Source organism: Schistocerca cancellata, chromosome 5, assembly GCF_023864275.1.
Source record: "Schistocerca cancellata isolate TAMUIC-IGC-003103 chromosome 5, iqSchCanc2.1, whole genome shotgun sequence".
In the NCBI taxonomy this organism is placed as follows: Eukaryota; Metazoa; Arthropoda; class Insecta; order Orthoptera; family Acrididae; genus Schistocerca; species Schistocerca cancellata.
In genome coordinates, this window is record NC_064630.1 from 588696078 (window position 1) to 588840256 (window position 144179).

The window sequence follows — 144179 nt, forward strand, 5'->3', positions numbered from 1 at the left end:
TCGCAGGAACTATCTACTCCAACTTCACTACAAGGCAAACTACTTCTGGTAGCAATAAATATTCCACCGCCAATTGTATTGAATCTATCGTTTCTGAACACTGTTAGATCGATTGAAAAAATTTCGGCTAAATTTATTTCCGGCTTTAGCTAACTTTCTGTAACTATAACTATTTGAGCTTCTGTGATTTCTATTAGAGCTTGGAGCTCTGGTTCTTTCCCAACACAGCAACGACAGTTTAAAAACACAATATCGATCGGTTTTTAGAACTAACTTACTGTGTTTTACCTGTCTCCTTTTAGACGGACGCCCTTTCTGTGGTTCCCTGAGATCCCCTAACCTAAACAACCGCCCAGTCCCTTCCACGCAGCCCCTGCTACCCACGTAGCCGCTTCCTGTGTGTAGTGGACTCCTGACCTGTTAAGCAGAACCCGGAAACCCACCACCCGATGGCGCAAGTCAAGGAATCTGCAGCCTACATGGTCACAGAACTGCCTGAGCCTCTGATTCAGATCCTCCACTCGGCTCTGCACCAAAGGGCCACAGTCGGTTCTATCGACGATGCTGCAAATGGTGAGCTCTGCCTTAATCTCGCAAGCAAGACTGCAGTCTTTACCATTTCCGCTAGCCGCCTGAAACCAGAGAGAATCTACTCCGATTCAAAGCGACACACGTCATTGGTTCCGACATGAGCCACCATCTGCATTTGACTGCACCCTGTACTCTTCACGGCATCTGGAAGCACCCTTTCCATATCCGCAATGCCTCCCCGCGGTATGCACACTGAGTGCACACTGGCTTCCTTCCCCTCCTTGGCAGCCATGTTCCTAAGGAGCCCCATTACGCGCCTAACGTTGGAGCTCCCAACTACCAGCAATCCCACCCTCTGTGAATGCCCAGACCTTGCGGGCCGAGAAGCTTCCTCTGGAACAGGGTGGACGACTGCATCCGGCTCAGAGACATCGTCAGCGACAGATATCTCCCGGAACCTGTTCGTCAAACGAACAGGGGAGACCCTACGATCGGCCCCTCGGAAAGTTTTACGCTGCCTGCCAGACTTTGAAATGATCTCCCACTCGACCACAGGCGAGGGGTCAACCTCAGTGCAGGCAGTACCTGGAGCGGCCATAGCAGTGAACCGATTGGTGAACATGTGGGACGTGCTCGACATCTCTCGCATCCCCGCGTCAGACCCCCCATAGTGATGCCCCTTGGCAACAGCCTCAAGCTGTGTGGTGGAAGCGGATGCAGCCTGGAGCTGTGATCAAGGGACGCCAACTCAGCTCGCATCTGTACACAGCAATCACAGTTCCTATCCATTACCGCAGTCGCTCCTGTTGGAAGCTTGTAAAAATATATACCAAAAGAACGGTGTACTCGCCTTATTAGTAGCAGGAACAAGAGGTTCTCTGTCCCTGTCGGTCTATCCGACACTGAGCTATGCTAACCAAAACAAAAGTCTGCACGATACGAGGGTCGATGTAATGGTCGATAGCAACGGCGATACTGTACGCTACACTATTATTAAAATAAAAGCTTGGGTCTAGTAAGCACTTGAAAACGTAAGAAATTACCAAAATAATCTAGTAACTACACAGATATCTGTAAATACGTCGCTCCTGTTGGAGGCTCGTAAAAAAATATAAAACAAATGAATGGTGTACTATCCTTATTAGCAGCAGGAACACGAGGTGCTTTGTCTCTGGTGGTCTATCTGACACTCCGGATGCTTTTGATCACATAATGTACTTTATTCAGATATCGGTTACAATTGTTAACTGTGTGTGATACAGTACGATATTTTACTGTCTCAACTCTTTACTTGAGGTTTGTATGGCGTTAACGTAGAACGAGGCTCCATGGGGCTACCATAATAGTGAAACAGTCATTATCGTTGCCCTCTAATATGATGTGTGATCACCTCGGACGGCCAGTACAGTTGCACACCTGCGTGGCTTGGACAGTATGAGATTATTAATCAGTTCTTTAGGGATATTTGGATATTTTGCCATTCTTCCATGAGTGGAACATCCAGCTCTGCAACCGTTGTGGGAAGAGCTGGTCTGGCTGCAGTGCGTCTGACAACTGCATCCCAGACATGCTCAATCGGGTTTAAGTCTGGTGAATAAGCTAGACACTCCATTCTTCCAATTCCTTCATCTTCAAGCATTTTGTCCTCCAGTGCAGCTCTGTGGGGACGGGATTTACCGTCCCCCAGAAGGAACCCATCTCCTATGGCACCAGCGCAGGGCACAACAAAAGGACGAAGGACTTCGTCTCTATACCTTTGAGCAGTCAAAGCACCATTCTGAATGGCGTAGAGGTCCGTACGTCCCCATTACCGACTCCTGCCCACACCATTCGTCCACCACCATGATACGGTGATGTTTCTTGTACATAAGCAGGATTGTTCTGAGTTCCAAGTTCTCTCCAGATTAGGGAACGACGATTGTCCGGCTGAACACAAAATCTTGACTCATCTGTGAACAGCACGCGGCGCCATTCGTTACGTCTCCAATTCCGATGTTCCTCCGCCCAGTTTCCGCGGACTAAACGGTGTCGTGATTTTAATGGTACGCACACCATAGGCCTCCGTGTGTAAAGTCCACATTCCCGAGGGCGATTTCGGACTGTTTGTGTTGATGTTGCGCGTCCTGTCCTTGCGTGGATGGTGAGTTGCAGTTGAGTTGCATTCAGCCTCCTGTCTCGATGGGCTGTTAACCGGAGATAGGGGTCATCTCTTGCTGATGTTACCAGTGGAAGACCTTGGCCTTGCCTTCTTTTAACGGTTCATGTTGTCTGAAATCACGTGCAAGTTCTAGAAGTTACACTTTGGGACACTCCAATAGCTGCACTCACCTCCCTCTGTGTCTGTCCCGCTTCAAACCGTCCTATGGCTCTCCATGCCATAGCTTCGGGTAAGTCACGTTGTTGTTGCATTGCACTAACTGCTCACTACACTATGTGAACCCAACTGCTTGTGTAATTCGTTTGGTAGAGTAAACACAAGTTAATACGAGCCACCTCTGCCGCAACGTTCCGTTATTACCACTATCTCGGTCACCGTAATGTTGTTGTCTCCACTCCGTAGAAACGACAGGAAGACGTCGAACTATTTTAGTTCATTCTGCCGATGACAATACTTCCGCACCTAGATATCTCAAATGATCCTCTATTTGTTTCAACCGTGTAGATATCTAAATATGTGTTTCTCGTCAAAAATAGACAAAAATGGAACTTGAATCATTAACTGCTAATGCCTATTGTCTTTTCGTCACATCCACTGATGAAGGTGTCGTATACATAAGCGAAACGGCCACACTGTGGTTAATTAAAGTAGAAGGGATTTCTGTTCTGAAAACCAGTAGAACAATGTCTTTACCATGACTCAACGGAAACAAGCAGCGCACTGGAGATGAATCCGATAATATATTGCCTGATGCATCTGAAAATGACCCGACAAGCTCGAAGTAAAAGACTGAACTTAAAACTTTGGATTGATTACAGCTACTTTTTACATGGAGGAAGTTTAACTGCACAAAAACGATGTTCTTAAATGCTACTCTCCGTTACGAAAAGCAGGCCTGACGATAACTTAGCAGCCGAAGTAATTAGCATGGGGGCGGGGGGGGGGGGGGGGCGCCTCTGTAGGAACAAGGGAAAGGATTTTATAAGCTTTCGAGGGATTCAACAAGCCGCAACGCAGATAACCATTGCTGAGGGCAAAGAACAAGAGAGAAAGTTATTATTACTCATTCACAGAAATTTGAGCTGCTGACAAATTTAAAACCACGTTAACCGATTTGCACGATACAAGAGCAGGGGGAGAGAAAAAATGGATGCTATTTACAGTCAATGAAACAAAAGAGTAAACATATTGTTCAACGCCAAACAGGGCAGTGCAAAGCTTTTAGCTTGCGACACATGTGGCAAGAAGTTCAGCAATTCAGAAAGAGTTTGGTACAAAGAATTAGTACTACTAAATATCTCTGATCAAGAACTAACGGTACGCCAGCAAGCAGCTGCATCGCGACTCACCATCATTGCCTCGTGGTTCAGCTGCACAGCACGTCCCCATTGGCCAACAGCCTCTCCAACGCATCCAGCATGTAGCTCGTCCCGTTTTTACTGCCCTGTTCGCTCCACTAGACCCGCGACAGGGCATACTTTTTGGTGCACCCTCTGCCCAATCACAGCTCTAGCTTCCAGGCGCCACACAACGGACCAGTTGGCTCGCATCGAAAGTATCCCCTGTGGATTTCTTGTTCTCCCGTTTTAACGGACAGCCTCTCTCGAAAGATCTCGAAACTTCTATCGCAAACTTACAGAAGTCAACGGAAACACATTCCACTATTATACTACCAGAAACTGATAGACACTTAACATTAAATGAACAATAAAAAAAATTATGAAGCAACTGTTCTGGTGACCATTGATTTCAGAGAAAATTACTGGCAGACTGAACTATATTCCTCATAGTGAAAGTATCTTACATTTTTGGATTACAGTTCTTCTTATGAATTTCATAAGCTGCCTTTTGGGCTAAATATGAGCCCAGCTACCTTTAATAAACATTTAAATAGTATTTTGCTAGCTGATTTGTGAAAAAGGATTACAATTGATGTCGATGTGTCACAACAGAAAGTATCTAGGAAAGCTATAATGAATAGACTGCTGAGTCTCTTCGAAGATTTTGAGGTTACTGCCAGTTTAACAAAATCAGGATTCAGGAGAAGCCAAGTAAAGTTTCTTGAACATATTGTGACTTCGTCATGTATTCTTCCGATCCAGAAAAAACTGATGTAATTAAAGAATTTCTGTCCCTTCAATCAAGATGGAACTTTGTTCACTTCTACGCCTTTTAAATTTTTATAAACGTTTCATGCAGTTCAACATGTTAGGTACTCCACATCTCTGTGTAATAATGGGTAGAGGTGTTCGGTGGGATTACGATGCCCAAGCACAAATTAATTGAAGATGTTAAACAGGCTCATCTTACTTATTGTATCCTATCACATCCTGATCTAAGTAAATAATTCCGTATTGAATCTGAAAGTTCAAAGACTGGTCTTGGGACTCACAGCTCTTTTGTGGGTACACGTGTGCCATGCATGGACAACTGCAGGTGTTAGCAGTATTTTTTCACTTGTGTTTTTCTGTATTGCTACCCATTCTTCTTCTATCTATATTTCAGTATAGATCTCTTTACTATCATCTTTCTAGTGAAGCAGATTCTGCAAGGGTTTCATCTACGTATTCAATGTTCAGGTCATCCACTGAAATGTGATAATTACATTGTCAGTAAACAGGAAGGATGTAGAGATTGTCTAAAATGTGGTATAAGAAAAGAAAAGATCTGGTGATAAGCGTTTCAGTTAAGTCTTTAGTGTAGGAATAGTGAGCCTCTCTAAACTGTGCTGGTCCTGAATTTATTACTGATTGTAAGTTGTTCACAAATAACATATATTGTAGCAACACTTCTACTCTGTAAGATGTGATAATGTGGCTGTGATAATACCTGGATTCTTCTTGTCAGGGATGCAGTTGTTTGTTTTCACAATGTCAGGCATACATCACATATCCTGCCTCTTTCATGGATGAAGTCTCTCTCATAGAAGACCATGCATGGTCGTGGTTCCATTTATTATTGGGCATTGAATCTGTTGTGGGAAAAATTCAGCTCTGCTTTCCAATAATTTGTTTAGCGTTGCAATTCTTGTCGCAATGCTGCTCAAAACACAATCCTAATATATCACATAACATTCTACGTGAGTGACTGCTTTGTTAGTCACCAACCAAAAGCTCATCATCATCTGTAATGTAGGTCACTGCTGAATATTACTGAATCAATAATATAACAATAAATAATAACCATATAAGCAGGGAATGTACTTCTGAGAAAAATACTAACTATAGTGACCCACTACCCTGCACTCACGTCCACTCCCATCAGCAGACATCATTAAAGTCTCTGTCAGTCATAGTGTCTGTCTCATAGCTTTAGACAAATCAGCGGCCAAAAAAAGCAAAGCTACCATATAAAGCCATGTTACGACCAACCTATGAAAAGTGGCGACATTGTCTCTAAGCGAACAGTCCTGCCTTAACTCACGAACACAACATTATGACTCACCCTGGACAAATTTCCTGTAATTGTTACATGGTTGCTGATTCCCTCCAGGTACAGGAAGTAAAAATGTTTATCTTAACTGATATTGCTTTATGAACAGACGAGAAGTGAGTTTTAGTATTGGTTGCCCACAGGTGCAAGCTGTTAGAAGGTAAATTCTTTTGTTGTTGTTGTTTGGGTAGTGTAGGGCACCAGCTGGAAAATATACGCTGTAGTTAAACTTACAGGGAACGTTACGATGATTTAATTAGTGGTGTATGTGAGATTAGGAATCTACGAATTAATGATGAGCGTTTTCGTTTTGCTGATACAGGGATGTATGCAGCCAAGTGAGTGTTTGAGGGAGGAAGCAAGGAAAGTGCTTTTAGCCTCTTCCCATGTTTACTACAATGAGAGTTTGACCATTTGCAGTCATGTGATGGTAGGAGACCAATGAGAGTTATTAAGAGAATATGAACAGCCACATTATGACAATAGCATTAAAGCTGTACAGGATGGGCGTATAAGTAAGCGGTGGCCGTTATGGAATGATTAGGGCTATTTGTAGACAATGGCCATTTAGTGGCTAAAGCATGTTGAAAGGGGCTACATAGGCCTAGGGAGGTGAGGGTGAGCCAGAGCTTAGAGTTTGGCGAAACATTGCTCGCGACGCTACCGAAAGTGCTTGTCTGGCAAAGCTAAGTCCACAGCGCCGCAGCACCGGGAGAAGCGGGAGATGTTCAATGCTACAGGGCGCGCATCCGACTCGCGGGTGAGCAAGAATGCAAGAGAGCCAGCCCGGCGACGGGCGGCCGAGTATATTCGACGCATCACGCGGTTTCCTCCGCCCTGATAGGTCAGGACCGAGCAAACCGTGTGGGCGGCATGGTGCTTTCCAGAGCGTTGCCTGCTAAGCGACGCCTGGGGCGGCGTTACCTCTTAAGTACATGAGAGGTGCGTGAACAAGGTGCCCTTCATCGGTGCTGACTTCCTGTTACTAGACCGTGGGACGAAAGAATTTACAGGCAGCTAACACTGCCGGCCGTGGCTTGGCCGCAATGGAAAAATGAAGTTACCGTTTGAAAGTTGATATAATAAAGTAAAAACTCGTAGTCTGGCTCATCGTTTACAAAGCAGGTAGGAGGACTTACGATTTATAGTACTTTGTATTTGAATTGTGAAACAGTGAAAACATTTTTTTCTATTTTTGTCTCTTAAGAGCCACAGCGCATAAACAAGACTTTGCTGTGCAGTTAGTAGAATGAGGATTGGACGGTTTTCTGGTTTTCTACATGTTGAGGTGTATGTGATATGCGAAGGCTTTCCATGAATAGGTACATTGGTGCACACGATGGGTCACTCTTTTTAAGTTTCAATTTTGAGATCCTAATAAGTGTGGCAGATGTCATACTGGTCTCATGTTAATGTTTGGAATCAGTTTCAGATGAAATGTGGACAGCAGAATCCTTTTCATTCATTTTATGTTTCGGGAATCAGCAAATGTAGATTTAATTTTCTTGTGAATTGACTGGTACAAAATAGAAAAAGTTGTCTAATAATTAATAAAGGAAATTAGTATGTTCAGATGATCGAAGAAGAATTGAATATAGCAAAGAGTAGTGCAATCTAAGAGGTATTAATGTGTACCAACATCACTGAGTATACTTTGCTACTGCAACAAAAGGTGGATCTACATATACTGCAACTATTGTCATAATGTCTCATTCATTTTGTTAGATACATGTTTCTTAAACTTTATGTCCTATTTCTTCACAATTGACATTGTCAGTATTACTCCAAGAATTACTGAAAAACAGGTTCACCGTAGGTGACCAGAGTCTGAAAAGTTGGAGAGGCACTGAGGTCGTGTTTCGGAAGATAGCAGTTGGAGCTGTGAGCATGTGCCTTAAAGGTGAATTTGTATGTGTTTAGTACTGTTCAGTAATTCTTATTCACTTACTTTCGTTGTGAAAAATCTTGGGAATGATGTTGGAAACGTAGAAGTGTAACCTTTGAGATGTCAGATAGTGAATAACAATCCTGTGTTTTATATCTTGCAGGAGTGCCTAGGTTTATCAGGTTTGTGTAAAATCTAGGAGATAAGATATTGTAATGTGATACCTTCTGCTAGTGAAGGAGAGGATTTATCACAGATCTCTCTTCAGAGCAAGGTGTGCATAGAAGTATTGTAATAATGGCATTTCTTCCCTTAATCCCTTTTCCAGCAAACCGAATCAATCACTAAATGATGTATGTACATTGTTTCTGCATTTATTAGAAATAATAACTATGGAGAAGGTATGTATGCATGCATCATCACTAGTTACACTCATTTTTCAAACATATTGTCTAGTGTGCTCTTGGTATTTTGATCAACTGGGACAAGAGCACAGACATTTCCATTATATAATAGAACCCACTTAAGACTGGGTTCTGAACTGTGCTACAAATAAACACCAGCCATCAGGACTGTACAATGTAATCCCTAATTCCTCGAGAAGACCACAGATATTATTGCAATAAACAAACTTATTTTCCTCTCCAAAATATCATGGGAAGAGCTTTTCCCGATTTCGGTAATATGATATTTTTACAATATCAACTACATCCAGATGTAACTGAATGTAGGCTGAAGCAGAATATTAGCTTAAAGAGAAAAGACAGGTCGGGATCAAATCACAATAGGAAAAGAAGAATTCTGCTCCTAGGTAGCAGTCATGGGAGCGGTGTAGGCCAGCAGATTCAGCAGAAATTAGCTGCAGGGTACCAGGTCACAAGTTTTGTGACACCAAGTGCTAGCCTTAGCCAGGAACAGAAAACACAGGTCAGCCATGCAGTGACTTTGAGAAGGAAGATCAGGTAATTATTGTTGGGGGAGCAAGAAACATCCTGGCTATGAATCCAATGCATAGTATTAGCAGTGATCTGTAAAAAATAGAAGCAGAAACTCGAACCCAAATGTGGGGTTTGTGAAGGTCTTTCAGCGCCATTATCGGGGCTGGGTATAGCACTGGTGTAAGGCATGTTAATACTGAGCTGAACAGGATGCTCCAGACACTGTCAAAATCTCAAATAAGTGTTATTCCAATGGATGCTATTGGTACGTGAGGATACACTACACAAGACCTGCACCTAAATAGGAAAAGGAAAAATAAGCTAGCTTCTCTATTAGCAGGTACTGTAAGGGGGACATCAGTCACACAAGGGATGGTCCATGTGGTTAGTGGGACCAGGCAGCCAGGTTTTTTAGTTTAAAGCCAAAGTCCAGACAGACTACAATCAGGAAAAATATAATGAAAGAAGCTTCATGTTCAGTAAATAGGGATAAAGCTAAGGGTAGTATCAATTTACTACATCAAAATATCAGGGGAATAAAAAATAAAGTAGATGAGCTGTTAGTGTGTTTAGATGATCTCAAAAATACTGCAGCTAGATAATTTAGTGTTGATATTAACAACAGTGTCCAGATCCCCATTAGGAGATTAGGAGTTCATAAAAAGTTTCACTTTCTAATAAGCTGTTTGTCAGACAAGAAGAAGATGTAGTTATTAATCTGTGGTAATTTCAATGTAAACTTTCTAAGCAATTCTGATGGGAAAAGTGAACAACAGTGTTATTAATGACATATAACTTAGAATCAGTGATTAATTTCCCTGTGTGTATAGCTCAAGACAGTAGCACTCTAAAAGACAATTCATTCGTACAGCAAGAGGGTGTAAAACTAACACATGCTTTCCCTGTGATATATGGATGATCACACCATTATGCACTAGCAGGGTGTATAGTTCAGAAACCATTAAGAAAACGTGTAAGGTTGTTCAATCTGGTATCTATAGAGCACTTCAGAAAAAGTTTCAGAAATATTAATTGGGGAGATGTATATAACGAGTCAAATGCTAATGATAAATGCAACATATTTCTTGATAAATTTATGTCCCTTTTCAAACGTCGTTGCGCAAAAAATTACCAAATGTACCACCGAACAGTCTTCAAAGACACTTTGAATTACTACAGATATTAAATTTTCTTCAGAAAGGAAACGAAAACTATATTAGACAGCAAGAATTAGTAAAGATCCAAAAGTAATTTTACACTATAAAAATTATTGTAACATACCGAGAAAAGTTGTCAGAAAATCAAGAAATATGTATCTTAAAGATGAAATTAACATCTCAGACAGTAAAAGAAGATCAATATGGAATGTTGTTAGAAAGGGGGCAGGAAAAGTAACCACTGGGGTAGGTAGTATTACAATTTAAGAGAATGAGACCAGCTTAACCAACAGTACACAAGTAGCTATGTATTTAACAACAATTTCTTACATGTAGGTGAAAAAATTGGTGAGAATAGTTCAAAAGAAAAAACCAAGCAGTACATGGAAGAGTCAGTTTTGAGAAATCTTAGTCAGATTAATTTTCACCTAATGTTCTCTTGTGAAAGAAAGAAACACATTAAATGTTTGAAAAATAAATGGTCTGTTGGAGTAGATGACATCTCTAACAAGATATTAAAAGGGTGTGGAGCAGTTACAGCTGGTGTTCTGGGTCACATATGTAATGCATCACTAACTCAACGTATTTTCGCAGAAAATTTAAAATATGCCATTGTCGAGCCTCTCTGCAGGAAAGGAGACACCACAGATGTTAATAATTACTGGCCAGTAATTTTGCTTGCAGCACATTCAAAAATCATAGAGAAAGTAATGTACTCAAGAGTGGTTAGCCATCTCATCAGTAATGGGATAGGTAGTGAACCACAGTTCGCATTTCAAAAATGATGTTCCACTGAGACAGCTATATACAATTTCACAGCCCACATAACAGAGTCTTTAAATAGTAAAATGTCGCTAATAGGAATTTTCCATGACTTAACCGAAGCACTTGATTGTGTGAACCATGACATTATGTTACAGAACTTACAATTCTATGGTATAAATGGAACAACATTTGAGTGCTGTAAGTCATATCTACAGAACATGAAGCAAAGAGTTTCTTTATATGGTTTAAGTGATTTAAGAAAGTTTGCCACTTCATGTAACTGAGGCGAAATTACGTTATGTGTTCCACAGGGTTCGATCTTTGGTCCCTTTCTGTTCTTGATGTATGTGAATTATCTCCCTTCTTATCTGAAACAAGTAGCTTAACTGACACTGTTTGCTGATGATACAAGCATCACTATTAATGCAGTAAAGGAAACTCCAGTAGAAAATGATACAAATAATGTCTTTGGAAAAGTTATTAAATGGTTTTCTGTGATGGGCTTGCTCTGAACTGTCAAACACAATACATCCAGTTTTCTGCTGCAAGGAGTACAGTTCCTTCCATAAATACAACACATCAACAGAAGTCTGTAGCCAGGGTAGAGCATATTAAGTTTTTGGGTGTACAAAGTGATGGGAATTTTAATTGGAAAATTCTTATTTTGGATCTCCTAAAGCGACTTTGCATAGTTTCACTTTTTGGTGTCATACAGAAAAATATTTTGGGGTAAGTCAACACTTAGGCAAAAAGTGTTAACTGCTCAAAAGGAAGAGGTTAGAATAATGTATGGGGCTCAGAGTCGCACATCTTGTAGGCATCTGTTTAAAAGGTTAGGAATTCTTACAATAGGCTCACAGTACATTCACTCAGTAGTCAAATTTGTTCTTAACAACAAGGAATAGTTCACAAAACAAAAGTGACGTTCATGACTATAACACCAGAAGAAAGAATGACTTACACTATCCTCTACTTAACCCATCTTTTGGCACAGAAAGGTGTAAAATATGTTGCTGTAAAACTTTTCGATAAGTTACCAGATGAAATAAAATGTCTAACAGACAGCAGAAATGGTTTTAAAAATAAATTTCCGTCATATATTCTTGACAACTCCTTCCACACCATACATAAATTCTTGAATAGGAATAAATAAATCTATAGGTACAATATGAACATTTTGTGCCATTTAAGGGAATGGGGTAGGTAAAAAAAATTTAAGCCAAAAAAAAAAGGTGCCTTGATTCATGTGTGCATTTCTTATGCACATGACACGTTCCCCATCATAACGGTTACCGTGAGATTGATAAAAGGAACATGTAACTAACTAGCTAACTAACTAACTCGATGTCATATTGTTCTTTCAATCTAGAGGCTACCACTTCAGCTGCAAGAGAGAGCAGCTGGAGAGAGACTCAGTTTCATTTCAAGCTCTTTCCTTTGTGACAAATTCAGGAGATCTCGTTTAATACTCTATTCACAGTCTACCGTTATATGTTTGTCGTATCTGCCTTCTAAGTAATTAATCTAACAGCAAAAAGCTGGAACGGAAAACTTCGAATTGCATGAAAACCAGTGCATGCAGAGTAACACCGATTTCAGATTTGAAATCTGCAGATCGAAAACAGTAATAATCACTAAAAAATATCATGAAACTGAGAGTTTCAAAAACTCTGTTGACCAGTATTGTTGCTGTAGACCATGGGTTCCCAAACTGGGGGGCGCTTCCCCCTGGGGGGGGGGGGGGGGAGCGTCATGACGTTGCAAGGGGGGCGCGGGTGGAGTTAGCGGTATAAACCTAATATTTCTTTTTAATATCGATATTTTAATAAAAATGAATGTGCAGGTATTAATGATAGATTATGGTGCTAAATGCAATCGTTTGGCGTCCCACTTCCCGCAATCCTATCTCAGTAACCTATCTTAGAACATACATCTTTTGAAGATCACGTTTAGAGTGTCACACACACAGAAACTCTCAAAATTACGAAGGCAATATGCGTTAATGGTAATATATCAGATCTGTAAACAACTTACTTCTGACAATTGGAAAACAGAAAAGTCAGGTATTAACTGTTCCGTACATTTGTGCTCGTGAACTGAACGTAATCATGTTATAACTTTTAGCCGTAATAGGCTATGTTCAGAGTAATGATCACTTATACTGGGTAACTGCAAAAATGCCATTTTATTACCCTGTCAACCCGCGGATCGCCATGTGATGCGATTGCAGTGACTTAAATAGACTGTATACACTTCAAATGAACTGCCGGGTTCGTAATTTGGACGCCAGGGTTATGCCCTTTGTCACCAGAAAAATGTGCAAGACGTGAATGCGGAACTAGTACAAGTGTTCGTTCTGAGCAGAGTACTTCAAGCCGTTCTGGAAACATTGTCGTGAATGCTAACAATGAAACATAACCCAGCTAGGTAGACAATGAAGTCCATTAGTGAGGCTATTCTTTTTCCGAACGGTCAGTACTACAGCTCTTTCATTCGGATTACTTATTTGACAAAAGAGTTATTTTTATTCTGCCTTTTTGAAATACGGCATAATTTCGTTTGAAATTAGTGTACGTTCTTTGCTGCGACAATGGCTTCTTTTGGTACGAGTACAGAGATAACTGCTTGGCACTGTGCCAGTTTCCAGCGACGTATGAGGTGTATCCATGGCCTTAATTACTGTGAAATTTGACAATCAATTCATTGATGTTATCTCAAAACTTATAACGTTTCGTTTATAAGTAACGAAAGATATGGGGCACGAAAACGATTTTCGCATAAAACCCCAGGGTGCACTGCTCAGAATAGCACCGCAGAACAGGTAGCAAATTCTTAGGGTGCCTGTGGGCTGTTTCCGCCCTAATCCGGAAAAAGCCCGTTTCTCCCAGCGAGAGCCCTGCTCGGCCACCAGGTCGCAGACAGACAGTGCACTGACAACCTGCGCTGTGGCTAGGCTTCCCCGTTCTTCGCCCCACTCCTCAGAGGTAGTCATCTGAGGTGCCGACAGACGACAGTACCTTTCCTTTATTTCAGCTGGTTGCTAGCAGTTGTTGACACATCTGATGTATTGGATTTTGCTGAAATCGCGTTGAATCTTTCACAGTTGTGCCTCAGTAAAATCAGTGTTATTGCGAAATTATACTGTTAACTTCTTGTTTTCTTTTTACTTCACCATGAGTGTCGTGAAAAAACGTCAATATAATGATGATTATATCAAATACGGTTTTGCTTCTATACAAAAAATGGTGTCGACCAGCCGCAATGTGTTATTTGCTATGAGGTATTGAGCAATGATTCCATGAGACCACCTCGTCTGGAACGCCATTTGTGGGCAAAGCACGGTGCATTGAAAGAGAAGCCGAAGGAATTTTTTGCTGCAAAATGTGATAATTTGAAACGAATCAAGTTGGATACTGCTGGATCCTTCGCTCAGACATCAGAAAAGGTACTGGAAGCCTCTATGAGTTATCGCTACTTATTTCAAGGACCAAGAAAAGTCATACTATCAGAGAGACACTAGTCGAACCCTGTTTGTTGAAAGCTGCTGATATTGTTCTTGGGTCAGAAAGTAAACAAAAACTTTCACAAATACCGCTTTCTGACTATACTGTGAAACGTCGGATTTATGATATGGCCGAAGACATACAAAATCAATTAGTTAAGGCCGTCAAACAATAGCAGTTTTTCGGAATACAGTTAGACGAGGGTACCGATGTTGCGAATCGTTGTCAACTGCTAGATTTCGTTCGCTATACAGAATATGAAGCAATTAAAGAAGAGTTGCTGTTTTCTACAGAGTTAAAGTCAACTTCAAAAACAATTCATATAGTGGCAGCCGTCTCTGAATTCTTTTGTAAAAATGAGTTATCATGGCAGAAACTGATAGGGGTATGCACAGCCGGCGCCCCATCAATGCTTGGATGTCGCTCAGGATTCGTGCAGATGGTCAGAGAAAAAAAAAAACCTGGACTGTCAAGCATTGGCAGCTAAGAAACTTCCAAAGGAACTCAACGATGTCTTGAAATTGTGCATCAAAATCGTGAATCATATTAAAAAGAGTGCGTTAAATTCCAGGTTATTTGTGATGACTTGAGAGCAGAGTATAAAACACTTATTTCATACAAAAGCACACTGGCTCTCAAAAGAAAATAGGCTAGGAAGATTATTTGAACTTCGAGAGGAAGTGATGCATTTTTTTGGAAAATAACAAACAAACTGAATTGTATGTGGAATTTAGAAAGCCCGGTGTTCATGTTGCATTGGCTTATCTGTCAGATATTTTCGAATCTTTAAACACATTGAATTTGAAATTACAAGGTGGAGAGTCAAACATAAGTTATCATCGCGATGCCATCAAAGCGTTTACTGATAAGTTGCAATTATGGAAACTTAAAATTTCCCAGATTGTTTAGAATCCTGGAAGAAGCCCGATTTCAAAACGATTTTAAGGATACTGATACTAAGAGTAAAATATCGAACCATTTGCAGCGCCTCATTGATGAATTCAAACGATACTTCCCTAACAGTTGTGATGATAAAATTTATTATCGGTTAGCGACGGATCTATTTCACGTTGACGTGGATGTGTTGCCAGACAGACTACAAGAGGAAGTATTAGAAATTAAAAATGATTCTGCAGCGAAGTATGACTTTGAGAAGATGGATAAGCCTTTATTTTGGGTGAAATATCTCACGGTGTATCCCAGCACAGCATAACAAGCACTGAAATTGTATTTACCATTTTCAAGCACTTATTTGTGCGAAAGAGCATTGTCAGCGGTACTGGCGATAAAAAATAAGCTTAGAAGCAAACTTAGTATTGCCAATGATCTACCTTACGCAGTTTCTACTATTCAGCCAAGAATTCAAAATCTTGTAAAAAATATGCAAGATCATCCTTCACACTGATTTATTTGTTTGTTTTTTGACACTATGTGTGTGCAAATAATATTTTTATAATAAATAAGTCACATTATAAGAGAACTTGTTATTTTCCTCCTAGCTATCCTTACACGTAGGTATTACTGTAAAATTACAAAAAACTATTTCGAAGAAACAATATAAACATAGTGAATCTGATTTAAATATAAATACTGTGTGTGATCCTTATGGATTCTGATGTTACGTGTGGTATGTTGTTTCAACTAATAATAGTTTTTCTTCTGGATGAAGACACAGAAAAAGATTATCCTAGATATGGCAAGCGAAGAGTAGTCCTAAAATCGTATACTGATGAAGAAATGGTGTGGAGCAAGGGAATGTAATCAAGGTAAGGAAGTTGTTTTATTCATATTTTTTAAAGTTCTGTGTAGTCTGCAAAATTATTTCTTAAAACTTATTTTTTATTTTTTGTCTGGTTCTGGGAACTAGGCCTTTGTCGCCGTTCGGTAACTGTCGTCGTTGACATAAATGCCAACCTATGCGCAATGACAATGGGGAGCGCTATAGGCATACAAATCAGTTATGTTCGTTAACACCGTGACTGAGTGAGTGAAAGTAATAAGCTACACTCAACTTAAAATAATGGCCCGCATCCACTAATCTGCAAAGGTCGCTACTATTTCTCCTTGTTTATCAAAGACTTTCTTTGCTTTAGGAGGGCTTATAATCACTAGACTAGACTGATGACGTAATAACTGCGACTCGATACATTATGTTACATGACGTCACCATCACAAATTTTTCAATAGTTTCTTGATAATTAATAAAAATCTATGTTTTTTTTAGGGGGGGGGCACGGAAGTTTTCTTTTCGGCAGAAGGGGGGGGGGCAAACTAAAGTTTGGGAACCTCTGCTGTAGACGGTGGCCATTCCGAATATTTGACTATAAATAGAGTTTCAAGGAAGTTTTTATGTGCCCACATTCTTTTGTGATTTCTTTTTTGTTGCTGAAGTAATTTTGTAACGTAAGTGAGTTTCTTGGTATTAAATTAGACATAATGTTATTATTTAACAGTCTTTATATCTGCGTTCTATTGTCTTTTCTTTTTTACAAATCCATTCAATTTTTTATGGGCACCTTTCTTTCAAGGCTCTGGCAAAAACAAGAGCGGAACTGTTATCATTGATAACAAGTGAATCATACCTAGATGATTCCTTCGTCTTTCATTTGGTGCGTCTATCCAAATACATGCAGCCACGTGTGATTACAATCAGTTTTAAATTAAACTTGTGTCGACTACTTATTTGTAAATAAACTGTTTGAGCTACGTCTAGTTGGAATCTTGTTCCCATGATGTTCCCATCGAACATCATGAGCTTCCTCATAAGACAGCAATTGGTTTCATGTTGGAAATAGATAACTCCTTAGTTCTAATAATTGTAATGTCTCCAAAACTACTAACGCGATTCCGAAGAATTAAATGCCATTGAATTCGTGTAGTTTAGAACTACGATATTAGCAGCAGAAATTAGTATACCTACATTTGAAAAAAGATATGTCCAAGCCCATACTTCTGCAATTCATAAAGTTGTGATAACTTTTTCACAATTCATTTGGTTGGAAACTGCATTGCGGTACCTTAAACCGTTCAGAAAACATCTGATCCGGCGAATAGCTTAGCCGAATCATCGAGTAAATATATTTTATTGCATTTAGTTGCAGTTTGTAAACTGAGGAATGTAAAAGTTGCGTGTGGCATTTCAGAAACGAGACATGCTGGGCATTCCTAGTTATTTTTAATGATACTGACCAAAATTGACGAAAATTTGCGTGTGGCACTTCAGAAACGAGACATGCTGGACATTCCTAGTTATTTTTAAAAATACTGAGGAAAATTGAGGAAAAGTAGCAGGCGACAGTACATTCAATGCTCATCACTTCATTTTAGAAACATAGCATTTCACCCCCAAAATACCATTTGGCTTACAGTCTGTAACTCGAATTGGATCGTTTAACTACCTACGTAACCTTTCAGCTGGATCATCGTTAATCTTATGTCTGCGACCGCTAGCTGCCGTGTGATGTTCGACACAGATAATTCTTAAATAATCACTCTAGAGTGCTATATTTTCTGTGTAAGGCAATTTCGCCTCATTTCATTTTACTTCATGAAAACAAAATTAATCAACAACGAAAGTAATAAGTAAAATGGAAAACTGCGTCAGCCGTCACGTAATTTCTTTCGATAGAGATCATTTCTCTGTCACAATGAATGTTTTTGAAATGGAAGTTCCACATCTACATCTTATTACTTCTGCTTTGTTTACTCATATATTTCACCCCCCCCCCCCTCCCCCTCCGACGACTAGTTTGACTAGTTTCGCAGGCACAGCCCCAATCTCAAGCGATTCTGGTATGTGTATTGAATCATATTATTTTTTCTTTCTTTTCTTTTTTGTATATAAGCTATATGTAAATTAAATGAGCTATAAACCGAAGACGCCGCTATAAAGTAAATTAACGAATTGTTTTGTGGCAAGGATAATGTTTTTATACATCGTTTAATATCTGTATGAAACAAAGTAAGAAATACGCTCTTCAATTTAATAATTCATGTGTCTTCACCCTTTTGTTTTGGGTAGTAATAGCGTACGGATATATGCTTGGACCCGTCGCAGCAGCATTGTTAAGAATGTGTATTTGAACCCTTCATTAAAAGTATTATAAAAAGTTATTAGGAAAGGAATATTTATTCGCATGGTTATAAGTCCAACTGCCATCTGTTCATCATTCACTTGCCGCCGAGATCCTGCATCAAGAAGTTCGGTGCAGACAAGAGTAATTAACGCCGTATCTGGGGGAGCGTTCCTGTATCGACATTGTCAGACTCAAGACTAAACACAATGGAATTAATGTGAAGGTAATGACTCAGACTTGATAGGCACCTATTGAACATGGTTTACTTATACTAAAAATATTGTGCCTCGAGTGTTTAAGAACTAATAGACAGATCGACAATTTCAATGGTTACGGTCATTATTTGGTACCGCACACTACTGGAAGCAGCAGTACGTAATACAAATTGTGTTTATTGGCCTTGAATGTAATGATATTGAAGGTCTGTTAATATTGGTACCAGTCAAAGTTCATCCAAGACTGTGCACAGATTCATAAACTACCTTCAGAATTTTCTCAACAGTTTTTTCCAATAAAATATTCCAATTATTCAAGCAATTATTAGTCTCTTTCCATATTCCTATTCACATGACGCATTTTCCATAACCTTTTCCGTTATTTTTGAGGAAAAATTTTACTATTAGGCTTGTTGTCGATTTTTTTTGTGCCGGAAACAGAAGTTCCACACCTACACGTTTTACGAAATGTAAGTGTTCGGTTTCTGTTTCTAAGAAAGAAGAACTTCATTAGTTACGAACCCGTAAACAAAATTTTCCTTTCAAAATAATGAACAACGAAAAAATGAATTCAGGCAAGTACGAATAGGAGTCGCCCTCTGAGGGCTACGTACAAGCTTAATTGTGCAAACAGATGATAATTTCGCGTCGCTCAACGGCCTGGTGCTAGTGTTTCTATTGGACGCCACTTTGGCGGCCTGCGTGTCCCTCACCTATCCCAGTTATCCAGCCGGGGATAGGGGATCTACAGTTTGACGCGGAAACCGAACCTCGTATTGTTTCCGACGACTCCTCACGTCGTTGAGAAATGAAGGCTGGTTGAAACGAAGACTGAAACGGCCATAGTCCGGTAGAAATTTGATCACCACCACGTCCAACATGTGTTCAGGTTGTTCATGTATGTATTTGATGAATGTGTTTGCCAGTCGAACAACCAGACAAATGGACGACAAAGTAACCCTGCAAGAGCTCCGTTTTTTCCTACTGAGGTGCGGAACCCAAAAAATTTTCATTGAAGTTCTGTTGATAATGATTATCTCCAAACAAAGGTTGGACACGAACATGAATTCTACATTACTGTTCAATACTTGCCTGGTACATTCTGATTTTTCTGTTTACTCTAAGAAATTGAGGGAACACCAAACACTCTCAAAATTTGTTACAATGCTACGACCCATTGAAGCTAACGATCGTCGCTCGGTCTAATATAACCCTGCAATATTAATTCATTGCTGGTGTCCGCAGCTCGTGGTCTTGCGGACGCGTTCTCGCTTCCCGAGCACGGGGTCTCGGGTTCGATTCCCGGCGGGTTCGGGATTTTCACCTGCCTCGAGATGGTTGGGTGTTTGTATTGTCCTCGTCATTTCTTCATCATTCTTGAAAGTGGCGAGTTTGGACTGAGCAAAGTTTGGGAATTTGTACGGGCGCTGATAAACGCGCAGTTGGGCGCCCCACAAACCAAACATCATCATCATCATCATCATCATTGCTGGTAATTTATATTGCATTTGAGGAGAGAAGATGAAGTTTACAAACGATTTACTATTCAGAATTCCACTGATAATCACAGATTTATAAAGCAATCTTTGTTTATTCCAGTAATACATGTATCATACACAAATGATCACTCAGTAATGATTCTTTTTATCAGTAGTTATCAGCAATATATTGCCCATAGACGCGAACGGCTTCGAAGAATGGCGTCACCAATTTGAGGATGTCTGACGCTGGAGGATCGAAACCGTACGAGCCGCCATCGGGAAGTTCGATGGTGTAGGAGAGGGCTACTCCGCCAACGCCTTTGGTCCAGTCATCACTGCCGCCGGCAGCTGCGTCTGTAAAAACATCCTGACGTTAGTGTCATTCAGTATGGAAACAAATATGGAACAATGTGCATCCACGAATGAACCGACGAAATTTTACAATCTTAATACAACAGAGTATAACAACCTGGCGACCGACGCATTTCAGTAAAAAATAATACACTGACGGGGAAAACAAGTCCCAACTACAAAAGATAATTAATGTACACTAATTTGTCTAGGTAACATAATTAAGTGATTAACATTGCAAGATAAGCCACTGCAAATGTGAAATGCTGGTACATTAATAACCGGTGTGGCCATCAGAACGCTGAATGCAAGCGTGCATTCAGTGTGTTGTACAGGTGCCGGATGTCAGTTTCTGAGACGCAGTTCCAAGCCAGCTGCACGTCGTCGGTCAATATGGAGGCGATTAATGCTGATTGTGGAGTTGTCGTCCGACGATGTCTCATATATGCTCGGTTGGAAACAGATCTGGTGATCGAGCAGGACAAGTCAACACGTCGACACTCTGTAGAACATGTTCGGTTACAACAGCGGTATGAGGGCGACAGTTATCCTGTTGGAAAACACCTCCTGGAATAATATTCACGAATGCCAGCGCAACAGGTCGAACCATCAGCCGGACGTACAAATTTGCACTGAGGGTGAGTGGGATAACCACGAGAATACTCCTGCTATCGTACGAAATCGCACCCCAGACCATAACACCAGGTGTAGGTCCAGTGTGTCTCGCACGCAGACGGGTTGGCTACATGCCCTCAACTGGCCTCCTTCTAACCAACACACGGCCAGACTGGCACGGAGGCAGGATCGACTTCCATCAGAAAACACAACAAACCCCCACCCTGCTCCCAGGTGAGCTCTCGTCTGACATCACTGAAGACGCCAATGGCGCTGGTTTGGGGTCAGTGGAATGCACGCAACAGGGCGTCTGGCTCGAAGTAGTCCTTGAAGTAACCGATTTGTAATAGCTTGTTGAGTCACTGTGGTGCCGACTGCTACTCACACTGCTGCTGTTGCAGACACCGTATGATGCGCCAGAGCCATACACCTAACGCAGTGGTCTTCCCCCTCAATAGTGCCACGTGGCCGTTCAGGGGCCGGTCTTCTTGCTACCGACCACTCTGGTGACCACCGTTGTCAGAAATCAGGCATGATGGCTACATTCCTGCCAAGTCTTTCTGCAATGTCGCAGAAGGAACTTCCCGCATCCTGTAGCCCTATTAGACAACCTCGTTCAAACACACTGAGTTGTTCATAATGGCGTCTTGTCGCCTTAACGGCATTCCTGACTAGCATCAGCTCATCACGTCTGGTCTCAAACCTAACTGACGTTCACGACCATTACAGCGCGAATCAAAAGCAAAGCTGATTTGCATCTTCATTGTGGCGTTATTAGCGCTACTCTTGCGCGACTGGTGCGAAATTTGAACAGACATTATCTTTCAGATATAGAAACACGTCTGCCTATTTTCCTTTATGTCGCCAACTCTTTCTTGTTGTTACGACTTTTCTTCTGTCTGTGTACCTTCGATCGGCCCAACTCTTTTTTTGTTATCTCTCTAGAAGGAGTCAGTTACACAAACGCAACTTTAGTATCATTTTTGTGAAAATACAAGTAGTATAAATCAAAATAATTCTAAGCTGACAAATGTTTCTTCATCCATTCTTTCTCTGCTCTTTGCTTGTCTCTATAACATACAGAGTTATTCATAATTACCTCCATGGTTTTAGAAGGCTACTGCACGAAAACTACAAGACACATAGAAAAATAACTCGCTTCAGTCAGTAGAACATCACTCTCAGATTCGATTCGTAATACACATCGTGGGGTATTTGCGTTAGGGAGTAGGTATGTCACTACACGTAGACTAATCATCCGATCCGTACTGTTGCATCGAATTACTTCGCACCTGTAAACAGGCAACCCGATGAACAGAATTCCAAGGCTGGCTGCTGTGGCGCCTTCCCAGGCAGCTCGTGTCAGTTGCAGCGAATGGGTTGGTTGGGCGGATAGCTGTAGTTATGGCTGCGGTCTCTGTCATATATCGTCTTAAGACTCTGAAGTAATTATACCAACTACCATTGTTCCCTATAAGATCGCTCCCCTGGCTATCTTCTGTCGCAGACATCGGACTTCGTTTCTCAATACAGTGTTTCGTCACCTCGTAAAGAATTGATTACAGGGATAGCAGGGAAGTTAGCTATTGTCTGGCCATGTATCTATTCAGAAATGGACACATGAATGAGAGACAGCCCCTTTACAAGTTTCCTAAATAACAAAGCAACCGCGAGTCGTGCAGTAGACTTGACGTAGGACCAGTCAAAATAACAAAAGTTCACAGAAACAATAACGTCTTCTGTATGAAGACCAGTCTAAGCCACTACAACAAGAAGCTAGCCATGAATCAAGAACAGTAACAATAACAGGGATCAGACTATAGAGCTTACCACGCTAAATTTCGATTTGCAGTGCCGGTATCTCGCGATGGAAATGTAACGACAGCAAAGTTGCAGCGTGCTTCGTAGCTCTAAATATTACGAGCAACTCGCGGATGGTTAACACAATGCTACTTCCGAGTATATGGAAGACAACACTTGCCATATAATGGCAGTAACTGCTGCACGATGAAACTCGCGATGTTGACGCCTTTAGTAACTGCAACGGAATGTTGTGGAGAGCTGCTCTCGTCCTACTTAAAGACTCGGTCGACGAACTACAATGCCAACCTAACAGAAGTTGGAGATGTAACCGTTCCCGGTGTACATGCCGACTGGGGCGACCGAGTCCTTGCCTTCAAGTTGGGTGGCCCGAAATGGCGGGGATTTCCAGATCGCAGAAGTCTTTGTATGTATCCATCACCGCATAGCTTCAACGACGATTTGAAATAACGGCCAGGGAATCAAGCTAGATTTCGTCATCTTGAGCGGGGAATGCCAAAACTATCCACCCAACTCCAACCAATGACCCACTATATAGACAATACATTGAGGCGGCAGAAGCTATGGGGCAGCGATATGCAGGTTCACACATGGAGGTGGTATTGGGTACACAACGTATAAAAGGGCAGTGCTTTGGCCGAGCTGTCACTTGTACTCAGCTGAGTCACGTGAAACTGTTGCGACGTGATTATGGCCGCACGACGGGAATTAACAGACTTCGAACGCGGAAGGGTAGTTGGAGCTAGACGCAAGAAACATTCCATTCCGGAAATTATTAAGGAATTCAATATTATGACATTCACAGTGTCAAGATTCACAGAGTCGAGGATAACATAATTCAGGCATTACTTCTCATTACCAACAGAGCAGTTGTCGACGGCCTTCAGTTAACGACCAAAAGCAGCGGCGTTTTCGTAGTGTCGTCAGTGCCAAGAAACAAGCAACACAGCGTGAAATAGCCGCAAAAATTAATGTCGATGTACGACGAGCGTATCAGTTAGGAATGTGGCGTTAATGAGCTATGGCAGCAGACAACCGACTTGAGTGCCTTTGCTAACAGCACGACATCTCATGAATGCCTGTCCTGGGCTCGTGACCATATCGGTTGGGCTATAGACGATGGAAAACCGTGGCCTGGACAGTTAAGTCCCGATTTGAAGTGGTAAGAGGTGATGGTAGGTTTCCTAAGTGGGGCAGAACCCACGAAACCATGGACCCAAGTTGCCACCAAGACACTGTGCAAGCTGGTGATAGCTCCGTAACCGAGTGGGCTGTGCTTACATGGATTGTTCCCAAACAACGATGGAATTTTTATGGATGACAATGCACCATGTCACCGTGTCATAGTTGTCTACGATTGATTTGAAGAACATTCTGGACAGAATGAGATTTTCACTCAGCAGCGGAGTGTGCGCTGATATGAAACTTTCTGGCAGATTAAAACTGTGTGCCGGACCGAGACTCGAACTCGGGACCTTTGCCTTTCGCGGGCAAATGCTCCACCAACTGAGCTACCCAAGCACGACTCACGTCCCGTCCTCACAGCTTTACTTCTGCCAGTACCCCGTCTCCTACCTTCCAAACTTAACAGAAGCTCTACTGAATTTATGAACTGGTACTATAACATGACATTCTGGACAGTTCGAGCGAATAATCTGGCCACCTAAATCGTTCGACGTGAATCCCATCTAACATCTATGGGACATAATGGACAAAATGGTTCAAATGGCTCTGAGCACTATGGGACTCAACATCTGTGGTCATAAGTCCCCTAGAACTTAGAACTACTTAAACCTAACTAACCTAAGGACATCACACACATCCATGCCAGAGGCAGGATTCGAACCTGCGACCGTAGCGGTCGCGCGGTTCCGGACTGAGCGCCTAGAACCGCTAGACCAGCGCGGCCGGCATAACGGACAGGTCAGTTCATGCACAAAATCCAGCACCGGCTACATTTCTGTAATTATGGACGCCTATAAAGGCAGCATCGCTTGATATTTCTGCAGGGGAATTCCAACGAAAGATCATTTACCCACTTACACCTCCCGTTTCATGAGAGCAAGTGGACACAAGAGGAGTACTTACACAAGACGTTTGTAGAGCTGCCGATCTCGTAACTAGGACCCCCCGCTGCTTCCTGGGCGGCGTTTGCTTGTTGTGCCAAGGCGTCCTGTGGCGGCACGGAAACAGAGTCATTAGCAACACTGAACGCTTTCCCGCTCAGACTCATAGTACTACACAATGAAGATAGTCGATGATTTAAAGAGAACGGCAAGCACAAAAGAGGGCTTACCAAAGTTTCCCAGTCGTCAGGCAGTTCGCTAGTGTAACCCCACGGGTAGAGTATGTACTGGAAAGAGATTACAGACGTGTTATTCACATCGTACTGAATTTATGAACTGGTAATATAACATGATACGGCTTTGAAATGAAAATCGTTCAGCAATATATTCGTACTCAGCACACATTATCGACAATCACATCTAAAATGACATTGATAAAAGTAAAGTGAATTGTGATCTGAAATTACTAAAAAAAGAAACAAAAATAGTAGACAGTGAGGAAAAAAATCACTTCACGAATAAAGGTACATATCACTTCCGTTCAAGGTTTTAGTTTTTGGGGGGTTAATATGAAAATACAAGTGTGCACCCGCGGTCTACGAATAGCGTCTTTGATCAGTAATAAAACGTGCTTTGATCCGGTTCGAAACCCGTCACCGCTTAAATTTTGAATAACAATCAGCACTGGCGAGCGAAGGCTTCCGGTGTAAGAAGTCACTCACATTCTGCCAACGGTCTCGTCAAAGAGGGCGGAGGACGAGACAGAGGTTCAGGTCACTCTCTCGCCCTTGGGGTGGGAAACTGACCCTAAAGGCGGAAGAATGTTCACAACATTAGGATGCAGAAGGAAATGGAAACCATTGCATTAAGAACATATCATGTGTGTCCAAGAACATATGACCTGTAATTGAAAAAGTGTCAGGATGACCTGTCAATTCCTGAAAGAATCTGGAATAGTCCCCCATTCGGATCTCTGAGAGGGAACTGCCACGGAGAAAGTGACCATGACAAAAAGATTAAATAACCAACGAAAGGATAACGTTCTGTCAGTTGGGGTGTTGAACGTCAGAAGTTTGAACGTGATAGGGAAGATACAAAATCTGAAAAGGGAAATTAAAGGCCTCAAACTAGGCATAGTGGGGGTCGGTGGGGTGAAAAGGAAAGAAGATAAGGATTTCTGGTCAGATGAGTATAGGTTAATAATATCAGCAGCAGCAGTAAATGGTACAACGTGATTACAATTCGTTGTGTATAGGAAGGTAGGGTAGAAAGTGTGTTACTATGAATAATTCATTGATAGGGTTGCTCTCATCAGAATCGACAGCAAACCAACACCGAAAACGATAATTCAGGTATATATGCCGAAGTCGCAAGCTGAAGATGAGAGATAAAGTAAGTGTATGAGGATAATGAACGGGTAATTCAGTAAGTAAATGGAGAAGAAAATCTAATAGACGTGGGGGACTGGAATGCGATTGTAAAAGCAGAAGTAGAAGACAGAAGTGTATGACGATAATGAATGGGTAGTGCAGTAAGTAAAGGGAGAGGAAAATCTAATAGACGTGGGGACCTGGAATGCGGTTGTAAGGGAAAAAGTAGAACAAAGGGTTACGGGAGAATGTGGGCTCAGTAATATGAATGAGAAAGGAGAAATGGTTCAAATGGTTCTGAGCACTATGGGACTTAACATCTGAGGTCATCAGTCCCCTACAACATAGAACTACTTAAACCTAACTAAGCTAAGGACATCACACACATCCATGCCCGAGGCAGGATTCGAACCTGCGACCGTAGTGGTCGCGCGGTTCCAGACTGAAGCGCCTAGAACCGCTCGGCCACCGGGGCCGGCGAGAAAGGAGAAAGACTGATTGAGTTCTGTAATAAATTTCAGCTAGCAACAACGAATACTCTGTTCAAGAATCGCAAGAGGAGAAGGTATACATTTAAAAGGCCGGGAGATACGGGATGATTTCAGTTACATTGCATCATGGTCAGGCAGAGAGTCATAAATCAGATTATCGATTGTATGGCGTACCCACGAGCAGATACAAACTCAGACTACAATGCAGTAGTGGTGAAGAGCAACCTGAAGTTTAAGAGATTAGTCAGGAAGAATCAATACGCAAAGAAGTGGGATACGGAAATACTAAGGAGTGAAGAAATATGCTTGGAGTTCTCTAAGACTACAGATACTGGAATAAGGAATAGCTCAGTAGGCAGGACAGCTGAAGAGGAGTGGATCTCTCTAAAAAGGACAATCACAGAAGTTGGAAAGGAAAACTTAAGTACAACGAAGGTATCTGCGAAGAAACCATGGGCAACAGAAGAAATACTTCAGCTGATCGATGAAAGAAGGAAGTACAAAATAGTTCTGGAAAATTCAGGCATACAGAAATACAAGTCGCTGATCAATGAAATATGCAGAAAGTACAAGGAAGCTAAGACGGAATGGCTGCATCAGAAATGTGAAGAAATCGAATGAAAAATGATTGTCGGAAGAACTGACTCAGCATATATGAAAGTCAAAATAACCTTCGGTGGAATGAAAAGCAAGGGTGGTACCACTAAGAGTGCAACAGGAGTTCCACTGTTAAATGCACAGGAGAGAGCGGATAGGTTCATTGAGCGCCTCCATGAAGTGGAGGATTTGTCTGATGTGACACAAGAAGAAACAAGAGCCGATTTAGAAGACATAGGGGATCCAGTATCAGGATCAGAATTTAAAAGAGCTTTGGAGGACTTACGATCAAATAAGGCAGAAGGGATAGATAACATTCCATCAGAATATCTGCAATCATTGAGGAAAGAGGCAACAAAACGACTATTCACGTTGGTGTGTAGAAAGTCTTAGTCTGGCGATATGCCACCTGATTTTCGGAAAAATATCATCCATACAATTCTGAAGAGTGCAAGATCTGACAAGTACGAGAGTTATCGTACAGTCAGCTGAACAGCTCATGCATCCAAGTTGCTAATAAGAATGATATACAGAAGAATGGAAAAGAAAATTGAGGATGTGTTAGATGACGATCAGTTTTACTTTAGAAAAGGTAAAAGCACTGGAGAGGCAATTCCAACGTTGATAATGGAAGCAAAGCTACAGAAAAATCAAGACACGTTCGAAGGACTTGTCGGCCTGGAAAAAGCGAAAAATGGTGCAATATGTTCCAAATTTTCAGGAAAATAGGGGTAAGCTATAGGTTCAAAATGGCTCTGAGCACTATGGGACTTAACTACTGTGGTCATCAGTCCCCTAGAACTTAGAACTACTTAAACCTAACTAACCTAAGGACATCACACACATCCATGCCCGAGGCAGGATTCGAACCTGCGACCGTAGCAGTCGCGCGGTTCCGGACTGCGCGCCTAGAACCGCTAGACCACCGCGGCCGGCGGTAAGCTATAGGGACAGACGGGTAAAATATAACGTGTACAAGAGCCAGGAGGGAATAATAAGTGTGGAAGACCAAGATCGAAGGGTTCCGATTAAAAAGGATGTAAGATTAGTATATAGTCTTTCGCTCATTCTGTTCAATCTGTACTTGGAAGACGCAATGGTGAAAGTAAAAGAAAGGTTCAGCAGTGGAATGCCGACTAGGGAAAACAGACAAGTCAGCCATGGCGGAAAGTGGTCTTCGGTCGGGTGATCATGTAGTGAAATTTTCGGAAACTGAAGTTTTATGTACTATGACGAACTATTATCCACAGCTATATAGAGAAGCCATCGAAATATAAAAACATGGAGATAATTTTAACAGAAAATAAGAAGCCATGAAACTCAGCGATATATAACAGTGACGCTACAGTATCGATGAGAAGTTTTTATCTTTGACGTACTAAGATCGATAGTTATATTTTATCCTTGACAAGGTTTATCTCTGCTATCACGTGAAATCCAGACCACGCCCACTTTCCACTGTATTTTGGCCGTTCTTCGACGTCCGACTCGTCAGTCGGCAAGACTCAGCACAACCAGGAGCACCTCCGAAGATGTCCAACGCAGCTTTGGACGAAACGTCAGTTCCATGGACCACGGCCATACAAGCCGGAAGTGTTCTCGGCAGCTGAAACATCCGGTCGTGAAAGCCTTCATTGCATGATTAATCCGCAATGATCCAGATCAGTGTGCTCGAGAACTGGCAGATGTAATGGACTGTGATCATTCCACCTCCGTGCGACATTTGCATGCAGTGGGGTAGGTTTAAAAATCGGGTGTATGGGTACCGCATGGTCTAAGTCAAAAGCCGCGCGGGATTAGCCGAGCGGTCTGGGCGCTGCAGTCATGGACTGTGCGGCTGGTCCCGGCGGAGGTTCGAGTCCTCCCTCAGGCATGGGTGTGTATGTTTGTCCTTCGGGTATTTTAGGTTAAGTAGTGTGTAAGCTTAGGGACTGATGACCTGCACTTAAGTCCCTTAAGGTTTCACACACATTTGAACATTTTTTTTCTAAGCCAAAATAACAAAAAACGGGTAAACATACGTGCGTCTCTGCTTGCCCGTCATCAGTTAGGTCGTGAACAACACCGACCATTTCTATCCACTATCGTTACTGGTGACGAGAAGAAAGGAATGGGCGAGCCCAAATGAAGCAGCATCTGCCCGCACAAAGACTTGAGTGCATCCACGAATGGTAACGTTGCGCATCCGGTGTAACAGCGACGGTGTGATATACTACGAATTACCCTGAGGTGTAACCATCACTGCACCATCTGAGATGTCTTCCCGACACGAACCAAGAACAACGACCAGGAAGACTGCCTGAAGTGTTGCGACTTCATGATAACGCACACCCACGTTCTAACAATTTTGGGAAGTCATCTCGCACCCACCATATTCATCTGATCTTATGTTCTCACATTTTCATCTTTTCCGTTCTCTAACGAACAACCTTCAAGGAAATTCCTTTCCGTATGAAAATGCTTTCGAACATGGCTCAACGAGTTCTTCACCTCAAAACCATGTGGTTTCCACAGTCGCGGAATCGAAAAGTTCCCCAGCGTTGGCAGACTGTTGTAAATAGTGAAGGAGACTATCCTACTGATGACTAAAGTCTCTATTATGTGTATCTCTTGTGTGTATTAAAATTATGGGAAAAAGCTAGAAACAAAGCTACGAACCTAGGCATCAACGCAATACAACAACACCTAAATAATACTGTATTAGTTACTTACGGCTCCGAAGCTATGGAACGTTAGGTAAAGCTTGATGCGGTCGGCGTTGGCCAAGATGTAGTCTCTGAGAGCTTGCGTCTCAGGCTCCGAGAACGCCTGAGGACCAGCGTAAACATCAGAGCAGGGATAGCTGTCGGCGCCGACCTCTGAAAAAAAGGAACCCAACACCTGGTGAGAGATCGAGGCCTTCCATGTTGTCTTGCGTTGGTAAAGACGAAAGTTGCAGCCATGTCCTTTCCATTTGTCGACGAGAATAAGTGCGCTAGTGCTGCAGTGGTCGATCCTGAAAAGTCCCGACTGGAATCATGATGGTGATAATAAGTTTCGTAGGCATTGTACAGCCCGAAAAGTAAGCATATTTTACCGCTTACCATTTTTGAGCACCAAGATGTGCGCCAGTTCTTGGATCAACACCAACGCGCCTCCACACTCTATCAGGAGGTGGGCCAATAGACAGAAATTGATTAAGAACATTGCTTGCACCATCTGAATAGCTGCGAACGAACGCTTTCTTACTTTGAAAAGGATAAGGGAAATATTATGAAACTGAAGAATAAGTAATCCCTGTCATGACGAACAGCAAGTCTCAGCTGGTCCCATACAAAGTCAGTTGTGTCAGAGATACTTCACTCTACTCCACTCGGTTGCTTGATACCTTCTCCAGGAAGGTGTTGCCGAGGTGGGCACAATATGCTGGGGTACGATCACCGTGAGAGGCGAAGTCATCGCCGAATGTTGATGTATGGCTGGACACTATGTTGCAGAATGCTATACCAGTATGTACAGCCAGACCTCACATTACTTTCGTCAGCGAAGACATGTGTCTGATAGCCAAACACGACACCGATGAAAAGCGTGACTAGCCCACTTCCCTGATGAGAGCGCACGCGGAATATGTTCCCAGATACGTCACTGGCTCGGAGACTTCTTACGTAGTAGAATTTTGCACCTTCCACTGGACGGCGAGCTTTTCACCAAAGAGCATAATCAGGAGTGACGCGAAAATGTCGTCGCTGAGTGAGTGTAGGAGGACACATGATGGCTTAGACAGACTTTCTATTTGGTGTGATGAATAGCAGCTTGCTCTGAATGCAGAAAAAATGTCAGTTAATCCGAATGAGTACGAAAACCAATACCGTTATGTTAGAATGCAGTATCAGTGGTGTACCTCTTGACACAGTCACGTCTATTAAATATCTGTGCGTAATGTAGTAAACCGATATGACATTGAACAAGTACGTAATTACGGTAGCAGGGAAGCCGAATGGTGCACTTGGGATTTATTGGGACAGTTTTAGGAAAGTGTAGCTCATTTACATGGGAGACCGCGTGTTGAATACTAGTGCGAGCCATTCATGATTACCGCTCGAGTGTTTGGGACCAAAACCAGGTCGGATTAAAGCGATATATCGAAGCAATTCAGAGGAATACTGCTAGCTTTGTTACCGGTAGTTTTGATCATCATGCGAATACTGGGAAATCATCTGCGAACTCAAATGAGAATTTCTGTGAAAAAGCTTGAAAATTAGCGTTTAGCGTCCAGTCGACATCGCGGTCATGAAAGACGGAGCAAAATCTTGGATAGGAGAAAACTCTCAGACTTCAAGAAGAATATAATAATTCCAATCCCAAAGAAAGCAGGTGTTGGCAGGTGTGAAAATTACCGAACTATGAGTTGAACAAGCCACGGCTACAAAATACTAAGACGACTTCTTTACAGACGAATGGAAAAACTGGTTGAAGCCGACCTCGGGGAAGATCAATTTGGATTCCGTAGAAATGTTGGAACACGTGAAGCAATACTGACCCTACGACTTATCTTAACAAATAGGTTAAGGAAAGGCAAACCTACGTTTCTAGCACTTGTAGACTTAGAGAAAGCTTTTGACAATGTTGAGTGGAATATTCTCTTTCAAATTCTGAAGGTGGGAGGGGTAAAATACAGGGAGAGAAAGGCTATTTACAATTTGTACAGAAACCAGATGGCTGTTATAAGAGTCGAGGGACATGAAAGGGAAGCAGTGGTTGGGAAGGGAGTGAGACAGGGTTGTAGCCTCTCCCCGATGTTATTCAATCTGTCTATTGAGCAAGCAGTAAAGCAAACAAAAGAAAAATTCCGAGTAGGAATTAAAATCCATGGAGAAGAAATATAAACTTTGAGGTTCGTAGATGACATTGTAATTCTGTCAGAGACAGCAAAGGACCTGGACGAGCAGTTGAACGGAATGGACAGTGTCTTGAAAGGAAGATATAAGATGAACATCAACAAAAGCAAAACGAGGATAATGGAATGTAGTCGAATTAAGTCGGGTGATGCTGCGGGAATTAGATTAGGGAATGAGACGCTTAAAGTAGTAAATGAGTTTTGCTATTTGGGGAGCAAAATAACTGATGATGGTCGAAGTAGTGAGGACATAAAATGTAGACTGACAATGGCAAGGAAAGCGTTTGTGAAGAAGAGAAATTTATTAACATTGAGTATAGGTTTAAGCGTCAGGAAGTCGTTGCTGAAACTATATATAAATAATGTAGCCATGAATGGAAGTGAAACATGGACGATAAACAGTTCAGACAAGAAGAGAATAGATGCTTTCGAAATGTGGTGCTTCAGAAGAACGCTGAGGGTTAGATGGGAAGATCACATAACTAATGAGGAGGTATTGAATAAAATTGGAGAGAAGAGAAATTTGTGGCACAACTTGACTAGAAGAACAGATCGGTTGGTAGGGCATATTCTGAGGCATCAAGGGATCACCAATTTAGTAGTGGAGGGTAGCGTGGAGGCTAAAAATCATAGAGGGAGACCAAGAGATGAATACACTAAACAGATACAGAAGGATGTAAGTTGCAGTAGATACTGGGAGATGAAGAACCTTGCGCAGGATAGAGTAGCATAGAGAGCTGCATCAAACCAGTCTCAGGACTGAAGACCACGACAACAACAACAGGAGAAAATTGGCCGTGACCTGTCAGGCGAACCATGCCGGTACTTGCCTTAAGCAATTTATGGAAATCTAGATTGCCGGATGGGTAACTGACCCCTAGTTCTCCAGAATGGCAGTGCAGAGCACCAACCAATGCACCACCTCACTCGTTGAATACCTAGAGGGAAGATGGCGTTCTTTTCACGAAACACTGTTGAGAAAATATAGAGAACCGGCATTTATGACTAGCTGCAGAATGATGCCTCTACCTCGAACGTACGTATAAGAGAATTACGGCTTGCACAGAGGCGTATAGACAGTCGTTTCTCCTTCGGGCCATATGCGAGTGGAAGAAGAAAGGAAATGACTAGCACTGGTACAATCCACCATACACCATACAGTGGGCTGCGGAGGTGTTAGTAGATGTAGATGCAGATTCCATGCTTGAGACGTTCCTTCGCACCTTGCGGTCTCCACACTCGTCTACCATGATCGTCATGCAGCAGACAAATATTACACTCGCTGGTAAAGAGAATACACGTCACTGATCCAGATTCAATGCCACGTGTTTCCTTTCCAAACTTTTACTTGGCGCTCCATTATGCTGAGAGGTTTGTACTGTTCTATGTTGTTCCATCATGGACACGGGACATCGGGTGGTTAAGTAATTGTCAATATCAATGAAATTCTCCAACTGCCATGTAACTAAGATGTTAATTTATTTTATTTTGAAGGCTACCTGTTTCGGCAATCTCTCCAAATAAATGAAAATGTCATATAGTGCCACATATCCCTGGATGTCGTGAATTCAAGTGCTTCACTAGTGCTTCATTCGAAGACCTGCTATCAACAGTTACATGGCTGTCGGAGAACTTCATTCATATTGACAAGTTTGTACTGTTGTTAGTTATCGACTCATACGGGACAAATTGGAGTACCAAGACAATCCTGCCAGAACCCTGCAAAAAAGGGGTAGTATGCAGTTGTGTTACATTCTCCTCAGGGTACACTATCAGATCAAAAGTATCCGGACACCCATATGGAATTGAGCGCTAGATGTCACGAGAGGGGAACCGGCCAGTATAAAAGGTGGCGGGGAGTATTGAGTTGTCAGTAGAGAACCAGTAACAGGAGAATGGATTGGTCGGCTCACTGACTTAGAACGTCATTGGATGTCACTCGAGTAACAGATCTGCCAGGAACACTTCAATCATTCTAAAGCTGCCAAAACCGACTATGGTGGTGCGATTACAGAATGGAAAGACGTAGGGACAGCCACAGCCAAACCAAGACAAGGTAGACCTTATGTACTGACTAAAAGGGACCGTTGACTGTTTCTGGGAGGTGGGGGGTACAAAATCGCATATAATCAGCAGAGGGGATCACTCGAGTGAGCTTCGTAGTGCAACAGCGATCCAGCTGGAACCACGAATAGGTGCAGGGAATTAAAAACAATGGGATACAGTGGTCGAGCAGTTGCTCATAAGCCACACATTTCTGTAGCCAATACTGACGCCTGATGCGGTGTAAAGGGCAACGCCAGTGGACATTGGACGACTGGAAACGAATGATGAATCAGGCTACACCCTGTGTCAATCCAATGGAAGGATAGGGGTCCGGTCAATGCCTGTAGAATTTACCAGCCATAAATGTGTAGTGCCAAGAGCGAAGTATGGAGGAGGTGTTACGGCATGGGGGTGATTTTCGTGGTTAGTGTGTAGTCCTCTTACTGCGCTTTACAAAACATTAAATGCAGAAGGATATGAACACATTTTACAGTATTGTGTAGTGCTGAGGCATCTGTGGGGCAATAGCCTGCGGACAATAATCTTCCTAACATGGGCTGGGCTGCCTAGAGCCCCGATCTGGACCAAATGGAACGCCTCTGGGATAAGCTACAACGATGACTTCGCTCCTGAACCGAGTGTGCAACATCACTGTCTTCTCTGGTGTCGAATCTTCAGTAATAATGAGCTGCCAGTTCTTCACACACATTCAGATACCTAAATGAAAGTGTTAACAGCCGAGATCAAAACGTCAAAAAGGCGAAGCTTTGACACACCCTACATTAACGTATAGTAATAAATGCCCAGATGCTTTTGATCAAATGGTGTATGTACAAGCCATAAGTTGTGGGTAGGTGTCATCTGCTCTTAGCCCTGGTGAAACCAGCTGAGGAGCTACTTGATTGAGAAGTAGTGGTCCGGTCTCGAAAACTGACAATGGCCGGAAGAGCGTTCTGCTAACTGCATTCCCCTCTACATCCGCATCCACTGACGCCTATCGGCTGAGGATGGCAGAGTGGTCCCTTGGCATCAATGGGCATTTCGAGACCTGTTCGGACGGAGTTTCGTATAGTTTTTGTCATCTGCCCGTGTTGTTCATTATGGGTAAGAGGGAGCCCAGGAAAAGGACAGAGGAAAGGAGGGGGGGGTGAGGATCAGATTTGATAGGAGGGATAAATTGAGTGAGAGAGGGCATCATCCGGGAAGGGGAGTTGATGGAAGCCACCTTGGGAAAGGAGATAAAGGTTGCAGAGATGGAGCGTAGGGGGGATATAACAGTGAAGGCGTGGCAGAGGGTGGAGATGGGAGAGGAGAGGAGCAACCAGGGAGTGAGGGGGATCAAGGCAGTGTGAGGTGTAGAGTTTTCAGATATATTTGAGGAATAGTAGCAGATGGGGGAAAGGAATGAGGTCATAGAGGATCTGCATGGGGGACAGGAGGCATATACGGAAGACAAGACGGAATGCATGGCACTCGAGGATCTGGAGGGACTTACAGAACTTGAGGCGGGGGGGGGGGGGGGGCGGATATCCGTGCGTGACTGGCACAACAGAGGATGGAACTGATTAAAGATTTGTAGGTGTGGAGGATGGTAGAGGGGTGCAACCTCTATGTCCGGACAGAGAGGAGTTTGAGGAGGCAGTTGTGGGCTTTGGATTGGATAGAGCGGAGATGAGGGATCCAGGTGAGGTGACGGTCAATGGTGAGGCCAAGGTAGGTGAAGGTTGGGGAGAGCCAGACAGGACAGGACGGTGGCAGATGGTAAGGGAGAAATCCAGGAGCCGGAAGAAGCGAGTGGTATGACCCATGATGATTGCCTGGACCTTGGAAGGACTGATGATTTTCAGGAGCCAATGGCTACACCATGCGGCCAAAACGTCAAGGTCATTCTGTTTGTTTCTGTTTTTTTTTTTTTCTTTATTGAGTTTCGATTCCCCCCGAAGGGGGCAGGCTGGCAGCAGCTTAGTATGCCGCTCTTTAGCTTACAGACTTTGTTTTAAAAAGATAAAGATAATGAATAATAAAAACAGGCGATAAAATCGGAGATTTAAATGGTAACATGGTGAAAAAATCGTGGAACTTAAAACATAGAAGAAAGGGATGATGATGCTAATAAGATACATACACTCCTGGAAATTGAAATAAGAACACCGTGAATTCATTGTCCGAGGAAGGGAAAACTTTATTGACACATTCCTGGGGTCAGATACATCACATGATCACACTGACAGAACCACAGGCACATAGACACAGGCAACAGAGCATGCACAATGTCGGCACTAGTACAGTGTATATCCACCTTTCGCAGCAATGCAGGCTGCTATTCTCCCATGGAGGCGATCGTAGAGATGCTGGATGTAGTCCTGTGGAACGGCTTGCCATGCCATTTCCACCTGGCGCCTCAGTTGGACCAGCGTTCGTGCTGGACGTGCAGACTGCGTGAGGCGACGCTTCATCCAGTCCCAAACATCCTCAATGGGGGACAGATCCGGAGATCTTGCTGGCCAGGGTAGTTGACTTACACCTTCTAGAGCACGTTGGGTGGCACGGGATACATGCGGACGTGCATTGTCCTGTTGGAACAGCAAGTTCCCTTGCCGGTCTAGGAATGGTAGAACGATGGGTTCGATGACGGTTTGGATGTACCGTGCACTATTCAGTGTCCCCTCGACGATCACCAGTGGTGTACAGCCAGTGTAGGAGATCGCTCCCCACACCATGATGCCGGGTGTTGGCCCTGTGTGCCTCGGTCGTATGCAGTCCTGATTGTGGCGCTCACCTGCACGGCGCCAAACACGCATACGACCATCATTGGCACCAAGGCAGAAGCGACTCTCATCGCTGAAGACGACACGTCTCCATTCGTCCCTCCATTCACGACTGTCGCGACACCACTGGAGGCGGGCTGCACGATGTTGGGGCGTGAGCGGAAGACGGCCTAACGGTGTGCGGGACCGTAGCCCAGCTTCATGGAGACGGTTGCGAATGGTCCTCGCCGATACCCCAGGAGCAACAGTGTCCCTAATTTGCTGGGAAGTGGCGGTGCAGTCCCCTACGGCACTGCGTAGGATCCTACGGTCTTGGCGTGCATCCGTGCATCGCTGCGGTCCGGTCCCAGGTCGACGGGCACGTGCACCTTCCGCCGACCACTGGCGACAACATCGATGTACTGTGGAGACCTCACGCCCCACGTGTTGAGCAATTCGGCGGTACGTCCACCCGGCCTCCCGCATGCCCACTATACGCCCTCGCTCAAAGTCCGTCAACTGCACATACGGTTCACGTCGTCGCTGTCGCGGCATGCTACCAGTGTTAAAGACTGCGATGGAGCTCCGTATGCCACGGCAAACTGGCTGACACTGACGGCGGCGGTGCACAAATGCTGCGCAGCTAGCGCCATTCGACGGCCAACACCGCGGTTCCTGGTGTGTCCGCTGTGCCGTGCGTGTGATCATTGCTTGTACAGCCCTCTCGCAGTGTCCGGAGCAAGTATGGTGGGTCTGACACACCGGTGTCAATGTGTTCTTTTTTCCATTTCCAGGAGTGTATGAAGCAGACAGGTAAAATAATAGACAGACAATTAAAAGACATGGCGACAGTCTGGTTTCTGTTCACAAAAGACAAAAAATTCACATCCAGCGACAACATGATTTCTGTTCAGAACACTTTGGAAGACGAATAACACTGAACATTCACTTGAACACTGCACTAAAAAGTTGGCAAATATGACATACCACACCGGAGAGCAGGTGGTGGGAAACTGGACAGATGATGGGAAACTAAAAGGGGGGGAAGGAGAGGAAAAACGAGGGGGGCAGACGGGGGAAAGGACCCGATGGAGGATGAGAACTCATAAGAAGGGTGGAGGATGCTGGGCAGACACGACAGAGAGAGGGGAAGGCAGAGGAGGGAATACAAAAGGACTTGGGGGGAGGGGGAGAAGGGAGAGATTGGGCAGGGTGAAAGGGGTGGGAAGAGGCAGCCCAGGGAAAAGGATGGAGGAAAGGAGGGGGGTTTCTTTCAGTTTTTTTCTTTTTTTTCTTCTTTATTGAATTTCAATTCCCCCCGAAGGGGGTGGGCTGGCAGCAGCTTAGTATGCCGCTCTTCAGCCGACAGATTTTGCGACAAAGATCAAGAGAACAAATAATAAAAAACAGGCGATAAAATCGGAGACTTAGAGAGTAACAAGGCGAAAAGAAATCGTGGAACTTAAAACAAACAACAGAGGGATGATGATGCTAATAAAAATACGTACAAAGCAGACAGGGAAAACAATAGACAATTAAAAAACACGGCGACAGTCTGGATTCTGTTCGCAAAAGACATAAAATTCACACCTAGCGACAGCATGGTTTCTATTCGCAACACGAGAAAGACAAACAACACTGAATAGTCACTGGAACACTGCACTAAAAAGTTGGCAAATGTGACACCACAGTCGTGAGCAGGTGGGGGGAAACTGGACAGAAGATGGGAAAACAAAAAAGGGGGGAAAGGAGAGTAAAAGCGAAGGGGGGAACCGGGAAAGGAGCTGATGGAGGATGAGGACCCATAAGAGGGGTGGGGGGCAGACGCGACAGGGAGTGGGGTAGGCAGAGGAGGGGAATACAAAAGGACTGGGGGGGGAGAAGGGAGGTAGGGAGAGGTTTAGTGGGGAGAAAAGAGGACGGAAGGGGGGGGGAGGGAGCCCAGGGAAAGGACAGAGGAAAGGAGGGGGAGTGAGGATCAGAGTTGATAGGAAGGATAAATGGAGGGAGAGAGGGCATCATCCGGGAGGGGGAGTTGACGGAAGCCACCTTGGGAAAGGAGATGGAGGGTGTAGAGATGGAGGGTAGGGGGGACACAACGGTGAAGACGTGGCAGGGGGCGGGGATGGGAGAGGAGTGGAGCAACCAGGGGGTGAGGGGGTTCAAGACGGCGGGAGGTGTAGAGGATGCGGATATGTTCGAGGAATAGGAGCAGATGGGGGAAAGGAATGAGATCATAGGATCCGTGTGGGGGACAGGAGGCGGATACGGAAGGCGAGGCGGAGTGCATGACGCTCAAGGATCTGGAGGGACTGATAGAATTTGGGGGGGGGGGCAGATATCCAGGCAGGACTGGCATAACAGAGGATGGGACGGATTAAGGATTTGTAGGTGTGGAGGATGGTAGAAGAGTGCAACCGCCATGTCCGGCCAGAGAGGAGTTTGAGGAGTCGGAGGCGGTTGTGGACTTTGGATTGGATGGAGTGGAGATGAGGTATCCAGGTGAGGTGACGGTCAATGGTGAGACCAAGGTAGGTGAGGGTGCAGGTGGGGGTGAGGCGGACAGTAAGGGAGAAATCCAGGAGCTGGAAGGAGCGAGTGGTACGACCTACGATGATTGCCTGGGGTTTCTTTCTGGTTCTATTGTCTATGTTATAAAGTCCACCGCCAAAGTTTCTGTCTGTATGTTAGAACCAGTCTCAGGAAATACTGTAGCAATTTTGAAAGCGTTTTCACTAATAGATAGCTCGATTCACGAAGAAGGTTTCTGTACGTAATTTATTATCTGTAAGTAATTATGAGTGTGTAATATATGTATTTTTATGTGTTTCATAATTAATTGGCGTTTTGAGAGACATCTCCTGGCGTCGACAGGAGTTACAAGTCCGTCAGCAGGAGAGGAGGCCTTATCTGGTGGGAAAAGAGCAAACTATCTGCCACCGTAAATCCAGAGAGCAGCGGAACTTAACCAGAACTTATAAATATTATAATCTAGCTGGCAAACGTAGCTTTGCCCAGGTATTTATTTCGTCAGTTTTCTATTAGAAACGAAAACAAAAAAAGAAATTGAGTTTGTAGTGAACAATCGAAAAAAAATCATTTCCATATATTCGTGAAAATACGTATGAAATTATGAAACAGTCGTACAAGAAAATATGCATAACGTACAAATCTATAAGTGCAGTATCCAAATAAATAAATGTGGTCCCAGAGACTTTCTGTACGCTGAGCACAGCTGGTTTAACTGACTACAGTGTGATTTTGTAAACGTCTCAATGGTAACGTCTTTTCATATCTCTATAGGCGGTTATTGTTACCTACAGCCATTTGCTGTCAAAACCGCTGTCAGGTGTCAGGGATTTCCTTGCTGATTATAGATGTGTATTACTAATAAGGGGTAAATTTATTAAAATTTCATGCATAATACGGCATATTTTCACGTTTATAACGTCATATCTCTTGCACAACGACTTGTACATTGATATAATTCTGTAGATACATTCAGCAGAATATGTGGATACCGTCTGAGAAGTAAGTTGCGGATTAAGTTAAAGTCAAAGCGGTAATAAATTTAAACTTCATGTACAATGCAACGTTATTTCACGCATCTTAGATTTTATGACGTCACATCTCTACTATGCGTGCTACCATGTCATATCTCTGCACGTGCATTTAGCGCCACATGTGGACACTGCCTGTAAGATTAACTGCGAGTAGAGTCAGTAGCTCGGAAGTAATAAATTTAAACGTCATGCATGATTCGGCATCTCAATGCTTACGTCACCGTATCTCCTGAACTGTGATAGGTAGGCGGTTATTACCCCCATAGCGATTGTTGCTTGACGGTAAGGGATATGTGTACCTAGTTTGATTGAAATCGGTCCAGTGTTTTAGGAGGACATGTGGAACAAATGTACATACACACATAAATACTTTTTTATTGTACAGTGTTTCCCGCATGAAACCAGTACGTTTCGTGTACTGGCTAACCGTTTCTAATTAAATTGTTGGTGAAGTGGCAACACTGTCTCGAAATTTGGCTAAACTGCACCAGAAAATTAAGTGCAAGTAACTACATGTTTTTTTAAGATTATTATTATCGACCCTTTTTTAGTTAGTTCGTTATTACTTGAATCTAGGGCGTGAGGAGTACCGGGCTTACGTGGGACGTATGTATGGATCCAAGTCCCCCGACACGTTTCTATGTCTGTACGTGAAGGCACGCCGTCGGGCCGTAGATATTTAATACTACCCTTGCGAAGGCGAGGCGGATCGCTAGCTGTTAGTATTAAAGTATTATCCTTGTCGCTGGACGAGAAATTGAATTTAATTTTTCAGTTATCGAAGTACCACCGCTGGCTTTTTCTGCTTGGTAATGCTGTCTTCCTAAAGGTAGACTTGGAGTCAGAATTCTTTACTGGAGGGATGTTGAGAGCTTTCAAGACTAAGAAAAACTATTCCTGCCAATTTAATTCCTTCAATAGTGATTGCAAAATAATTGCAGTTTGAAAGTAGACTTTAAACAAAACAATCAGGAACGAATAATTTACAGTTGTATTTATTGTCAAGATGCATTTCCGAAACTCCTGTGCGAAGTACCTTCGTAATGTTTCGGAGACTTTTTTATCCAGCATATTTGTGTAGACTGAGGCATGCCATTAGAAAATTGTTACGAAATTAAGAGAAGTTAGCAGTCGATCAGCGATTTGCTTTCGAATGGCTTCCACTTTCTACCTAATTAATCGAATGCAGTAAGCGTGAATAGGCGAAAAAAAGCGATATCGCTTGGCTACACAATAGGCGATAGATGACTGGAGCCGGCCGGAGTGGCCGAACGGTTCTAGGCGCTTCAATCTGGAACCGCGTGACCGCTACGGTCGCAGACTCGAATCCTGCCTCGGGCATGGATGTGTGTGATGTCCTTGTGTTAGTTAGGTTTAAGTAGTTCTAAGTTCTAGTGGACTGATGACCTTAGATGTTAAGTCCCGTAGTGCTCACAGCCATTTGAAGCTGACTGCATTCACAGCCCTCAAACATCTGAGAGTGGCTGCGTGGAGCGACACAACACATGACGTGAATACTGGCAAGGCATATTTTCTGGATCGTACAAAGAAGAAGGAAAACGTAGCGCAATTTTGTGATCAGTATGACCAAACTGTTTAGCTGTTCGCTGTAAAGTCAGTGTTCAGTATCTACGAATCTAAAACAATGCAATCGACGTTTAGTATATAAAACACAACTGCTTCCTTACCATTCCAGTGGAAGTCAAAGTTCCTGTTGCCGTCCACTCCAGGGCAATTGGGAGATGTTGTTGTTGATCGGGTCTTCCTCCACATACGGTCCTGCGAAAAACAAAGCTGTATATCAGTAATGGTATATACTGTGAGCGTCTTCGCCTGAGTAAAACTGCAAAAATGTTCAAATGTGTGTGAAATCTTATGGGACTTAACTGCTAAGGTGATCAGTTCCTAAGCTTACACACTACTTAACCTAAATTATCCAAGGACAAACACACACACACATGCCCGAGGGAGGACTCGAACCTCCGCCGGGATCAACCACACAGTCCATGACAGCAGCGCCTTAGGCGGCTTTTTTGTTTTCTTTTTTATCTCATTTTGTTCGCTTTTGTTCGTTGCATCTGCTCGGGGCGGACGTCGTAAGACACCCGTTTAAGTTTGTTGTTGACCGATTAACTCTCTCTCTCTCTCTCTCTCTCTCTCTCTCTCTCTCTCTCTCTCTTTTTTTTTTTTTTTTTTTTTTTTTTTTTTTTTTCCAGAGGGCACGTAACCCTCTGACCGAACACGCTGAGCTACCGTGCCGGCTGCCGCTCAGCTGCAGTAAAAGTGCAGACGACTAGGTTTTATGAGCTTCCACATATCGACAGCATCATTACAACCAAATTTTAAAGCGTTGGTTAGTGATAGTGGCTTGTAATTGCTCCACAGATTTAAGGAAGAAGCTTCATAGACCACCTTTGGTTAGTTTTATATTAAAGACTGATTGTTATCAAAATTAAATGGAAACTACACTTACAACATATTATCTGAAAAAAAAATACTGTGAGGTAAGACACACCTACTGCCCATACAGGTGCGGGTGAGGATAAAAAGGAGCTGACATAGAATATTAAGTCAGGAACTTCTTGAGTTATTGAAAAAAAATTAATATACTTATTATTTGTATTATTTGTGCAAAAATACTATAGGAGTATACCCGCAGCGGTGAACTTTAGGGTGAGAAGCCATCTTATGCAGATAAATTCGACACCGACCTCATATTAGTATCTAATCCATAGTTTTATGGGGTCACTGGGCTCAGTGGTGACAGACCCCTATTCGTGGTGGAGGGGTAGGGGGGCAAAGATAGCAACGCATCAGCGTACCTCGGTAAAACCTGAAGCAACGTCTTTGCCACACTTGCTTCGTGGAAATAATTATTTGACAGGAAGACAACCTTATCATGCCTACGACTGAGGGTGTAAATGAAAAGGCGTCACACAGAAACGTAACTCAGAGACGCCTGGAGCATATTTGGTAAACAGGATGTCCCGCAAAGGTAGTGACAAATTTCGAGGTGTTGTAGAGGGTGTCTCGAGGAACAAGTCTAGAATAGGAGCCTGTGTCAACGACGCTACAGAGTGACGAAGTTACAGGCGCCTGCCACTGCGCCACCCCTTTGGCAGAAAACGTCACTTCGTACGCTGACGGACAGTATGCGGAACGTCTCTCACCTTCATCTACTTGATTACTATGCTATTCACAACAATGTGCCAGGAAGAGGGTTCAATGAACCACCTTCAAGCTGTCTCTCTAGCGTTCCACTCTCGAACGACGCGCCTGAAAAACGAGAACTTAAATTTTTCAGTGCGAGCCCTGATTTCTCTTATTTTATCGTGATTATCATTTCTCCCTATGTAGGTGGGTGCCAATAGAATGTTTTCGCAATCGGAGGAGAAAACAGATGACTGAAATTTCATGAAAAGACGCCGTCGCAACGAAAAAGCGTTTGTTTTGATAATTGCCACTCCAGTTCACGTATCATGTCTCCGGCACTATCTGCCCTATTTCGCTTTAATACTAAACGAGCCGTCCTTCTTTGTACTTTTTCGAAGTCATCAGTCAGTCCCACCTGATGCAAATCCCACACCGCGCAGCAATACTCCAGAATAGGACGGACAAGCGTTTTGTAAGCAGTCTCTTTAGTAGGCCAGTTGCACCTACTAAGTGTTTTGCCAATGAATCGCAGTCTTTGGTTTTCTCTATCCACAACATTATTTATGAGATCTTTCCAATTTAGGTTATTTGTAATTGTAATCGCTAAGTATTTTGTTGAATTTACAGCCTTCAGGTTTGTGCGACTTGACGCGTTATAGAAATTTAGCGGATTTATTTCAGTACTCATGTGAATAACTTCACACTTTTCTTTATCCGAGGTCAATTGCCACTTTTCGCACCATACAGATATCTTATCTGAATGATTTGGTAATTCGTTTTCATCATCGGATGACTTTACAAGGCGGTAAATGACAGCATCATCTACAAACAATCTAAGACGGCTAATCAGATTGTCTTCTGTGTCGTTACTATAGATCAAGAACAACAGAGGGCCTATAACACTTCATTGCAAAACGCTGGATACTACTTCTGTTTTAGTCGGTGACTTTCCGTCTATTACTACGAACTGTGACCTTTCTGACAGGAAATCACGAATCCAGTCGCACAACTGAGGCGATATTCCATAGGACGTAGTTTGGTTAGAAGACATTTGTGAGGAACGGTATCGAAATCCTTCTGCGAATCTAAAAATATGGAATCAATTTGACATCCCCTGTCGATATCACTCATTACTTCATTATATAAACAGTTGTCTTTCACAAGAACAATATTTTCTGAGTCTGTGCTGACCATGTGTCAATAAATCGTTTTCTTCAATGTACTTCATAATGTTCGAACACAGTATATTTTACAAAACCCTACTGCAAATCTACGTTAATGATATGGGCCTGTAATTGAGCGGATTACTCCTACTTCCCTTTTTGGGTACTGTTGTGACATGAGCAATTTTTCAGTCTTTAGGAACGGATCTTTCTGTGGGAGAGTGGTTGTATATAATTGGTAAATATGGAGCTACTGTATCAGCATACTCTGAAAGGAGCCTGACTGGTATACGATCTGGACCGGAGGCCTTACCTTTATCAAGTGATTTAAACTGCTTTGCTACACCGAGGATATCTACTTCTATGTTTCTCACCACGGCAGTTGTTCTTGATAGGAATTCAGGAATATTTACTTCGTCTTCTTTGGTGAAGGAGTTTAGGAAAACCGTTTTTAATAACTTTGCTTTAGTGGCACTTCCATCAGTGACTTCACCGTTGTTATCGCGCAGTAAAGGTATTGATTGCGTCTTGCCACTTGTGTGCTTTATGTATGACCAGATTCTCTTTGGACTTTCTGCCAGATTCCGAAGTAGAGTATCGTTGTGGAAATTTTTAAAAGCATCTCACATTGAAATACGCTCTATATCTCGAACTTCTGCAAAACTTTGCCAATCGTGGGGATTTTGCGTTCTTTTAAGTTTGGCATACTTTTTTCTTTCTTCTGCAACAGTGATCTGACCCGTTTTGTGTACCATAGAGGATCAGTACCATCACTTATTAATTTATGTCGTATATATCTCTCAATTGCCATCGGTACTATCTCTTTGAAAACATTCCACAACTTTTCTACACTTACATGATCAGATCGGAAGAAGTGTACACAGTCTCTTAAATAGGCGTTAAGAGCATTTTTATTAGCTTTTTTAAATAGATATACCTCGCACTTCTCTTTGATGGTTGTAGATGTTACGGTTCTCAGCCTAACAGCAACTGCCTTGTGGTCGCTAATCCCTGTATTCTCCACGATACTCCCATTTGTCCAGTATTATTCGTTGCCAAGAGTTCAAGTATGCTTTCACAACCATTTGCCCTTCGAGTGGGCTCATGGACTAATGGTTTAAAATAATTTTCTGAGAAAGCATTCAGTGCAATTCCGGATGACGTTTCATGCCTGCCGCTGGCCTTAAACGTATAATTTTTACAGCATATCGAAGGTAGATTGAAGTCACCACCGACTATAATTGCATGAGTGGGCTACCCATTTGAAATGAGACTCAGGTTTTCTTTTAACTGTTCAGCAACTATATCTTCTGTGTCGTGGGGGGGGGGGGAGGGGGAGAGGGGCTGTATTGTCAAGTATAGCCCCTACCCATACTATTTCGCAGGAATTGTTATTCATTGATAGCGACTGATTGCCACGAGTGCTTAAAAAGGCCTTGTCTCCTATGAATGCGATGCTCTGTTGCCGTGGTGGTGACCGTTTCGGACACAGGTTTCCATCCGCTGTTTATGTTTCTCCTGGAACCCTCTAAAATCTTCAGTGTTTCTCGGTATACAGGAAGAAAATACACTGCTGATGGTAGATCATGTCCGAAACCATCATCCACCAAGGCAAATGAGCATCGCGTTCATAGGTGACAAGGCCTTTCTACGCAGCAACTAGCTCGTTTTGCTAAACTGGCAATCGTGGCAACCAGCCGTGATCACTGCATAACAAACAACGTTGTGAGGCATTCCGCCTACGGTCCGTCAGAGTACAAAGTCACGTTTGTCGCAGAAGGTGTGGCCTAGTTGCAAGTGCTGACTCCTACAAATTCGAAGGTCTATGGCACCATTGGATGATGTGTCTGTACATGGGTTCCTGTCCTTAATTTGTTCCTCAAAACACCCTCTACAAGCCCTCGAAGTTTGTCGCAACATTTCTTGGATACCGTGTGTATGTGACTCGTTATTTGTCTAAAAATACTGTGGCTGTAAGATGCCTCTATGACGCCTAAAGGTGAAAGATATGAGGGGGGTAACGCGTGAATATGTTTGAAAACAGCCTGTTCGTATTTCTCGCTATATTTTGTCCACATGTACGAAGTACTCTGTATCCCTTATTTCTGTTGTTCAGTGCGTCAGCAGGGATCGAGAATGAACTCTGCGTGCTTCTTATAGATACAGAATTATACGTTTGCTTAGGACTGAACTGAACCTGCATGGGCATAGGTAACAGATGAAATATGTGTGCAGACACATTTGTGGAATATGTGTACAAATATGTGTGAAATATATTATCCACACTACCTGTAATATATAAGATGTGTGAAATATACGTGAGGTACACGTGTGCAGGTGAAGCCGCGGTCAAAAAGCTAATGTAATATAAATTATATTCAGCACTGAATTACAAATCAGACAAAAAGACGTCTGCGACGTGGACAGAATGTACTCAAGCAGCGTTAGTTGTCAAAGAAATCCAATATCGTCAATGAAACGAACTCCATGTCACTGATTCATGCTCCATTCGCATTGTTGTCTTGCCATCTTTCCTCGACAATTGGAGTGGTAAGCGGCGTGTACAGTTATTCATAAGAATGCGTAGTGGCCAGATTCATAAAGTGGCCAAATTGACCACATTAGTGATTGCCTACTGTCCGGATCGACACAGCCGTCCCAGTTGCCTTAAAAATGGCAGCCTGGCATTTCTCATTCATCCCCCTCGAGATAACTTCACTCATTGTTAGCGGGCTTGACTTGATGTTAACAGCTGGCGACCATTAAGAGACAGATTTTCAATGTTCTGTGCTTCACGCTACTGGCTAAATGTTCGGCTGACGTCGCTCTGATGTTTGCGATCAGGCGGGCAACTTAGCTTGCCGACAACCCTACTTGCCTTAAAACGAAAATTCACATCCTGTTTGAACTTGAAGGCAACTGAACAGAGAGCATAGTAACTAGAAAACACATTGTCCGTTCACGGTTAGATCCACAGCGCGCTCCACAACTACACTGAGAACGCAGGTTTTGGTGATTTATTCATCGTGTCACAAGAACTTCTTTATCGTTTAACCAGACATTCACCGTAAACTGCTCCAGAAAAGGTTTATACCACCCTCTTTAGAAGGATTGTTTGTGTGTTTTGATCTGAGACCTATTTCTCTGTAGTCTTATGATCACAGATACACAGTGTGTACAGTCAACTGAGTAAGGGACATAAGGATTATGGTGCATGTCTGGTTTGATGAAAAAGTATTTCTCGTGGCTTTAGTGTTGATAGGATGAATAAATCGACCAATAGCCGGCCGGAATGGCCGAGCGGTTCTAGGCGCTTCAGTCCGGAACCGCGCGATCGCTACGGTCGCAGGTTCGAATCCTGTCTCGAGCATTTATGTGTGTGATGTCCTTAGGTTAGTTAGGTTTAAGTAGTTCTAAGTTCTAGGGGACTGATGACCTCAGATGTTAAGTCCCATAGTGCTCAGAGCCATTTGAACCATTTTGAAATGAACCAATAAATACACTCCTGGAAATGGAAAAAAGAACACATTGACACCGGTGTGTCAGACCCACCATACTTGCTCCGGACACTGCGAGAGGGCTGTACAAGCAATGATCACACGCACGGCACAGCGGACACACCAGGAACCGCGGTGTTGGCCGTCGAATGGCGCTAGCTGCGCAGCATTTGTGCACCGCCGCCGTCAGTGTCAGCCAGTTTGCCGTGGCATACGGAGCTCCATCGCAGTCTTTAACACTGGTAGCATGCCGCGACAGCGTGGACGTGAACCGTATGTGCAGTTGACGGACTTTGAGTGAGGGCGTATAGTGGGCATGCGGGAGGCCGGGTGGACGTACCGCCGAATTGCTCAACACGTGGGGCGTGAGGTCTCCACAGTACATCGATGTTGTCGCCAGTGGTCGGCGGAAGGTGCACGTGCCCGTCGACCTGGGACCGGACCGCACGGCGCACGGATGCACGCCAAGACCGTAGGATCCTACGCAGTGCCGTAGGGGACCGCACCGCCACTTCCCAGCAAATTAGGGACACTGTTGCTCCTGGGGTATCGGCGAGGACCATTCGCAACCGTCTCTATGAAGCTGGGCTACGGTCCCGCACACCGTTAGGCCGTCTTCCGCTCACGCCCCAACATCGTGCAGCCCGCCTCCAGTGGTGTCGCGACAGGCGTGAATGGAGGGACGAATGGAGACGTGTCGTCTTCAGCGATGAGAGTCGCTTCTGCCTTGGTGCCAATGATGGTCGTATGCGTGTTTGGCGCCGTGCAGGTGAGCGCCACAATCAGGACTGCATACGACCGAGGCACACAGGGCCAACACCCGGCATCATGGTGTGGGGAGCGATCTCCTACACTGGCCGTACACCACTGGTGATCGTCGAGGGGACACTGAATAGTGCACGGTACATCCAAACCGTCATCGAACCCATCGTTCTACCATTCCTAGACCGGCAAGGGAACTTGCTGTTCCAACAGGACAATGCACGTCCGCATGTATCCCGTGCCACCCAACGTGCTGTAGAAAGTGTAAGTCAACTACCCTGGCCAGCAAGATCTCCGGATCTGTCCCCCATTGAGCATGTTTGGGACTGGATCAAGCGTCGTCTCACGCGGTCTGCACGTCCAGCACCAACGCTGGTCCAACTGAGGCGCCAGGTGGAAATGGCATGGCAAGCCGTTCCACAGGACTACATCCAGCATCTCTACGATCGTCTCCATGGGAGAATAGCAGCCTGCATTGCTGCGAAAGGTGGATATACACTGTACTAGTGCCGACATTGTGCATGCTCTGTTGCCTGTGTCTATGTGCCTGTGGTTCTGTCAGTGTGATCATGTGATGTATCTGACCCCAGGAATGTGTCAATAAAGTTTCCCCTTCCTGGGACAATGAATTCACGGTGTTCTTATTTCAATTTCCAGGAGTGTAATAGCACAGCTACGTTCGTAATTGGAACCCTCAACACATCATCTTTAAGATAATCCCACTGCGAGAAGTCACACAGATTAAGAGAAGGTGATCTGGACGACCAGGCTCTAGGGGAATGGAGGAGGAGATTAGTGTTTGACGTCACGTCGCCATCGAGGTCATTAGAGGCGGAGCACGAGGTCGGATTTGGGAAGTATGGGCAAGGAAATCGGCTGTATCCTTTCAAAGGAGCCATCCTGGCGTTTGCCTGAAATGATTTAGGGAAATCATGGAAAGCCGAAATCAGAATGGCCGGACGCGAGTTTGAACCGTCGTCCTCCCGAATGCTGTAGGGAACTGACGACTGATAACTGTAGCACTTCCGAAATGCCTCTGCCGCAGCCGCTTCACTGGCTGTGCAATATGTGGAGGAGCGCCATCTTCGATAAAAATAATTCTACCGACATATCGACACTATTAGGAAAGATAGAGAGGGGCGGGAGGGGTGAAGGGGGAGGGGGGTTGGCAGGAGGGAGAGGAGGAGGTTGTCGGTGTGCAGAAGATTCTAACAGCGTTTGCCAGTGATGATACAGGTAACAGAAGCTGCAACACTCATCTCCTCGAAAAAATACGGACTTGTGATAAAAGATGATGTCAACTCGCACCACACAGTTATATTTGCAGAATAAAGTAGTGCCAGCTGATGTACACGCAGATTCTCGGTTGCCCATATTCTGCGTATTGACATGTCATTGGAGATGGAAATGGGCTTCGTCTGTCGACGGAATGTTCCATGGCCATTCATTGCCTACTTCCATGCGAGCAAGAAATTCCAGAGGGAACGTTTATCTTGCTGGCAACTCAGCAGGAAGCAACTCCTGAACTTCGGTGATTTTGTATGGATAACAATGCAGATGTTTCGTAGGATTTATGCACTGTGCTCGCAGGCATGTCCTACGTTCGGGCAATTCCCTATACACTGCCTGTTTGCGCACCACCCCTCTACCCTCCTGCAATGCTCCGACCACATCTTCGACAGACGTCGTATCAACTGGTTTCCTCCATCTGGCAACTTGCACTTCAAAAAAACTTGTCATTTCCAATTTTGTAATCACTTTCTCCAGACTCCTAGCATAAATCGGACCAATGTCTTTTATCACGCCCTTGAGTGTCCGACACTTCTGCAGCTTTTCCAGCAGCGCACGGCCCTTCATGGACACAGTCAGTTGGGCGTCTCGGAAGCAAAATGAGGAAAAGTCGTGAGCCACGCGTCTGTTGGTGTGCGTATTTTGGTGCTTACAGCGCCATCTACTGGCCAAAGTTTCGTTTTCTTTTTTTCCATGACGTTTTTCTCTGCGTCAATAATATTCAGTTCAGATTTTACGTCATTCTGAGCAGTAGCTCTCTTTCTACCCTGTTTTGAAGCTGGCACTTTAATTATGGAAACCCTTTATATTAGGAATGCGTTGACATCAGATTTTGTTGTTTAGATTCCAAGTTTTTACATCCTGTGTACTCTGTGGCTGCCAACAGAAATGAGCCATAAGTCTATATTAACACACCGACTTAAAAAAATGCAACCAAAAAATGATTAACGTACAGTAATGAAATTTCGGGAATACGTTTGTCTAGGCAACATATGTAAGTGGTTAACCTCGCAAGATTACAGGTTAATGTAAGCGCTAGATGAGCATTGCAAATGTGAAAAGCTGGTACATAAAAAACCGGTGTAACCGCAATAATGTTGAATGCAAGCGTGCACACGTACATCCATTGTGTTTTACAGGTGCCAGATGTCAGTTTGGAGCATGGTGTTCTATGTCTGTTGCACTTGGTCCGTCAATATAGGGACAGTTAATGCTGTTTCTGGATGACGCTGTAGTTATCGTGCGTGACCGTATGTGCTCGACTGGAGACAGATATTGTGATTGAACACGTGAAGGGAACATGTCAATACTCTGTGCAGCATGTCGGGTTAAAACAGCGGTACGTGGGCGAGCGCTATCGTGCTGGAAAACGCACCTGGTATGCTGTTCATGAAAGGCAGCAGAACAGGTCGAATCCCAGACTGACGTAAAAATTTGCAGTCATGGTGTGTGGGATAATCATGAGAGTGCTCCTGCTGTCATACAAAATGGCACCCCAGACCCCAACTCTAGATGGTCCAGTGTGTCCAGCACGTAGACAGGTTGGTTGCAGGCCTTCAACTTTCCTCCTAACCAAACTGGCACTGAGGCAGAACCACCCCACCTTCCATCAAGACCTCCACCCAGTCCTCCAAAGAGAGCTTGACGCCACTGGAGTCGCAAATGGCGGTAGTTTGGGGGCAGCGGAACGCACGCTACAGGGCATCTGGCTCGAAGTTGTCCTTGAAGTAAGCGATTTGCAACAGTTCGTTGTGTCACTTTGCAAATGCAGTACGATGTGGCAGAGCCGCACACCGAACACGATGGTCTTCCCTATCGGTAGTGCCATGTATCCGGCCGGAGCCCGGCCTTCTTGCGACCATACATTCTCTTGACCGCCAATGTCAGCATTCACGTGCAGTGGCTACATTTCTGTCAAGTCTTTCTGCAGTATCGCAGAAGCAACATCCAGCCACTGGTAGAAACACGTCTGCCGACTTTCGTTTATGTCATCCAAGTCCTTCCTAGTGTTGCGGTCTTTTTTTCCGCCAGTGTGCATCATTTCATACGCAATATTAGGATTTTAGGGCAAGGTCTAAACCAAATATTTGTTCAGAATGTATGTTTTAAACTATGTATTCCGGTACAATGGTGGCCTATACCCCTTTTTGCGCTTACCATTTCAGTGCTTGCCATGTCCTAAGCTGTACTTGATTATTATAAGTCTGATGACTGTTTTGCTGTTACTGGTTTTATGCTTGACGTGACCTGTGGGCATCGGTAAAAATAAGTGATGTTTTCGTTTGAATAAATATTTGGCAGTGTTCCCCATTTATTGCTTGTGCTTCGAATTTACAATAGCTTTTACTTACGCTTTCTAGTGTTCATTGGCGAATCCATTATGATACCACATTGCTGTGGCTTTCATGCTCTTTTCACTGACATTTACCTTTCAGGTAGGCTGCTAACAGTCATTTGTGCTACTATGTTGTTGTCCATTGGCGGTCACGAATTTCGCGTGAGCGCACCCGAGTTTATATATATATATATATATATATATATATCTTATGGGACCAAACTGCTTAGGTCATCGGCCACTAAGCTTACACACTAGTTAATCTTATGGGACCAAACTGCAGAGGTCATCGGTCCCCTAACCTTACACACTACTTAACCTAACTTAAAGTAACTTACGCTATGGACAACACACACCCCCATGCCCGAGGGAGGACTCGAACCTACGAAGGGGAGAGCCGCGCGTACCGTGACAATACGCCATAGACTGCGCGGCTGCAACCGAGTTTATTCTTTGTTGTTTGTTAGTTCGTTTACAGTGTTGCAAAATACTGCTGGATCAATTATGACTTTGTCGCCCCATATGATAGCTTTTGTGGTAATCTTTTATTATTCTTTATAAATGATAGAGATGATTACCGTGTTTTACCGTTGTAAATCCCCAACACAGTCTATATATACTAAACCGCACCAAGCGGATTTTTAAATCAAATCCTACACGAAATTTTACTGATGCCCACGAGTCACTTTAAACATCAAAACAACAACAACACATTCAGCAGGCAAAGAATAACCAAGCACAGCTCAAGACAGTTCAACTGCTGCAGTGATAAACTTCAAAAAGGGGAATCTACCAATATTTCACCGTTTAGGCGTTATATTCTCGACAAAAATTTAACTCAGGTGTTGCTCGGAAATTGTGGCTGTTTTTTGTTGAAAGCCACACGGCACACACAATATAAAAAAGGTAAACATTATTTGTGATCCAAACAACGTCAAAATCTGATGTCCACATTTTCCTAATCTGCGTAAAATTTGTATGTTTGTCTTTCAGATACAATAAAACAAAAAACGCACTGAACATGCCAGAACTGCAGTGAAACATGTCTGGGGATTGAACAGAGCAATAATTCTGCTCTTGCAAGAATGCAGACCCTCTGTAATTCATTAATAAATCAGTAATTGAAGAGTGTCATTCCAACTGAGTGGCTTTGTTGGAATACAGTTTCTTTATAAGTAGCAGCCCTACGACAAAGATAGCCAAGCAGTCATTACCTCTGTGAACGTGTACTCGTAGCCATCGGGGTTGAGCACGGGGACGATGTGCCAGTCGACGCTGTCTGTGAGCGCGCTCTCGGCTGCATTCTCGACCAGCTGGTTGATGACGTAGAGGGCGGCAGCTGGCGCGATCCACTCCCTGGCGTGGATGCCGGCGTCGATCAGGATGACCGGCCTGGAGCCGCCGCCTCCAGAGGATATCTGGATGATATCCAGAGGGCGACCCTCGGATGTCTGTCCAATGGTCTGCACAGTCACTGTACTGGGATAGCTAGATGCCAGCTGCGACAGGTACTGCCGAATCTGTGAAACCCAAGTCAGAATGTTAGCCGGGCGCCTCGAAATTAGGGATAACCGAGGGATCCCGCATTCGTAACCAACGGTATGGCAGACTATGACGGATGCTTGTGCAGTGCACCGTTGTGAGGTTATGGCACTCTGTTTATTGAATGAAAGGGAGGGGGTGAAGCATGGTGCCGAGACGTATACAACTCGACACTCGCTACTCGTTTCGAGTAACACTAACTGGGCTGACAAGCTAAGTGTCTCCGACTGGAAGGACAGACCACAGTCAGCTGTGTCAGATACTCGTACTATCCGTCACCGCGTAGAAGATGAAAGATTAAGGACAACTTTGGTTAAATGTCTGTTGATCTGGAACTTTAGGCAACCCTCCTCCAGTGGCTTAAATGTTGATGGTGAAAATTTCTCCTTTCTTCTGAGTTCTACTTGGTTGGCTCTCGAAGGATGGTGGCGACATTATGATTTCAGCAACAAGGGCAGAATCGTCATTTTTTTCTATACACATATTCTTTGCATTTAAAATGACGATTGTGGATTGCTGGGATATTCAGTACTGCGAGCTATAGCCGCAGCTAAATGTTTTACTGAATGTCATTTCGAAAATGGACGATTAAGTTTGAAAGTAGGCCTAAACAACAACTATAACTAAACACAATACACAATGAAGACATTCAATAAAAGATCAAATTAATAATGATGTCATAGAACCATATAACATAGTATTGCAGTCAGTTTTGCTGAAGAAAACGTTAGGTCGGAAAGCAAAATAAATAAACAGAACAATTAAAACTGCCTAACATTATTAAGTGTTGTTTGGCCCACTACATAAGTTTTTAATTTACTTTTTGTATCTTCCGTGAATCGATATGGTATATTTCCAAACACTGTTACAAATATTGTTGTGGGTTGGCAAGAGAGCCAACCCGGTATACTAGAAGAAGCCGAAAGGCACGCACTTTAGCTCACGCAGACTGGCGTGAGGTCTGGAACAGGACAAGGAAATTAGACTTTAGCAAAATACGTACGTAGCTGCTGGAATACTTAACTTTAATCCATAAATGGTGAACATCGCTCTTGATGGTACATTATTCATAATCTCAATAGTAACTGGTAATGGCGCCTTGCTAGGTCGTAGCAAATGACGTAGCTGAAGGCTATGCTAACTATCGTCTCGGCAAATGAGAGCGTAATTTGTCAGTGAACCATCGCTAGCAAAGTTGGTTGTACCATTGGAGCGAGTGCTAGGAAGTCTCTCTAGACCTGCCGTGTGGCGGCGCTCGGCCTGCATTCACTGATAGTGGCGACACGCGGCTCCGACGTATACTAACTGACCGCGGCCGATTTAAAGGCTACCACCTAGCAAGTGTGGTGTCTGGCGGTGACACCACAAATATGCTCCACCCTCATAAACTGACCCTTGTCAAGATTCTTCTCAAGCGAAGTTCTATCTTTACAGCTTTCTTAGAAATTAAGTTTATAGCTCTGTACAAATCAATAATTTGTAATTTAAGCCACAAGATTTCAATTAATAAGTGAATAATAACAACATAAAGGGCATTTGGAAAGCTAAACGAAGTTTCAAAAACTGTAACGTCCCTGAAAGTGAAAAGCTTTTCGTCTCTGTGTTTTCTTTTATTAAGGGTTGTTTACATTTCTGCTACTGGGTAGAGGCTGACAGCTACCAAATTAACATTCTTTAGCCATTGCGTACTTTAATTTATAATTTATGTAGGCAAAATACAATACCTAAGACAAAAGTTAAGTACCGAGAAACGGAGGAAAAGAGGAAATGAATCTTCACGGGTTGAGAGGATATGTTATTTGATTTCACTTATTACCAACGAACTTGGCACTACAAGTCTACTTATCTTTGGACTTATCTGCATGATGTTGCACTCCCTCTGGCAAGGATGCAGGCTCTAATTCTGTTGGGAAAAGTGTTGTAAACCTGTTGTGTCCTGTTGTGAGACGAAATAGCTAACAACTACTATATCTGATCCATGATATCCTTTATACTGACACAGGAATGGAGTTGACGTCCGAACTGGTCTCCCACATATTTTACTGTGGACAGATCTGGGGATCTTCCTGGTCATATGAGTACATCAACATCCCGATGATGGGTCACAGGGACACTCGCCGTATGTGGACGAACACTGTCTCGTCCAAAAATGGCACAACGGTACTGTCGCATGAGAGATAACAAGTGATTACACAAGATGTTCTTGTCGTTGTGTTATTCTGTCAGAGCTTCCTCACCATTACCAGCGGAGAGCTGAAGCTATACTTGATAACACCCCACAACATGAGTAACACCTCCGTGTCTCTCCAAAACATTGGATAAATGGGAGCTCTTCCCAGGTGGCCAGCACACTCACCGACGATGGTCATCCGGACAAAGCGCTATGCCCTTCATCAGCAGTCCATGCTTCCCTATCGCGCCACCACCCCAAACGCAGTCGTTTGTGTCATGGTGTTAACGGCAGCCTAAGCGTGGGACCGTAATTCTCTAGTCAGCCCGCTGCTGTTCTCCGATCGATAGTGTTTAATATCACAGAATGTTGCAGGAAGTCCATTACTTCATCTCGGATGGCAGATGCAGGTGTGAAGGGGTTACGATGTGTTTGGCACACAGTACGTTGATCCATCTTTGTGTTGGTCAGATGTGGTTGACTAGAATCTTGACAACGTGTATGTCTGCACTCACCTTCTCGTGCAGCCCAACAACCGGCTACTGTCAGGTTCGACTACCCCACAAATTTTGATATTGCCCGATTCGACCAGCTGGTCAAACGGAAACCCCAATGAGGTCCCTTTCGAACTCTGTCAGGCGCTGACAATTCTGTCTCACATGCGTATGTGGTAACTCTGTGGCTTTCACAGTGATCATTCAACATCTAACGTTGTCCACGTCCTATCAGACTTGGTAACAGCACTAAACACAAACAACATTAATCTACTCTAGTGGCCATTCTAACTGTCACAGAGAATTGCAACTCCCATGATTAACATACCAGCCAATGGTATGTTACACTGACAATCGATCGTGTCTTCTGGGAGCTTCACGTTTTCTGTAAGGCAGTGTAAATTATTTTCGTGACACAACGATGTGACGTAGATTATATTTCTTATGAGAACGTCTTGATGAAGGCTCCTAGTAATTGTGGGTAGGGATTGCGATGTGGCAAGTACTGCAGAAGACGTTAGATGGAAAAATATGTGGCATGGCTTTGTGGGAAGGAGGTGATAATTGGATTGTAGATGTCAGGAGACGAATAGGATGTCAGATGGGCGAGGAAAGGGTACGTTGTAGATTACGTTTGGAATGGGTTGGGAGGCATAGATATCAGCGCTGAGTTCGTGATATGGAAGGGGATGGCGTTAGAAATTAGACTGGAAGAGGATATGGTGTGCTTCTAAGATTAATTAGGTTGACTTGACTGTTGTAGATTGTCAGGTGATTGGTTTTGGTGCAGAATACTCGGGTGATATTTCCTGCAATTAGTGCCTGGGGTTTTGCAGGATTAATGGAGAGATATCACTGATTATTTCATGAGGTAAAGTTGTTGAAATGGAGTTTCAGGGATGAATGTAGGATACTACTGAGTGTAGGTAAGGTCATGTTCTCAGCATACTGTAGCAGGTATGCAGAAGGGATGAGATTTGGGACCTCAGCTGCGTATAGGAGTTAAAGGAGTGGTAGTCACACTGCATTACCAGCTTAGGTTTATAACAGTGAGACATAGATTTTCTGTACGAGAAACTTTCAAGCATTGTGGGCTGCTCAGCGAGATATGGACAGGTGCATGATGAGAATCCCTAAGGGAGTCAATACAACAAGCGTGCAGAGCAGGAAAAAGACTGGAGTGGAGGCCTTAATTATAGTCATACTGATAACGAAATGGAACTGGACGGGACACGTAGCCAGGTGAATGGACGGACCAAAGAATTCAGAGTCCAAAGCGGCTACTACACTGCCGGAAATAAATTAGTTCACCTCAAAGACGACGTCGATTTTGATATAATGTTGGTATATGGCACGTGGAGGGTTGTAGTTCACGTCATTTTTTCTCTGCAGGATTAATAACGTCTGCGCTGAAGCAGGATGCATGTGAGTTTACATATTTTTTGCCCTTTTATGCACTCCCAATTCTCAGAACTCGATATGACCACAAACTCTCCGCGACGGTCTCATTCCTAATAAATGAACCTGTAATGAACACGATACTCTTCCTTAGAGCTTCTCCGTTTCCTCTAGCAGCTTATATGGCACAGATCCCAAACTGATAAGCAATATTCTAGTATTGGTCGAACAAGGGTTTTACAGGCTGCCTCCTTTGTGGGTGGACTACACTTGGTGAAGATTCTTCTAGTGAATCTCAGTCAGACATATGCCTTACCTTGTATTAGTTTTATGAGGTCGCTCTACCTTAAATCGTTCTCTTTTATAGAGGTGCTGGAATGGCTGAAAATGGTCCACCCCATAGTTTTAAATAGTATTTCGGTATGATAACGCCCACTACATTCGAGCAAGACCATACGTAATCTTTTTCGGTGGTTCTAATGGATTTATTGGAGTCCTCCCTACAGTCCCAACGTGCCTCGATGTGACGCTTACCTCAGTGAACGACAAAAGAAGCGCGTGTGTGGTAAGTGTAGGCATTTAACAGCGTACAAAGATGTCACTTCATTAAGAGTACACTACAACCCCATTAGTACTTTCCAGTTTATTAATGCGCATGACCAGTTACGAGATATTCAGCGCCATTATCAATGTCACGGTGTAAATAAAGCTTTATTCACTCTGTCACGACGTGGCAACATAATACAAGGAGATATTTCCTGAACAGGAATTTGCGCCTTGCTGTAGCGATGAACAGATGATTGACAGCAAGCATTGTAACCAAGATGAAACGCTTGGCATACAACAACCATGGTCCATGTTCTCAGCTTATCGTCTAGCCGTTCGAAATACTATAAATTGAGAAACAGTTTCGTTTCGGTAAAAGGTGTATACGATACTGTAACAGTTTCAAGAGAAATGTTCATCATAATTAGCAGACAGTCGCAAGCGAATGAGTAAGGATTTTACAAATTATGTATAGGTATCTATGTCCGGCTCATATGTTAGTATTGATCGTTCTTAGTTACATAAAATTGTTGTAAATTTTGAACTTCCATCTCTTTGCTGTTATAGGGAGCCAGACAATACACTCTTAGCTCTGGCAATACTCACATCATCGTAGCGTTGGTACTCGGTGAATGATATGCGCTCCTCGGGGCTTTTGGGGATGGATCTCACTAGCGTCAGATTTCGCTCCTTTTCGAAGATCCTGAAAATCGACATTCGTAGTACTTGTTCATCATAGAAATTATTCTGTTTACAACAGAACGCATCGTTCTCTCAATAATAAGAATAATAATAACAGTAGTAGTAATAGTGATAATAATATTAAATTTTATTATTATTATTAATGCAAAAACAAGACATTACAATACAATAACGAAGCCGGAATGTCTATATGCAAGCGAATGTCTAGCATTAAACTACCTTCATTTTCTTTAGACTTTATCCCGTACTTACAGAGGGTTGGCATTGTTAGTATCTTATTTGACATTGTTAATGTTAGAAGGTTGCTATTCCTGTCACCTTCCCTTCGCCCCTGGGAAGGAAACTGTGTACCCCAACCGTCTGCATCATGTAAAAGTGTGGGAACTTGATGTCATGTAGAAGTGTTGGAACGTCATTTCATGTAAAAGTGTGGGAACGTTTTCTAAATGAATGCAAATAGTGTAATTGAGAGGGGACTTGGGTACAAGCCCAGTATCCGCCTAGTAGGATGCGGGAAACCACCTAAAAACCACAGCTACGCTGGCCGACATATTGGATCTCATCGTTAATGCCGCGCGTGGTAGATGCGCGGTCTGTGGCGCCTTGTCACGGTCCGTGCGGCTCCCCACGTTGGAGATTCGAGTCCTTCCTCGGGCATGGGTGTGTGTGTTGTCCGTAGCGTAAATTAGTGTAAGTTAGATTAAGTAGTGTGTTGTCTTAACGACCGATGACCTCAGAAGTTTGGTCCCATAAAACCTTACCACATATTTCGAAATTTTTCATCGTTAAACCGCTGCGCGAATTAGATCCGGGACGGCACGCCTGCCATAATCCTAGTAGAGGAGTGTTTACAGGCGCCGCTATCCGAGCGGCTTGTAGCATTAAAATATATTCTAGATAAATTAGAAATTCCAAAAAACCTAATCATTAGGAAAATATTTGCCCACGAAAAACTGTGGCAGTTTGGAAATTACGCAGTAATGATGAACTTCATCTAAACATCTAAAACATACCAGAACTAATGAGACAAAAAGAGTGGAACTTTTGGGACATTTATATCAAACACAAGACGCTAACCAAAAGAAGACCGTCAAATAGTTGTGGGATAAGATGACTACAACTTGTATTCATAAGGTAAGGGGGCGTTTAGAAAAAAATAATAATATAAAAGGTGAAGAAGAGACAGACAGAGAAGCGTTTAGGGGAAAAGTATCGTAAATGGAAGGATCCCAAGGTAGGTGAGTGACAAAATTGGTGTGAAATCGTCAAAAGACAGGAAGAAAAAACGTAATGAACAGATGGAAGAGTGCTGAAAGGAAGAACAAGAATACACGGAATGACGCCACACCATCTCTCCCCCGACGAAAAAGGTGAAAACTTGACCCTCTGCCGGTAAGTTCATAGCGTCTGTCTTCTGGGACTCTGAAGCGGTTGTTCTGCCGTATGTCCTCCCTCAAAGTGCAACGATCGACTCTGAAATGTACTGCGCTACCCGCACGAAATTTAAGAAATAGTTTCAGAGGATTCATCACCACAAAACTTCTCGATAGCAACGCAAAGCCTCATACAAGTCTGCACAGCCGAGGGGTGGTCTCTACAACCCATTGGACTGTTCTTCCTCACCCATCCTACAGCCCGGATCTCGCACCTTCCGATTTCCATCTGATTGGCCCGATGAAGGATGCTCTCCGCGGTAAGCACTACGTGGATGAATGAGAGGTTATTGATGCAGCAAGATGTTGTCTCCGAAGTCGACAAGTAGAGCGGTACATACAGGCCGCCGCATCGAACGAACATTACGTTGAAAATTAGGGTTTTGTAGCCAACAGAATAAGGAATAATATGGTGTACCAGAATCCTGAATAAAATCAATCCGCTTTCCGCAACAAACAACAAAAAATGTGTTGCATTACTTATTGAATGTCCTTCGCACTCTTTTAAAGTAGTGAAGTAACAAGTTAAAGGACATAATAATAATTACTTCCCTAATACTTTATGTCAAAATTTTATGAAAACCTAAAGAATATTTTTAGAACCTGTGCCGCCAACCGCTCACCACGAAAGCTGGTACGCCCACTAGTCGGTGTGAGAGACCACGTTGACTACCACTGACCTGCAGGTTTTATTGTATTATTTAACCTTGCGGGCGGATACTCTTCCTAGAGCCACAGCCGTCAAGGGTGGGAATTTGTGTGAGCATGTGTCAGTTAACAGTGTACACTTTGTTTTGTGCATTATCTTATTTTCACTGTTTGTTTGTCGTATTATCTGAAGCGGAATTTGGGGGACAGCCCAGCATTAGCGTAAGAGTGGAAAACTGAATAAAAACCACATTCAGGTTGGCCGGCGTACCAGCCCACGGTCGTTAATCGGCGGCACGAATTCGGTTCGGGTCTGGTGCACCTCCCTGTCTCACAAGCTAGCGAACAGTGCATTACGCTGTACGAGCAGGACCAAGTTCTTTGCAGTAGTCTGTGGGGAAAAGAAAACAAAACAAACGTGGACGCTTCGTAAAATTCTCCTGCCGAAGAACAAAGAGAAAAAGAGTTGAACAGAGAAATAAAAGAAGCCTACGAGAACGCTATAGCGTAAGTACTGTGTTTTAGAACACTGTTTACCAAGCTTATCGCTAGAGAAATTACGGCCCAGTGTACTTTTTATGCCGTCCGAGGTGGCCGAGCGGTTCTAGGCGCTTCAGTCGGGAACCGCGCGCCCGCTTCGGTCGCAGGTTCGAATCCTGCCTCGAGCATGGATGTGTATGATGTCCCTAGGTTAGTTAGGTTTCAGTAGTTCTAAGTTCTAGGGGACTGATGACCTCAGAAGTTAAGTCCCATAGTGCTCAGAGCCATTTTTGTACTTTTTATCTCCTACCGTTTCCAACCTGAACTTTACGCTCCAAAGTATTCCTGTACTCAAAGCATCGTATTTAGCTTACTGAGTAAAACAGCAGACGTGAATGAACCCAAAAAGTAACGCATAGTAACTTTATCTATACATATGTTTCATGATATAGACACAAATCAAATTCAAAGTCAGCACCACTCCCTGAAGTAGCTTAGTGTTCTAACTGCTTGTTTCAGAACGTGTTAACGAATTATGTCATAAACATTAACAATACCGTTTAACTATTTTTACTATTAGTGGCCACATATCACTACTGCACATTGTTTGCCTTCTTTCGTACATAAAATTCATTCGCCATGAATTAATATTGCTTCTCAGTTTTCCTTTGTTGCTTTAGAAATCATCATGGGTACCAAGTTATTTCATTTGATGCATGAACGCGACGATTGGACTCAGTGACGTTGTAGACACTTGAAAATGATCTGTATACAACATAATTGTGTTCATTACGCATATCAACATTTTTTTTAAATGATAAAGTATTTTATAGTTCTGTGAATATCTCCACCACACCCGCATACTTCTCTGCATTACCAGGTTAACTCCTGATAAATCAAGATGTGTCCGCTTAATGAATCCCTCCCTTTAGTTAAAGTTGTCCATACATTCTGTTTTATCTCAATTTCATTCAGTACATCTTTATTAGTTACTCGAGATACCCACCTCATATTCAGTGTTCTTCTATAGCACCACTCAAAACAGTTTCTGCATTTGTATCTACATTTTCGCTCCGCAAGCCACACTGTGGTGCGTGGCGGAGGGTACATTGTACCACTACTAGTTATATCCTTTCCTGTTCCACTCATAAATAGAGCGAGTGAAAAACGACTATCTATACGCCGTAATTTTTCTCATATTGTCTTCGTGTACCTTACGCGAAATGTACATTGGCTGCAGTAGAACCGTTCTGTAGTCAGCCTCAAATATCGGTTCTCTAAATTTTCTCACTATTGTTCCTCGAAAAGAACGTCTCCTTCCTCCAGGGAATCCCATTTGAGTTCCCGAAGCATCTCCGCAACACTTGCGTGCTGGTCGTACCTACCAGTAATATACTGTATATAGCAGCACGCTTCTGAACTGCTTCGATGTTTTCCTTTAATTCTAAATGGATCCCAAACACTCGAGCAATACTCAAGAATGGATCTCATTGGCGTTCAGTACACCGGCTCCTTCATACACTCCTGGAAATGGAAAAAAGAACACATTGACACCGGTGTGTCAGACCCACCATACTTGCTCCGGACACTGCGAGAGGGCTGTGCAAGCAATGATCACACGCACGGCACAGCGGACACACCAGGAACCGCGGTGTTGGCCGTCGAATGGCGCTAGCTGCGCAGCATTTGTGCACCGCCGCCGTCAGTGTCAGCCAGTTTGCCGTGGCATACGGAGCTCCATCGCAGTCTTTAACACTGGTAGCATGCCGCGACAGCGTGCACGTGAACCGTATGTGCAGTTGACGGACTTTGAGCGAGGGCGTATAGTGGGCATGCGGGAGGCCGGGTGGACGTACCGTCGAATTGCTCAACACGTGGGGCGTGAGGTCTCCACAGTACATCGATGTTGTCGCCAGTGGTCGGCGGAAGGTGCACGTGCCCGTCGACCTGGGACCGGACCGCAGCGACGCACGGATGCACGCCAAGACCGTAGGATCCTACGCAGTGCCGTAGGTGACCGCACCGCCCTTTCCCAGCAAATTAGGGACACTGTTGCTCCTGGGGTATCGGCGAGGACCATTCGCAACCGTCTCCATGAAGCTGGGCTACGGTCCCGCTCACCGTTAGGTCGTCTTCCGCTCACGCCCCAACATCGTGCAGCCCGCCTCCAGTGGCGTCGCGACAGGCGTGAATGGAGGGACGAATGGAGACGTGTCGTCTTCAGCGATGAGAGTCGCTTCTGCCTTGGTGCCAATGATGGTCGTATGCGTGTTTGGCGCCGTGCAGGTGAGCGCCACAATCAGGACTGCATACGACCGAGGCACACAGGGCCAACACCCGGCATCATGGTGTGGGGAGCGATCTCCTACACTGGCCGTACACCACTGGTGATCGTCGAGGAGACACTGAATAGTGCACGGTACATCCAAACCGTCATCGAACCCATCGTTCTACCATTCCTAGACCGGCAAGGGAACTTGCTGTTCCAACAGGACAATGCACGTCCGCATGTATCCCGTGCCACCCAACGTGCTCTAGAAGGTGTAAGTCAACTACCCTGGCCAGCAAGATCTCTGGATCTGTCCCCCATTGAGCATGTTTTGGACTGGATGAAGCGTCGTCTCACGCGGTCTGCACGTCCAGCACGAACGCTGGTCCAACTGAGGCGCCAGGTGGAAATGGCTTGGCAAGCCGTTCCACAGGACTACATCCAGCATCTCTACGATCGTCTCCATGGGAGAATAGCAGCCTGCATTGCTGCGAAAGGTGGATATACACTGTACTAGTGCCGACATTGTGCATGCTCTGTTGCCTGTGTCTATGTGCCTGTGGTTCTGTCAGTGTGATCATGTGATGTATCTGACCCCAGGAATGTGTCAATAAAGTTTCCCCTTCCTGGGACAATGAATTCACGGTGTTCTTATTTCAATTTCCAGGAGTGTAGATGAGCTACATTTTCCTAAAGTTCTCCCAATGAACTAAAGTCTATCATTCGCTCTCTCTACTACCGTCCTTACGTGGTCCTTCCGTGTGACACCGTTTTGCAACCTCTAGAGATTTAATCGACGTGTGTGTGTCAAGCAGCATACTATTAATGTTGCATTCAAACTTTACAGAATCGATATTCCCACTGATCTACATTAACTTACATTTTTTACATTTAGACCACGCTGTCATTCGTCACACCAACTACACAGGTGTCCAAAATTAATGCAACAGACCGCTATCTCGCCGTCATGTGTCTAATTCACGATATAATCATAAAAACTGTCATCAGATGTCCGTATGTTCGAGTTGTGCACGGAAGACGCCATTTCGGTCAATGGAATACCGCACCAACGATGGGAATGAGCGTTTGGCGTCATTGGCCGGGAGGCCACTTACGGGGCAGGTCCGGCCGCCTCGGTGCAGGTCTTATTACATTCGACGCCACATTAAGCGCGTCGGGAGGGGATGAAATGATGATAAAGACAACACAACACCCAGTCCCTGAGGGGAGAAAATCCCCGACCCAGCCGGGAATCGAACCCGGGCCCGTAGGAAGGCAATCCGTCACGCTGACCACTCAGCTATCGGGGCGGACATACCAACGATGAAGTCAGGGCACTTATCAAACGGACTAGTGTTTACCGGTTAGTGCCACATCCACAATCGCTGTGTACATAGTTACAGACAGTGCAGTATAGCACAGAGAAGACGCCTACCAGATTCTATGCGGTGGACGGCCATAGCAAGAATGGAAACAGGACAGTCGCAAATTCATGTAGCCGATGGATTAACGGGAATCGTTGTGATGTTTCTCGGATGTGGCGACAGTTTATAGAGACCTTAACTTTATCCCGAAGACGAGAGCAGGGCCGACCACGTGTTGCATCAGAAGGAGAGCACCGTTACTTGGCTGTGAGGGCATGAGTCACTGCCTTAGTACTGCGCAGCAACTGGCCTCGCAGCATCCACATCGTGGCAAACGATGTGGAGAATGTTTCAACAGAGTGACCTTCATTGTCATAGAGACCTGCTATAAGTGTGCCTCTGACGCATCTTCACAGAAGGAACCATCAAGTGGAGCCGTCTACATGCCATCTGGACAGTCGAACAGTAGGCCAATGTTCTTTTCGCAGATGAGTCCCGATTTGGTGTGGGGAGTGATTCTCGGCGGATTCGCATCTGAAGGGAAAGTGGAACATGATTTCGAAACCCGAACATTGTGAAAAGAGACTGATATCGAGGCGGATCGCTAATGGTGTGAGCAGGGATTATATTGACCACTGGAACATCCCTTCATGAAATTTTACGGATGAATCAGCAAGATTTAACAGCTAACAGATGACGAGATCTGGGAACCTCATGTACGGTTGTTGCGATGTAGTGTGCGTACAGGCTTCGTACTGATGAACGGTAATGCTCGACCTAATAGAGCACGAGTGCTTGTTGTTCCCTTGGAAATAGGAGATATTGCATGCATGGCGTGGCCTGCTCGCTCTCCCTATTTGAATCCCACAGAGAATGTCTGGGATACACTAGACGTCAATACCCACCAACCACTCCCCAAGACTTGGGAGCAGCTCCGCAGGAAGAGTGGCCGTTATAACATGACATTGTAGACTTTATTCACAGCATGGGCCGTCGTTGCCAGGCGTGTATTTTTACCAGAGGTGGTCACACCCCACAGTGAGCACATTAGCCAGTTGTCGGAATTTGTGTGCAAACCTGTTAAGTTGAAAAAAAACCGACGAATATTATCGTCTACTGTTATGCAGGTTGCAGTTGTTTACATTTTCTATACTTTACGTTGTTTCCACTTTACTACCACCTTTTTACACTGTTTTGTGGCAAAATAAACGCACCCTTGGAAAACTTCCGTTATTGCTTTAATTTTGGACACCAGTGCACACAGAAAGTAACAGCGTTCACATCACACTTTCCTGGGGCATTCCAGACGATGCACCTGTCTCTGACGGGCACTGGCCGTCGAGAATAACTGATCTGTTAACCGTCGCCGTTTCATTTCCATACAGGTCTACCTTCGGCACAGATTTCTTCAGAAAATGCTTCGTAACATTAAATTTATAATCGATGTTAACAAATTCCTCTTTTCCAGAAATGATTTAATTGCAATAATCAGTCTGCATTTTATACCCTCTCAATTTCGGTCATCACCAGCTACTTTGCTGCCGAAATAGCGAAACCCGTCTATTACTTCTAGTGTATCACTCTTACCTAATTCCCCCAGCATATACGCTACGTGTAGGAGAGATGTGAAATGAAAGAGGTCTATCAGAGAGAGTTGAAACTTACTGTTCGAGGTCATCGATGAGGACGTTGTGCAGCACTCCTTGGCGATCGAGGAATGCTCGGAAGTGGTCTTGCACGTGAGGCGGCACCCTCACTTCCACGGGGTGGCCGGCACGGTGAGCTCGCGACCAGAAGTCGAGGGCCGGGTGCTCCCGCAGCTGAGACAGCGCCTGCAGCTGCTCCTCCGTTGGCACCAGACGGTAGACTTTGTGTCTGCCACAGAAACACAACAACTGCCTCGTTATGTTCTTCCAAGTGTCTATTTAAACATATGCATTACTCGAGGACTGTGGAGGAACTGCCACGTAATAGCTTTTGTGAAGAATGAAGCACCGCAGACGAAATGTACACTGCCGGAAAAAAAAAAAAATTAGTAGCCCTGATGACGACATATGCCATCTGGGGATAGCAGGTGTACTGATAATAGTTTCAACGTCATCCGCCAACAGACGGTATAGTGGTATAGTTACCAGAGCGACATCTGTGTCTACCCTTTCACATAGAATGGTCATTGCCAGCCTCAGTGTGGTGCAAAGGTGTGAATCAAGCAGACAACTATGGCACGCAGAAATAGTCTTAAAGGAGTCAAATTTTGGCCTTCCAAATGGCGGAACTGTCCATTCGGAGAATTGCCACACACGTTGGACGTGTTACGTCAGTGATGTAGCGATGCTGGTATCAGTAGTCACGTGAACGTTCTCATACCCGTAGACAAGGTTCTAGACGTCCACGCAGAACAGCTGCCCGCCAGGATCATCATGATATAAGGAAAGCTACCATCGTTCAGATGAGAGGTCTTTTGAGTCCAGGCGTGTTAACACAAACTGTTACGAACCGGTTGTTAGCAGTGTGTCTCCGGGCACGCACTCCTCTGCCAGTCTTCCACTCACGCCACAGCATCGACGTGCACGGCTCGACTAATGCCGTCAGAGGATCACTTGGAAGATGGAATGGCGCGTCGTGGTCTTCAGCGATGAAAGCAGACTCTGCCTGCACGCAATTGATGGTCGTTTGCGCGTACGAAGTAGATCTGATGAGGGCTGTCTTGTAGAGTGCATTCCCCCAAGACACAGTGGCCCCAAACCAATCTTAATGGTGTGGGACGCGATAGGCTACAATTCTTTTTCACGTTTGGTGTTTCTGGAGGGGACGCTAACCAGTAGTCGGTAAGTGCAGAATGTTGTGAGACCCGTTCTTTTGCCGTTCTTGCAACAGGAAGGTGATGCAATGTTCCAACAGGATAATGCTCGCCCACACACTGCCTGTGAAACACACCGTGCTCTCCAAGTGCATGAGCTTCCCTGGTCAACACGATGTCCGGAGTTGTCTCCAGTCGAGGGGATCGAGAAGTGGCTCCTGCGACTTGTCAAACAATGACTCACACAGAACTACGAGAACAGGTCGAGTAGCCGTGGCATATCCTAGGACAGTATTCGCCATCTGTGCGATCGACTGGATGCCAGAGACAGCGCCAGGATATCTGCCCAGCGAGGCTACACCACGTAATAACAAGGGAGTCTCATCAGAATTGGTCGATACTTGGTACCCCTGAACCACTTGTGCAACTGATATGCAAATGTAATCATTACATGTACTCCATGTAAACTGTTACAGCAATAAATTTTGGGTGAACTGGAAACCTCTAAATGGGTGGACAATATTTTTGCCAGCAGTGTACATCTGGAATAAATGACATACAGCCCGTATGACGATTGTATTGACTGAGCTCGGCGTTAAACACTGACGTTCCCCGTCACGCAAAACAGTGTACTGCTGAGCCTACCCCGTTAGCCCAAGAATTTTCGTGACTGGATTAATAAAAAAGTTAATACTGTGGTTTTAATGTTTCAGGTGTTCTATATAGTCCCCCTGACTTGAATACAACGCGCAGAATGTTCATTCAGCCATACGAATCTCTCAGAAAAATATTTCTTTGGTATGTTGTTCAACTCGCATTGGCTTGAATGTCGGTTTTGTCGTCAAAACATAGATACTTTATGTGAATTTGTGCGCTTTGGCAGATACGAACTGTTTACACCAAGTCTCTTCACCCACGGTGAAGTTTTCCAACCGGGAGGCATCCATGAGTTGTTTTTGTTCAGGAGTCAAGGTATGCGGGACAAACACTGCACTCGTTATTTTTGAATATAACTCTAAAGAGATAAATCAGCCTTTGGTACGTTTTTAAGTTTTAATTGCTGATTTGAGCATGTCTGCTCTAAGCTTTGACTATTGGTTTCTCTCAATGTAACTTAACAATTTTTAAATTTTCATTTCGATGAAAAAATTCTTAGAGGCGTTGAAACCTAGATAAATTTATTAAACAATTATTTGCAGCCGGTTGGCTGTGTTATTCCTCCACTGAAACTTATGCAGGGTGTTTCCGTAAGAGCGTGCAAAAATGTGACACGACATAGAGAATGCTCCACTGAGCAGTTTGAGATAGGGAATCTCGGGTCGGAGAAGCCTGCTTAAGGAGATATGGATTTAAACTTGTCCACCGCTTTGTCTAGCATTACTGTTTTCCAGCTTATTTACAAATAACATGTGTACAGTCTTACACGAACGGTACTGTTTATTTCATGTACATTCTTCACTTCCTGCAAGGAGCCATGGAGGACGAGCCGGATTACTAGGAAGTCATGATGCAGGTTCTGTTTACTTTACTTGTCCATGAGGTGGTTCTGTTGTATCGTATTTACATTATCCCATGAAAGAACGCGTTATGGATCAACGACAGACTCACTCATTGTCCGCAGCTCGTGGTCGTGCGGTAGCGTTCTCGCTTCCCACGCCCGAGTTCACGGGTTCGGTTCCCGGCGGGGTCAGGTATTTTCTCTGCCTCGTGATGACTGGGTGTTGTGTGCTGTCCTTAGGTTAGTTAGGTTTAAGTAGTTCTAAGTTCTAGGGGACTGATGACCATCGATGTTAAGTCCCATAGTGCTCAGAGCCATTTGAACCATTTGACTCACTCATTACTCAATGCTGTTCAGAGACGTGCAGCACAATACGATGGGGCAGCACCGGTACAATACTTCCTGGTCGCTAGATCGGAAGGGGAGGTTCTATTCCATGGCCTGCGAGGTCACCTGACCTGAGTTCCTTTGATTATTCCCTATGCGGATATCTAAACTCACATGTGGATACGGAGATGGAATTATTTGCCAGAATTATATCTGCCTGTGATGTCACTTGGAGTACACCAGTGATATTTTTCAGGGTGCGTCAGAACCTTGCTCGCCGATTTCATGCTTACATTGAGCTTGATGAGCGCCATTTTAGCAGATTTTCTAAGACACAGTCCAAATGGTACGTTCATTGTGTTAATGTTGGTTTCTGCAGTGAACTAATGTAAATAAAAAATTACACAGTAATGTTATTTTATTCCTAATATCTCCTTAAGAAGTCTTCGCCGACACCAGGTTCCCTACCTCAAATTGTTCATTGGAGGATCCTCTATGTCCTGTTAAATTTTTCCGCGCTCTTACGGCAACAGCCTGCATACGGTTGCTGAAAGACAGCCATGCTCAAAAGTATAAGATAAATTAAAGATGTTGCTCCATTGCATTTTGTGACAATGAACAACGTTGACGTACAACAAACGCACGTCCGCTACTTAACGCTGTCTACTGTCTGCACACGACTTGCTGGTCGAATGCGCATCTGTTGTTTACGGTTGTTAGTTCAACTTGAGTTAGTTCATCATAGTTACTTCGCTGACGTCGCTTGTACTCCAGGAATAAAATCAGTCTCGGAACTTTATGGACTGACGCTGTGTGTGCTGGCCATTTATGTCAATCATTTACTGCTTAAAACTTTTCTACATATCCTCCAAGACTGTATTTATTCTAAAGACTTTCGCAAGGTGTTCCGGTTTCATACCTTTAGTGCACACTGTGTTCTAAGATTTATTAGCACTGGTAATTTGACACAAATATACCACATGGACATCTAGTTTACATTAGGAGGGACCATCGTAGTATAAGGATATACGAGGACGATGGAAGTAAAACAAACCTACAAATATATGTAAATGCTACATGAAAATCGTTTGTCGAAATGAGAATACGTGAAGCCTTCAACGACTGCCAGAGCAGAATCTTATCGAAAACGTCTCAGCAAATCCAAAAAAATTCTAATCATTTGTTCTGCCTGTCTTTGGCGCCAAAGTAAGAAACTCGTAGAAGAAACAGACACCGAAAGTGAAGGAAGCATGCATACGCAGGTATGCTGAACCATGTTTTCAAATGCACCATTATGAAGAAAGATGCAGAATTATTGCCTCATTTCATCCTATAGATAGTAGTGTCAGTTCCGTTAAAAAACAGCTGAAATAGTTAGGAGTAAGCGATACCGTGTAGCGTGTTGGAATCCCTGCAAGACAGAATTTGTAGCTGAGTTAACCCCTCTCCAAACCACAACACATAGTAGACCCTTTCCACAAAGAACTGTTTCCAATAATTGGACGGAAGCAAAGTTTTGACCTTTGTAGTAGAAGCGCAATAGAAGTGATTCCAAAACTACCTTTTAGTGTTGCCGACATCCGTATTTTACGCCGTTTGAGAGCATATTCTGAGCTCAAACGTAATGAGCCTTATCGAGGCATAGTACCTCGCACATGCCAAAGAGTATAGATCCTGTACACATCTGTCACACGAAAACCAATTCTTTCTTTGCTCACTTGACATTTGAAAGCTATGGATCAGGGAAACCAAGTAGATGTAGTACTTCTTGACTTCCAGAAAACCTTTGACACAATATCAGACCAACGACATTAACGTGTATACAATCATATATGGAATCAAACGAAATTTGTGACGGGACTTAGGATTTCTTGGTAAGGAGAACGCAGTACGTTATTTTGTGTGGAGTGTCATCGACAAACGTAGAAGCAACTCAATGAACGCTGATGACTTTTCGACACCTCGATTCCTCATCAAGCACCTGCCAAGACCAACAGGTAGGCGCCTTCGTTGCTCTTTACATGCAGATCACTCCAGTCATGTGCTGTCAACATTCTCAAGAGTCTCAGAAACATTAAAAATTTGTGAAATAGTGAAGCATTACACAATAAAAATAAATATTGTAAATCTGACCTGAAGTCGTTGTAGAAGTGTGCGACCGTAATAATAGTAACTACGAAAGTGAATTTAAAAGTGCTGGTTAGTCACATAAGTAATACATATCCAGATGGTACTAAATCCGTTAATGTGCTCATGACGCGTTTCGGGCTTAACCTATCATCAGATGACCATTTAAAATGATTTCTCGAACATTATCCAATGTGCTTCTCTATGCTTTTAATGATCTGAAATGGTCATCTGATGATGGCTACTCTAGAAAACGCGGCATGGGCACATTAAAGGATTCAATAGTATCCGGATCTGTGTTTCTTAAGCGACTTACCAGCATTTCTAAATTCAGTTTCATAAAAAGAAATAGTTTTCTTTGTTTCAGGAGCGCTCAGGCACACATTTTTTTCGTTGTTCCTTCTGACACCTGAAGGGGGAGCTTTGCTCCTTCATAGTAAATATAATAAATTGGCGGAGCCCTGTCGTTAATAGGGCCTAGCCTACGTACGACATACTTACATACGTTTATTCCTCCAATCAATGTTAACTGGTAATGTTACGTGTACCTAGCGGCACAAACTATTCTTTCATTGGATTGTAAGAGTTAATCTCACACGTAGAGATGTATTTCAATTAGAAAATATTGGTCATAGCTTTGATTAAAACTCATTTATTTCCGTTTGAAACGTCATTCATTTTCAAAATTTAACATATTATTAATTATTTTCTTTTTCAAAGTTTGCACTACAGCTTCAGTGATGCATTTGTCAGTTAACAGTTTATTTTTGATTACTCTGGTGCATGTTTATCGCAAATAACATTACATCAACGAAGATTTCTGCTGACTTAGTGTTGGTGTCAACTGTTTACTATCTAAATGATTATTGTGATACATTTACCGAAAACGTGTCGTGAGTCAAATCACACATAGCAAAAGAAATGAGATTTGGAGTGATTTATTTCGTTTCCAAAATCAAACAATGTGAGGAAATCAGTTTGGCTTTTAATATTAGTTCCTTAGTAATGTTGTTATTGCAGTCTTCATTCAGAAGACTGGATATGTAATTGTCGTATTAAGGGTATTATATCATTTCTGTCTCAAAATCGCATTGCATTTCAGATGTGATCTGCATTCCACCAAGAAAGTTGATAGGCAACATGTCATGAGAAACTATTATCAGCACTCGTGAAGCACTTTATCTTATTACGTAGCAGAGCTTTAAGCAGCAATTCTGAAAAATTCTTTCAGCCAATAGGGAATAAAAGGACCGAAACTGATGGCAGGGCAAGATATCACATATGAAAAAAAATTCTTGGGATGGGGAGGGGAGGGGTCACGCGGGGGAGGGGCGGTGTTCGCACATCTCATAACATCAAGTATAAAGTGTCGAATTTGTAATAAGTGGTAAATTCTACCTGTCATCCGCAGCTACTTATGAGAAGCCACTGATTTTGAGATGGTAAGAATCTCAGTGTCAGTTATCCCTCGTATGAAGAAAGCTGATTGTGAATTCCAATTCTGATAAAAGAATGGCATTTTAAATTATTTATTTTATCTCCATATTGCTAAGATGTACGCAGTGTGTTACCTTTTCTTGATTTCAGCTTTATTTGATGGCCTCACAATTTGCAACTAATATCCTCTATGTCAATCGTTGATACTTATTGGAATACTGAAACATTAAAAAGCATGAAAGTGAGCATCCTCTAGATGTGAGGGGGAGGTAAGTTTACAGCTCGTGTTGGTAAGAAACGATTTAACAATGGTTAAATGTATTGATGATGCTGAGCTCCTATCTCTAGTTCTTTCTCTTGATCAAATTATTATTAGTTTTATGGTGGTGTTACAGTGCCGACTAGTGCAGGCTACAATGTATACACTGACGAAATTTCAAAGTTTCAAAACATTTCAGACGCTTCAACGATTCCGTTCCGCCTTGTCCATTTGCAACACTGACTTACTATAAAAAAATGAATTTATTGTTGGTAAAAGTAAAGAAATAGTTATCAATTTATTGTATCTTGCGGTTCCCAGTAATGCTTGGTGGACATATGCAACTTCAAGTATGTAATAATATAACATTCTTTACCAAAACAGTTTGCGAAAAAATTTTTTTTTCATATTTAACTACATGTTGGAGCAGACCAGTCTGGCAACAGACCGTTCAATTCTCTAGTTAAGCGTTTCGTTTTTTCGAGCCGTGAGAGACGTTTCTAACAGTTCAGTATGTTCTGTGTGCTTAGAACTGGTACCAACATGCCTGCTCCCACTAACAGTACAATAGACTTTATTTTCCAAATTTATTTCGGTCTTGACATGTAAAAACACTAAACTTCTTCAGATATATTAACTGGGTTCAAGACTACCTAAAGGAAACCAAACACCTTATATCGTAAATCAATCTAGCGTGTTTTCATTAACTTAAATATGTGTAGCATTTATCGATTTAAATTTTTGTGTATAACGACATGACGTCCATCGAATGTCATAAGGCACATCGATTCCATAAGAAATTCTATTGATTCATTACACTCACAATAAGGTTGATCGAATTTCTGATCACTGAAAATAGTTCCATATTTACTGAAACCCCTTCCTTCTTGTGTGTAGTTTTTTTTTATGTTCAGAGGAATCAGAACTGCGACAAAAACAAATATCTGTGTAGATGTATGTTGAAGTATACGAGAAACGCTCTGTAGTTCTCTCGGTAGCATTTTCATTTTTTTTTTTTCGAGAGTGAACGTTTTTACGTTTCACAGTGCTTCTGAACCTATATTGATATATTGACACCTCTCCATGTACAACAGTTTTCTTACTTTTAGTAATGATTCAAAGAAAATCTCATTTGTTGTCATACAAAGCACCCCCTTCTTTTATGAGTTGGATCAGAGCAGGCAGAGGGGGCAGGGGTCGTCTGGCAACTCCTGGGCACGTTGTCACCTCCGCACCAAAAGGAAGAAGGTGGTGAAGGAGGGATCGGGAAGAAAAAGAAGAAACAGAACGCTATCCAGAAGCAGGACTTTTTTTGACCAGTCAATGTATACAACGTCATGTCGTGCTATGAAGAAAAGAAAAGTGTCCTCCGCCCTCCCGATTGAAAGATAACTATATATTCACTCCACTAGTAGTTGCACCTAGGGTCCTAGTGTATCTCCTTGTGTCTTTTGTTCGGTCAGCTTTGTTCATTCTAAAGTCATCTGCGTTGCAACATGCCCATCATCCATCGGCATTGATGATCCAGCTATGTGGTGGGTTGTGTAATGCATTCCAGAGTTATGAGAATATTGTCTATATTTGGTGTTCCTTCCTATTGTGCAATGCTGTTCCTGCATGAAGTTGCAAACATCAAGTGCATCCTTTGGGCCATCCCTGAAGGAGAAGGAGAGGAAGAAAGAGAAGAAGAGTTCAGGCAGTGATTAGTGTCGGAGTTATCTGCAGTAGAAAAGCCAAAACTTCCTTGATGAAGTACAAGGCCACTGAAGCCTCTTTGCAGCTAACGAGGTGTTCAGCCATGTCAGTCACATTACATTGCATGCAGTGGAGGGATTCCACACTGCATATTTTAGATATACATACCTGTGTGACGTGTTTACTACTGACTGTCACATACCAAGTGGGTCAGACAGTAGAGCTCCTTCGTCATCGCCAAGGGTAGAGCCAGAAAAGCATCACATGTGTGAGTTCCAATCAGAAGTGCCCAAGGTAGAAAAATGGTTCTGGGATGTTTTGCATCAACACTGTGGACTCCAAGGGGGCTTTGCTAGTGCCTCCAGCAGCAAGTTCGTGAGGTTGATGGGATAGCGATGCCATAACTGTAAATGCGAACTAACAAACAGGACAACTGATCTATCGAACTTTGAAGAATATTCCTGAGCTGAGTCTCCATAACGTTGTGGGCCACTGGGTTAATAATGGAAGTGCCTGTGCGATTTGCAGGTTGTGCGGCGCTGGATAACCATTGGCATACTGTGTCCTCTGGAAGATGTTCAAAGTCTGCAGGTGGTGATCTGCTATGCTTGCTCTAGTTTGCTGAAGGAGGTGCCTATATTTATGGGTCGTCATACAGAATATATCAGTCGTGAAGTGAAAACCCAATCATCTCATCTGGTAGCTGAACTGTCGCTGACTCCATCAGGTGACAGTCCCATTCCAGTACACATGGCTGCCCCATAGACCTTGATACATTCCGTGGTGATTCTCATATTGTCACTGCCCTGTAGGCATCAAGCCATCCGCACAAGCAGTGCATCTTAAGGTGGTGGTGCCATGCATCATCCCAGTTGATCTCTAGAGTAGGCCACGTAACAAAGGTTCTAAGGCCAACAAGTATATCATAGCCTCGGTGCACCGATCAGTGGACCTGGATGGGCGTCTTTAAACAGTTATTAACAAGCACCCTTGAAACAGTGTTGGTATCACATGCTCCAGAGAACTGCAGTCAACAATGAGTGGTCAACTTAATCAACTGCTTAACTAAAGTCGATGGATGGCAGCTCATCAGGTAAATGCCAGAGATACGCCAGGTTATCGTGTCCCTGTATCGGCTCGGAACTGTGCAAATGCATGATCCTGCAAAAGTACATACTGTATCATACCCCTGAAATGCATAGCCATCAATCTGGCGAACACTGTATGCCACTATTCAGCGGTGTCAAGGTCGGTAATCATGGATTCGGTAGCCACCATTTGGTTTATGAACAGGCACTATCAATCCTTCTAAGAAGTTAATGGGAAGTGGAACATCTGGAAACATCAGTTCATGGCATATCTTTGTCCGGCACGATACCAAAAACTGATTGAAGAACCTGATAAAACGCCAAAATGGACTCTATCCTGTCCTGGGGTCTTGTTAGACGCTCCTCTCCCAATGATATCGGATACTCGTCTTCAGTCACGTCCCCTGACAAGTCCACTTCTAATTTATGTGGTATGGGGCCGTGGGTCAACCCTGATACGTCCACAATGACTGCCGGATCCGCATGCTGCACTGAATACAGTCGAGCACAATGTTTATGAAAAGCTTGGTTACATCGTGTTATTTGTTGAGACATCTACATTCCTTTGTGTCGGCAATGTAGACCAGAGACCATCGCTGCCTCTTTCACTACCCTAATATGTGATACATTGAAAATTGTACGAAGGGCAGGCTGTCTTGTGCACGTGTGTGTTATACAGCTCCTCCTAAATGGAGGCGCTTGATAGAAACGATCTTTGCTGTGGCCAGTTGACATCTGTATATTCGATTAATGCAGCTGATCGAAACACTCCATGAGGATGTAAAATAAAAGTCCATTCTGTGTCTGTGCCATGCAGCTGCTTCTCTACTGCATGCCATGAAGGTTCTTCTGAGGACCAGTTTCGTGCAATCAATCCACCATCTTAAGGCCGAGTGGTATAGACCATGGCGGTGAACACACTTATTCCATGTACCTTCCCCAGCTCTTCGACAGATTGGGGAGATCAAGTGGGCAATATTTAGCATCCGTGGGCTTGCGCTTCACCATTCCCTGAGTGAACTGAGGGTTATGGCACAGATGAAGGCCAAGTGATACGAAAAAAGTGTTGGGCATACCTCCGCTTCGCATATCGCTGTCTGTAATGAGCACATGACATAAATCCATTCGAGTCAGCTGGAGGAGTGTCTGGTGAAGTGAGTATAGCTGTGTCTGTCGCCATGGATGTGGCGCCAGGTGCCCACCACTTGAAGATCGTGGATGTCAAATTCACTGTACAGGGAATGGCGCGAGAGCTGGTCTGAAGGTACTTGTGTGCAACTCAAGTCTCTCCAAACCACCATGTCGTCTAGACGACACTGACGTAGCAGCGCGATGTCTTTGGCAAAATCCGAAACGTTCTTGCTGCTGTCGCTCTGTACCAGAAGGGGCATAGGTATTGATAATTCGGACTCAGTTCACTGTGGCAGCCACGACCCATGCATTGAGGAGATATTGCACGTCATCTTCTACCAAGCTCTCTTTAAGTAACATGGTGATGCTGCTGCCAGTGAGCGAAGCATGGGCGACATTAGTTGTGTAACCTAAGAGATCGGGATAGCCGGCTTTGTAGACCTCTTGCAAAACATTAAACATTTCTTGCGACATGGAGAATTTTTTGCACCTTCTGTGAGTGAGGAGGTTGTTCGCTACCAGCTGAAAAGTTTTTTACCTTGTTTCCACCTCAGGTGGTGTTGCCATGGACGACCATAGATAGAATATCCTCATCAAAACGCCATTGACTCACTGCTACTTACTTGGGCGCCGTAACAGTAATGGCTCACTGGGTATCACACCTAACTTTCTCCATGTCGTCTGTTAGAGCGCCACATTTGTTTTCTGCTCACTTGTCAGAACGTGCATGCCACCATTCGTTGTGTTTATGATGCAATCGTTGCTTGCGGATGTAAGTTTCTGTGTCAGTGTGTGGAAGCTGATCAAACGCCATTGCTCCCTCAGTAAAGAAGGCCGGTTTCGTCACGACCCTGTTGTTGACGTCCATCTTTTCTTGTGGTTCACCCAGTTATGGTGGTTGAGGATGTTGCAAGGTTGTCGTCGCCTGAGGAGGCTGCGTGACCTCGGTCGTGTCCTCGATTCACAGAATGTCAGCACCTGCAGTTGATAAGTGGTTTCTCCGTCCATGAGGGATGTCACTGCTACTTTTACATAGGCGAGGGGAGGATCACCCTCACCTCCGCTGGCTGCAGTTCTCCGATCGGCTTTAGCATCAGTCGGCACTGAATACACGACGACCTGACATGCCCTTCCTGTCCACAGCCAAAACATATGCATGGTTGACCATTGTACACTCCTGGAAATTGAAATAAGAAGACCGTGAATTCATTGTCCCAGGAAGGGGAAACTTTATTGACACATTCCTCGGGTCAGATACATCACATGATCACACTGACAGAACCACAGGCACATAGACACAGGCAACAGAGCATGCACAATGTCGGCGCAGCAATGCAGGCTGCTATTCTCCCATGGAGACGATCGTAGAGATGCTGGATGTAGTCCTGTGGAACGGCTTGCCATGCCATTTCCACCTGGGGCCTCAGTTGGACCAGCGTTCGTGCTGGACGTGCAGACCGCGTGAGACGACGCTTCATCCAGTCCCAAACATGCTCAATGGGGGACAGATCCGGAGATCTTGCTGACTTACACCTTCTAGAGCACGTTGGGTGGCACGGGATACATGCGGACGTGCATTGTCCTGTTGGAACAGCAAGTTCCCTTGCCGGTCTAGGAATGGTAGAACGATGGGTTCGATGACGGTTTGGATGTACCGTGCACTATTCAGTGTCCCCTCGACGATCACCAGTGGTGTACGGCCAGTGTAGGAGATCGCTCCCCACACCATGATGCCGGGTGTTGGCCCTGTGTGCCTCGGTCGTATGCAGTCCTGATTGTGGCGCTCACCTGCACGGCGCCAAACACGCATACGACCATCATTGGCACCAAGGCAGAAGCGACTCTCATCGCTGAAGACGACACGTCTCCATTCGTCCCTCCATTCACGCCTGTCGCGACACCACTGGAGGCGGGCTACACGATGTTGGGGCGTGAGCGGAAGACGGCCTAACGGTGTGCGGGACCGTAGCCCAGCTTCATGGAGACGGTTGCGAATGGTCCTCGCCGATACCCCAGGAGCAACAGTGTCCCTAATTTGCTGGGAAGTGGCGGTGCGGTCCCCTACGGCACTGCGTAGGATCCTACGGTCTTGGCGTGTATCCGTGCGTCGCTGCGGTCCGGTCCCAGGTCGACGGGCACGTACTGTGGAGACCTCACGCCCCACGTGTTGAGCAATTCGGCGGTACGTCCACCCGGCCTCCCGCATGCCCACTATACGCCCTCGCTCAAAGTCCGTCAACTGCACATACGGTTCACGTCCACGCTGTCGCAGCATGCTACCAGTGTTAAAGACTGCGATGGAGCTCCGTATGCCACGGCAAACTGGCTGACACTGACGGCGGCGGTGCACAAATGCTGCGCAGCTAGCGCCATTCGACGGCCAACACCGCGGTTCCTGGTGTGTCCGCTGTGCCGTGCGTGTGATCATTGCTTGTACAGCCCTCTCGCAGTGTCCGGAGCAAGTATGGTGGGTCTGACAAACCGGTGTCAATGTGTTCTTTTTTCCATTTCCAGGAGTGTACATCACTACGGCGTAGCGTGACAGTATAGCAGTATGTGTTTTATCAGTACAATTTTTATTTTTCATGCACCATCATACACCTCATAAGGCCCAAAAATCTGCCATTTTTGAGCCACGTGGCTGATCACATTTCCTTAGTGTCGAAAGGCCACAATTACGAGATTGGTCGGCATCTCAGAGGGAAGTTCTTAGACTATAATGGTACACAGGCCCAGGCTCATGTGGCCCACTGTAACAATCCAATGTGACCACTGGAGTGTCTGAACTTAAGCGACTTAGCAAATTTGTTCACCACAGTTGTGTAAGCCTCAGCATTTATCATCTTGATGTAAATGACGCTGGCTGGAATGGAAAAGTGGATGCCCACAATGTCAAGACTGTCTCGCAGGAATCTGGCGTGATTATCATCTTGGCCTGGCTATAGTAGTGCTTGATATTTAGAACTTGTTTCTAATGTCTCACAACAGCTGGGAAGTGCACAACTCCCACCGCACAGCTCCAATGATAAGAGACAAGCAAGACATCTGTGCTTCACCACTGCCAAGGGCAGACTGCCCTCAGGGGAATGAGGAGATGAGAATTACGTTGAGGCGGCGCAATAGCTATTGATTTCACTTTAAACATTTAAATGTCTTAATATTTAAATGTTTTGTCTCTTTTTTATTGACTTGGTGTGAGAAGGAGATTTGAGATACCACTTTGGTCTACTGATTTCAGTAGGTACCATATTTTCGAGCTGCTAATTAATTTTTTTTAATGAAGAGTTTAGTAAAGAACAATATTTACCGTGTAAAGTACATTCACTGTGATTATAATATTAGGTTGCATGTGTATTACGCCGTCTGAGAGAGATGTAGCGATGCCAGAGTCATCTACAAACGGGAATGCGGACCATAGGTGCTGTCGGATGTCAGTGCCGAGCTGGCCGCTGAATTTGAAGGCTATTAGCGTTACAACTAATGCAAGTACTGTTACTTTGTCCGTTTGAGGGTGTATATTGGTTTCTAATACTACAGAATTAGTACATTTATCAGATTTTCCTAGAAATCAGCGCCGAACCAACCAGTGTACTGAGTTAGATTAAAACAAATTTAAAAAAAAAACGTGGTCCAGCATCCAAAGGTCATTCTTGTAGTCGGAAAACCGTTGTAATTCTTACCACCAACGCAGTTTTAATGTCGAAATGTTTCTTCGAATGCGGCAAAGGTTTAAATCGTGAGAAGGTCAAACAAAAACATTCAGTCAACATCATCAGAAGATACAAAAGAAGTTTAGAAACATAATTGAAAGAGTTTTTATGTTTTTTCCGTGGAATAGTTAAAGCATTCATTTTTGTACAGTCGACTACGCTATGAAACCTCTAAAGGAAAGACAAAGCTTGGGCAGGCATACGCACTTTAAAAATTATTGCCAGCCTCCCTCTGATTAGATATATCAGAAGTTAAAAATTATAAGCTGTTCACCTTTCCATGTAGAATTAAGCGTTGGTGACAGTTTAATGATTTTAATGAATACAAGGACGCATTGGACTCGGCGTATGTTATTAAAGAAGTGATAGAAAAAATCCGAATGATTTATGGTAGTATTATTCAGAACTATCACTCGATGGTTCTTAGGAAACGATCATTTTTCATCAGTTACTATTGCATCAGTCGTGACTACGTATCGGATACTACCTCTTTCAAATAACACAGGACCAAGAATATTGCCAAGGCTAGTGCACTATATTCAACAGTACTCGCCAATGCCACATTACGTAGCGGGAATAATGAAAACAAAAAACGATAGGCCTATTTGAAGGAAGGGGAGGCGTTAAAGAAAGGACGTACGTTTTTAACAAATAGCTAACATACAATACTTTAATTTTTTTTAAAAGGCTCCAATGAAGCCCCCTTTTGATTTGCCATAAAGAAGCGAACTATCTAGAGCAGTTGTGTGTGTCGATAAGTTCTGTCGTCACTGCTCGTCGAAAAAGTTACGAATTTATGAATGACAGCATACACTGTGAACCTCTAAAAATTGATTCATTTTGTGAATAGGATTTTGGTTTCTAAACAATAGCTGACAATAGTCCCCAAAGAACAAGGTGGCGGTAGCTGTACCGCATAAACAAGAACTTAACTGAAGGTTGCAGAAATCTCGACATGTGCTGGGTAAACGTCACAGATACCACGCGTAGATAACAGGTGGGAAAAGGACGAAAGATGACTTAATATCCGTAAGCATCTGACAGCCAATACTTAGCATTAAACGATCAAACTCAGGTCATGACTAACCCACTCTCGAACTTCACCTCATCCTCTCATTTCGCTAGGTTTCCCACATTGCTTAATTCGTCTTGGTTACCTACATTGTTTTGAATTTACTTTATTGATATTTTCAAGCTATTCTAAATTCTTTGATATTCTTCTGATTTATCAGGTGCACATCATTTCGGTAGTTACATTTATATTGTGCCCCAATTTATGCATTACCTGTGACTTGTAGGTAATTTCCTTGTTACAAATTTTAATTTAGTTGAACTTATAATTTAAAGAGAATTCACTCCGTGCAACAAAGGTGACTTTCGGCCTGTGAGTTTTGCAACAAACCGTTCATAAGTAATATCTGGCAGCGATATAATCGTTACTGTCTGGCGACAGCCTTGTAAATGGAAAACTGCTTCGCGAAACAAATAAGTAATAAATAACAACAACCGTTTTTGTTTTAATTGAGAAGTATGTGTGCTACTACAGTTACCTAACTTACGAGGGTTGTTTTTTAAGTAAGGGCCGTTCGCGCGTATAGTCCCGTAGTTCGCGCGGACGCCGCAACAAGCCACCGCGCCACTTGCCGGCATCCTTCCCGTTCACATTGATGCAAGTTGCAGCTCTGTAGCTGACGTGTACGCATCGCTGTGCTACTTTATAATGTTTACGATTATTGAATCGCCCGCCGCCTGTGAGATACGGTCAGTGATACTTTTTTTGACCGCGAGAAGCCTATCAGCTGCAGAAATTCATCGTCAGTTAACACAAGTTTATGGCTTGAATGCAATGAGTGAAGGTAAAGTGCGTCAATGGGTTAGACAGTTTAGAAATGGCCGTCAAAACGTCCATGACGAAGAACGCTCAGGCCGGCTCTCTGTGATCACTGATGATTTGGTGGCTGCATTCGAAACAAAGATTCGTGAGGACAGAAGATTCACAATTTCCACTCTTTCTTTGGAATTTCCACAAGTTTCAAGATCGGTTTTGTACAAAATTGTGTCTGAAAACCTAAACTTTAAGAAACTGTGTTCTCAGTGGGCACCCAGACTCCTCACAGAGGACCACAAAGGGAAGAGATTTGCCACTTCATTGGACTTTTTGATTCGTTACGAGGAAGAAGGGGACGACATGTTGAGTCAAATTGTCACTGGAGATGAAACATGGGTATCCCATATCGCTCCCGAAAGCAAGCGACAATCGATGGAATGGCGACACATAACCTCACCCGTCAAGGTCAAAGCCAAACAAACGCTGTCAAAGCGCAAGATTATGGCAACTGTGTTCTGGGACCGGCGCGGTGTTTTGCTAGTGGACTTTATGCCACGAGGAACGACAGTCAACTCAGATGCCTACTGTGCAACTCTAAAGAAGCTCCGCAGAGCAATTCAAAACAAAAGGCGCAGCATGCTGACAAAAGGAGTTTTGCTGCTGCACGATAACGCTAGGCCTCACACCTCTCAAAAGACTCGGGATTTGATTGATTCTTTTGGCTGGGAAGTTTTGGACCATGCACCATACAGCCCCGACCTTGCTCCAAGCGATTTTCACCTTTTCCGGTACCTGAAACACCATCTTGGCGGGCAGCGCTTCAATGACGACGATGAAGTGAAAGCAGCCATGAACTCTTGGCTGTCAGAGCAGGCTGCCGAATTCTTTGAGGAGGGAATTAAAAAGTTAGTTGTATGGTATGACAAGTGCTTACATAAACAAGGCAACTATGTAGAAAAATAGATAAAAGTGTGTAGAATCAGAAAATAAAAGATTTTTACAAAAGTATTTGTATCTTTTTTTAAAAATAAAAACGGCCCTTACTTAAAAAACAACCCTCGTACATCCTGTTAAAGGTTAATGGGGAGGGGGGCTGTCTGAGACACGCCTGTACCACAGTTTCGTCATCATGATCATCACCTTCATCACCTTCCTTTCAAGGATTATCCTATTTCCTGTTCTGGACTCACAACCAAAATCATTCCTATCTTTTCTGCAGTCTTCCAATATCTCTTTTCCCGTTTTGCTTGTAGTTTGGGATCTTCTGATGAACTCCATGACCTGGCGTTATCCCTTTTTCACTATACTTTCGATTTTTTTTACTCGTGTTGAAAATATTTTATTCTGTTCTAATATATTCAGTTCTAATCATGTCTCTTCTTGTCGTTCCTGTAAACCTCATCTCCACTGTTTGAATTTAATTTCTTGCTTTTGTGGAAACCTAGTTTTCGCTTCCATAGAATAACACAGCAACCACCATCAATTTATAGACTTTCGTGATGGCCTCCTTTTGTAATTCATGGTCCAGTGCTCTGAAAATGCTGCCATAGGTAGTTTGAAATTTGTGTATTTTATTTTCAATACCAGAGTCGAAAGCAAAACTTACAACACAAGCTAAATAAGAGATTTGAGGCAGACTTGTTCTAAATGGAATTATCTAAAACAATTTTTGATCTGACTGGACATTTTCCTCAGAAGGCCATTGATTTCGTTTTATTACAATAAACTTTTACGTTTACATTTATGACCAATGATTTCAAAGTAAGTGGTAAAAAGGGTGGGTAATAATCCATCCAACCCATGTCTTAAATTTTGGTTAGTAACTACTTCTTCTAACTGATTTCTTACTGTGTTTTATTACAATGTGTGTATTTTTGTAACGAATTCTCACTATCACTGTCTCACTGGTAACAGTGAACATTGTTATAATACTATATAAAGACAAGTTGTTTTATAACTTTATTACCAAAAATCTCGAATAGTTCTTAATCCGATTACTTCACATTTTTACACGACACTCTAATAAACGTTCGAACCGACATCAGCTTCATATTTTTTTTAAATATATATAAAGAGGAAATGTTGTTAGTACAAATCTCTAATTGACAGAATTCATATTTTTAATTTATGTAGTATGTAAATATAAATATCTATACTACTGTACAAATATAAGTAGTTGTTTAATATTGTTATCAAAATTCTCGAAATGTTCTTGACTGACTTACTTCAAATTTTTCACGATGCTGTAATAAATGTTTGGATGAGTATAGGGTGCATGTTTTTTAAATCTAAATCCATACATATTATAAAAATGTACGTGTGTGTGTGTGTGTGTGTGTGTGTGTGTGTGTGTGTGTGTGTGTTTGTTCCACATCTTCTTCTAATCAACTTGAACGATTTCAACGAACCTTAGTATACATATACCGTACTATCAGACAACAATCATTGTGAGAGGTCAACTGGATGGGAACGGGGGTGAAAAAGAAGCGAAGCCCGTGAGGCATGAATTCCCAGACTTCATTCATCCATGAGAGCAATTAGCGACTTACAACAAATTTTGCAACAATTTCAAACATTTAAGAAATGTTTTCTCGCTGACTACTCCCACAAAATGATCAAAAGAAAAGTGTTTATCGCTTACAACTTTTCTGCTGTACATGCAGTGAAATTACCGGATGTGGCATGACGTTATGATTTATCACTTATTTTATTACTTCTTTACTGCTATCTGTATTCGTGACACATTTTAGAGACAGTATGCACATGTACCACTGAATATAAGTACCAAATTACATCACTGTACGACACATAGTTCATAGTTTATTACTTCTTTGTTACGAATGCTATTTCCAGTATATTTCGCAGACAGTATCCACATATGCCCCTGAATCTACCTAGACTATTGTCTCATTGTGCTATATATAGTTCAGGAGATATGGGGTCGTGAACAGTGAGATGCATTTAAAACTGCCGCATTGTGCATGAAGGTTAAACTTTTTACTTTGTTGCTACTAACTCCGTAGCCAACACAGTTTTGCAGACAGTATTACATATGCCGCTGAATGTACCTACAAAATTATACCATATTATGAAGCAGAGTTCATACGTTAAGCACAACGCCATACGCTGCGTGGTATTGGCGTGGACACAAACCAATAAGGCACGCCTTTCTCTGCTAGTGTATTATATGTGTAAGGGGAAAACATTGCTAGCAAAAATCCAGAGAATCTCTTCACTGGTTTACTTCAAATTTTTACACGATACTCAAATAAACGCTCAGATAAACATAAGCCACAGTTCAAGTTGCAGTTTCAAAACGCTGTAGGAAGAGAACCACTCCTCAGAATGAAATTTGAACAGCATATTATTGACACAGGGGGAAACGTCATGGAAGAAAAAAAAACTGACGAGAATTCTACCAATTTATGGCGTAGCAGGCGGCGTCTTCACGTAAATGAGGTCAGCTGCAAATGACAGATAAATCGCAATACGACTGCTATAGTTTGAGGTGCACGTTACACCGTCCGTACTGTTCAGTGTGCACAACTGCAGAAATTCAGTAGTCAGCAGTTGTGGCACTGTTAGTTAGGTAAGCCCATCCACCGCGACAAGGTGGTACCACATCTGGAGGGGAAAATCGGTTTTTAATTATCCTGAGCCCAAAAACCGCACTAAAAATAAATTGACATCGCTTTTTAATTGTCCTAGGGCCAAAAAGCGGTGTCTAAGTGTCGCGACACTAGTGCTAGACATGTTCAGTATGCTGTCCACCTTTTCCTGCCACAAGTTGAATTCGAGAATCAGCTTGTCCCACAACATATCGCAATGTCTCGGGGGTCGCATTCAGAATACATTGCACAGTGCGTGTGTCAGTTCAGCTTCGTTCGTAATTGGAGCGCTGAACACCACATCTTTCAGATAAACCCACAGCGAGAAGTCGCAATGATTAAGATCAGGTGAGCTGGAAGGCCAGGCTGTAGGGAAATGACGGCTGATTGTTCTTGCAGCATTTCCTAAATGTCTCTGCAGTACTGGCTGTGTAGTGAGCGGAGGAGTGCCATCTTGCATAGAAATTATCCTACCCACGCATCCACACCGTTGAAGGGATGGAATGACTCTGGTGCACAAAAGACTTTCATAGCGTTTACCAGTTGCGGCACAGGTAAAAGGACCCACAGGACTCATCTCTGAAAAATACGGCCCCACGATAAACGATGCCGTTAATCTGCATCATACATCCTTATAGAATGAAATGGTAGCGGTTGATATGCGTGCGGATTTTCCGTTGCCCGTATTCCGTAGTTAAGTGTATTGACATGTCCCTGGAGCCGGCCGTGGTGGCCGAGCGGTTCTAGGCGCTTCAGTCTGGAACCGCGCGACCGCTACGATCCAGGTTCGAATCCTACCTCGGGCATGGATGTGTGTGATGTCCTTAGGTTAGTTAGGTTTAAGTAGTTCTAAGTTCTAGAGGACTGATGACCTCAGGTGTTAAGTCCCATAGTGCTCAGAGCCATTTGAACCGTTTTGTCCCTGGAGATGGACATGGGCTTCGTCTGCCCACAGAATTCCCCATGGCCATTCATTGCCCACTTCCGTGTAAACAAGAAATTCCAGAGCGAACCTGTGTCTTGCTGGCAGGTCAGCATGGAGCATCTCTTGAACGGATAGCAATGCAGGATTTTTCGTGGGATTTTATGCACCTTGCTCGCAGGCGTGTGCAACATTCAGGCAATTCCCCGTGCACTGCGTGTTTGCACACCACCGCTCGACTCCTACCGCAATTCTGTGACCACACCCCTCGACGGACGTCGCATCGACTACTTTCCTCCCTCCGCCAAAACTCACATCGAAAAAACCTCAGCTGTCCGCTGTGGCCGAGCGGTTCTAGGCGCTACATTCCGGAACTGCGCTGCTGCTACGGTAGCAGGTTCGAATCCTGCCTCGGGCATGGATGTGTGTGATGTCCTTAGGTTAGTTAGGTTTAAGTAGTTGTAAGTCTAGGGGCTGATGACCTCAGATGTTAAGTCCTATAGTGCTTAGAGCCACTTGAACCATTTGAAAAAGCCTCTCTTTTCGAATTTTGCAGTCATTTTCTGCAGACACTTAGCAGACATCGGACCAATGCCTTTTTTCATACCCTTGAGTGTCCCGAACGTCTGCAAGGCTACTGGCCCACAATCATCATTCTTATAAAAGAGCTTTATCAGCAGCGTGAAATCCTTTGAGGGAAAAGTTCATATTGGGCGTCTTGGACTCAAACTGAGGAACAGCTGTGTGCCGCGCGTTTGTTGGTGTACATATTCTGACGCTTACAGTGCCATATATTGGTCAAATTTTCGTTAGTTTTTTTCTGTTCTATGACGTTTCCTCCTGCGTCAACGATATGCTGTTCAAATTTGACGTCATTCTGAGCATTGGTTCCGTTTCTACAGCGTTTTGAAACTGGGTCTTTTATGGACACCATGTATATCCCGATCCAGCACCGTGCACACAAGATAGCAACAATTTCCCCGATTCATCTTAAGCGACTTCAATTCCCAATTAAGGTTCCATTTGAATTATCAATAAACAATGCTGAAGCTCAGGGAGAGGTTGGAAAGAGAGATAGGAGGAAGGATATTATGGACAGAGAGAGGAAGCAGACGGAAGTTAGGGCGTATTTCTAATTCCCCTACATATTTAGCAGTTACGAAGCATTGCCGGATTCGCTAGTTTCATAGAAACGTAAAGCAAACTGGAAGAGTGAGGATGCTGTGAAAGTTAGATTGACAGTCATCAGCGAAATGAAACATTTATTACATTGTTGAAATGTGTGAAGTTATAAGTGCATTTCGATGAACGTCAAATGAAGGACACCTGTCAGATTCACTCACCCCCTGTAGGAGACGGCTGCCAGCGCAGGCGCCAACAGTGTTGCCAACAGCAGCAGACCCAATCCTGAGGAGCGCATCGTGACGTTTGCATCTGTGGCGCGCAGTCTTCGTATATGTAAGCGCCCTTATCACGGTCTTGCGTGGGCCGCCGATGGCCATTGCAACACCATCTCTCATTGTCCACTATCATTTAACAACTCATGCGCTCTTCAAAAACCTGTCGTAAATACGTATCCAATACTGGGGTCATTAGGGTCACGATCATATCTCTGCCCCCTCCCCCCCCCACCCAATTCTCCTCCTAAATAACAGTATAGTTAAAACCTTTCTAACTTATTTAAGGATTTCTGTGTTTACTTACAACACTCCTACGTTTATATTTATTTCCGAGTATTTCAGACAACATCGTAGGCTAAAGTACCAAAAAAGCTATGGGTCTCAATAATGGCAATGAAAAAAATTCCCACACGTACACGGAAGGAAGCAAAGGAACAGTATTCTCCACATTTACACGCTTCTATAACACCAGTCTGCAAACAGGTGCTCACAATATTAGTGCCAAGGGATATGTTGATAATAGCAAGTGCACACTTCGATATTATATTGTATAACACATCACGTTGTGAAACATGTGACAGTTTGTTGTAACTATAGTTCTTAAATAAGTTGCACTGCTGGGGCATGATGTTTCCATTTACGTCGCCTGGGATACGAGACTGTGGCAGTCAGGTTACTTGTGATACCGCAAAGTGAATCAAAGTTTATCTTTCGAATGAGGTAATTTGTTTTTTAATGAAATAACCTCTTCTGACTTCTAAAGAGTTGTATTTTCAGTCCCCTGTACTTTTCCAAGAAACCAAACGTTTCAAAACGTGTCCTCTTGATTACCAGCGTACCTTGTTATGCAGCAAAAAATGAATGCGCTCAGTCACCATTTCAGCTAAAGGTTCTTTTAATTGTCGATGATTATGCGCTCAACGCAGTTAATAATCATAAATTCTGCGACTTTTAAAACTTCTTCTAGAACTGTCTGCATACAAAGTGCTTCGTGATGAATGATTCAACGGTAAATAAGTAAGTCATGATTTTTCTATTTCAAAATAACAACAAAGCCATTCGTGGTTTTCACACTGCTGTTGAAAATGAGACAGTTTTATCGATTGGACTATGACGTTTCTCAGTGCACACAGTTACTACATTTGCTACAACCTCTCGACATGTTTTACCATTGAATGGCTATAGGTCCTAATAGTTGATCTTTAGAACCTGTTGATGAAATAAACTGCACAAAAAGTGCAACCTGCAGTGTATCATTCACGTCACAAGATTCTTCAACTGAGAGTGTTGAAACCAAATGAGTATCTTCGATTTGCTGGTCGGTTGTATTCGAACACATTTTAACTGTTCAACCGTGCACTGTTTTAGCAGACATTGGTAACTCTCAATTTTTTTTAAATATCTGCTTTGTTCTTAAAATCCTCAAACATCTTTTTGTATATTCGCCGTATTAATATATGGTTTTCCTCTGTTACAAATCTCTTGACTAAGCACCATACTTGCAATAGACCATTGTTGGAAGATTTCATCCAGTAATCAGTACAGAACATTTTTCTTGACTCTTCTCAATTTCCTCAACTACTTTCCTCCTTGTATCACCGACAGGATATTGAGTACTAAATGACGCTTGTTCAGTTGGAAAGTACCTCTCCAAATTTGATTTCCTGTTATGAGTCAATTTTTCCTAACTAGTAACAAGGATTGGAAGGCTATTTAAGTTTTGAACAAACGCGAAAGTCTCGATCGATTCAGCTTTAAATTCAAAGTGTTGTCTACCGTTTTCTGTGCTTCTCCTTTGTAGGTCGTCAAACAGGGTGCCCAACTTTTTTTTCTATTTACGCTGAGGTGACAACAGTCATGGGATACTTCTTCATGTCGTGTCGGACCTCTATTTTCCTGGCGTAGTGCAGCAATTCAATGTAGCATGGCTCAAGAAGTCGTTGGAAGTACCCTACAGAAATATTTAGCAATACTGCCTCTATAGCTGTCCATAAATGCGAAAGTGTTGATTTTATGCACAAACTGACCTCTCGATTACGTCCAATAAATGTTCAATGGGATTCATGTCGGGCGATCTGGGTAGCCAAATCATTCACTTGAAATTTCCAGAATGTACTTCAAACCAATCGCGAACAATTGAGGTCCGGTGACATGGTGCATTGCCATCCATAAAAATTCCATCGTTGTCTGGAAACACGAATGGCTGTAAATGGTCTACAAGTAGCCGAATGTAACCATTTCCAGTCAATGATGGGTTCAGCTGGACCAGAGAACCCAGTCCATTCCATGTAAACACAGCCCACACCATTACGGAGCCACTATCAGCTTCCAGAGTGCCTTGTTGAAAACTTGGGTCCATGGCTTTTTTGCTGTCATGTCGTTTATTAAAACAAAGGGTACAGCTCTATGTCTACAGATCAGAGGATGTACCACCACTTTATTACATATTATTATATACAGTCATATCACCAACTATTTTACATTTCATATCAACACCTTTACCACGGACAAATACACAAATATTATCATCATGAGAGAGTTTATAAGACCTGCTGGTCTTCGAATTATACCGTCAGCTCTTATGAAATGGAATCAGGACTCATCCGACCAGGCCACAGTTTTCCAGTCGCCTACGGTCCAACCGATATGGCCACGAGCCCAGGGAAGGCGCTACAGACGATGTCGTGCTCTTAGCAAAGACACTCGCGTCGGTCGTCTGATGTCATAGCCCAAGAACGCCACATTCCGCCGCACTGTCCTAACGGATGCATTGATTTCTGCAGTTATTTCACGCAGTGTTGCTTGTCTGATAGCACTAACAACTCTACGCAAACACCGCTACTTTCGGTCGTTAAGTAGTGAGAGGTAACGCCTGAAATTTGGTATTCTCGGCGCACTCTTGACACTGCGGACCTCGGGATTTGAATTCTCTAGTGATTTCCGAAATGGAATGTCCCACGCATCTAGTTCAAACTACAAATCCGCATTCAGAGTCTGTTAATTACGTCGTGCGGCTATAATCACGTCCGAAATCTTTTCTCACATGAATAGTTAGTATGCAAATGACAGCTCAGCCAATACACTGCCCTTTTATGCTCATACGTTGTGTACGCGACACTACCGCCATCTGTATATGTCTCTATCGCTGTCCCATGAATTTTGTTACCTCAGTGTATATTAATAAACCTACCGAATACAAAATAATTACTATTTTTAAACTGACGACAAAAATACCTGTAGGATTTGCAGGTGGTTGTAAAAATATCGTTAGCATTATCCTTCGACTACGTACTTCAGTCTTACGCGCTCAATATTCGGACGCGACTAACACTAACCACTGCACAATAAGACTGCTGACTGATTGGCTCACGCAACTTACGCAGTGCTGCATGAATCGTGCGCGCCTCCACCGCGTTTACACGTAGAGCGAAACTTGCTGTTGTGGTCTTCAGTCTGAACACTGGTTTGATGCAGCTTTCCACACTACTCCATTCTGTGCAAGCCTCTTCATCCGCGAGTAACTACTGCAACCTACATCCTTCTGAATCTGCTTAATGTATTTATCTCTTGGTCTCCCTCTACGATTCTTACCTTCCACGCTTCCCTCCAGTACTAAATTCAAAATTTGAAAGAGAGTATTACAGTCAACATTGTCAAAAGCTTTCTCTAAGTCTAAAAATGCTAGAAACATTGCCTTTCCTTAACCTAGCTTCTAAGGTAAGGCGTAGGGTGAGTATTGCCTAGCGTGTTCCTACATTTCTACGGAATCTAAACTGATCTTCCTCAGTGTCAGCTTCTACCAATTTTTACATTCGTCTGTAAAGAATTTGGGTTAATATTTCGCAGCAGTGATCTATTAAACTGATCGTTCGGTAATTTTCACACCTTTCAACACTTACTTGCTTTGGGATTGGAGTTGTTATATTCTTCTTGAAGTCTGAGGGTATGTCGCCTGTCTCATACATCTTGCTCACCAGATGGTAGAGTTTTGTCAGGCCTTGGTCTCCCAAGTCTATCAGTAGTTCTAACGGAATATTGTCTACTCCCGGGGCCTTGTTTCTACTTAGGTCTTTCAGTGCTCTCTCAAACTCTTCGCAATGTATCATATCTCCCGTCTCGTCTTCGTCTACGTCCTCTTCCATTTCCATAATATTGCCTTCAAGTACATCGCGCTTGTATAAATCCTCTACATACTCCTTCCACCTTTCGGCTTTCCCCTCTTTGCTTATGACAGGTTTACCATCTGACTTCTTGATATTCTTACAGGTGGTTCTCTTTTCTCCAAAGGTTTCTTTGATTTTTCTGTAGGCGGCATCTAACTTACCCCTAGTGAAATTTAGTCTCCCTTAAATGTGTGGAGCGGCAGCGAGTAGAGAGGAAAGTGCCTCTGGTGAGGGAATCTTGGAGGGGAGTGGGAGGTGGAATCGCCAACCACATGGGTGTGAAATTTGAATTACAACTCTGGTCATTCTCGCATGGGCAACTAAGTTTCAGTAGCAATGTACGTGCACACGCGTACGTGGTATTTTGTAGTAGAGCCACACGTGAGATACCAAACAGCTGCAGGTGGCTCGAGAACCGCGATTAGCTGACCACTGCGACCGGACATTTTGCAATTTTAAATACGTTATCGAGGAGAATGGACTACGGCAGTGTTGTCCGACCACTTCTGCTGCTTACGATGCGACGTTTCTGAGGCAAATCGGGAAAGAAATGTTTTTAGAATTCTTTACTTTTATTTACTATAATGTTACTCATTTTTTGATTCCTTCTTGTAATGGGAGATTTCTCTTTTGTTCCAAGTTTGAAGTCATTTTTCCGCAAACAGATACTGAGACCAAGAACAAGAATGGTGATTAATTTAAGGAAAACTCGTGGAAGGATGACCCAACTTGATGCATCACTTATCTTTCTCAAACAATTATTTTTATTTATTATTAATTCAATTATGAGCCAACCGAGATTCTTGCGAAATACATATAAATAGTTAAGATTTTTAGATTAAATTCACAATGTATTAGGAGATTTGCAACAAATTACAAGTATTGCTCAAAAAAAGGCAACTGTGAAACACAATGGTGGCCGGACTACAAACAGTTAATTAATTAAATAAACCTGCGGTGGAACTCTATCCCCGCAAATACACTGAAGCGGCAAAGAAACTGGTAAAGACATGAGTATTCAAATACAGAGACATGTAAAGAGATAGAAGACGGGTCGGCCGGAGTGGCCGAGCGATTGTAGGCGCTACAGTTTGGAACCGCGCTACCGCTACGGTCGCAGGTTCGAATCCTGCCTCGGGCATGGATGTGTGTGTAGTCCTTAGATTAGTTAGGTTTAGGTAGTTCTAAGTTCTAGGGGACTGACGACCTCAGAAGTTAAGTCCCATAGTGCTCAGAGTCATTTGAACCATTTTTGAACAGAAGACGATGCTGCCGTCGCCCACGCCTATTTAGGACAACAAGTGTCTGGCGCAGTTGTTAGATCGGTTGCTGCTGCTACAATGGCAGGTTATCAAGATATAAGTGATTTCGAACGTGGTGTTACAGTAGGCGCACGAGCGATGGGACACAGCATCTGCGAGGTAGCGATGAAGTGGGAATTACCTCGTACGACCATTTCATGAGTGTACCGTGAATATTAGTGATCCGGTACATCAAAACTCTGACATCGTTCCTGCCCGAAAAAGATCCTGCAAGAACGGCACCAACGACGACTGATGTTTCTTGGACTGTTAATTATTTGCAGCTAGAACTGTTATTAGATACCAGAATACCATGTGCGTACGTTTGATTACCGCGCTTTTCGTGTAGAGGATCTTTTGTTTTAAATATTAGGGTGTTTGGAATAGTGTAAGTTGACTTTTATTTCTTAAAATATACTGTTAACGTTTACCAATATTTCGTTTATAAACCTGTCCTTCTTTTACAGATTCATAATTTTGTGCGTTTTCTTAAATAGAGAAGCATTGCTTTTGGTTATTATTGTTTGTGTGCTCCATTTCATGCGCCGTAGTCTTTTGTTGGTGAAATACGATAGAACCTGCAATCGTTTCAATATTAAGAAGTCCGACAATCAGTTTAATACGAAGTTCCGAAAGGGAACATACTTAAATTCATGGTCAGTAACAAACTTTACCAAAATATTTGCTCTCTAAGCCAGTACCGTGGACCGTCGCTACTTTCAGAAGAAATTGCATTAACTTTCGTAAAAGTTCTGAATTACGTCAGTCATTTAACGGAAGAGGCCCCAATTTCTTTTAACTTTGCCGTTTCATTTTCATATGGCAATAGTTCACAATCCGAATTTGCCTGTTGTATTAATTGCAAGTGAAGTAATTAATCTCAATTAACGGACGGTGACGCTAAAAGTCGGTCGGTTAAAGTGTACAGCTATAATTTGAAGGCCTCCTCAACACAGAGTAAGAAAATGTGCAAATACAAGCGCACACACACACACACACACACACACACACACACACACACACACACAACCCACACGTGCGTACCTTTAGGCTGATCGTACACAACTTTAGTTACAGGCCAAATCCAATAACTCGCCCCAGAAGGGACCATGAGGTCTACAACAAACAGGAATTACAATCAATAGTATCAAATACTAAATAATAACAAACCATGATTTCAAGTACAAGATTAAAATTGCAAAATACTATCTTGGTGCGTACAGACACCTCCAGATTGAGATACACAGCCCCATATGGGTCACCGAAAGGTATAAAGAAACTGGATTCCTGGCCAGCTCACACCGGGCAGAATTAACAGTCTGTAAGTACAGTACTTACTAAATAGTCTTCACAGATAATTTCAAACAAATGCCGCGGAGGCCTATAGCTTCATGACTCGAGCTAGGCACCGGATGATACTGCCCCGCTGCTCGTGTCTGGTAACAAGTTGTTCAGTATATCTTGGCGTATTTAGAACAGCACGACTGACTGACGCACGTCGTAAACAGGCTGCACACGACGAGAGCCGCTCATCGCCCACTAAACTCGCCGATCTTAACGATCAATGCTGCAGGAAATTGCGGGCACTCGATGCCCAACAGTCGCCGGTGTTAACTCGCTGCAATCGCCAGGACGCCAAGTACTCAAGCACGCCCGTTCAGCTCCATGGCCGGCCGGTGTGGCCGAGCGGTTCTAGGCGCTTCAGTCTGGAACCGCGCGACCGCTGCGGTCACAATGTCGAATCCTGCCTCGGGCATGGATGTGTGTGATTTCCTTAGGTTAGTTAGGTTTAAGTAGTTCTAAGTTCTAGTGGACTGATGACGTCAGATGTTAAGTCCCATAGTGCTCAGAGCCATTTGAAGCAATTTTTCAGCTCCATGCCCGGCACACCACCCACCACCACTCAGCCCCAGAGGAAACACACAACCCAGCAAAGATAATACGACGATGGCCAGAGTTGATGAAACGCGCGTAATCGTGGAAGCCGCCACGGGTTATATACTACACAGACAGTGCGAAACAATTTACGAAAACTATCATTGGAAGAGGGTGCTGGGCTGGACGATAGTTTACATAGGAACACATTGTGTTTCTTTCCTGGTCGGTGTTTCAATCTAGTGACTGATTTTAGAAGCACTCGAAGTAATGTACACTAGAAACAGCCTTAAGCAGTTTCCATTGTTTTCTACTTTCCTTGTTGTTGTGAGGCGTGTTTGCGTTTTGTGCTGCAAGGGCGTCGGCGAGTTACGACTGGTTTGCTGTGGCTGGAAGTTCTCTCCCTGAATGATTGCCATTTGTGCCAGGCGCCAGGTTGGTCACGTCCGAGATGATTACAGATACATACTGTTCAAAGGGCTAGATACAGCTTAAGTCACCAAAAGTTTGACAACATTCAACAATTTTTTTCTTCTAGCATACAAAACTCACAAGAATAAAAGTTGTCACTCTCAAACAACTGGTCTTCGTTCAACAGTAGTACTATAGTACTTGCCTCATATATGGAATAATTTTAGACTTTTTAATGTTGTTTTCATTTTGCTTTATTGGTAAAATACATATTTACACAGCTCTTTTAATTACATACCACATACCACAAGAAGTAATATCTGAAATTACGTTTCAGATTACGAATTTAGTTTTTTAAACTTTTTTAACCTTATAATATATTTTTAACTGAGGAGCCGTTGGAGAGAATGGCCTGATTTTGCTTGATCCTGTTGATATTACATAGTCAAACACACTCAAAAATTTCAAAGCTTTATGTTATTTAGTTTTTGAGTTATGGAGGGAACGTTTCAAGACAACATAAAGTGTGGGAAAAGAGCGATAAACATTGTTAATGCATTTTTATTACCTCTGTTGTTGTATCAATGTAAATCAAAAGTCACCAGTAGAGTAGGTTAACCCTTGTAATTATGATTGGTGGTCTGTCTTCTCTAATCTCAGCTTTCTCCTTCTTTTTCTTGCCTCCTATGTTGTTTCTTGCTTTCTTTTCTCTGCTGATTTCATTCGCACTGTATGCACTTGGTCCAGTGCAAGTTCACAAAACTTCCTAACTTCAACTCCTAATTGTTTAATTATTTCCAATCTACCTTTCATTCCTTCATTGAATGTGGTTACTGCGTTTCTGGTTGCAATTTTAATGATAATTTTTCCAATAAATCCAATTTTGGATCAAACTTTCTAAATTTTGCTGTTCAGTGACTCATTAACACTTTGTATATTAGCTCCAACACATCTTTTTAACAGCTCTGTGGCAATAAAATTTTCAAACACAGGCCTTTTACTTTCCGTCACTGCAGGTAGTTACGTACTTTTGTGCCTACAGCTGTTACAATTCCCTCAGACACTAAATGTTAATATGGAAACCATGACTCATTTCCCTTAGGACAAAAATAATGCATCGAGTTTGAATCAGAAAATAATTTGTGTTACAATATAGCCCATATAGCTGCTCTTATTTTAACGTGATTGTGTTCCCATAATATGAGATTACTGTACTAATGGCGGCATCTGTCAGTCTCTTTTTACCACACAGGAGTATTCCGTCGGAAAGCTTTCTCCCCTTGTACAGTTTACCTCACACAATGGGGCTGGAAATATTAGAAATTTAGCTTTCAAGTTGATGACTGCTAGAATGAGAAATCTATTTTCGAAACAGTATACAACGATATGACAAACTTCGTGAAAGCAACATTAAACTCAAGGAAAATTAAAAGTTACTCCGGAGGGACGTGGCTGTCAACGGACAGATCAGAGGACACTGCTTTACTGTCTAATCGATAACTCGAAAACTGTTGAGAGATTGTAATAATGTTTTCACCAAAAGTTCCTAAACATTTGGAGCATAAGAAAAAAATAATTTTGAAAAATCGACATTTTTAAAATCTTAAGCTGTGCATGTCCGCTTAAAAAACGCTAATTTCTCTACAGTGTTTGGGGAGATGGTGTGGCCAAGTGCTGGACGGACTTGTGGAGCTCTCTTGTTCATGGCCAAGGATTTGGTAGTGGTCGCAGCCGCACGAAGAGTTCCATACCCTGAAGGTGTCTCACTTGGTTCGCTCGCCCTGCGTTATCCTCTGAATGAAGGGGGAGACTTCCTCGTAGTCTAGACGTGTCTTTGGAGCAGTCTCTCATATTTCCGCGACATGTTGGGATCTGTTTACCATTATTACCGTGGGCATTAGATCCCTCGGCCCCAACTGATACAGCAGCAGTGTATTTTATGTAGCAACGAGATACGAGAGGATTACCCCAGTTCTAAAGCAACGTCCTCGGCTGTTGACCACATGTGGGTGGGAAACGGGCGGAGCGTAGTGTTCGCTGCTATACACAGCACGTCGGAGTTCGAGGGAGTGGGCTACACTACCGCCTACTTGGAGGGTTGTTTGAGATATTGTTCACTTCTCTAGCTGCATATTTTTGTAGCATTGTGCTATAAACACATACACACACAGTATCTTTGGTTGCAGGCATCAGAATTTCGCTATCATGTCGTTATTCCCACTAATGACAGAACTAGCTCGGTTTCACACGTCCTAGCCCCATTTTTGTAGGGATCACTTAACACGATTTTATATGCGGTATTTCTGCTAGGTGTTCCCCAAGGCTAACCTCACCGAGATGATGGATGCACACAATTCGCCTAGATGTGTGGCTAGATTAACATTTTACGATATATCTAACAACTCACAAGAATCAGATTTAGAAATATTGGTCAGCTGACTCTCTAGGTATTTTTTGTTTGTTTGTTTGTATAGTGCTGCGCAAAACACAGAGTTTCTTTGGCTCCAAGCATCAGAATTTCGCTACGACATCACACAATTTAGTAATGTAGTGATGACAGTCAGTCGCTGTGTGGTATTTCTTATACACAGAGTACCTTATTTCAACAAACGTGCTCATTTGTAACAGATACACTCTAAGACAAAAATAAAATAAAAAATAAAACGACGCACCACGAAGGAGCTATGCACAGTGGTCACAATTCAATATTCATACAAGTGTCGACGGAAAATGCAAAATTTTTAACCTTTGGCGGCTGATGGATGAATGAGTAACGCTGCAGCAGAGTTTAACCAGTCTTCTGGCAAAGATAATAAACAGGTGACATGTCGATACCAGGGCATGAAGTATTTGCGAATTTCATTCCGTGTACTATGGCTCCCATGTTGAAGCTGTAGTTCAGTTGCTAGCGACGTGAGCTGTGAAACACAAGGTAGTAAGTTTGCATTCACCTTCTAGTAGTAGTAGCAGTAGTTGTAGTAGTAGCTTTACTCATGTGTAGATCTCTTGCATAACAGATACTTTTTAGCTCCTTTTTTAAGTAAGTGTATTTTTGCAATATTTAGGACATGTCAAAGTATTTACATGTTTAGATCAATTTAAAATAAGCTAATTCGTATACACATATATTTACAGATTTCTAGTTAGAGACAATCATTAGATTTACTCCTGGTATATAAGACTTTTTTTACAAATATCTTATTAAATAATGTAATGCCACACTATTCACCCTTATCTCACTATCAGTCACTGCACACACTATACATACATTGTTTCATAACACTTCACACACTACACACACAAACACAAACACACACACACACACACACACACACACACACACACACACACACACACACACACGCGCGCGCGCGCGCGCGCACACACACACACACACACACACACTGGTGATCTCTGGGCCATTTTCTGTACCGCAACTTACCATTTGGTAACCTGAAAAACTGAGTCAGCAACCCTCCATAATGAGTGAGATGTTGAGCTCAGAAAGAGGAAGAGGTGTTAGTATTCTATGCTTAGCTTGGGGGGTAAGAATTCTAGAAAGGAAAAAAGAAGGGAAAAAACATGAAGTGAAGCTGTTATGTGGAATGTTGTATATTTTATAATAATAATTATTATTATTTATTTGTATAGCATTTTTTATCAAACCCCTGCTCTCTTTTATCTAAGTAATCCTTCCATGTATAAAATGTATTGCATAACAGGTACTTTTTAACTCCTTTTTTAAATAAGTGTATTTTTGCAATTTCTTTAATCTCTTTTGGTAATTTATTGTACAGTTTTATTCCTTGGTAGAAAATTCTGTCTTGAGTTTTATGTTTATTTTTTCTTGGTAAATGTAAGTTGACTGTATCTCTTGTTGCATGGTCATGGACAGAGCTGTTTGTGCATTAATTACCAATGTTATTTTTGAAGTGTACAACTGACTGGTAAACGTATTCACATGGAGCAGTTAAACCCCCAGTGTTTTGAAAAGAAGTTTACAATGAGCTCGACTAGAATTTTTGGTTATTATTCTTACAGCTCTTTTCTGGAGTTTGAAAACTCTGTTCATATTTTGTGCATTTGTTCCCCAAAAAAGAATACCATAGCTAAGAGCTGGGTGTATATATGAATAATATGTAACTAAAAGACACTGCATGTTACATAATGATGATAGCATTCTAAGGGCATGTTGATGACATTCTGTTTGCAAGTACATTTGTGTGTTCACACCACTTGAACTGAGAATCAATATCCATTCCTAGAAATTTTGCATTTATTACACAGTCTATAGAGGTGCCATCTACATTTACTTTAACATTGTCATTTTTCCTCTTCAAACTGAAATTCATGGCATTAGTTTTCTTTATGTTCAATGTCACTTTATTGCTTATTGACCAACCATAAACTTCCTGGAGAGTTTCATTTGCTTTCTCGACAAGGATTTCTCTTGTTTTCACAGCAACTATAATATTGCTGTCATCAGTGAAGAGAATTTTCCCACCATGTTAACACTTCTGGGAAAGCCATAGATGCATATGAGGAACAGCATTGGTCCTAATATGCTACCTTGTGGAACCCCTATATTAACATATTTTGATTCTGGTAAGTGTTTTACTAAATGTTTAGATTAATTTGAAGTATGTGTTATCTCTACTCTTTGTACCCTATCTGTTTGATATTATCGAAACCAGTCATTAGCTACCCCTCTTATTCCAAATACTTCTAATTTATTTAATAGAATCTTGTGGTCGACTGTATCAAACGCCTTAGAAAAATCCAAAAACATGCCTGTGACACACACATCTTTATCATGAGCATCAAGAACAACTTCTGTGAATTCTGCTATGGCTGACTCTGTATTTTTGTCACTTCGGAAACCAAACTGTGATTCGCTTAAAAGATTGTATTTATCAGGTAATTCATTAATCTGTCTTTCATAATTGCATCTATTATTTTTGAGAATGGTGACAGCAGGGAAATGGGGCAGTAATTATCTATGTCTTCTACATTACGTTTCTTAAGCAAAGGTACAAGTCTCGCCTGTTTTAACTGCTCTGGAAATGTCCCTGACATGAAGGATTCATGTATTATACTTGTTAAGGGGCCTTGTATAATCCCTATGCATTGTTTCAGTACACACATTGATACTTCATCTAAGCCTACTGACTTTATTTTTTAGTTTTTGAACAGTCTCTATGGTTGGAAGTAACATCATTGTATTTAGTGCACCATTATTTACAGGTGTTGTATTTGTTTTGGGGAATTTTTGCAGTAACTTCCCAGCAATATTTGAAAAATGCTCGTTTACATAGTTTGCTAAGTGTTATGGATCATTTATTACCTTATCCCACTTCCTTAGCAGTATGTTATTCTGTGTCTGTTTGCCTCTCCCCGTTTCCTTTTTTATAACATCCCAGACTGCTTTGCTTTTATTCTCTGCAGTATACATTATTTTGTCATTAAATGACTTTTTGGCAGCAATCAGCATCTTCCTATAGATCTTTTTGTGTCTATGACAGAAATTTAAGAATTCTGGATCACTGCGAATCTTTTGCATGGAACTTCTTAATACCTGCTGTCATCTATCTGTTTTTGTGAAACGTTGATACAGACATACATACTTTTGGAAATGTCTTTTCAAAGTTCAATTTAAACAATGTGGAGAATTTAGAGCATTTCATATTCATATTGGTTTCCTTATGCGCTTCATCCCAGCTTTGATTTCCTAGTTCTTTTGAAAAATCGTTTATTTTGATTTCTGATAGATGTCGTTTGTAGGCTTGTAGTTTAGGGTATGATTCTATGCCTGATTTTACTGTTGTTATTTGACAGAGATGGTCTGATAGTCCGAGATATTTTACAGCTACATCGCATTTTCCCCTGTCCATATTTGTGGCCACATGGTCGATTAATAATGCAGTTGTTGGAGTAACCCTTGTTGCTCTATTGACAAATTGGGACATGCCAAAACTTTTTATCCCACATTTTTTTCGCCTTTTGTTTTCTTAAAGATTCTCGATCTTTCCTATTAATTTAACATAAGCATTACCTACAGCAGTCGATGTTATTTATTATAATTAATATACTTCCTGGAATTCTTGTTGCAAAGGCCAATGACTGAAATGTGTTCCTACTACCCAGAACTCTTAATGTAACTGCCAGTTTATGTCAGAAGTAAACCCAAGTTACACATTGAAAGTTTTTGCTATTATGAAGCGTTGTGTAAAATTGTATTCCTATCTTTTGTTTTTATGGACTCCCTCATATTTGTATCCTGTCGGTAAATACACTTCAAGCCAAAAAAAAAAAAAGACATGCACAACTAAGTCATTATCAGAATGGAAGGAAATCGGCAGATGTGAAGTACATACATGGACAAACAAATGATTAAAATTTCAGAAAAAATAGTATGATTTATTCAAAAGAAAGAGCGTCACAAAGTGAGTAAAGTCAATTACGCGTTTGGTCCACCTCTGGCCCTTATTCGTGCTGTTATTCAGCTTGCCATAGATTATCAGAATTATTGGATGCCTTCCTGAAGGATATCGTGCAATATTCTGTCCAATTGGCGCTTTAGATCGTCAAAATTCCGAGATGGCTGGAGGACCCTGCCCAAATGCTCTAAACGTTAACGATAGGGGAGAGGTTCAGTAACAGTACCGGTCAAGGTAGGGTTGACAAGAACGAAGATAAGCTGTAGAAACTCTCACAGTGCGTGAGCGGGCATTATCTTGCTGAAATGTAAGCCCATTCGGGTTGCAGAATACCGTCGATGTACCTCTATGCTGCAGATGACAACCAAAGGAGTCCCGCTATGATGACAAATGGCGCCCACGACCATCACTCCTGGTTGTCAGACCGTATGATGGGCGACAGTCTCAGGTTGGTATCGCACCGCTAGCCAGGACGTCTCCACACACGTCTTTGCTGGTCATTGGGGCTCACTTCGAAGCGAAACCCATCACTGACAAATAAACTCCAGGCAATGAGATCCTAGGACGAATGTGCCTGTCACCACTGCACAGGGCTTGCTGGTGTACAGAGGTCAATGGCAGTCAGCGCAAGAGGCGCCTTGAGCTCAGCCCATTTCTGTGAGACGTTTATTAATAGTCCTTCAAGTAACTGAAGTACCATTTGCACGTTGCATCGATGATAATGATGTATCCGGTGCTCTGAGTGCTTCTCTGACGATTACTCTGTCCTCATGTTCTGTCGTCTCACTCTCTCTAAGTCGACCGCTTTCTTCTTGCCGCTTTGTTTGGCCATGGTTCATCCATTCCTTCCAACGTCGTCAAATAATGGCATCTCTCCCATTCAAATGTCGAACGATTCGACGATTACTCCAAACGGCTTCATTGGACCCAACTACACGCCCTCTCTGTCACATATACCGTTCACGTGCCTGTCTGCGAGGCATAGTTACTGCCCAGCTGTACGCTAAACGCTGTAAAAACTGTGTCTTCAACTGTTATTATTTGGTGTTTAACTATGACGAATTGTATCAAAGAGGCACACTTTTTATAGATCATCGTTGTGACGTGCAATTGGAGCAGTATATTTTTATGGCATACTAGTTACATAAAAACATCAACTACAAGAAGCCTTCACCTACGGATATGTAGTTGTAAGTCTCTTCATTATAGTAAGCCGTAGCTAAAATGACGGGTCTTCGAGAGATCCTCAATTTGCTTATGCTTTGAAACACCTTATATTTATATGGCGTACTCTAAGACACAGAAATCCAACAAAATACTTAGTATAACCTAATACAATATGGCAGTTCCTCAGTTCTGCTTGTGAGGTAAAAACAAATCTCGTCTCGTTGCCCACGTTCCCCTCAAGAGGAAAAACTTTGACATGCCAGTTTCTTCATTTCGCGCTCCGCAATGTACTAGAACGTGGAATTCCTTGTAGTGACGTCTCCAGTTCCTCCTCCAAGTACGTATTGAATTCCCGTGAGAGGAAGGTTTAAGTATACCTGCCATTTCCATTTGTCTCATAGCAACAATGATCGAAACGCTCTGGTAACGACGCTGGGAATTTTGTAACTGGTAACGGGCAAATTACTATTTTATTTTCTTATGAATAAAAATGTAACATCTATGTCAAATAATGGGTACCTAATATTTTATAATCTTGTGCAATGTGGTTCCACCCTGCTGTAAGAGAGAGAGGGAAGACGGCATTGTATGACGTGGCAGTTCCAGCGTGGCACTTGGGTGACGTGGCTCGTCGTCTGCCACGTAAGACAACAGTATTAGCTGAGCTAGACAGTAATAAATAGGTTGATCAAAAACAGTCTGAAAAGCTTGTAAAGGTGTTCCAGGGTAGGTTGTGCTGAGAAATAATTGTTAAGAAAAAATTCCATACACTACGCCGTTTTCGAGTTAATTAGCGTTGAAGCTGGCCAACCAGGCTAGCCAACCAGGCCATTGCGCATGTAAATTCAAGCAGCCCACCGGAGTCGGTGCAACCAAACGTGTTCTTCGTTTAGTTTCCTAAAACTGATCAACAGAGTCATACAAAAATTGGACATTGGATCGATCTCGAGCTAAAGGCTGCGCAGGTTCATGCACTATCATCTACGCTATGAGAAAAACTGACACTATTGTATGTAGCGGTCCGTTATAATTTACGAGCGCAATGGCCTGGTTGGCTCACTTCAACGCTAATTTACAGTTATTTCTCAATACAACCTAACCTTTAACACCATTACAAGATTATCAGCCTGTTTCTGGCAACCCTGTGTATAATCAAACAAAATTTCTGGGTCGCTGCTTGGCCAAAAGACAAGGCAGCAGATCCCTACCTAGTTTCTCAGCTTGAGGAACAAAGCTGGAAAGTTATTAACGGTGGGGAGGCCATTAGGAGCAAACACGTCTAGGTTGTACCTCCTGCTCTTCACATTAATTGTTGCACTAAAAGCAGAATCGGTATCGTTGTCCTCAATGATTAACATACCGGATGTGGCTCTCGTTAATTACAGTCAGTCTTAGTTTTTATTCAGGGTGTTTCAGAAATGATGATCAATAAACCACACAGGGTAAGTACAGTACAAAAGTAGCTAAAAAGCTCCAATAAACATGGGTCCACAAACCAAAAGTTGACGAGGTAAACACATTTTCCGTTGCGGTTCATCAGTGTCTAGGAACACATGGCATCTCTAAAAGTCAAAGTAGGTGTTCGAATGTTGTCCATGCGTCTCAGTGCAACATTGAACCCGTCTCTGAAATGAGTTGTGAATCCTCTCTGGCAGTCCTGGGGAATTCTATAAAAACTGGAAGGCTGCTTCAATCCGTAAGCGTAATTTCTCGAGAGAGCTGACCCCGGTAGCGTAGTCCAGGCTTTCGGCAAGACACCACATAGGAAAATCCATGCGATTTAAATCCGGAGACCTTGGAGGCCATGACATAGAGCCTCCTCTACCTATCTAATATTGACCATACGTCCGATTTAGAAGCCGGCGCACTCATGAATGAAAATGTGCTGGAGCGCCTCCATGCACGAACCACATGTTCAGGTGTTGGTTCAGTGGGACCTCATCATGTGCATCTGAAAGTACCATCCTCAGAAGCCGCATGTACTGCTGTCCTGTTAGTCTGTATGGTAAGAAGTGTGGTCCAATTATGCGGTCTTCGAGCAGTCCTGCCCAGACTTTCAACGAATAACACTGCTGATGTCGTGATACGTGTGTTCATTATGATTGATATCGACCCAAATGTGACCGTTGTGGTAGTTAAAAATACCGTCGCGGATAAATCCAGCCCCATCCGTAAACAGAATACTGCTTACAAACAGAGGATTCAAGTTACACTGTTGTTGCACCCACTGGCAGAAATTTTCTCTAGGAGGGAAGACTGCATTGTTCAGAGCTTGGTCTCGCTGGAGATGATATGGATAGAGAAACTGCCGATGTAATATCCGCCACACACTCCTATGACTCAGGACACGCACTTGGTAGCAAATCCTCCTTGTGTAAGTACTCGGACGTTTGTGTACAATGCGTAACATCCTTTCCTCAACATCGGTTGTTATGGATCTGTGTTGACCTTTTCGTACATGATGTGCGAAACTCCCGGTTTCTCTAAGCCGCTGACGTAACCGGCTAAATTTACGCCTGTCGAGCTGCGGCCGGCCGGTGAGGCTGAGCGGTTCTAGACGCTACAGTCTGGAACCGCGCGACCGCTTCAGTCGCAGGTTCGAATCCTACCCCGGGCATGGATGTGTGTGATGTCCTTAGGTTAGTTAGGATTAAGTAGTTCTAAGTTCTAGGGGGACTGATGACCTCATAAGTTAAGTCCCATAGTGCTCAGAGCCAATTTGAACCATTTCGAGCTGCCTGCGGCTTAGGAAAAGCTTCTTCATCCAGTCGTGCAGCGTCAAGATCAATACCATTTACTTTGCTATACGCATATCAACGTACTCTTCACTGGTGTAACCTCTGTCCATTGTGCCTTCACGTTCGTAACTGATTGTGAGGCCGAAACGGTACAGTGCACGGAGGGGAAAAAGGAAGTAGTTGTGCATGCGTAATGTCAGGGACTGTGCGGAGGTTCGAGTCCTCCCTCAGGCATGAGTGTGTGTGTTTGTCCTTAGAATAATATAGGTTAAGTAGTGTGTCAGCTTAGGGACTGATGGCCTTAGCAGTTAAGTCCCATAAGATTTCACACACATTTGAACATTTTTTTGTGCATGCGTAAACAAACAAATAATCTATCCCAAACCTTGAGATACCATCGTAAATACCACGGTATCCAGAGGCGTCTACAGCAGGTTCCCAACTCGAATTAATGCGGTACCTCGGCAACTGTTCATTTGCAGACCATGTTTGTTGGAGCTTTTTAGCTAATTTGGCCTGTAGTTTCCACGTGTGAATTATTGACAATCGCTTCTGAAACACCCTGTATTTATATATTGTCGGTCCGTTATTGTGAGGTCGCGTTTGTGTGTAATGCAGGTGTCTTCTGTGTTATCTACACCACAGTTGGAAAGTAGAATATTAATATGTAACGAATTAAGAGAAAAGTGCAGTGTATTTGACGACGCTAGAGGATAAGTGACCTCTTATATGGAATCTATTTTTTAAACCGTTGTACTCTCTTTATTGGCAAAATCAGTAGTTGAGGAATCCTTCCACAGTTCACCATTGCAGCTATACATCCGCACCCAGATCCGACGAGCCCACGACCAGCACTTCCATTGCAGCGAAAGGGACATCATCTGAAAGAAGCAGGTTAGGGTGTTTCAGACCGACAACTGCGAGATGTGACGAACTTCCGTATCTCCAAGGACCGCCTCGCTGTGTACAGTTGATCTATTACAGTGGCATGTAGTGACCATTCAGATAGACAAAGCACCGAATATTATAATGGTAGAATAATATCATTAATCATATTATTATAGGCTGCGCGGGGTAGCCGCGCGGTATGATGCGTCTTGTCACGGTCCGCGCGGCTTCCCCCGTCGGAGTCCATCCTCGGGCATGGGTGTGTGTGTTGTCCATAGCGTAGCTTAGTTTAAGTTAGATTAAGTAGTGTGTAAGCTTGGGGACCGATGACCTAAGCAGTTTGGTCCCATAAGATCTTACCACAAATATTTTATTATCTACAAAATCATCTAAATTTAAATTCCATTCTTCTATCCTGGAAAGCGAATTTGGTAACTGTCTTCTTGAAGAAATGTTCGTTCTTTCTGAGTTCCCTAGCAGGTGAGCTTCAACTGAAATAATTTCAAGATAAGAGTGTCTCTCTTCTCCAGTGGAATTTTGAGAGTAACTTTTGATCCTCTCCACCGCTGCAAACGACCTTTCTACTGAAGACGTACTCAAACGAATCACATACAGTAATAACCCAACGTATTAAACTGCTGAAAACTTTTGTTTAGCTTTGAATTACTGTTCAGTAGTTTTGGAAGTTTGCTCATGATTTTACTTCTGAACTCTTTAGCACTATACACTAATCAGCTCATTTTTTCAATCGCGTGGCCTCGAAGAAAGGGCCGTACGTATGTAAGAGACTTTGGAAGCTGCTTTCTGGGAAATGGTTGGAGTATTGTCCGTAGGTTTCACGTAAAAATAAATTTAAAAATTTAAATTTAGAATGTTCTTGAAATCTTAAATCCAGTTGGCTGTCAATTTTATCAAAAACTTCGCAGTAGAAGTGTTCATAGTAGATACTTTTCCTCTTCGGAAGTTCTGTTTGACACACGATATCTTGGAAAATTTCGTCACAGTCGTCACGTAACACGGCTGTGGAGCGGAGAGTTGCTTGGATTTGTTTTGTTCTCGATACAAAATAGTAATTGCTTGGTTCTTCAGGATGTTGTATAACATAACAATGAGCGAAAATATTTTCATCCGCAAATTCCCGATTTGAAGAGGATAAAACGGTCGAAACTACGGCTTGTATTGGATCATTCTGAATTCGATTAGAAATTACTTTAAACACAATAAAGATTTCTATGTACTCAGCTAAAAGATTACCATATCCTGCAATGTACTTCAGCAGTACCACATAAGTTCCTTGATTAATAGAATCAGTTGTTTCGTAGTGTCATCGAAAGGCCTACTCTTGTTTTCCCAGAAAATAATCGTTTTAAGGATATCTCTGTTCAGCCCTACCTTTTGATTGTGTCGCAATATTTCATTTTTAAGCTGTTCTCAAACGCAATTTCTATTCTATTTTCCCCTAAAACTGCTGTAGGGTCAAACGGTAGTAGATGACTAACAGTCCATGCTCGGTTATCGACCTCACTAAATTTTCCAGATGCGTGAATCAAGTTTGGATCCAACTAGCGATGTGGCCGAGCGGTTCTAAGCGCTTCAGTCCGGAACCGCGCTGCTGCTACGGTCGCAGGTTCGAATCCTGCCTCGGGCATGGATGTGTGTGGTGTTCTTAGTTAGGTTTAACTAGCTCGAAGTCTAGGGGACTGATGACCTCAGATATTAAGTACCATAGTGCTCAGAGCCATTTGATCCAACTAGCATTGTCATCCTTTCCAGACAACATAAATTACCGCTGCCGGTTAACCAGTCACATTTGGCGTAAATAAACACTGAAAATGTTTGGTTATTTTATTGGTATTTTGAACCATGTTGACTAGTTCTGGTGTTGGCCCTGCATTTCAGTTATTTCCTCCTTTTCTGAGAAAGGAAACAGCTTAGGCAAAAGTTGTTTTATAATTCATGTATACATAGTTCTATATTCTGTTACTAGATACTACGTAGCATCATGGCATCTTGACATACTCTCATCCAGATTCGGCGAACATGCAAACTGAACAAAACAATACTCAACTATTATTGATTCATTCCGTTACTGCCTGCCGTTGTGAGCGAGCGGTTCTAGGAGATTCAGTCTGGAACCGAGCGACCGCTATGATCGCAGGTTCGAATCCTGCCTCGGGCGTGGTTGTGTGTGATGTACTTAGGTTAGTTAGGTTTAAGTAGTTCTAAGTTCTAGGGGACTGATGACCTCAGATGTTTAGTCCCATAGTGCTCAGAGCCATTTGAACCATTCCGTTACTCTGTCTCTGTATTCTATGCTCGTTCGATGTTAGTATCGCCTTTAGCCGAAAACCACACACACGCCACATTGCCAACAGAGGTGCTTACCCAAATCTCTCGCTGCCTGAAGCTGTCCAAAAAAGTGTGAATTCGTAAGGTCCCAAACAGCTGAAGTCATCGGTCCCTAGACTTACACAATACTTACACTGACCTATGCTAAGAACAACACACTCACATGTATACACACACACAAACACACACACAGACACACACACACACCCATGCACGAGCGAGCACTCGAACCTCCGGCGGGAGCGGCTGCGCAAACCATTACATGGCGCCTCAAACCGCGCGGCTTACCCGGTGCTACCTACGGTTGTGGCAGGAAAACGCGCACACGGCGCATGGCCAACAGAGCTGTGCACGCAACTCTCTCGCTACTCGGCTAACAAGGAACCTTCCCGTCGCACCCCCCTCAGAGGTACTCGTAAGATCGAGCATTAAAAACAGGAAGAAGGTGTACTGAACTGTGAAGAAACAGCTAAATAGAAACAGTGAATGGTCCAAGCTCAAGATGAGTAATATAGAGGTTCCCGGAGCAATCAGCTCGTCGTGGTTGTGTGGCTGTGGCGTTAGACTGAGGAGCGAGAGATTGGAGTTCAAATCTCGCTCGTACACCAGTCTTTTTTCCTTCATAAAGTTATGAACTTTCCGTCCCGTCATTGACCTGTCAGTTCTCCTATAGCCTTGGCAATTGTCGGACTATACGTTGCTTAAAGAATATGACTCATGTGGTAAGAACATATTACCGTCGCAAGTAAATGTGATGAATAATGAGAGCAGGCGAGATGGTGCATATACCTCTCACAAAAATGAAAACAAGAAGTAAACGATTGTGAACTGTGTTAGAACAAAGGAATTTAATAGGAAAAACTTCCAAAACGGAGCGCAAGTCATAACATGTGGTACCTGTATAGAACAAATAGGAGGTACGTACGTCTTGAGGCCCTTCCTTACACCTCACTGTAGCAAACGGACGTTAAACCACGACAAAAACACACATTTGCGTACAGGGAACGGACCCGTCAATGACCGGATGACCGGACCGACAGTTCGTAATTCCGTAAAGAAAAAAAATTGGGGCACGACTGAGATAAGAACTCGGATTTCCCCCTTCTCAGTCCAACACCATAACCCCACAGCCATAATGCCTTGGCTACAGAAGTACCGGGTGATCAAAAAGTCAGTATAAATTTGAAAACTTAATAAACCACGGAATAATGTAGACGTTGTTGTTGTTGTTGTTGTTGTCCTCAGTCCTGAGACTGGTTTGATGCAGCTCTCCATGCTACTCTATCCTGTGCAAGCTTCTTCATCTCCCAGTACTTACTGCAACCTACATCCTTCTGAATCTGTTTAGTGTATTCATCTCTTGGTCTCCCTCTACGATTTTTACCCTCCACGCTCCCCTCCAATGCTAAATTTGAGATCCCTTGATGCCTCAGAACATGTCCTATCAACCGGTCCCTTCTTCTTGTCAAGTTGTGCCACAAACTCCTCTTCTCCCCAATTCTATTCAATACCTCCTCATTAGTTATGTGATCTACCCATCTAATCTTCAGCATTCTTGTGTAGCACCACGTTTCGAAAGCTTCTGTTCTCTTCTTGTCCAAACTATGTATCGTCCATGTTTCACTTCCATACATGGCTACACTGCATACAAATACTTTCAGAAATGACTTCCTGACACTTAAATCTATACTCGATGTTAACAAATTTCTCTTCTTCAGAAACGCTTTCCTTGCCATTGCCAGTCTACATTTTATATCCTCTCTACTTCGACCATCATCAGTTATTTTGCTCCCCAAATAGCAAAACTCATTTACTACTTTAAGCGTCTCATTTCCTAATCTAATTCCCTCAGCATCACCCGACTTAATTCGACTACATTCCATTATCCTCGTTTTCCTTTTGTTGATGTTCATCTTATATCCTCCTTTCAAGACACTGTCCATTCCGTTCAACTGCTCTTCCAAGTCCTTTGCTGTCTCTGACAGAATTACAATGTCATCGGCGAATCTCAAAGTTTTTATTTCTTCTCCGTGTATTTTAATACCTACTACGAACTTTTCTTTTGTTTCCTTTACTGCTTGCTCAATATACAGATTGAATAGCATCGGGGAGAGGCTACAACCCTGTCTCACTCCCTTCCCAACCACTGCTTCCCTTTCATGTCCCTCGACTCTTATAACTGCCATCTGGTTTCTGTACAAATTGTAAATAGCCATTCGGTCCCTGAATTTTACCCCTTCACCTTCAGAATTTGAAAGAGAGTATTCCAGTCAACATTGTCAAATGCTTTCTCTAAGTCTACAAATGCTAGAAACGTAGGTTTGCCTTTCCTTTCTAAGATAAGTCGTAGGGTCAGTATTGCCTCATGTGTTCCAACATTTCTACGGAATCCAAACTGATCTTCGCTGAGGTCGGCTTCTACCAGTTTTTCCATTCGTCTGTAAAGAATTCGCGTTAGTATTTTGCAGCCGTGACTTATTAAACTGATTGTTCGGTAATTTTCACATCTGTCAACGCCTGCTTTCTGTGGGATTGGAATTATTATATTCGTCTTGAAGTATGAGGGTATTTCGCCTGTCTCATACATCTTGCTCACCAGATGGTAGAGTTTTGTCAGGACTGGCTCTCCCAAGGCCGTCAATAGTTCCAATGGAATGTTGTCTACTCCTGGGGCCTTGTTTCGTCACAGGTCTTTCAGTGCTCTGTCAAACTCTTCACGCAGTATCGTATCTCCCATTTCATCTTCATCTACATCCTCTTCCATTTCCATAATATTGTCCTCAAGTACATCGCCCTTGTATAGACCCTCTATATACTCCTTCCACCTTTCTGCTTTCCCTTCTTTGCTTAGAACTGGGTTTCCATCTGAGCTCTTTATATTCATACAAGTGGCTCTCTTTTCTCCAAAGGTCTCTTTAATTTTCCTGTAGGCAGTACCTATCTTACCCCTAGTGAGGTAAGCCTCTACATCCTTACATTTGTCCTCTAGCCATCCCTGCTTAGCCATTTTGCACTTCCTGTCGATCTCATTTTTGAGACGTTTGTATTCCCTTTTCCTGCTTGATTTACTGCGTTTGTATATTTTCTCCTTTCATCAATTTAATTCAATATTTCTTCTGCTATCCAAAAATTTCTACTAGCCCTCGTCTTTTTACCTACTTGATCCTTTGCTGCCTTCACTACTTCATCCCTCAGAGCTACCCATTCTTCCTCTACTGTATTTCTTTACCCCATTCCTGTCAGTTGTTCCCTTATGCTCTCCCTGAAACTCTGTACAACCTCTGGTTTAGTCAGATTATCCATGTCCCATCTCCTTAAATTCCCACCTTTTTGCAGTTTCTTCAGTTTTAATCTACAGTTCATAATCAATAGATTGTGGTCAGAGTCCACATCTGCCCCTGGAAATATCTTACAAGTTAAAACCTGGTTCCTAAATCTCTGTCTTACCATTATATAATCTATCTGATACCTTCTAGTATCTCCAGGATTCTTCCATGTATACAACCTTCTGTTATGATTCTTGAACCAAGTGTTAGCTATGATAAAGTTATGCTCTGTGCAAAATTCTACCAGACGGCTTCCTCTTTCATTTCTCTCCCCCAATCCATATTCACCCACTATGTTTCCTTCTCTCCCTTTTCCTAATCTCGAATTCCAGTCGCCCATGACTAATAAATTTTCGTCTCCCTTCACTACCTGAACAATTTCTTTTATCTCATCATACATTTCATCAATTTCTTCATCATCTGCAGAGCTAGTTAGCATATAAACTTATAATACTTTAGTAGGCGTGGGGCTTCGTATCTATCTTGGCCACAATAATGCGTTCACTATGCTGTTTGTAGTAGCTTACCCGCACTCCTATTTTCCTATTCATTATTAAACCTACTCCTGCATTACCCCTATTTGATTTTATGTTTATAACCCTGTATTCACCTGACCAAAAGTCTTGTTCCTCCTGCCACCGAACTTCACTAATTCCCACTATATCTAACTTCAACCTATCCATTTCCCTTTTTAAATTTTCTAACCTACTTGCTCGATTAAGGGATCTGACATTCCACGCTCCGATCCGTAGAACGCCAGTTTTCTTTCTCCTGATAACGACGTCCTCTTGAGTAGTCCCCGCCCGGAGATCCGAATGGGGGACTATTTTACCTCCGGAATATTTTACCCAATAGGACGCCATCATCATTTAACCATACACTAAATCTGTAGATAGGGAGGTAAAAATTGACACACATGCTTGGAATGACATGGGGTTTTATTAGAACCAATAAAAAAAAAAGTATTGCTAGAAGTGTGAAAGATCTCTTGCGCGCGTCGTTTGGTGATGATCGTGTGCTCAGCCGCCACTTTCGTCATGCTTGGCCTCCCAGGTCCCTAGACCTCAGTCCGTGCGATTATTGGCTTTGGGGTTACCTGAAGTCGCAAGTGTATCGTGATCGAACGACTTCTCTAGGGATGCTGAAAGACAACATCCGACGCCAATGCCTCACCATGACTCCGGACATGCTTTATAGTGCTGTTCACAACATTATTCCTCGACTACAGCTATTGTTGAGGAATGATGGTGGAGATATTGAGCATTTACTGTAAAGAACATCATCTTTGCTTTGTCTTACTTTGTTATGGTAATTATTGTTATTCTGATCAGATGAAGCGCCATCTGTCGGACGTTTTTTGGACTTTCTATTTTTTTGGTTCTAATAAAACCCCATGTCATTCCAAGAATGTGTGTCAATTTGTACCTCTCTATCTACATTATTCCGTGATTTATTCAGTTTTCAAATTTATACTGACTTTTTGATCACCCGGTATACTCTATGATGTACATCTTCAGCTTGGGCCGTTCAGTGTTTCCATTTTGCTTCTTTTTTCACAGTTCAGTACACCCTCTTCCTGTTTTCATGCCTGACCTGTGTTCAAATTTTGACGAGCTATTCACTGAGCAGTGTTACGAGTAAATCTGAGGGTGCAATGGGGAACTTCCCTTGTAAGCTACATGGACGTTGCTTCGGCGCTGCTTGCAGTGCTCTGTCATTAATGTAATGAACTTATGACTTCTATGTGTTTCGATGAAATGTTATGTTTGTATCAAGATACCGCAGAATAAACATGTGGTTTGTAATCCATAATATATCGTCACACGTACTGCTACCGATGAGTGCTTCATCACTTCCCCTGAATGCACGCCACTGCTTTAGTACAAATAGTTGCTGATATCGGTCTTGCCTACTCAGGGAGGGTGTTGTTAGCATAATTTGTAAATTCAGTTGAATAACGGTCATTCAAAGGCATTTTGCTTCTGCAAATAAATACTAGGTTCGTGCATAAGTTCGTAACGCTTTTCCGTAAGTTTAATGAAAACAGACACACACAACGGAGACGTCAGTCGTCACTGATATATTCTCCTTCACTATTTGTAGCAATGTCCCAACGCTGGGATAGCTCTTCGATTCCGCAGCTGTAGAAATCACGTGGTTTTGAAGCGAAGAACTCGTCTAGTCGTGTTCGGAGCACATTTTCATCCGAAAAGGAATTTCCCTGAAGGTTTTTGATAGAGAGCGGGAAAGGTGAATAATTGAGGGCGCAATATCAGGTAAATAAGGTGGGTGCGGAAATGATTTCCCAACACACCTCCTGTATAGTGTTTTCTATCAGCCTAGCAGAGTGCAGTCGGCCGTTATCATGAATTAGCATCATTTCACGCAGTTTTCCTGGTCGTTGTTCTTGGACTGCGTCTGCAAAACTTCTCATCTATTGACAATAAATCTCAGCAGTGATGGTTAAACGTCGGAGAAGTAATTCGTAGTACACCACACCGTCGCCGTTCCACCAGATGTATAACATTATCTTTTGTGAATGCGCGCAGGTGTTTATATGGGGAGTTGCTGCTTTGTTTGGCGGTAACGATACAGGACAGGAACGGTCGGTGTTGTTCACGAGGCAATTGATGACGAGCGAGTTTTTTGTGATTTTGCCTTAGAGCATTTGGTACCCATGCACGCGATTTTTGAACCTTCGCCATTGCACGCAGATGTCACACGATGGCGGAATGATCACAGTTCATCACATTTGCCAGTTCTCGCGTATACTGACGTAGATCATTCTGGATCTTCATCAAACACCCAAGGTCTTCCTAAACGTGGAGAGTCACTAATGTGAAAACTATCCTCCTTAAAAGGAGAAAACCATTTGCTTGACATGCTGTGTACAATGGCATTATCGGCATACACGGCGCGAATGTTTCTGGCTGCCTGCCTTGCCGTCACCCCTCTACTGAACTCAGACAGAAGAATACGTCGAAAGTGTTCCGATTTCTCCACTTAGCACTTCATATTCTAGCGCCCACTGCTACATTCACTATCTACAAACGACAAAATGACAATATGTAAACTGAAATAGCAACTGTAAGGCGCAAATAAAAAATGATGATCGATAAATAAACCAAAAGTAACCGGAATATGAACATGCAAAGCAAAAACGCTACGAACTTACGCACCAAACTAATAGTTATGGCTAATGTCTTTAAATTCTTCCTGCTGGTGCTCCTAATCATTTTATTAAATATGGTAATGCCTCACTCAAGAATAATTTTATGTATATTTCAATGGTCTTAAATTTTCGACTACTGCATTATTTGGCACGCTCAGTGTCTTGTCTTAGATGCCGATATATTTCTACTTCGGGACATTGTTTTTATACATTATAGAAATTCTTGTTTAACATAAACTTAAAGTAACGAAATGGTATGGCAAGTATTTAGCAGAGATTTACAAACGGAATGAACGAGTGTGTACTGTATGTTGTCTGATAGTGTTTATCATTTCAAGTAATGTTTCATCTACATCTAGACATCTACATCTACATCTATACTCCGCAAGCCACCCAACGGTATGTGGCGGAGGGCAATTTACGTGCCACTGTCATTGTCTCCCTTTCCTGTTCCAGTCGCGTATGGTTCACGGGAAGAACTACTGCCGGAAAGCCTCCGTGCGCGCTCGAATCTCTCTAATTATACATTCGTGATCTCCTCGGGAGGTATAAGTAGGGGGAAGCAATATATTCGATACCTCATCCAGAAACGCACGCTCTCGAATCCTGGACAGCAAGCTACACCGCGATGCAGAGCGCCTCTCTTGCAGAGTATGCCATTTGAGTTTGCTAAACATCTCTGTAACGCTATCACGCTTACCAAATAACCCTGTGACGAAACGCGCCGCTCTTCTTTGGATCTTCTCTATCTCCTCATTCAACCCGACCTGGTACGGATCCCACAATGATGAGCAATACTCAAGTATAGGTCGAACGAGTGTTTTGTAAGCCACCTCCTTTGTTGATGGACTTCATTTTCTAAGGACTCTCCCAATGAATCTCAACCTGGCACCCGCCTTACCAACAGTTAATTTTATATGATCATTCCACTTCAAATCGTTCTGTACGCATACTCCCAGATGTTTTACAGAAGTAACTGCTACCATTGTTTATTCCGCTATCATATAATCATACAATAAAGGATCCTTCTTTGAATGTATTCACAATACATTACATTTGTCTATGTTAAGGGTCGGCTGCCACTCCCTGCACCAAGTGCCTATCCGCTGCAGATCTTCCTGCATTTCACTGCAATTTTCTAATGCTGCAACTTCTCTGTATACTACAGCATCATCCGCGAAAAGCCGCATGGAACTTCCGACAGTATCTACTAGGTCATTTATATATATTGTGAAAAGCAATGGTCCCATAACACTCCCCTGTGGCATGCCAGAGGTTACTTTAACGTCTGTAGACGCCTCTCCATTGAGAACAACATGCTGTGTTCTGTTTGCTAAAAACTCTTCAATCCAGCCACACAGCTGGTCTGATATTCCGTAGGCTCTTACTTTGTTTATCAGGCGACAGTGCGGAACTGTATCGAAGGCCTTCCGGCAGTCAAGGAAAATGGCGTCTACCTGGGAGCCTGTATTTAATATTTTCTGGGTCTCATGAACAAATAAAGCGAGTTGGGTCTCACACGATCGCTGTTTCCGGAATCCATATTGATTCCTACAGAGTAGATTCGGGGTTTCCAAAAACATGTTCTAAAATTCTATAACAGATCGATGTCAGAGATATAGGCCTGTAGTTTTGCGCATCTGCTCCACGACCCTTCTCGAAAACTGGAACTACCTGTGATCTTTTCCAATCATTTGGAACCGTCCGTTTCTCTAGAGACTTGCGGTACACGGCTATTAGAAGGGGGGGCAAGTTCTTTCGCAAACTCTGTGTAGAATCGAATTGGTATCCCGTCAGGTCCAGTGGACTTTCCTCTGTTGAGTGATTTCAGTTGCTTTTCTATTCCTTGGACACCTATTTCGATGTCAGCCATTTTTTCGTTCGTGCGAGGATTTAGAGAAGGAACTGCAGTGCGGTCTTCCTCTGTGAAACAGCTTTGGAAAAAGGTGTTTAGTATTTCAGCTTTACGCGTGTCATCCTCTGTTTCAATGCCATTATCATTCCAGAGTGTCTGGGTATGCTGTTTCGATCCACTTACTGATTTTACGTAAGACCAGAACTTCTTAGGATTTCCTACCAAGCCGGTACATAGAATTTTACTTTCGTATTTACTGAACGCTTCACGCATAGCCCTCCTTACGCTAACACTGACATCGTTTAGCTTCTGTTTGTCTGAGAGGTTTTGGCTGCGTTTAAATTTGCAGTGAAGCTCTCTTTGCTTTCGCAGTAGTTACCTAACTTTGTTGTTGAACCACGGTGGGTTTCTCCCGTCCCTCACAGTTTTACTGTGTTTCATTTAGTGTATCATTTATGTCGTCTGCCTGCGTTGCCTAGCTGCGTTGTATTGATCTTGTTGTGTATTTTGAAAGAGGTTAGTGTAAGTGTGTTTTTAGCTCGACAGAGTAGTGGAATTGGCGAGTGAATGTAGTTGATTTTTTGAACTCAGCAGTGAAATGAAGATAAGTCAGAAGAAACGAGGCTGTAAATTCACTGTACAATGGGGACTTTAGAAATAAATGTGACTGAGATGATAGTGAGAGAAGAAAAGTAAATAGCGAGAAAACAAGTCCGCGAAAAATCTATTGGGAAACGGTATGTTAATGCAATTGTATGCGAAAGTTGAAGGACGATGCAGACCGCAGAAACGTACGGCTAATACATTACCCGAATTCAGAACTTCAAGAGGCACAAAAAGCTTTATCTAAAGATTTCAAACCTATGCGGGAAGAATGTAAGCGTAAATAGATCAGTGGTTATCAAAGAGTGGGAGCCGACCCTACACAAATATATCATTGTATGACGCATATTTCAAGAGATATGACGTCATAAATATGAGATTAGTGAAAAAATACTGCATCATGCGTGAAGTTTTAAGACACAATCTACGATTGTGTCGGTTTAAGGAAAACCCCGATATCTGACAGGGCTTTCATTGCTTTCAACTGAGAAGCGCAAACATCTGTAGGCGAAAACAATGGCTGCCTGTAGAGCTACGAAGAGGCGTGGTGATAGAGACGTTTACTAAATCGTGTTGAAGCTGCACCCAGTGTGCAGAAACTGTCCGGATTACTACGTACATTATGCATATTTCTTTGTACTTTCCTTTCGTGATTTTTTTTTTCCAAAACTGTTCTCACGAATACATGGAAATGAATTTTTTTCGATATTTCACTACAAACACAGTTCTTTTTTTTGTTTTAGTTTCTAATAGAAATTGGCAAAATTAATACCATGGTAAAGCAGGGTTTGCCAGCTGATAATTAATAAAAGGGGCGGGGGAAGGCGATAATAAATAAAAATCCTTTAGTGAAGTTAAACATGAAATTGTATTGTAAATTATAAGGAACATTAATGTAGGTAACCCTGTCACACAATTAAATTTAACCATTCACAGTTACAAGTGATTTCAGGAGCTGCCTTCCTGTCGTATGCTAGGTATTACCCATAACGAACACATCCAGAAGTTCAATAAACACAACTAAAGTAAAAACCAGTCCCTAGAGAGAAAGCAAGAGGTAACTGAGAGCTAAACCTCAGAAACAGAAAATGTGAGACACGGGAATCAAGATGCCTTAGCAGAAACAGCGGTGGATCACTGCAACTTATTGCATTACTGCTGTCGGACTCCTAGTGGTTAATGAAAGCGAAGCGTCCGGTGTGGCTGTACGAAAACAGCTACAGTAGCTCAGCTGTGCGGCTCGGTCGTTTGAAGTTTAGGTTGTAGGGCCTGTTGAGGCGCATGGGCAAATGGTATCCCTACGTTCCAGCCTGCCCTCTGATCAAGCTTGAAAGTAACGGCTCCAACTATAATACAACTCTGGGTTTGGTTTTAAAATCTATGTTGAAATCTCCAAGAGCAAGTAGACGAGAAAAATAATCTTTACCGTTGTTATCGTATAAAACTGTTACCGTGTAAAGCAGTCTCTATGCATTGTACTGTAAAACAACTTTGGTTAGACGTTGTTGCGTCCTGCAAACAGCAGTCAATCGGACTTCGAAAATTTCAGAATGTACACGCCTGCAACGCAGCAAATTATTGCGAGTTGTCATCTTACATGGATGGGGCCGGAATGAGTTCAGATTTTGGTTCTCACGCCCGCACAGCTGACGATGGCTACTGGGCCGAGCGAGTAGTGTACTTGCCTATTACTGCGTGCTATACCGGGCGTTACACCTTCTCTCTACGAATCTGAAGAAGAAGTACTAAATATTAATCGATCTTTTCATGTTTTGTATACCAAATTCCATGGATAACTCAACTACACTGTTAAAATTTCAAATCAATAACTTCAGCACTCTCGGAGATAGGAAGTTTTACGTAAAACACATAATATCCGTGCTGGCATTGTGAAACTGAGTTCGGACTGTAATGTATTCATCCATTGTATCAACGTTAACTACTACGAAGAGGATAGGTTCATATAATCTAATTTTTTGAAATTTTCTTTGGTTTCATTACCATAGATTTCGGACGTAATTAAAAGTCCACGGAAAATCATTATTTCATTGTGTTCTGGTTGTGTGAGTGTTTTGCAGAGACTGAGGGTGTGAACAGAGGACATACGTAAAGTGAGAATGTGATATTTTATTAAAACTATGTAAATCTATGCGTGACAAAGTTGTTATGCAATAGGAGAAATTGCGACGTATGTGCGAGTGAGCTTGATTTTGTGAAAGGCAGCCAAAAGGGGTGTTGAGCATTAAATTTATTAGTAATTTATTTTGTGGAAAGGAATCGTGTTTAAAATTTATTTAGAGATTTCTGGTCTACTTTACTTGTAGTGATCTAACTGGCTGACATTAGAAATAACACGAGTATAAAAGTGCTCGGGATAATCTAATTCGCTGCTTAACATTTCCCGTGCTGTTGAGCAGGGCTTTGGGTCTGAGATTTATGAGTGGAGAGGGTCGCTCGGGAGCCGTCCTCTGGTAAACACTATGTTAAATCACGCTGATCAAATCTGTACTAAAATGAAGAAATTCGCGCGTTTGATAGGTCCTCTCGTCGTTGACGAAACAATACTGTAGTATTGAATATCCTGTCAATGTTTGAGCTTTGTGAGTGGTTTATTTTAGGAGATATCCGCGTGTGAACATTTATTGTTGCACGTAAACTCCGCTGGCGTAGGACATTATGGTGAGCACTTCTTTACAAGAAGTCTACTGAACGATTGAGTGTGTTAACTCGCAAGTAGTCGTGGGTCACTGACTGTTTAGGACGTTCAACATATGGGGTCGGACTAAATATCTTCTTGCTGCTTTCGGTGTGAACTTGTAACAGGGACAGTGAGTAACATTGTACATATGACGTCGGGATATTACCGTAAATACGAACTTGATAACCATTTTCATGTTTTAAAGACAATAAACTAATTTAAGGGAAATTTTAGACTTTTTTCAAACGATTCTTGAAAAAATCCCGAACGCTCGATACTTGAACTAACTTTCAGCTTCTGCCCCTGGGCTGGATTAGCGACCTTTGAGTCTAATTTTCGTCAGCGCTGCTTTCGTCAGCTAAACCAGTATCTACCAGCGCAGAGTGAGGGGGCAGAAACCTAAAACCTAACCAGGCAAGTGGACTGACAGTTTAAAGTATAGTGAGAGACGAACCCGCCGTGCCACACGCACACAATGGCCGTTTGCAACGCCCTGGTTACTTAAGCAATACTTTTACGTGATTCATCTGTCACAGCATCCCTTAGGTAGAATATACGCAGTAGATCCCAAGATTGGATCTGCGTTAGCTGCTGTCGGACTATTTACTCCGTACACCTCATCAGAACTATACGATTAAAAGAGTCGCTACGACATTGCCAGGTTTCAACAAACAGTGCAGAATGGAAAGGATAGGATCAGCGATGATGTCCCTGGCAAATGGGCTGTAGACCTTAGTATATGGCATAATTTTCAGTTTGATAATCGAATCGTCCCTGAGAAATGGGGCCTTAGTAGACAACAAAAACTATTTTTCGTTTGATATAATTACAAATTAACAATTTTCGTTTTTTTTTCTCTTACCTGTACTGCCCCCCCCCCCCCCCAATGAACCATGGACCTTGCCGTTGGTGGGGAGGCTTGCGTGCCTCAGCGATACAGATAGCCGTACCGTAGGTACAACCACAACGGAGGGGTATCTGTTGAGAGGCCAGACAAACGTGTGGTTCCTGAAGAGGGGCAGCAGCCTTTTCAGTAGTTGCAAGGGCAACAGTCTGGATGATTGACTGATTCTGGATGATTGACTGATCTGGCCTTGTAACAATAACCAAAACGGCCTTGCTGTGCTGGTACTGCAAACGGCTGAAAGCAAGGGGAAACTACGGCCGTAATTTTTCCCGAGGGCATGCGGCTTTATGATTAAATGATGATGGCGTCCTCTTGGGTAAAATATTCCGGAGGTAAAATAGTCGCCCATTCGGATCTCCGGGCGGGGACTACTCAAGAGGATGTCGTTATCAGGAGAAAGAAAACTGGCGTTCTACGGATCGGAACGTGGAATGTCAGATCCCTTAATCGGGCAGGTAGGTTAGAAAATTTAAAAATGGAAATGGATAGGTTAAAGTTAGATATAGTGGGAATTAGTGAAGTTCGGTGGCAGGAGGAACAAGACTTCTGGTCAGGTGACTACAGGGTTATAAACACAAAGTCAATAAGGGTAATGCAGGAGTAGGTTTAATAATGAATAGGAAAATAGGAATGCGGGTAAGCTACTACAAACAGCATAGTGAACGCATTATTGTGGCCAAGATAGATACGAAGCCCACACCTACTACAGTAGTACAAGTTTATATGTCAACTAGCTCTGCAGATGCCGAAAAAATTGAAGAAATGTATGATGCGATGAAAGAAATTATTCAGATAGTGAAGGGAGACGAAAATTTAATAGTCATGGGTGACTGGAATTCGAGTGTAGGAAAAGGGAGAGAAGGAAACGTAGTAGGTGAATATGGATTGGGGCTAAGAAATGAAAGAGGAAGCCGCCTGGTAGAATTTTGCACAGAGCACAACTTAATCATAGCTAACACTTGGTTTAAGAGTCAATAAAGAAGGTTGTATACATGGAAGAACCTTGGAGATACTAAAAGGTATCAGATAGATTATATAATTGTAAGACAGAGATTTAGGAACCAGGTTTTAAATTGTAAGACATTTCCAGGGGCAGATGTGGACTCTGACCACAATCTATTGGTTATGAACTGTAGATTAAAACTGAAGAAACTGCAAAAAGGTGGGAATTTAAGGAGATGTGACCTGGGAAAACTGAAAGAACCAGAGGTTGTACAAGGTTTCAGGGAGAGCATAAGGGAACAATTCACAGGAATGGGGGAAATAAATACAGTAGAAGAAGAATGGGTAGCTTTGAGAGATGAAGTAGTGAAGGCAACAGAGGATCAAGTAGGTAAAAAGACGAAGGCTAGTAGAAATCCTTGAGTAACAGAAGAAATATTGAATTTAATTGATGAAAGGAGAAAATATAAAAATGCAGTAAATGAAGCAGGCAAAAAGGAATACAAACGTCTCAAAAATGAGATCGACAGGAAGTGCAAAATGGCTAAGCAGGGATGGCTAGAGGACAAATGTAAGGATGTAGAGGCTTATCTCACTAGGGGTAAGATAGATACTGCCTACAGGAAAATTAAAGAGACCTTTGGAGATTAGAGAACCACTTGTATGAACATCAAGAGCTCAGATGGAAACCCAGTTCTAAGCAAATAAGGGAAAGCAGAAAGGTGGAAGGAGTATATAGAGGGTCTTTACAAGGGCGATGTACTTGAGGACAATATTATGGAAATGGAAGAGGATGTAGATGAAGATGAAATGGGAGATACGATACTGCGTGAAGAGTTTGGCAGAGCACTGAAAGACCTGAGTCGAAACAAGGCCCCCGGAGTAGAAAACATTCCATTAGAACTACTGACGGCTTTGGGAGAGCCAGTCCTGACAAAACCCAGCCATCTGGTGAGCAAGATGTATGAAACAGGTGAAATACCCTCAGACTTCAAGAAGAATATAATAATTCCAATCCCAAAGAAAGTAGGTGTTGACAGATGTGAAAATTACCGAACAATCAGTTTAATAAGCCACAGCTGCAAAATACTAACACGAATTCTTTACAGACGAATGGCAAAACTAGTAGAAGCCGACCTCGGGGAAGATCAGTTTGGATTCCGTAGAAATACTGGAACACGTGAGGCAATACTGACCTTACGACTTATCTTAGAAGAAAGATTAAGGAAAGGCAAACCTACGTTCCTAGCACTTTTAGACTTAGAGAAAGCTTTTGACAATGTTGACTGTAATACTCTCTTTCAAATTCTAAAGGTGGCAGGGGTAAAATACAGGGAGCGAAAGGCTATTTACAATTTGTACAGAAACCAGATGGCAGTTATAAGAGTCGAGGGACATGAAAGGGAAGCAGTGGTTGGGAAGGGAGTAAGACAGGGTTGTAGCCTCTCCCCGATGTTATTCAATCTATATATTGAGCGAGCAGTAAAGGAAACAAAAGAAAAATTCGGAGTAGGTATTAAAATCCATGGAGAAGAAATAAAAACTTTGAGGTTCGCCGATGACATTGTAGTTCTGTCAGAGACAGCAAAGGACTTGGAAGAGCAGTTGAACGGAATGGATGGTCTCTTGAAGGGAGGATATAAGATGAACATCAACAACAGCTAAACGAGGATAATGGAATGTAGTCGAATTAAGTCGGATGATGTTGAGGGTATTAGAATAGGCAATGAGACACTTAAAGTAGTAAAGGAGTTTTTCTATTTGGCGAGCAAAATAACTGATGATGGTCGAAGTAGAGAGGATATAAAATGTAGACTGGCAATGGCAAGGAAAGCGTTTCTGAAGAAGAGAAATTTGTTAACATCGAGTATAGATTTAAGTGTCAGGAAGTCATTTCTGAAAGTATTTGTATGGAGTGTAGACATGTATGGAAGTGAAACATGGACGGTAAATAGTTTGGACAAGAAGAGAATAGAAGCTTTCGAAATGTGGTGTTACAGAAGAATGCTGAAGATTAGATGGGTAGATCACATAACTAATGAGGAAGTATTGGATAGGATTGGGGAGAAGAGAAGTTTGTGGCACAACTTGACCAGAAGAAGGGATCGGTTGGTAGGACATGTTCTGAGGCATCAAGGGATCACCAATTTAGTATTGGAGGGCAGCGTGGAGGGTAAAAATCGAAGGGGGAGACCAAGAGATGAATACACTAAGCAGATTCAGAAGGATGTAGGTTGCAGTAGGTACTGGGAGATGAAGAAGCTTGCACAGGATAGAGTAGCATGGAGAGCTGCATCAAACCAGTCTCAGGACTGAAGACCACAACAACAACAACCTGTACTGTGAAACCTTGCTTCTTGCTAAATTTCATAGTTCTAGATCAGCAGGAAGTATCCTATAGGTTTGGATGAGTGAGTTTGCGAGTGTCAAAATATGTGACATAAATGGCCACAATGGCCATTGATTGCACTTACTTAGAAGCTTGAAGTTCTTGCACCGCCAAGGGATCGTAGACTTTAGTATGTGATGCAAATTTCAACTTGCTACGTCTACACGACCCTGACAAAAAGGGGTCTTAACAGTCGGCCTGACAGATATACAGCATACAGACAAACGAAGTGATCCTATAAGATTTCCGTTTTTACTAACAGAAGTACGGAATCCTAAAAGCACCCCAGATGAATATTTCCATGTTTAGCTTAGAAATCAGGCGCTGGCACTTTATAATCAGATTTAATCACTCTGAAATTTCACATTGCTGAGGAACGAGCACAGACGATCTACGGGACTCGTTATCATTTACGCTTCTTCCCAGAATTTTATGCAGTGTAAAGCGTTACGTGGTCTACGAATACCATCATTTGCTGGCTGTCTCAATTGTCTATCGGGTTATTTGGGCATTCAGCACACATTGCCAAATTTCAGTTTGAGTTTTCGTGGAATATAGGGTCTCAACAGCCCCATGCGTCCAGCACCCGAGACGACAGATATGCACTATCTTATCAAAAGTATCCGAACATCCTAAGTAATACTACATTTATGCCACTAGTGGTGGACCCGATAGGGTAAAGTGAGGCGGACAGTACTGTGTTGTCAGTAGAGAAGCAGTAATAGCAGAATGGGTCGTTCAGGAGATATCAGTGCCTTCAAACATAGACTAGTCATCGGATGTCCCCACAGTAACAGATCCGTCAGCGACATTTCAACCTTTCTAAAGCTGCCCTGGTCGACTACTTGTGATATGTTGGTGATGTCACTTAGAAGTGGAAGCGCGAAGGAACAACAACACCTAAATCAAGACCAGGCAGACCTCACGTATTGACGGATAGGAACTGTCAAACATTGCAGAGAGTGGTTGGAAAAATCGCATAAAATCGGTAGAAGAAATCACTCGTGAGATCTCGCGTGCTACCACAATGACTGTGCATAGTGAGCTATAAGTCATCGGGTACAGTGGCTGAGCGGGCCCTCATGAGCCAGTCTGTAGTCAGTGCTAAGCGACGATTGAGATGGTACCAAGAGCGATGCCACTGGACAGTGGAAGACTGGAAGTGAATGATTTCGAATGATAATCACGCTGTACTTTGTACAAATCCTATGGAGAGTTTTGGGTTTGGCGAATGCTTGTCTTTAGGATTTGTAATGCCAACATTGGAGTACAGTCGATGTAGTGTTATGGTACCGTGATGTTTTTCGTGGTTAGGGTGTGGTCTCCTTAAGAAAACGCTAAACGCGGAAGGATATGGACAATTTTACAATTTTTTATAGTGTGTGCAGTAGATGAGCAGTCAGAAGATGATGGCTATATCAGCATGACAATGCACCCTGTCGTAAAGCACCCTCCATGAGGCAACAGTTTGTGGACAATAACATTCTGGAAATGGACTGGCGCTCATAGTCTCGACTTGAACCCAATGGAACTCCTTTAGCATAAGCTAGATCATCGACTTCACTCCAGACGCCAGCATCCAACGTCACTGCATCCTGTACTTACAGCTCTTGAGTATGAATGGGCTGCCATTCCTCCACAGACATTCAGACAGCTAACTGAAAATGTCCACAGCAGAATTAAAGCTGTCATAAAAGTGAAAGGCGGACATATCCGATGTTAATGTACGTTAATGTGCGTCAGGCTACTTTTAATCAGATAGTGTACTGTTCACTGGGCCATCCAGGTTCCTACAGATACGTTACATAACATGAGCCAGGAAATGAACTTGTTTGCATAAAGGAAGACGTTGCGTCTATGTCTGGAGCAGGATATTTTACACTTCATGATGTTCACTGGGCTCTCTGTGTGGAAGACAAGAGACACGAACACCCTGTAGGTGAAATTAATACTTATACATTAAAGTTACTGAACATTGTTACAAACATGTATACGAATGAACTGAAAACGTTTAGAGTAGCTTGAGGGATATTAACAGTGGTAAGAGGTTAACTGTAAGAAGGAAATTCCGATGACAGGAGAGGTGTTAGTAGACATCAGCATATCTGATGGTAAAGGACTTAATATCTTGAGGTGAAACACACATAATACTGACCATGACGAGTAAATGCATGTTCATATATTAACAAGTGTAGGAAAAATGCATGATCAGTAAAGCATTCTGCTGTGTATTAGGTCTACACCTACTCTGCCAGCAACCCGCATTACAGTCCCCCTCAAGGGTAGCCGCCTTCCTTTCAGGTGATGCAAGTCAGCCACATTTAGCACCGTCGCCAGATTGCAATCCTGGTGCCGTCAGAGGTCGTTGGCCCCACAGACCTTTTTCTTACTCAGGCCATGTGCCTGCAAACAGGACCACCTGCATTCTGGTGCCCAGGGCTGTACTTAGGCCAGCACATGGGCGCTGAAGTTTCAGTTTACTCTGGGTGGGCCTCCTGCGACAGGACAGTCAGCCTCAATATTCGCTTCCCGGATCTTTCAAAGCGTACGCACCTTGAATAAGACATGACCTAGACGCAGTGACTGATCTTCAGACTTGTAATATTTCATTTCGATTCCTTAACGGCTTCACCGAGTTAGACTCTGGACCGAGACTTTAGTAAGTTCCTTCAAGACATCGATGATGGCTCACTCACTGATTGCCAATGCTCTTAGCAGTGAACTGTGAACTCTTTGTGTTTATTATGACTGTGTTGGCCTTCTGCCAAATCACTGTTCAGTGCTACCTTTCAAGAAGATTACCTTTTGTTTAATTCCTGGTTACAAACCATCTACTGTCAGAGAACGTTGTGTTAATTTTATCTCAAAAAGCTTAAGTTCACTATGTACCTGTGCCTTATTTTCTTCACCTCCTTTGGCAGATAAATTCCACTGTGTCTGTTGTATAGTAGCATGTGTAATGATAATTTAGTTGAATATAAATACATAAGTAAGCAGCAACCAATAGTAGGATAGTGTTAAACAACAAAGAATTCCAGAAAGAGATTTTCACTCTGCAGCGGTGTGTGCGCTGATATGAAACTTCCTGGCAGATCAAAACTGTGTGCCGGACCGAGACTCGAACTCGGGACCTTTGCCTTTCGCGGGCAAGCGCTCTACCAACTTTTTTTTTAATCTCATTTTCTTCGCTTTCTTTCGTTGCATCTGCTAGGGGCGGACATCGTAAGACACCCGTTTCAGTTCGTCGTTGATCGATTAGCTCAATTTTTTTATTACAGAGGGCAGCTAACCCTCTGACCGAACACGCTGAGCTACCGTGTCGACAACCAACTGAGCTACCCAAGCACGACTCACGCCGCGTCCTCACAGCTTTACTTCCGCCAGTATTGGTAGAGCGCTTGCCCGCGAAAGGCAAAGGTCCCGAGTTCGAGTCTCGGTCCGGCACACAGTTTTAATCTGCCAAGAAGTTTCAACAAAGAAGTGCTATGAATCGCTGTTTTACCAAGTCGCTAAGTAACTGAATAATTAATTGTAATTATTTATATTGTCAATTAGTTAAATAGTGTGAAATGTAGTAGTGTAGAGGCCTGATCTGTTATTTCACTGAGTAAACGAGTTTAAGTACGACCACGTCATGGAAACATTTACTGTCCTCTCTCACCAGAAAGTATGGCTAGAGTATACGTCGCTTTAAAAGCACAACACTGCTTGTCTGACGTTACGATTTACTCACGTTACAAATAAGAGTTCGAAGTTGACATCCCATTGCGATGTTAAAAGTCAATTGACAAAGTGTCCTCTTATACACTGCAGTGTATGATTCGAAGATTATCGGTAAGGGTCGAAACCATTATCAAATTTCCTACATGAGATCTTGGCTAACATAGATTTTACGAAAACAAGTCAACATTCATTAGTATCAATTAGTTTATGTATGAAACCTGAGGTAGCTAAGCTGTGTTGAGACTCACTAAGCGGAGGCCTACTCAAAGAAGGTGGTTATAATTTAAGTACAAATACTCACAGAGGCGCAGTGTAGGATGTAATTATCGTGTGACACCGAAACTTGGAAGATATTTTAGTGCCTTAATGTGGAACGGATTTACGCTAGAAAAATCATTTTCCGTTTTGGCAAGTGCATATCTGACGCTGTGAAATCAAAAAAGACGTATAGAAATATTTCCATGTCTAATGAATTAAGTACCCGACGTGGACAGAAATGTTCAAACAGGTGCGAAAGGCATAATGTTGATTTTACGGCCTTTCAAAATAAAGTGATGAAAGGATGTACTGGCCCTCAGCTACGTACCCTCAGACTCAAAGTTGAAATATTAAAATTTTTGGCTGGTTTCGTTGTCTAGGGGCTAGGATACGTAGTTGCCGCATTAAAAGCCAAATACTGCTGAGTCTACGGTATACAATATGAATATACACATGAATAGAATGGTCAGAGGTTCCTATCACTTGGCAATTGCGAATGTAACGTAGAAATTTATAAATGAAAGATTGCAATTAAATAAAATCTGCAGGAACTATTTTAACGACTTAAAATGATGTCTACGATAGCAGAAGACTTTTGAGAATGCCGTACATTTCTGCAAAACACTTATTGGTGTCAATGGTCCAGCAATTAAATAAAATAACAGGGAAACAATAGATTCCTACTGCACGTAACTAGTTATGAACTACAACATAGCTCGCGAGACATTCACTTATAACGCGTACTACGTCTTCACTGTAGAAGCCACGGAAATCACACAAGAGCACAAGTCGGCACTACGAAATACAGGGTGTCCGAAAAGTCTTTCCCTGAATTGATAACTCCGGCTAGAAGTAAGATACAAACATGAAACTGGTGTGTAATTGCTACCAAACAAAAAAAGGTTCAAATGGCTCTGAGCACTATGGGACTTAACATCTTAACATCTGAGGTCATCAGTCCCCTAGAACTTAGAACTACTTAAACCTAACTAACCTAAGGACATCACACACATCCATGCCCGATGCAGAATTCGAACCTGCGACCCTAGCGCTCGCGCGGTTCCAGACTGAAGCGCCTAGAATCGCTCGGCCACACCGGCCGGCCAATTGTTTACAAACTATCAAAGTTTTTTCTTCACACAAGAGTAAACTTCCACATGAGCACCCTTGGTAGCACGTGGCACATCTAGGAGATATTCAATTTCCGTCCACACATTAGCCAACATCGCTGGAGGGATCCATTCAACGACTGTGGTTATCCGTTGCAGCAGGGTTTGAAGATCTGGTACACGTGTTCGGTAGACCTCGTCCTTGACATAATCCCATAAAAAGAAGTCTAATGGAGTTATGTCAGCAGAGCGTGGAGGCCATACCGTTGGCCCATCACGCCCAATCCATCGCCCAGGAAATGTCATATCGGGATAGGCACGGACGTCCAAACACCAATGAGGCGGTGCACCGTCTTGCTGAAACAATACATCGCGGTGATACTGAAGCAGCTGAGGAACAGCATACAGTTGCAACATGTCCAGGTACACTGCAGATGTGATGGTAGCCTCAGCGAAGAAGGGCCCGATAATTCGATCGTGCAATAGCGCGCACCAAACATTCGCCTTTGGACTGCCTCTGCTGCGCTCCATGACCTCGCCAGGGGGTTTTGGACCCCAAATGCGCACATTATGGCGATTCACTACTCCACTGACAAAAAAGGTCGCTTGGTCGGAAAATGCAATTCGTCTGAGATAACCATCATCGTTCTCAATACGTGACAGCATATCGACGTGTACTGTCATTGGGCCATAAGGCCTGAACGATTTGCTCTTTGTATGCACGAAACAATAAACGTTTGTATAAAATGTCATGTCTGTCGCGCCGTCGCGTCCAGCACTTCCCGTGTCCTGTGCGACTATCCCTCGCGCCGCACTGCCCAGAACCGCTTCCTGTCCTCTCTCGTACTGTTCTCCCACTACCATCCAGTCTCCCCATTCACGAGCACTGTGACTGGTTAGAGCGCTCGCGCCATGTCCTTAAGCCAACGTACCCACACAAAAATAATGAAACACATTAGAAATACTGGATTTACATTTAAATAACTTGAAATTGAATAAATATTCCTGTGGCAGGACCATAAACATGCTCTAACACACATTATTAAATACATAAACAAATTAAATAAACGTATATCAAAGGAATAGCAACAAAAGGTAGGCCAGTAGCCCAATGTCTCTGTGCTTTCTAAAACATAGCAAATATTTAACCAATTTCTTCATGAATAGTATATATCTGATATAAACCAAGATATAGATGAATAAATATATTTATAAGCACGCTGCTACCGTTTTTTCGTGTAACTGTGGAGTACTTATGGCCTGATGGGATCGATAGTAATCGGCCACTTTGACCTACAATAACTCATGTAGTATTCAAGTTACATGCCTGTAATTCATATCAATTTAGGTTTACACTAATAGCATTCTAAAGACATGCAGATCTATGAACTCGGATGAACAATTTAGATTTTGGAAAATTCGTTGCTGGATATTATTTATATAATTTACAATCAGATACTAAACTTTAAACTAATAACGATATTGGAGATCTGATTACACCATCAGAATTGTCGTGCAAATAATGGTCATGTACATGTTTTTTTAAGGTATCATGAACAGGATGTCTTGCGACGTCCGCAACGACCACACACAACGATCAATAACGAACAAAATGAAAAAAAAAAAAAATGTGGTCAGTGCGACGGACTGTCAATTCTAAGGACCCGGGTTCGATTCCCGGTTGGGTCGGAGATTTTCTCCTCTCAGGGACTGGGTGTTGTGTTGTCCTAATCTTCATCATTTCATGCCCATCGACGCGCCAGTCGCCGAAGTGGCGTCAAATCGAAACACTTGCACCAGGCGAGCGGTCTACCCAACGGGAGGCCCTCGTCACACGCCATTATTATTATTATATCTTTGGCACTCCCTGCGTACAAGTCTCTTTCATCGTCACAGCGTCACCAAGGAATTCCCAGCCACGTGGTCCGACCGTTGTGTGGTATCACGCGGTTGCTAAGCTAACGTTCGGCACCACGTGGCTGCTGCCGGGACGCGACCCGCTGAGAGACCCAGCTCGGCCATGCCAACTCCGAACTTAGAATATGTTCAGGGCGCCACGGCTCGCCCGATACCTCATAATTTTATGATTAGTCTCCACCTACACGATTAGTTCAATACAAGCAACGGAGACGTGGACGAGATGCTGCATCCATGAAATGGCGTACTGAACAGTTGCTTGCAGCGACGTGTTACTGTGTTCTGACATTCCGATCAGATAGACACCGAACATGTGCCTGGTAAACGCGTTGTTTCAGGTATTCCCAGAGCCAGAAGTCACATGGATTCATATCGTGTAATCCAGCAGGTCATGCATCCTCTGGAGATAACACGTTTTTAGAAGGCTGCACTAAGCAGATATTTCACGGGGCGAGCGACACGAGGTGTTGCCCCATCTCACACGAAAAAACTGGTATCCATAAAATTGCGCTCTTGCAAAACAGGAACCACATGCTATACAAAGAAGTCTCGATGACGCGCAGACATCACGCTACACCTGATAGGCCCTCTACGAGTATTCACTTGAAAGAAGAACGGATAGAGAGTAAAGATGCTTGTAAATCCACACAACACAGTAGTATATGCAGAGTGCAATGGATCTTCGTGCGCAACACACGGTTTAATAGTACCCCAAATTCGGCAGTTCTGTGTATTCGCTGCACCCTGTAGTGTAAAACATGCCTCGTCACTTCATAGAATATTGCCTGGCCATACGTCATCAACTTCGAAGGGAGTTGGGTTGATTTGGGGGACCGGCCGTGTGGCGGAGCAGTTTAGGCACTTCAGTCCGGAACCGCGCTGCTGCTACGGTCGCAGGTTCGAATCCTACCTCGGGCATGGATGTGTGTGATGTCCTTAGATTATTCAAATGGCTCAGAGCACTATGGGACCGAACATCTGAGGTCATCAGTCCCCTAGAACTTAGAACTACTTAAACCTAACTAACCTAAGGACACACATCCATGTCCGAGGCAGGATTCGAACCTGCGACCGTAGCGGTCACGCGGTTCCAGACTGAAGCTCCTAGAATCGCTCGGCCACAGCGGCTGGCCCTTAGGTAAATTAGGTTTAAAGGGGGTGGGCCGTCAAACGGGCCGACTTGGAGCACGAGAGACACCACAGGAATTTTTAATTTCCACTGTTTATACTTTTAAAACTAAATTCATAAAACTTTGTCAGAATGACCAGAAAGTTTTCAGGATTTGCACTTATAGTGGTGGAAGTTCAAAAATATAAGAAAATAATTTATTTTTTTCACGTTTGCATTTCATCTTTTTTTCACTTGCCATTGGCTGCATTTGTTGCTATAGGTACACTTTTCTTCATAAGCAAGGGAGATTCTTCGATGAATTTTGCACAGCATACAAACCATACGTACGGGTGTATGAAACTCTAGAATTTTCCAAATCTCTTAAAAACTGTGGTAAAAATTGAGATAATAAACTATAAAATTTGAGTTTTTTCTAAACATGAAGTTTAAAATGTAACAGCACATTCATTTTTACATAAATTAAATAATTTCTAGAGTTTCATACACCTGTAAGTATGGTTTGTATGCTGTAGAAAATTCATCGAAGAATCTCTCTTACTTATTAAGAAACGTGTACCTATACCAACAAAAGCAGCCAATAGTAGTGAAAAAATGATGAACTTTCACATGTAATAAAAATGCATTTTGTTGTTTTTTTGAACTTCCACTGCTACGATTGTGAATCCTTAATCCTTCCTGGTCATTCTGATAAAATTTTATGAATTTATTCGTAAAAGTATAGACAGTGGAAATTAAAATGTCCTGTGGTGTCTCTCCTGCTCCAAGATGGCCCGTTTGACGTCCTACCCCCACTAAGTCTAGGGGACTGTTGACCTCAGATGTTAGGTCCCATAGTGCTTAGAGCCATTTGAATTTGATTTCGTGGAAGGGACCAAACTGCGAGGTCATCGGATTAGAGAAGGAGAGGAAGGAAGTCGGCCGTGCCCTTTCAATAGAACCATCTTGGAATTTGCCTGAAGCGATTTAGGGAAGTCACAGAAAACCTAAATCAGGATGGCCGGACGCAGGATTGAACCGTCGTCCTCACAAATGCGAGTCCAGTATGCTAACCACTGCGCCGCCTAGCTCGGTCATCAACTTCGAGTCACGGCACATACCGAAGAGAAAACCCAAAAAGTTGCTGAAAATCATGTCATTTCAGTTGGTGCAACGTTTGGATCTTGTACGGGTCCAGTCTAAAACATACCGCAAAACTTGCTGTACCCTTGACCACGGAATGGACAATTCTCGTGACACTGCACGAGCACTAGCACTGAGTGGGACACTAGCTGCATGGTCAGTTAAGTTACAGCAACAGCAACCTCTTCAGTACTTTCCACCTGGATAGGGAGCCTTCCTCTTCTAGGTGCCACATCAAGGTCACCCGTGTTTTCTAATTTTATTGTCAACCTCTTTAAACCATTTAATGACATCAGGCCTCTCCTCAGACCTTTCAGTTCGCGATACTCTCTCAAAATCGCACAGTAATTGCTGTCGTTCACATAAAAAAATTGCACTAACGGCGCACAGTCTCTCTTCTGGATGACACACTGTTCACTCGCGTTGTCGAACGAGAACGTTGATGTCATACCATTACACAAACAGTGTACAGGGCCAGATTTGCATCCGACTGCCACAATTGGAATTAATTTTTTTTCCAGCGTAAATTGGTTCTGCATCAACACCTTAGCACATCTACGTACTTTCGTTGCTCTACGATAATTACAACCCACACTGGACTTCTGTGAGCAGCTGCACTTTAATTATAAACAGCCGGTGTTACAGAACACAAATAGACTTTTTGTCTTCAGTCTCCTGACCCGTTTGCTGAGCCCACCACGATTTCCTCTCACGTGCAAACATTTTCACCTCAGAATATCATTCAAACCCAACGTCGTAATTATTTGCGGGATTGAAATCTCTGCCTACCTCTGTATTTTGTACCTCCCATGATTCCTTTAGTACTGTGGAAATTATTCTTTGATGGCTTAACTCACGCCCTATCATCTTGTCCTTCTTCTTGACAGTGTTTTCCACATATTACTTTCTTTTTCAATTCTACTGTTCTACACTCCTGGAAATTGAAATAAGAACACCGTGAATTCATTGTCCCAGGAAGGGGAAACTTTATTGACACATTCCTGGGGTCAGATACATCACATGATCACACTGACAGAACCACAGGCACATAGACACAGGCAACAGAGCATGCACAATGTCGGCACTAGTACAGTGTATATCCACCTTTCGCAGCAATGCAGGCTGCTATTCTCCCATGGAGACGATCGTAGAGATGCTGGATGTAGTCCTGTGGAACGGCTTGCCATGCCATTTCCACCTGGCGCCTCAGTTGGACCAGCGTTCGTGCTGGACGTGCAGACCGCGTGAGACGACGCTTCATCCAGGCCCAAACATGCTCAATGGGGGACAGATCCGGAGATCTTGCTGGCCAGGGTAGTTGACTTACACCTTCTAGAGCACGTTGGGTGGCACGGGATACATGCGGACGTGCATTGTCCTGTTGGAACAGCAAGTTCCCTTGCCGGTCTAGGAATGGTAGAACGATGGGTTCGATGACGGTTTGGATGTACCGTGCACTATTCAGTGTCCCCTCGACGATCACCAGTGGTGTACGGCCAGTGTAGGAGATCGCTCCCCACACCATGATGCCGGGTGTTGGCCCTGTGTGCCTCGGTCGTATGCAGTCCTGATTGTGGCGCTCACCTGCACGGCGCCAAACACGCATACGACCATCATTGGCACCAAGGCAGAAGCGACTCTCATCGCTGAAGACGACACGTCTCCATTCGTCCCTCCATTCACGCCTGTCGCGACACCACTGGAGGCGGGCTGCACGATGTTGGGGCGTGAGCGGAAGACGGCCTAACGGTGTGCGGGACCGTAGCCCAGCTTCATGGAGACGGTTGCGAATGGTCCTCGCCGATACCCCAGGAGCAACAGTGTCCCTAATTTGCTGGGAAGTGGCGGTGCGGTCCCCTACGGCACTGCGTAGGATCCTACGGTCTTGGCGTGCATCCGTGCGTCGCTGCGGTCCAGTCCCAGGTCGACGGGCACGTGCACCTTCCGCCGACCACTGGCGACAACATCGATGTACTGTGGAGACCTCACGCCCCACGTGTTGAGCAATTCGGCGGTACGTCCACCCGGCCTCCCGCATGCCCACTATACGCCCTCGCTCAAAGTCCGTCAACTGCACATACGGTTCACGTCCACGCTGTCGCGGCATGCTACCAGTGTTAAAGACTGCGATGGAGCTCCATATGCCACGGCAAACTGGCTGACACTGACGGCGGCGGTGCACAAATGCTGCGCAGCTAGCGCCATTCGACGGCCAACACCGCGGTTCCTGGTGTGTCCGCTGTGCCGTGCGTGTGATCATTGCTTGTACAGTCCTCTCGCAGTGTGCGGAGCAAGTATGGTGGGTCTGACACACCGGTGTCAATGTGTTCTTTTTTCCAATTCCAGGAGTGTATATGGAGATAATATTGGCAGAAAATGCACGTTAAGCTGTAAGTGTAGGTTATTTTCCTATTCGATGCAGGCAAAAGTTGAAGATGTACCAATGTAGCTGCAAAACGAAGGGCAGCAAGAGCAGTTCGCAGAAATCCACCGAACTAGAGATTAGCCACCTCCTTAAAAGAGCATCTTACTCACTTCGGAGCACGTTAGATTGTGTGAAACTAGTGCCGGGCGGGAGTGTGATTCTGCAACACGGATATAACTCATGGCCGTGAATTGGTGTGGAGAAACCGAGTGAGGCAGCACTGTTTTAAAGAGGCTGGCCTTGTATTCAGGAGAATGGAGGAACCAACCAGTATCTGGCCATTCGGGGCTTCCCTAAATAACGTCTGGCAAATACTGGGATGTTTCCTGAATCATAGATGATGTAGGCCGCACATGACTTCATTATATTGACACCGACACCTCGATCAGATGACTGGTGGCGACATCCATTAGAAGGCAATTCTCAAATACTGTTCAGTTTATCTTTCTCTTAATTGTAGTATTTTTAGTGATGAATACTTCATTACACTGATGATATCTTCTGAAGCATTTGGTTGCACCGAAAGATAGTTGAAAAGAAGTAATATTTCATTCCACAGTTAAATTTGTTTAAAAAATACAAAAAAGTTACGAACACATTTTCTGAATGGAGTCAGTGAATTTACAGACTGAAGCTAGCGAGTGGTGTTACAAAACAGATGCAAATGGCCCTCTACTTGAGAGTATTTATTTGCGGGAATGTATTGTTTGTGCCTAAGCATTACTGAATGATGAGGACCACTGTACATGCATTTTCTCGTAAAAGTACGTGTGGAGCTTAATGAAATATTAATTGTAAGGGTTTAATTTCCAACTTCATGACTTGCGTTTACCAAGCCTCAAAACTGGTTAGTTTTCCTCTGACAATGTAAGGAACGTTTAGACCCTTGCTTTGAAAAGGGGGAATTTATGCCAAACAATTACACAAAGTTATGCAGCAAATATATTTCAATATCTTTGCAGAAATATTTCCATGTGTTGCAAGTTGGGACGTATATTGGTCCTCGGAACTAATACACGTTGAATGATGAAGATGATGAGACTACAAGTTATTAAGATTCAACATCCTACAAGAATTTTCTCTATAGTCAACGTTTTCTAATACATTATGCTTCTTTTATTGACATTTTTTTGGACGTCAACTGGAGGTCACAACACAAAAATGCTTACCTTGTGTAACAACAGCCCGTCATAGATATAAATGAATGTAATTTCTTATACGAGAATAATAAAACATTTCGCAAGTAATGCTGAGGAATCTTTAGGAAGCAAGATGTTCCCTCCCAGAGTGACTGTCTTCTTCTCCTGCGGAAGTGGTGAACGAAGTGACTTCCATTGTAATAAAAAGCATAATTCTCCGACACAGTTATTTCGTTTGCGAAAACAAATTACCATCAACACAATGTTTCAAACTGTTTCTTGCCCTTTCTTCCGGTCAAATGTAAAAACGACAACCACTGCGTTAATACTGGGATAGGTGTACTACACAACGAGTCGTTCAGGTGTCAAAACCTATCATTTATTTCAGTTATAAAAAGCACACCGGAACCATCCGATCGCCGTGTCATCCTCAGCCGAGGATGCGGATAGGAGGGGCGTGTGGTCAGCACACCACTCTCCCGGTCGTTATGATAATTTTATTGGACTGGAACCGCTACTATTCGGTCGAGTAGCTCCTCGATTGGCATCACGAGGCTGAGTGCGCCTCAAAAAATGGCAACAGCGCAGCGCGGCCCTCAAGGTCACCCATCCAAGTGGCGGCCACGCCTGACGGCGCTTAGCTTCAGTAATCTGACAAGAACCGGTGTATCTACTCTGGCAAGGCCGTTGCATTTTTGTTGTAACTGATAAAAAACTGTATCTGTCGGCTCCACTTCGTATAGTATGTGACGACAGTCTTGCCCTCCGTCATGTAACTTAGATGATGGTTTCAAACTTGAAATGGCAAATATAAGTGCGTGCCCAGTATACAAGCACGAGATGTGATAAAAAGTATTGGAAATTTTGTTTTTCTTAATAATCTTTATTTATTCGTCAACATCAGCTATTCCACCTTCAAAGTAATCCCCTTGAGATATAACTCACCTGTGTCAGCGTTTTTTCCAACCTTGGAAGCGCTACTGGACTCACTTTTCGTTATGATGTTTAACCCCTTCAGAGATTCTGTTTTCATCTCATCAATGGTCGCAAAACGACATCCTTTCACGGTTCTCTTCAGCCTCGGGAATAGAAAAAAAATCACAGGGGACCATTTGAAGGGCTTATTTCAATAGTGGTACAAGTTCATTTGTGTTTATTCTGAGATACAAGAGTCCTAAAGTTAAATGAGCGCTGAAAACTCTGCAGTTGAGATTACTAACAGTTTCGATTAGAGCGAAAGAATCACCAACAAGCATTGAAAATGAAACTCCTCCAGGTGTAATTAAGATTTCATATTTATTTGGCTACCAGTTTCGACGTTGCGCCAACGCCAACTTCAGGCCTGTACGCTTTGATGATATCAGTTGTGTGTGGCTGAGTTCTTGAAGTCCGCGATGAGAGCAATACGTGCTCCACATGGATGGCGGGCAGTAACTAGTGTGACGCACTGGTCTCACCGCGGACTTCTACTACTCAGCCACACACAACTGATATCATCGAAGTGCACGGGCCTGAAATTGGCGTTGGTGCAAAGTCGAAACTAATAGAAAAATAAATACGAAATCTTAAGTACAGCTGGAGGACTTTCATTTTTAATAAAAATTATACCAGCTGATGTCCCACCATCATCCAATTTAAATATGGATGTACGAAGAACAAGCACTGAAGTGTGAGCGGAAGCATTATCGTGTTGCAATTTCCACAAGTTGTTTTGCCACAATTCTGGCAGTATTCCTTATTGACCGTACGACCGCGAGGCAGGAACTCATGATGCAGTATCTCATTTCAGCCGAAGAAAACAGAGAGAAAAACCTTCACATATGATCGATCGTACCGAATTTTTTCCAGATTGCGCTCTTCAGGCAGTTTCCAATGCACAACTGGGTGTTGCTTTCCACGGCATACCCGTATATCCGTGTTTCCTCACCTGCTATAACCTTCCCTAGAAGTTCTGCATCTTTGTCGACTTCATTCAGCAATTTCTGAGCGATATCTACGTGATGCAGTTTTTGGTCGCAATTCAACAATTTCGGAACAAACTTTGCTCCTACACGCTTCATTTCCAAAAATCCGAAAAAAGTTCTTGGCATGAGGCAAAGGATATGCCGACATCATCAGCAACCTCTCTGATGGGGTCTCGGCGATTTCCCAGAACCATTTTCTTTACTTCTTGCACATTGTCGTCAGTGACTGGTGTGCCACGGCGGTCAGAGCGGTCGTCGTCTTCAACGTCTTCTCAACCCTCTCTGAAAAGTCTTTAGCACTCGTGAACTCTTATCTTACTCATAGCAGATTCACCATAAGCCACAGTCAACATTCCGAATGCGGTGCTTCAGTTTTTTCCATTTTTCAAACAACATTTAATGCAAATTGTTTGATCCACGTTTTCGAAAGTAAAACTTCGCCGAGCACTCGGAAACACTAAGAATTCAAATTAGCTGAAAATGCAAACATACATCAGGAACGTGTGTACCAACGAGATAAAAAATCTTAAAATAGGATGTATAAAGCTCGTATTTGTTCTTCGTAAATTGTAATATTATGACGTGTCCAATTTCTTTGCGAAAGTAATCAATTGATGAATAAAACTATCACTACCAAGTGCCAGTCAGTTTTATGGATGAACGCATGGAAATAGGTCGATAGAACAAAATAATGGAGCTGTCGTATTTAAACGACCTCTCCTTGAATGAAGTTGCCCGATGTGTTGGCGTATCAAGAGAACTATCCTACATGCTTTTTTACGGTGAATAAATCCACTTCAGTTGTACTTGATAAAACGTTTATTTAGATAAAATTGTACACACGAACTGTGTTTCAGGATGTCAAGCAGCATAGAATACAAGGGAAACTAAGGGGATAATATATTAAATTAATTAACATTAAAAGGATCCATACAAATGTGAGCATCATGTCATACCTCGATTGCGTAAGAGAAAATCGAACCAGACTTGTAAAAAATCCAGAAAATGTATCAAATGGCATGTTAGATCCTGTGCAGCTGAGGCCTGAAAAGGTTCTCAGTATCAGCCAGTACCACACCGGGTAAACGGGGCCTAACCGAGAAAATCGTGACTGCAACAGCAAATAAGCACTCATTGTTAGCGTAATGTAATCTATGAACCTACTGCGAACGACTAGACTTGCGGCATGCGCTTAAGAAACTAAAATGAAGTCGCAGCTGCCGTATAATGCCAATCTGTGAACATCAAAAGTAGCTCACCATGTAAGTGCCTAGCCCGCTGCATGTCGTGAACGCCCAACAAGACCGGTCAACAGACACAACACGAAGTGCAGAGGACTGGGCACCTATACTTCTAAGGTTCACAAATGGGCATTCTACGGGGTCTACGCCTTCATTTTATTTTCTTAAGCCCATGCCATATGTCTAGTCGGTCGTAGTTGGTTCATAGGTTACATTACGCTGACAGTTAGTGTTTATTTGCTGTTACAATCAGGGATTTTTCGGTTAGGTCCCGTGTACCCGGTGTAGTACTGGTGGACTCAAAGAACCTTTTCGGGCGTCACCCGCAAGGGATCTCAGTTGCTACTTGACAAATTCCGTGGGTTTTCTACAGGAGTAGTACGATTTTCTCGTACGTCATCAAGGGATGATCTAATGCTCACATCTGTATGGACACTTTTAATGTTAATTAATTTTATGTAGTATCCCTCTCATTTCCCTTGTTTTTGTAGCCCCTGAAGATGGGATTTACGTCCTGAAACCCGGGTGGAGGATCCAATAAAGGATTTGTCAATTACAATTAGAGTGGATTTATTCACCATGAAAAAAAATTCAGCAGCAGTTATCCCCAAAAGAGTCTATACTACAAGCCTACGAAGAATCGTATACCGCTCGCAGCATTGTAAAACTGCGTAAGAACAATGGTTATAAAAATATCCTAAGAGGAACAAATGCGTTAAATCGGACTTCCACGGCAGTGAGAAGTTGCCGCGATCCTTGGTCTTCTTCGATTACATCCAATATTTCCCTGAGGAGGCTACTCGCGAATTACCACTTACCCCCCTCCATCGTCCCCAAAAACGAACAACATCTCATCGCCCTGAAGAGAGCACACGAAGGTTAGACCAGAAGACTTGCTTCTGCGCAAGAACAACACTACGTGTCTAGTACGAACATAAAACTATGTACTTATAGAAGTTCAGCTTTCCAGACGCTATAGCATAAGTAAAGGCAGCTCTGGATTATTTAACGATCCTCCTATGTAAAATATGGCCAGAGAGTAGGTACACTTTGCAGAAATTTGTTTCATACTCCAGTTATACGAACTGAACGATGGCGGTAATATTTTCGAAGTTTGGTTCTTAATATAGAGTCATAGGACTTGAAACCTATCCACCTATCCATATTAAAT

At 43.0% G+C, this 144179-nt stretch overlaps 1 protein-coding gene across 1 annotated transcript; it reads right to left on the bottom strand.

The window, feature by feature from the left end:
- Positions 1-20261: 20261 nt before the first annotated feature.
- LOC126188704 (carboxypeptidase B-like) lies at positions 20262-89780 on the bottom strand. The gene is made up of 9 exons (XM_049930311.1): positions 89704-89780; positions 67596-67805; positions 59641-59737; positions 54099-54404; positions 42373-42463; positions 30165-30310; positions 25225-25281; positions 25017-25101; positions 20262-20495 (listed from the first exon to the last, which is right to left on the bottom strand). Exons 1-9 carry the CDS (start codon positions 89778-89780, stop codon positions 20308-20310), a joined length of 1257 nt encoding a protein of 418 aa, XP_049786268.1. The 3' UTR covers positions 20262-20307.
- Positions 89781-144179: the final 54399 nt, after the last annotated feature.

What these genes read in the sequence shown, in the direction of transcription:
- LOC126188704 (XM_049930311.1), bottom strand. Translation starts at nt 89,780, where the DNA reads ATGCGCTCCTCAGGATTGGGTCTGCTGCTGTTGGCAACACTGTTGGCG. An exon ending in CTTTGACTTCCACTGGAATG is followed by an intron (nt 30,311 to 42,372) that starts GTAAGGAAGCAG and finishes CCTTTTTTTCAG; the next exon opens with AGGTCGGCGCCGACAGCTAT. An exon ending in CAGCTCTACAAACGTCTTGT is followed by an intron (nt 20,496 to 25,016) that starts GTAAGTACTCCT and finishes ATGTTTTTACAG; the next exon opens with ACGCAGCTGCCGGCGGCAGT.